General features: G+C 39.9%; 2 protein-coding genes across 2 annotated transcripts; one reads left to right on the plus strand and one right to left on the minus strand.

Annotated features, from left to right (window-relative positions):
• Positions 1 to 1,283: 1,283 nt before the first annotated feature.
• On the minus strand, positions 1,284 to 4,358 carry UTP23 (UTP23 small subunit processome component). The gene is made up of 3 exons (XM_008929228.3): positions 4,138 to 4,358; positions 2,692 to 2,866; positions 1,284 to 1,787 (listed from the first exon to the last, which is right to left on the minus strand). Exons 1-3 carry the CDS (start codon positions 4,323 to 4,325, stop codon positions 1,401 to 1,403), a joined length of 750 nt encoding a protein of 249 aa, XP_008927476.1. The 5' UTR covers positions 4,326 to 4,358; the 3' UTR covers positions 1,284 to 1,400.
• Positions 4,359 to 14,150: 9,792 nt separating this feature from the next.
• On the plus strand, positions 14,151 to 100,795 carry EIF3H (eukaryotic translation initiation factor 3 subunit H). Its single transcript, XM_029959423.1, has 8 exons — positions 14,151 to 14,292; positions 30,566 to 30,722; positions 83,559 to 83,726; positions 85,236 to 85,335; positions 86,716 to 86,865; positions 94,904 to 95,024; positions 98,353 to 98,485; positions 100,533 to 100,795. Exons 1-8 carry the CDS (start codon positions 14,173 to 14,175, stop codon positions 100,628 to 100,630), a joined length of 1,047 nt encoding a protein of 348 aa, XP_029815283.1. The 5' UTR covers positions 14,151 to 14,172; the 3' UTR covers positions 100,631 to 100,795.
• Positions 100,796 to 144,179: the final 43,384 nt, after the last annotated feature.

Consider the following 144,179-nt stretch of genomic DNA (forward strand, 5'->3'; position numbering starts at 1 on the left):
GGATACAGTTAGTTTGCTTCACAGTAGTTGTTTTTTTGGATTTGTGCTGAAAACAGTGTCAGGATGTTTTTGTTGCTATTGAGAAGTGCTTATACAGGATCAAGGCCTTTTCTGCCTCTCACCCCACCAGCAAGTAGGCTGGGGGTGCACAAGGAGTTTGGAGGCCACAAAGCTGGACAGCTGATCCCAGTTGACTCAAGGGATATTCCAGACCATACAGCATCATGCTCAGCATATAAAGCTGGGGAAGAAGGTGGAAGGGGAGGACATTCAGAGGGACAGTGTTTGTCTTCCCAGGTCGCCATTACACATGATGGAGTCCTGCTTTCCTGGGGACGGCTGAACACTTGCTTGCCCATGAGAAGTTGTGAACAAATTCCTTGTTTTGCCTTGCTTTGTGTGTGGCTTTTGCTTTCCCTATTAAACTGTCTTTATCACAACTCACAAGTTCTCTTACTTTTACTCTCCTGATTCTCTCCACCTCCACGTAGGAGGAGTTGAGTAAATGGCTGTGTGGGGCTGAGCTGCTTGCTGGGGTTAAACCACGACTCTCCTCCAAGTCAGTTCTGTTCTGTTCATAACCTTACAGAACAGTGAAACAGGCAGCAGGGCCTGAGTCCCATCACTGTCAGCTGCCCTGTATTCCAGGACTCCTGCACAGCTGTGCTATGCTGTGACAGCATCAGGTGTTGGCCAGTGCTTTGATTCAGCATTTTCAAACTGTATTCTTCCTATTTAAAAATTAAAAATAAACTACAGATGAAATAGACAGATCAGAGATGCCATTATACTGCCAGGAATATCAACACAATTGCACCTCTGGGATCTTCTTCATAAATGAAGATCAAGAACAACAGACATATCAGTCCACATGGCATTTACATAGTAATTCAGTCTGGATGGGACTTCTGAGGGCATCTGGTCACTTTGCAAAAGAGTTAACTTTTGTATTCAAACAATAAGGATAAATAAGCCATTGTGTTATTTTAGGTCAATTTCATATTCTCTAACAGACTAATTGTCAAAACTAGTCTTAATAAGAATAGTACCTTTGATTTAGAAAAAAGTCTAATATCCCACCAAAATCCATATGGAAGCCAAGAGGCATTTCTAAAAAATTGCTACATATCATGTGAATTCTGACAGGAACCAAGATGCTGGAGAGAATACTGAAACGTGAGGGTTCCTAAATATTTTGTCACAAACCCAATTACTAAATAACAGAATAAATTATTAGGAAATAACCCGCAAATGTTAAGATACAGACAATACAGAGAAGATAATAAGCAGACCTACTAAAAATAAGTTTTAATATTAACAACTCAATTTCATGCATAATAATCTTTCTTTTTGCAAAGTTCAAACAATGTTCAAGCCATGTGCTGTTTACATAGATGGACTTATTCTCCTTCTTTCTTCTGCACTGATGGCATGGCTTCTGCTTTAACTCTATTTCGTTTTCTTTTTCTCCTTTTCTTCTTTTCAGCAGAAGGATCCTGACCCTCCTGTGTTTTCTTCTTTTTTTTCTTCAGACAGCTGAGTGGATTGGGGCCACCTGCCCTTTTGCGTTTTCTCCTCTTTTCACCTTCTTGCTTTGCTAGTCCTTCTTTTTCTTTAAGCTCCACAATACTTTGTTTTTGGTACTCTGGAACAAGCTGATTTGTCTGCAACTTTTGAACAAATGCCAAAGATTTAGGAGAAGGTTTGTCTAACACCATCGTGTTTTGAATAATAAAGAGGAGAGGAACACCAGGCTTCTTTTTCACTTTGTTTGATAAGTCCTGGTCCTGCAAAATTAAATACTTTAGTCAACATTTTGGGATTAAATTATATTTGCAATTCAAATGCACCTACTTTTAATACAAAACTATGAAGATAAATTACATTATGAAAAAGATAAGAAACTTAATTCTTATCTTATGAAAAAGATAAGAAACTAGCAGATTTACATGGCAGTGCCTTTAACAGCAATTTAAACTTCAATTTCTCTCCTAATGAGCTGTGCTTCTAATGGAAAATTATCAACCCTTTTTACCCGCATATATATGCACACATGCATTATTTGAGGAAAAAGTCCCAGTTCACTGGTATGCAGACCAACACTCCACAAGAAGTAACATAACTTCTTCTGTCACAAACCATCTTAAATTCTTTTATCTTACATAACTATACAGAATTCTACTATAAACCTTTCTATATATATTGTGTATCATACATACATACAGTCCCAATAACAAACCCAGGAAAAAATGCCTTTCTCATTTGTAAAGTTATTTATTCTGTAGTCCAAAATTTCTTAAAATTGAAGTTATATGGATGTTTGACACTTAATTTCACTTTTCAGACTACTGTGAAAACAGTTCAGGGAACGGAATGCACACAAAGCAACATGCAAATTAGCATCAATGAGTTGTTTTCTTACATCAATAGGTAGTCAGTATGTTTTCTACACTTTCTGCTAAACTAAGCAATATTCTTAGAAGGTAAAAAAATCTAGTCATTCAAGTAAGAGAAAAGATTCCCTGCTTCATAATTAGCAAATACATTTAAGAGTGAGTAAGGTTTTACATTATTAATTCCCACAAATGAGGTAAAAATCTTATAATTGAGGTTAGTGGAGGCTTCCTTATCTTTAGGTATCAAAGCATCACTTGAAATGAAATGGAGTTAATGTTTCCCACGAGCTTTTACCTGTGTAGCAATAAAGAAGTGATGAGGGTTGCCGTCTTCAATCATAGAAAGTAAACAGGTGGAACCACTCACAGGATCCTTGTGGTGAGAACAGTTTCGAACTTGAAATCTCTGGGCAATTAATTTTGCTCCATACAGTGCTTTCCCCAATGATTCCAGTTCTTTTATAACACATCTGAAAACCAAAAGAAACAATGATTTCGAAACAAAAAAATAAACTCACATTTTTTAATAACAGCAAATGGCTGACATGAGTTATTTAAGCATGAGCAACGCCCAGTTGTTCAGGCTCTATGATTTGTAAATGGTACCCAGAAATCTGAAAGCAGTAGCCCATCTGAAGATATCAGCAAGGTTTCCTTGGTTGTCAACACGATTAACCAGTAATAACTTTAAGTTATAATAAACAATTTAAAAATATTTCACATCAGTGAATATACTGAGTCCTTAAAATTATATCACCTAGCATATGAACTACTACTTAATAAATATTTTTTAAAATTTAATTTATTATTATTAAATTTTAAAATTTAATTTATATTTTAAAATGGAAATAAAGAAGATCTGGGGAACAACATGCCAGTCAGTTTCACCTCTGTGCCTGGCAAAATCATGGAGCGGATCCTCCTGGAAAATATACAAAGGCACATGGAAAACAAGGAGTTGACTTGTGACAACCAACATGGTTTCATCAAAATAAATTGTGAAAAATATGGTGACCTTCTATGACAGGGTTACAGTGCTGATGGATAAGGGAAGGGTGACAGATTCAGCTGCCCTAAGTGAAAGATGGTCAAAAAGACCAACAGATACTGCTGAAAGAAGTGGTATTTAGGCAGGACAGGAATACAGTTTGGATCAAAGCCGTTCCTGAACCTCTCACAGCTAAGGACACGACTGGATACTTTATACTGCTTAGAAGTACAGGCCAGTTCTGTACGCTGTGCAAGATGGCTCAGTGTGTTTTTTGAGCCTAGGTATACATCTTCCTGGTATTTTCACTACTTGCCTCCATGATGGGCAGTTGGCTATTCCATCATTGCAGAAATACAAGTGAGGGAAAATTTATTATATACGATAGAAAACAAAGGTAACTTCGATATGCAGTGTTCGTGCTTTACTTCCACATCTTTCTCTAGCACATCCTTGTCCTCCTCTGAGAACAGCTACTTTGGAAACAATCCCGCCGTGGCAGGCTGCAGCTCCAGCCAGGCAGTAATTCCCTCCCTGCCCAGGACATATCAGCTTGCCTTTGCTGTTCCCACTTCGCCAAGAACACGCTGGCGGTGGGAGGAGACCCACCCGGTTCTCCCTCGCACACCGGGGTTACCGCTGGCCCCGCAGTTCCCGCTACCTTCGGAAAGGCAGCTGGGTCTCAGAGAAGCTGCCACCCTCCCGCAGGCTGCCCGCAGCCCCAGCGCCGCCTGCTCCCCGCTCGCCCCGTACCGCGTGGTGCAGAGCTGCGCGGCGCCGCCCAGGTACCCGGGCAGCTGCTCCCGGATCTGGATCTTGTTGCGGAGCGCGGCCTGGCAGAAGGTGCCGTCCAGCAGCACCTGGAAGGGCTCGCGGAACTGGAAGCTGTGCTTGTAGAAGCCCATGATCTTCTTGGCGTGTTTCTGCCGCGTCACCCCCATGGTGGCCCGCACCGCCCGGAACGGCCGCGCGCCCTGCCCGGAAGCTGCGCCGGGCCCGGGGCGGGGCCTCTGTCACCGCCGGAGAGCCGGGACCGGCCCGGCAGCGCTTGGGAGGTCACCCCGGAGAGGCCGGGATCGGCCGGGCAGCGCTGGGGGGTCACCCCGGAGAGCCGGGATCGGGCCCGGGCAGGCGCTGGGGGGGCACCCCGGAGAGCCGGGATCGGCCGGGCAGCGCTGGGGGGGTCACCCCGGAGAGCCGGGATCGCCCGGGCAGCGCTGGGGGTCACCGGAGAGCCGGGAGCGGCAGCGTGGGGGGTGAGCCCGGGATCGGCCGGGCAGCGCTGGGGGGGTCACCCCGGAGAGCCGGGATCGGCCGGGCAGTGATCGGGAGCTCCCCCCCGCCCGCCCAGTCCCACACGCGGGTTACCTGAGGGCTGGTTCAGTGCCCCCTGTTCTGCGGTGCTGTGCTGGCTCCTGCCCATCGCTAAGAGCAGAAATACACGTGTGTTGTTTTAGTTTGGTTTTTTTTTTTTTCCTAATCCACTGTAGTGATAAAATTACAATTGCTGTCGCAGAGACTGTAATTTAATCACACATCAGCCTCCAGAATCACAGAATTAGGTAAATCACAGAATCACAATTAGGTTGGAAAAGACCTCTGAGATTATGGAGTCCAATTTATGTCTGAACACCACCCTGTCAACTAGACCATGGCACCAAGTGTCACATCCAATCTTTCCTTAAACACCTCCAGGGACGGTGATTCCACCACCTCTCTAGGCAGCCAATTCCAATGTCTAATCACCCTTTCTGTGATGAAATTCCTCATAAAGTCCAACTTAAACCTCCCCTGATGCAGCTAGAGACTCTATATATCCTCTTGCTAGTTGCCTAGAAGACTTAGGATGTCTTACGAATACTTTGGAAGGCTTATTCAACACCTGTTTATATTGTTTCTTTCCACTGGCTACATCAACCTAGGCTCAATTTGCACAAAATGGAAGATGAAAAGCATGTATTCTACATTTTAATACTACTTTTCTTTTTTTATCCTTTTTTTTTTTTAAACTTTTTTCTTTTTTTTCAGTGATGAATAATTTCACTGCAGTCTGGAGAAACAGCTGTCACTCAAAAAGCTATTGCACAAACTCCTCCCTTTCCAACAGAAAATATCAGCACACCAGATTAAAAATCTGAACTTAATGCCCCTGTTTTAGGCAGGCAAAGGAATGTGATACCTTAACATCATCAAAATGATCATTGGAAGCATATGTCTTTCTATGCAGGTTTCACGGGAGACATCTTTCTGCAGGGGACAACTGTACTGCAAGAAAAAACATGGCAAGTACCTGCCAGTTAACTGTAATCAGTCAGGCTGCTCTAAGGTCATTTAAGCAAATACCCAGCTGTCATACCGGTCTTTTTGCTAGCAAATAGACATGAGAAATATGTGCTTCGAAGCAAGTTAGTTAGTATTAAGAGAAACTGAAAAATAAATGATTTGATTACTATTCTAGAAATTCAAATCAACAGGAAATTGAGAATATTTTCCATGGGATCCGATTGTGCTGTTGACAGTATTTTTTTGCCATTAAATCCTTCTTTCCAGTTGTCTTCAGGGGACAGTTGCATGTGCTCATGAGTATTATGGATATACATGGATATATGCCTTATTATGAGCTAAGTGATATGTTAAATTCATTATTAAACATAGTCCTAAATTTAAAAGTCTTTATTAAACTTCAGTCCTGTGGCTGATGTGTTCCCATAGTGCTATGATGACCCAGTTGTTCCATCTAACTGCACAGTTTCATTATTTAAAATATTAGACAAAAGCACTCAGCAACACTCCGAAGTAAAACTGTATTAGATTAATTATTTTTTCTTCAAGTAGTGTTTTGGTTGGTTAGTTGGTTTTGGGTTTCCTGTGTGTGTGTGTATGATGACAACTAAGTAACTGCTCAAAGAGAGGCAGTTATTCCGTATTAAGAACATTTTCCACACCTTACAGCTAGAATGAGGAATCTACAATGATAACAGCTGCTATTGCAGTATGGAGATAAAAAGTAAATGACAGCTTGAACTAGTTTTTGAACTAAGTGCAAAATAAGATGTAATCCAGAGTAGGGTGTTAAATTCCATTGTGATGAGATACTCTTTCCCTGTTCAATTGGTAAATATTATCATCACAGACAAATTGTAATGCAATTGGTATGGTAAAATATGTTCAGAGGGCTGTGTAAGAGGCAAAATGCAGCACAGATTTCTCCTTCATTGTGCAGAAGATAGCATTAATTGGATGATAAACTACTTGAAGTACCATTCTGTAAATTTTATTTCACTTCTATGCAATTCTTTTAAAGTTTTTTTAATAAATTTTTAATGTTAAAAGTAACGTCTATAAGAGTACTATAGCAGTGCAGAGAAGTACAGTAGAGGTCCTTGATTGCTGCTAGACAGATACAGGTCCAGGGTACAGTTCTGATCTAATAAAACAGTTCATGTCACTTTATCAATTCTATTAATACCTTGTGGGTAAATATACAGTATTTATGAAAAAGAAGATGACCTTCTTTCTCTATATCCAACTTCATTCTGAACTTCCCAAACCCGCAAAATGGGGAGAAGGCATCCCAGGAAACCAGGCTTCACCAGTGACACTGCACACAAAATGTGCACCAGCAGAAAATTAAGTCTTTGCAGAGCAGAGTATCTCTTGGCATATATGAGTTCAGCTCTGGTTTTGAGATGCTAGGTACTGCTGTAGTAGACTTAAATAACAAAATTGCTGTGACATGGATTACTTGAAGCGAAAGCTTTTCTTTATCACAAGAGCTTTGATGTAGGCCTAGTAACAAGGATTTACCTTAATAGCTGGCACTTGGCAAATGCTTGTAGCTTGGTGAGAAAACAGCTTCTGATTCTCCCAAACTTGTCCTGTGTCAGAGCTTTTAAATCTGAATGTGTTTCTTTTGGGCTAATGTGCTCTGTAGTTATCTGCAATAAATCTTAGCACCGTGCTTAAATATGAGAAATGAACTGATTTTCAAAAAAAGAAAAGGGTAGGGTTTTCAATTACAACATTTGGAAACAAAACTATAATAAACACAGGCCAGTAAAACATCGTTGGAGTGTATCTGAAAATACTTTCCTAGGTGTATTTCTTTAATTCTTCTGAGGCATGTATAAGCCATAGAAGAAGATTCAGAAGCATTTATTGCTAAATTATATTTGTCAGAAGGTGTATTTTTCATTACTGGGCCCTCCTTTTATTGCCCTGAGACTGGTCTTGAGCTTTTGAATTTTAACCTTCATCATGTACATCCATCTTTTACAGTGCCTATTTTTCTGTTATCTCAAGGGAAGACAGCATCTGGATTTACAATAACTATGGCTGCGACAAGCTCTGTTTTTCCTTTATGGATTGGTATGATCTTAGCAGATGAGAATTTTGTGTATGACAAAGCTTTCTGCACTTTTCTGGCTCTACTGTTACTATACTCTTTAGTTAGAAAAATTACTTCTGGCTTAAATACCATAACTGCCCATCGCTGTATGTCCCACATTAACTGTCTTTTAAATTGTGTATCATACAAAGCCCACATTCAATGTAGAAGTTGGCATATTTAGTTTCACTACATACTGGTGGCTTGCAAGGGTAAGAAATAAAATACAGTGGATATAAATGCAGGTTTTAAGTGACTGTTTATAGCAGCACATACTTTGAGAATGCTCTGGAGAACAAAGATTTTGCAGGCAACTTTACCTTTCTTACTGGAGCTGAAAGAAATTATAGGGCTGAAAATAATCAGCGGGATTCTTGACAGCTTCTCAAATGTTATACCATCTTTTCTCTCTTTTTTGACTTTGAGCTAAATTCCCATGAAAGATGAACAGAATCAGGAATTACCCAATTTAACTAAATCTTTTGTCTTTCTGAATAGATGCACACTACTGATACACATCGTTCAGTTTATGCAGCATTTTTGGTTGATGCAGCTCCTTAAGATGTACATGTTAAACAACTGTTTTCTTGCTGCTGTAAGGACACACAAGGGCATCCTTTCAGAGCAGCCTTTCCTCCCTGCACTGTTCCTCAAGGTCTGCACCAGTTAGTTGCCATTCTGCACCACGTGTGACATGCTGCTGTACTGCTCCCTCCGCACTTGCAGGGCTTGAAGAAGCGCTTGAGGGATGTAAAAGTGCCATAATGTAGAAAAATAGGAAGTCTTACTGGAATACTCAGGATTGGAATTGTAACTTCAGTTTGTGAAGTGTGAAGAACACAGGAGAGAGGAAGATACCTTGCCAAATCGTGATTATCTTCTTGCTGATGTGCTAGGAAAATAGAGGGGAAGAACAGAGTGATGCTTTACACCTCATCTTCTATTGTACCTATTGCTTCATTTTGAGCGGAAAATCCCTTTCCTCCTTTTAGTACTTCTGACAGAAAGTAAATATAAGTCCATTTTATTTCTCTTAAACACTGTCTTCCCTTGGAAGACATAAAACATTTGGATTTTTGGTATGCTTGCTTCCATTTGTTTCCTCATTTCTTATTCTCCTTAGAGAAGGCTATTATATTCAGCATGTGATGGCTTGCATGTCATCAAGAATCAGAAGGTGCATTAATTGAAAATGAAGAGAAGGCTGAACAAATTGACATCAAAAGAGAAATTATGTGGGAAGCCTACCTCCAACAAGAAATTAACTTTATGGCCAAAATTCTGACTTGTGCAACAGAATTGACTTCAGGCCTGAAGTGTGTCTTTTCACCCCTTCACTGATTTCAGGGAGAAATCATATAACTGGGAACAGAGAAGTGGAATCTTTACATTGTGGTGATAGATCACATATGCTGTCTATGCTTACACAATTTTCTAACTTGATACTCTAGGAAGAGTCTGGCTCTGCTTAAAAACATACAATAACATTGGAAAGTAACTTGACTTTGTTTTACAGACCAAAATTAGCACTTAAAATGTCTGAGTTTGTTTTATCATATGCATTTACAAGTAGGCAATTTTATCATTAATTCCTTTGTCATTTTTTTTGTTCCCGTTAGTAGTATGGTAATGGGTTTGAGGTGCTATAGTAAATGATCCACTAATAATAAAAAATAGCTATAAACACCTGGAACGTAAAAAGAATGAATAAGAAGGTAACTAAAAACATTTATTGGAAAACAGTCATTGAAAAAAGCATAGAAAAAACCTTGAGCAGCGGAAAAAACACCACACTTTCTCAAGGGAAGAGCTTATATTTTTTAATATTTCCTTCATTTGCAGAAATACCTTATTATGCTACTGTCCATTTTTTTTAATATAATGCTTTTATATTTAGTCTAGAAAATGCTAAAAGGTTGCCTGTGTAAGAGCATGGTTGAAACCATGCATAGCCTCTGAAACCTCCATTCTTAGAGAAAATAAATTGAATTTTCAAAGTTTATATTCTGGTCCTGTAGTTGCTTTATTGCATTTGATGTTTGTCCCTGGGGGTTTCTATGCTGTTGCAGTTCCCACTTTTACCATTTTTCTATCACTACTGCACCTTATTACTTTCCATTTCCTATTTCAAATAAAAAAAGCCAATAAAACCAATTTCTTCACGTTGATTCTCTTGAAGAAAATTAGAAAAAACTGTGGAATAGAATTCTGTATTGGTACCAATACTTCTACAATCACAATTAGCCTCATGAGAAATAATATTACTGAAAAATTCTTTGGCACAAAATGCTCATGCATTTACGTAGCCTGATCTTAAATTTTCCCATTGAGCTACTCTGTGGAAAGTAGTAAGCATTGGATGAATATCTGACATTTCAGAAGGTGACTATTTAGCAGTGAAACGGAATGTTGTAGATGCTGTAGAAATAGGTATGCAAAGGGCCTGACTGCAGTGAGTCACAGTTGGGGATCAGTGGTATCTGAACACAGTGGGTGTGGAGAGCAGCCTCATTTATCAGGGAGAACCTTCCTTAGCATGGGTTGATAGCCCAGGGATATTTAATTTTCTTGAGTCTTAAATTGCTGTGGTCAGCAGAACACAAATAACTGAACCCCCTGAATTATACAAGGCTTATACACAATGCTGCTTCCTGAGGCTGGAGTTGGCATTTGGAATTGCCTGTGCATGGCATGCAGCACTGCTCAGTGCAACTGCAGCTACAGTTCTACAGAGTTACACAAGCACACACCTGGCAAAACTGCATCTGCTGAGGAGACCTGAGGTCTTCTGACATGCTTTTTTGGGGGGGGGGAGGGGGGACAAAGGAAAGAAAAGATTGAGCATTTGAGAGATCTTGTCTTTCTCATGGCTTTGGAAATGTGATTCACAAGTATTCTTGCCATCCTTCTGCTTCCTCCCCCATCCTGAGGGAGGGCAGTGAGTGAGAGTCTGAGTAGGTGTGTGGCTGTTGGCCAGGGTCAACTCACCACAGATATAGAGGGACCTCTCGTCATTAGGATTTTCACTCTCCCTATGGGTTATGAGAGTGGTATGTAAATGACAGGCGATTATCAAAAGGTGTCCTGTGAATAAGAAGGGGATTTCAAAAGGAGCAGATTCCATGACATGCATAGAATTATGCAGAATTTGCTTTTTACTTGTACAAAGGGATTAGGTATGGCCTTAAATTCACTACCCTCCTCCCAAATACAAGCCTTACTTTATGCAGAAAAGATGTTAGATTGTGACTTCATTTTTAAGCAGCGCACTGGCTGTAGGTACATTTCCTATGATAGGACTGTGAGAAAGGTCACCAATGTATGAAGATGTGCCACATCGCTGTGTGTCATGATGTTTGAAAGCTTAAGCCTGGATACCTCACCCCTTTCAGAAAACTGAGCTTTTCCGAACTTGAAACTTCTGTAAGACTTCAAGATATTACAAGGCAATTTTAAGTTTGTGCTAGGGGAGTCTTCTGCCACTAAGTTTTGGAGAATATTTTACTGGAAACATTTTTTTTTTTTTACATAATAATGTTGGTTTAGACAACTGTAGTTATTAGTGCAAGTTTGTATTTGGGGTGTTTTTGTGTCTCAGTACAAGTACAGACTGCTATATGTATATCCTAAGTGATTCTTCCCTATTCCTTTACACTTTGTGATAATGAAATTAAAGTATTCATTATGCATAGAAATACTTGGAATTGCTGAGAGGATAGGAAAGAAAAACACAGAATTCAGACATGACCCATTTACCAAGTGGTAACAAGTCATTGCAGGTTAGCCCTTCTCTGGTGAATGGTCTTAGCCTGCAGCATACACAAATGAAATTCAAGTTGGTTGAGCCCTTAAGGTAAAGTCAGTCTGATGATTTGGAAGGGATTATATCTTTGAACCCTAATCAGATAATTAGCAGCTCTAGTTCTGCTCATAGCCCTGATATGGTACAGAGGTGCTGTGGGGGGAGATGACACATCTCAGTTTCACCAAAGTTTTTACTTAAGCAGGACAGGGGAATAAAAAGGTTCTGGTTGGTTCCAGCTGTCTTTTAAATTTAGAGTATAATTTAAAAATGATTAATGGAAATTGTGCACTACTTGAATTTTCTAATGTATTCAGCGGTTTTCCTGAGTAGCTTGGGCAATGTTACTAAAATTTTTCACTCTGACATCCTTTTCATGGTCTCCTTTTCAAGAATTCAGCATTTTCAATGGTGAAATTTTTTATGGCTTCTTGCCTCCAGTGATCTGGGGAGTTCTGCAAAGTAGAGAGTTGATATTTGTGTTTCATTTTTCATGTTAATCATAATTTACCAAGTTGACTGAATTATTCTAGCAGTGCATTAAGTAGTGTAAGCCCTATGCCAATCCCATGAATAGGGCTATTTTGGGTGCCAACAGCAACCTCTTTGAATATGCTGATGTTCTGTGCTGCAGCTACTTGTTGTTTTTTTTTTTTTTTCTTTTTTAAATTACATTGACTTTCTGTTCAAAACCTCGATAGGCAGAAGTAATACATCACATTTGTCTTATCCCAGGAGCTCTAATTCCCTTTTAGATTCCTAAGAATGTGCCAGTGGTAAAGCACTGTGCATTTCCTGACAAAAGGTATGTTTTTCTATTTAAATACCTTGCAACAGCAGCTTTGAAGTAGCCCACAGATCTCCAGCAGTCCATGGACTGGAGTTGAAAACTACTATATTACCATAATACTATTTCCTAATCTTAGTTTTCTTTAATTAAAACTATTTGATCATATTTGTAAACTAAAACTGGATATGCATGTGAATATAACAGCACAGTGGAATAATAATATTGAATTAAGCAACTTTGTTCTCTAGAAAAAACTTCAAAAGGCAATGCCAGTGGGAGTGCAACCTTCAGTCACGGAAACCTGCTGAGGGCAGGACTCAAATTTGCAACACCTACGTGATGGCTGAGCTTGCTGGCCACAGCAAACTGCTCTGAAACTCAAGGTAGTTCTTGCATCAGTCTCTCTACAAACTGCTTTTGGACCAACACCTGCTGCACATGCACTTCAGTCTCTTTGAGGTACAAGGTACTTTTGACCTCAGTGATCCTGCAATTCTAAACTTCCCCTTCAATCTCCATTTAAGAGTTTTTTCCCCCAATGGAAAATGTAAAGTGGGATTCATCTCACCCTACTTTAGACATCTATCACAAGGTGTCCTTAGCAAAGCTGGGGGTCCAAGTTTCTTGTTAGAGTCAGTGCAAGTCTAGTCAGTGACATCAGTGGCATTTAGGATATGATTTCACTTGTTGGGATGATTATTACACTAGAGTCTTTGCTTGAATTTGTTTCAGAACCAATGCAGGCAGCTGGTAGGGAATATTCTAAATGATGTCAGAATTATTTTATAGGAATGGGCAAATGCCGAGTCCGTGTCTGCTGGAAAATGCAGATACATCTTCATATTGGCCTTAGGAAGTAGGTTTCCCTCCCTTAGTTAAAAATTATTGTCAACTACATTGTTGAAAAGGTAAATTTTTATGCGGTCACATATTTGGCATAGTGTCTAGACAGCTTTGGGGGGTCTGGTAGAGCTGCCTTTCATGGCCCATTGCATTTTTCAGAAGAGTGGGTAAGGTTTGAAATATTAAAAAGAAAAAACAAAACAAAAACCTCAAACAAAATAGAGCAGCAAAGCAAACCCAACACTTAACCTTTATTACAACACAAACTCACCCCTGGGAATTGAACAAATAGTCGGTACTTCGGGGATTTGTGTCTGATGTTCAGACCATCCCCCTATACCCGGCACTGGTGAGGCCTCAAATCCTGTGTCCAGTTTTGGGGCCCTCACTACAAGAAGGACACTGAGGGGCTGGAGCGTGTCCAGAGAAGGGCAGCAGAGCTGGTGAAGGGTCTGGAGCACAAGTCCCACAAGCAGCTGAGGGAGCTGGGGGTGTTCAGCCCAGAGGAGGCTCCAGGGAGACCTCATTGCTCTCTAGAACTGCCTGAAAGGACGCTCTTGCCAGGTGGGGGTCAGTCTCTTCTCCCAGGTAACAAGCGACAGAATGAGAGGAAATGGCCTCAAGCTGCACCAGGGGAGGTTCATGTCGGACATCAGGAAGAATTTACAGCAATGGCTGTTAAACATTAAAATGGGCTGCCCAGGGAGATGGTGGAGTCTCCGTCCCTGGAGATGTGTAAGGAAAGACTGGACATGGCACTTAGTGCCATGGTCTAGTTGACAAGGTGGTGATCGGCCACAGGTTGGACTCCATGATCTCGGACTGGGAAGCACAGGGCACGGCTGTCCCCGGGCACACCGAGCCAGGGCCTCGTTCCCGCCCGGGGCCGCTTCTTCGCGCACCGCCCCGGCCATTTGGCCGCTTCCTGTGCGCCGTGTTTCTCTTTCCGGCCGTGCGGGGGCAGCGATGGCGTCGCGCAAGGAGGGCCCGGGCGCTGCCGGCGGCGGCTTCGGCGCCAGCAAGGGCAAGGGCAAAGCCGCGGCTGCGGGAGACTCGGCCGTCAAGCAAGTGCAGATCGACGGGCTGGTGAGCGGAGGGCCCGGGGCCGCCGCGGGCGGGGGGCGGGCGGGGCGGCCGCGTGGAACCGCTGGCGGGGCCGGTCCGTGGGGCAGTGTCGGGAGCGGGGCCGCCTGAAGGGCAGGAACGGCCTCATCCTCTTGCTGAGCCTCCCGTGCCGGGCTCCCCTTGCTCGTCCCAGGGCTGGGAGCGGCTCCCGTCCGGTGTGAGCGAAGGTCGGACCAGGGCAGAGAGTAAATTAAATTACCTTTAAATGCCCCCTCTCATCCCTCAGCTCCACCGCCCCGTGCCCGGGTTTGCCGGTTCCAGCTTTCACGCCTCAGACTCGCCGCACACTCAGAAAGCTGCGCAGGTGTACGAGGTGACAAGCACGGCGGGTTTTTCCCTCCCCGTTGTGCTTTTTGCCGTCCCTGCCAGGGCTGCAGCACCGGTTGCTTTTGCTTAATGAGAAATAAAGTAACCTGGCGGGTTGGAGGGACGTATCAGAGAACGGAGTCATCCTGATACAGACAATCCATGCAGACCTGGAATAGAAAAACATTTCCTAAAGCTGATTTTTGGCTTTGCTGCTGCCTCTTCGTGTGTTGGTTCATGTCTTATCAGTTAGTAATACTATTAATGACATAGAAAGAAAGAGTTACTTCTGAAGGGTAGAAGCACTGTTTATTACTTCATTGTCTTTGCCAAATGTCAGCAGAACACTGTGCAGCTGAAGCAGGAAGGAGAGAATTGGTGTCCTGGTTATGAGAAGGAACATCATAGTTTTGAGAGAAACTTTAGAGCCTGCTTGGCATTTGTTACTGAAAGTCTTCAGTCCTTGTCCTGGAGTTACATAGTGGAGAAAATATTTGGGGAGAGGAAGAATAACTTATTTGTGTGTAGTAGGTTTTGTGAAAGAGAAAACTTGAATTATAGTTTTGTCCACTGTCCTGTCCAACTGTCTGTGTGTCCATGACTTTGGTGTATGGAGCATTTTCAAGGACTGGTGAAAACTGACTGTGAAATGCCCTACAAATCCAGCAGTGGATGTCAGATTGCTCCTGCTCAGGCTGGTGCCAGACAGTCAGTGTGGGTGTGTGGCTGTTTATGAGCAAGTTTAAGAGAACAGTGAAAAAGGGAATAGTTAAGAGCAGGATACAGGTTGTAGCCTTAATTCCATTTCTGTGCAATCAGTTTTGAACTTTGATAACAACTGTTAAATCTGATTTATTTTGTTCCTGCTTTAAAGAAATAAAGAGAACAGGTGTTTAAAAACTGTTCTCTATCAGATGTATAATCTGCTTGGTGAGCTGCTGTTGGTTCAGATCAACTGTGAATGGCCCTGATGGTCTCCTTACAGTCCAGCAAATGCCTTTGAGTACTTTCTGTTTCATGCTTTTTTTCCCCCCTTGTCCTTGTGTGTTCTCCTGGTGCAGCTCAGTGGTGCCTCTTGCATGGAGTCCTACAGAGGGAGGTGGAAGCTTTCACCTTCCCACCTGCTGGAGATATGTCTTACACAAAGTGTTCTCAGGACACTGACGGTGTGGTTCATAAACTTCCGTGATACCTATGAGGGAGCAAAATGTTGGCATAAATTTGCTTGCTTTGTAAACAAAGAGGCTTCTGTTGCAAGTCCTTCAAGTATCTTACTGAAATCTGCTAAAATGTTCCTAATATTCCACTGTGCTCTCACAAAGTAACAAGACTACACTTCCCCACTCACTAGGGATGAGTTAAATACAGTGATCTCTAGAACAAGCACAGGCTGCCACTACTAATGATTATTACTAAATATATCATAAGCAGATCACAATATTCCGTAAAAGGAAGAGCAGAAATCTCATCTTTCTGTTTATTGTGTGGTTTAAACTGCAAGACACGTTCAGTTCAATCATTCAGAAGACAACCAGTTCCAAAAAGAGAGGACGTCAAACATGGCTTGTTTAACAACGTCGATGGCTCTGGACCCACATGCAATCAGTGTTTTATCCTCTGTTGTAAAAGCAGCTGGATAGAGTCCATTTCCTTTGATGCTGTAGTCATTCCTGTACTCCTACACTGGATGAAGAACAATACCCACTTTTGCTTACTGTGCCTTACAAAAGGCATTCCTTATTCAAAACTCCCAATATAATTGTATGCATAGATAATTCCTGTCTGCTATAAGTTTCTCAAAAAATAATCAGAAAACAATACAATCTTCTAGGTATCAAAACCAAAATAAATTACTCTAATAGCATTAATATTTCAAGAAGTGAATTTAGCCTGTCTTACTAGTTAGGATTTCATTGTTTGTTTTTACTCTTGACTTCTAAATTTGTTAGTTTGTTACCTGAAAAGCTGCACTTGATCTAAAGCCAAATTACACCATATGTAATGAAATAAGGAATTAATCAGATTAAAATAAGAAGTTAACTCTGGGTTGTTGTATTGTACCAAATTTAAAAAGGAGGCCCGAAAGTAAGTATTGCTGCATCATTATGTGCTATGTTTTAAGGTAACATCCTTCACTACAAATATTGGAGATTTTATACTTTACTCGTCCTCTGAAATAACAAGCTTTCTAAACATACTTTCACATTCTCACATACAGAGAAGACTAATACATCCAGTATTTGTTCCAGCTACCTAATTCTGTGAGCATTTGAATATACATTTAGGTGTCCTTCTTAAATTTTGTATAGAGCTTAAGTTAAAGTACCTTTGTAAGTTTATTTATATTAAATACAAACATACATCGGCTAAAACATAAATATGTCAAGAAGATGGTTAGAAGTTGTAGGCCTTGTCTGCATTTGTGCACCTCCAGCACTAGTGTGGCTGTAGTGCAGATATTTCTCTTGTGTCAGATATGACTGATTTAATCAAAGATTGTTACTTTAAGCTTCATTGCATCATCCCTAGTTTGGTGATGGTGCAGTATGCCCAGTGCTTTATATTCTTACCTGTGGTATGTAGAGGGTTTATCTGTTTATTTATTTATTTATTTATAAAAATATAGGTAAGAATGTGTGAGTCTGCCTTTTTAAAAACACCCTAACATCATTATTGAATTCTTTTTCAATAGTTACTCTACTCCTAATTCTGATATTTAGGGTGCTTGTGCCATGTTTTCTTATTACCAGCCATTTTTGCCCTAAAGATGTAGGATTGACTGGACTGTATTCCCAGCTAGGGGTAGGGAAAGCCTAGTTAGCTTCTTGGGTGAGGAGCCCTTTAGGGTGATATGTTTGATCATAGTAAATGAAATAAGGTACCATGATTGCTGAAAATCAGTTTTTGAGGCTTATCTTGCAAATGTTTGCTTAAGCACTTTTTAAAATTCTAACTTTTGACACTCTAGGAAAGAAAGCAATCAATATCCATAGTATTTGAGTAATTTTTAGTACCAGTGAAGCCTGTATTGAACTGGCTAAAAATCTCTTGACATTTCTTAAGTTGTAAATATTGTGCCTTTCCTAGCATTTCTTCTGCTTTTTTTCCCCCTTCTGTACCCTTTTTGAAGAATGCACAGACAGTGTGTTCTGCCTGCTCTTCTCTGTACAGTTTCTTGACACTGCAGAGCTGTAGAATAGGATTTTAGGGTATAATGTCCTTTAGGCTGTATTGTGTTTTGTCTGTTCTCTAAAGGAGTTAAAACGGAATTTTAAGTTGAAGTTTAATCTAGTTGACTTTTCCTTGACCTGTTTCCCTAAAAAATTAGATCAGATTATGCTGGCTCTGAGAGTTAGTGTGTGAAGTGAATACTGGCTTAATGTGTTCATGGATACCTTGAAGCATAGAGAAGACAGAGGTGCTTTGTTTTATGCGCTATTAATCTTCATGTACAATGAGTTGCGTGAGTCTAACCCAGAGGGGAACTTCTGACATATAATCTATGCTTAAATTCAGAAGAGAAAGCATTATTGTGTGCTGGTAAGTTGAAAGGGCAAGAACTTCCTTGGAATGTAACACTTTTCAGGCTTAGTGAAGATTTCTTAAACTGCAGTGGGTAAAGTACCCACATCGTGATGGTGTGAGGACGCAGATTTTGTCAGGGGATAGCAGGCATACTTGCTAACAAAGCATAAACTTTATATGATTTGTAAGAGCGCAGTGGTGCACTCGGCATCTCATAAGTGTCATGGTAAGTGTACTCAAGTGAGGCATTTAAAACCAGAACATCTGGTATCGCTTCATACCGTGAAACTCCTGTGCTGACAAAAGGAGTTAATCTAAATGTGGAGGGGGCTTAAATGTGTTGAGCAGTGTTACACTTCAAGGCTTTAAGGGGAAAATCTTATTTCAAAACAGGCTTTTCTTTTTTTGCTCAATGCAAGGAGAAATAATGTGTTGCCTTCTACAGTGCTGTCATTAAGAGTTAAAATTCTCATTATATTTTGTCCCTCTTGTGCATATCAGGCTGGTCTCTTATGTGGTAATTGTGTATGCATAGCTTCTGTGAAAGCAGTAAATTGTGCTCTTGTGATTTCTATTTGGTTGTGTTAATACCGAGGAAAAGAGTATTTCCACCAAATATGTTTCAAATAACTTCCTACATTTTAGTGATGAGAATATTATATCTGAAACACAGCAGGTAATAAGCATTACCTTTGTATCCTATTTAGGTGTTAACTTTGACTCTGGGGAGGTGACAAGTGCTGGCTTTGTTGCTGGGGTAGTGCATTATGTCCTCTTGCACACTGAAACCTTGTTAAATGTTCTCCTTTGGTTTTCAGTTTGTAAGAGAATTAGACCTTTGCATCTGATGTACATCACAGTGTAGTTGAGGGAAGTGTATGTGGTGCAGGAGGCCACAGAGAGGAAATCAGCACGTACAGATACTGAAAGGCCTTTGGTGGTGTGTATGAAGTGAACAACTTCTAGACCCTATTCTGCCTTAGGACTTTTTATTCCATCTTTTAATTAAACCTTACTGACCTTATGACAGGCCTTGTAGGAAGAGGAGCAAGCCTCTTGTTTTTGGATATTTGTGTTTGTGTATTTTTGGATATGGTTACTTTGTACGTTGTTTTTCCGTATTTACGCACAAGCTCAAAATATGTTCTCAGTGATGGTACAGCTTTGACTATGCTGTTCTTTCATATTACTTTTAGTCTTCTGGCAGCATTAACATTGCAGAGATGTGATACTGGCTTTACAACAGTGCTCAGCGGTTTGATAGAGTTACCATGTAACAGAATGGCATCAGCTTAATGAAAAGTAAATAAATTGTTAGTGTACTAAATGGAAAAAAATAATCAGGCTCGTATAATAAATACTCCTGTTAGTATTTTTAAAGCTATTCAGTAATATAAGACCATGACAATGGAACTTAACTTTGATAATGTCTTCTGTAATGTGCATACACAAAGTTACTTAAGCATAAATGTAGGAATATTTTTGAATTACTTGTATATGAATATTTATTTCAGGTAAGCATTTTACTAATTTCTTTTGTCTTAATCAAATTTTAAAGTTAATACAGAGGCTTATTTTCTCTTCAGACTGGAGTTTCAAGATGCAGCTGACGTTTACTGTATGCATACAATAACAGGCTAATTCTCTTTTATAAATATTTGGGGGTTTTCTGGAAAATGAGTGTTAGGATGTTGCTTTGAGCATATAAGGCTTGTCAGTCTTTGCCTTTGTTCTGTTCACACTCTGTATTCTGCTTTGCAGTCTGTTTGCTTGGCATCATTCCTGTTCCATGGAACCCATATCTGTGCAGTAGGCACTATGTATACCTGTTTGTGTTAGGCAAGTGTTCTTTGGTGTTTAGGATCTTGGAGGTGCAAATCACTTGTCAATATTTGGGATTTTTTATGTGTAGCTGAGGAAGAATTCTGACAAAATCCTTCGCCAATATAGGGCTGAGTTTTGAGCACTTAGGACTCGGGGGTTTTTTACTTTTACATTACTATCAATGCAAAAAAGAAATAAAGATTGTTTTAGAGCTTTTTGAACTTTAGATGACACATAGGGTATTTACTGCAGCTGTCATCACTCCTTGGGAACAATTTGAAAGCTATACTGCTTTCTCCATTGGCTTTCTCAGTGATAAAATTAGAATGGTTGTTTTTAATCTCACTGTCACAGTAGCTGTTATTAGAAGTGGAACTCTTCTGGAAGTAATTTTCATGTGGCAGATCTCTGACGCTCAAGTTTGGTGTGTTTTTTTCTCAATTTTACACTTTTTTCTCAGGGAAACTGAGACTCTCTCCAGGCTTGGTTCTCTGGATTGCACTGACTGTTACTAGGAGGATCCGTCTCTGTTGCCTTAGCACATAACCAAGTGTTTGCCAAAAAGGCTGAGTGCTTCAATGTGGAAAAAATTGTTGTGTAAAAGGTTATAAATTATTAAAGTGACATGGAAGTCATGTCCGGTAGGGATTTTACTGGTTACTTGGAAGCATCTGTTGAATGCATATGGAAGTCATGCTTTAAAGACACACCCTTAAATAGTATATTATATGTATTCTGGTTTTGTTTTGCAGGATATGGTTCTTGAAAAAGATCAGTAGTCTCAGATAAACCCTCACTCCCTGCTTCCCATCTAGGTCTACCCTATTTTACTAATTTTTGGCGCTCAAATAGGTAAGGGTAACTATCTTGCAGTTTTTATCTTCAAAATGGTAACAGTCTGGCACAATCTGATTAAAGAATAGGCTGCTAAATGAAGTTGCTACTGCTGCTTTTGGCTGTCATCTTCAAATCTTTTCATAGAAAGCTGCTAAAAGTTGATGCTGAAGAGAAAACCTTACACTTGCAAATCCACTCCCAGCTCAGTGAGCACTGTGAATGGTTGAAGGATGGTGATTCACTAATAGACAGAACATATGTATCGACTGTATGGTGAAGTGTGAGCGCAAGGCTCTGGTGTTTCAAGCAGAAAATGTTGAAACTGTGCCTGCCTCTACTGCTTCTATATAGTTTCCATATGTTGTGCTCTGAAGGAGTGTATTCATCAGCTTTCATTCTTGAAATAATGGTTAAGTATTGAATTCATTAAAAATAATAAATATAAATTGTATTGGCGATTTGCAAAAATTGCCTGAAGCACTGAATGTTTTCAAAAGATTTGAGTTCAGTGAGATTTGGGAAATAGGAGAAATAATATACTAACTAGTCCTGGGGAAATGCTCCATCCCACTTGTAACTAGCAGAATTTTGGATGTTAATATTATTACAGCCCTATCACTGCCTCCTGACAGTGTGCTAATAACATCTAATGCCCTGCCACTGCAGGATTGAGGTCCTGGGGCTGCCTTACAGAAATGTTTCTACAAGGAAGTGATTCTACAGTGCCTGTGGCCCTGACGGTTTCCATGGGAATACGCATGAATGCATATACTGTGAAATGTGTTATGAAACTTTGTATTGCAGAGAAATACATTATACCAGTGTGTGAACACAGCAATGGAGAATTTAAATACACAAGTGTAATGGTGCATTTTTACTTACACTGAGGCCATATTTAAGTGGACTAATGGCTTAGTGATTAACCATGGGGATGGTTGTTAACTTGAACTGCTGTGCAGTATGAAAGAACCCCCAAAATACAGTGGGATCAAAATCAGGAAGAAATTGGGGTCTATTTGGTAAAACACACCTCGATTAACATTCAGTATTTTCCTATGTTTTAATAAACTTCTCTTTTCTCCACAGTTTAATTAGTTTTTCCTTTGATGTACTGCCATTTGTGTTTAACTTCCTCCCTTTGCAAGAACAAGCAGCTCACTTGGACATGAGTAAATAAATGACTTAAGCAGATATTTCATGGTACCTACAAGACATTAGCTGATGAATGCAGGTTCCTGGCAGAGTCAAGGAAAAACACAGCCTATGAAAAACCAACATACCTCTAACCAAAACACAGTAATCTTCCTTCTAATGTTGTACTTGTACAGAAACAGGCTCAATGTCTGTACTGTTTCAGTTCTTCAGGCTGAATTTCACCTGCCTGTGTGTCTCAGTTTGTCTTTTCTGTTTTATATTTTAGATAAGGTATTCACCAATTTTAGTTCTAGGTATTAAGAAATGGTTTGTTTCATATTCCGTGTCTTGTTTTTTCTTAAATCAGTGATTTTTATAATTTGGAGTAGCTTTTTTTAATAGGCTTTATGTTGTCTTTTTTTTTAAATATCTGTGACTTTTAAAGTATCCCAGTAACAGAATGGGTGAGCAGCTAATCCATGTGTACAGCAGCTGAGTGTGCTTCCAGTAAATAGTGTCTGTGTCTATCACTTGGCAGTGCCTGTAGTGAATCTGGACTTGCACTGTGAGAATGACCACCTTTGTTGGAAGCCTGGGGCTGTTGAAAGGGGCAGGGAGGCTGTATGGATGTAGAAGGCGGCCCTCTGCATCCTGATAGGAGGGTTTCCCTCTTACTTAAGGGAAATTCTAGGGCTCTTGAATCACAGCAGTTTGGAAGTAATTCTTTTTAAAAAGAGAGATAAAGCAACTGAAGAAGTGGGTACTTACCAAGTGTTTTCTGTGGGGCATTTTCTGGTGGTGGTTGAAGTTTGCATTCAGTTTGCATTGAATTCTGCTGAGCTACACAGAGTCTGTGCAAGAGAATTACAGAAAGTTAAAAATGAACTGAATGTCTACTTTTCCTAGACTGAGCTTCGGGGTAAGCAAGGTTGAGTTTTTCCAGCCATGCCCCAAACAGTGCATATGAGCAGTTAATGTTCAGGAAGGAGTGATAAAATGCTTCGTGGCCTGTTACTGACTTAGAATTGTGCTTTGAATCAGCCATTTACTGAGATAAAGTGGCAAGGTCTGTTATATCTGGCTTAATGCTATGTATGGATGTTATCATCTTCTTTGTTCTGTTGGGAAAAAAAGCAACCAAACACCGCAGGAAAGTGTTAGAGGGCTAGTTAGTGTGAGTTAGTTGGTTATAAACAGGAAGTAATGTGGAAAACCATCTAGATTCCTATAATTACAGAATGAAATGGTTCCTAAACCAAGATGTAGTAGGCAGAAAATATTTGTTAAATCAACAATCTGATGTGATTTCAGTAGTTTTCTTAAGCCTTCTGCATGTTGTGGAGCAGCAAGGTTACTAATGTTCCCTGTTGTAGTTGAGTCATCTAAAATCTTGAGGTTTACAAGCTAAGCAGGTGCTATTGTACCAAGTGATGTAATAAGTCACCCAGGGAACAGAAAGGTTTGGATGCTTCTCATACGCTTCCTAATACTCAAAAATATTCAAATAGAAGCATATACCATCATCCCCCCCATAGTTCAAGATAGACTATTTTCCATTCAATTTAACATGAATTTCCAAAATCATTTGGTACTGAGGGCCTGCATGAGACAAAATCAACAGACTCCTATAATTTATAATTTCAGTATGAAAATATATGTAGCAGCCCCTGCTCAAGAACCACCTCAGATCAATACGCATTGTTCATAGTTGATGAATTTAGGCTCAGCTCCAAGACACTTCCACTCTCATCAAGAGGAGATTTTGATGTTTGCACCCACTTGAAATGGTATGAAATGGCACATGTCATTCCGTTATGCTTCCTATATAAGTACTGCTTTTAAGCCCCAAATTTCTGTCAAGTTCAGAAGTAAGATTTTAACATCTGGTGTTGAATTAGCTGTGAGTGACATAAAATGTGAGCTTACTATTTCAAGAACTATATTTTCAAAGGCTTTATAAATGTTGGTGTTTAGGCTCTAGCAAGTCAAGATAAAGGTAAAATATTGTGGGGCGTTCGAGGTCTTCTGTCCAAAAGATGACTGTTACACTTCCTGGACAGAACAGTGAGGGCTAAGGCTTGTTATTTCTGAAGTTGCTATTCAAAACAACATTTTTCTGAAGTTGCCTTGCTTTTCAAGTCTACTCAGTCTTGTCCTTTTGGCTTTAGATTTTTGGACAGGATGTTCAGATTAAGTATCTTTCTGATTATTCTCAGGGAATTAAAATACCTTTTTTTTGGCCACCAATCGTAGTTAGGACTGAAGATATCTGGCAAAACAATTACTTTAAGATGTTGAAGGTCTTAATGGAAAACAGTACTTTTTTATTTTTTTTTTTTTTACTTCTCCTGAAATAAAATTGGTCTAATGGTTTAAGAGCTTTTATTCCAAAGTTAAGCACAAAGAAGAAAAGAGTAAATGTTTAGACCTCTGCCATGTCAGAAATGCAGTACTGTTGAATAAGAGAATCTAGAAAAATTCTAAGATCTCTGCAGATGAGCTATAATATGCATTTAGGTGAATTTGGTGTTTGTCAGTAGAGATTGTAAAATTTCTCAAGATTAGTATAACATGTGAAATTCAGTTTCACCTCTAATCTTCAGTTTCATAGAATGGTTTGGGTTGGAAGGGACTTTAGGGATCATCTAGTTCCAACCCCCCTGCCGTGGGCAGGGACACTTTTCACTAGGTCAGGTTACTCAGAGCCCTATCCAACCTGACCTTGAACCTCCAGGGATGGGGCATCCACAGCATCTCTGTCCAACCTGTTCCAGTGCCTCAGTGCTCTCACAGTAAAGAATTTTTCCTAATATCTAATCTAGACCTACTCTTCTGTCAGTTTGAAGCCATTTCCCCTTGTTCTGTCACTACATGCTCCTGTAAAAGGTCCCTCTCCAACATTCTTGTGGGCTCTCTTCAGGTACTGGCCTGCCACAATTAGGTCATGCCAAAACCTTCTCTTTTTCCAGGCTGAACAAACCCAATTGTCTCAGCCTTTCCTCATAGGAGAGGTGCTCCATCCATCTAATAACATGGTGGCCCTCATTTGGAGTCACTCCAACAGGTCTATGTCCCTCTTATGCTGGGGACTCTAGAGCTGGATGCAGCACTGCAGGTGGGGTCTCACAGGAGTGGGGTAGTGGGGCAGAATCACCTCTCTTCTGGGCCCTACTGCCCACACTGCTTTGGGTGCAGCCCAGGCCATGATTGGCTTTCTGGGCTGTGAGTGCACCTTGCTTGCTCATGTCCAGCCTCTCATCCATCAGCACCCCCAAGTCCTTCTCGGCAGGGCTGCTCTCAGTCTGTTCATCCCCAGCCTGCTTTTGTACCGGGGGTTACCCTGACCCAAGTGCAGCATCTTGTAACTGCTCTTGTTAAACCTCCTAAGATTCCCATGGGCCCACTTCTCGAGTTTGTCCAGGCCTCCCTGGATGGCATCCTGTCCTTCAGGTCTGTCAGCTTCACCACTCAGCTTAGTGTTGACCTCATGCCATGGCTTTATTCTTGTTCATATCCAGCACCTATGAGACCAGGGTATCGACCTGTTGATTTTGTGCTTTTGACGTGTTATCTGTCACAATGCTTTCTAGAACCGGTTTCTGTGAAGTGTCTGTAAACATCTGTCTCCTTAATCATCTGGAGGAGAGTGTTATGTGTATTAGACATATGTTTTCTTACTCTTAATCGTTGCAATGGTATCTTTAATTTACTTCAGAGTTTCTTTTCTCCTGGCAGGAAAGTTGAGCCTTTCTGTTACTGTCTTATCAAGTGGTGCTATAGCCAGGAGACAAATCAGTTCAAGGCAAGTTTTTGCTTGGTCAGTTTCCAGAACTTGTCTTTTGTAAGCATAGGCTAAGCACTTATCTGTAGTGTGTAAAAACCTCATCTAGAACTATTAAAAATATTGGCATGGTCCATGTTTCACTATAGCTAGTTTTTCCTATTTTTTTCTATGTCTTTGTTTATTAAACAAAGCCATTCCATGCTTACTTGAGAATTTCAGAACTATTTAATTAAATTTCAATTTTGCATAGCTAATTGGTAAAGTTTCAGCACAACACCAGTTGTAGATTTGCTTTTGGTGTAGTGTGACTTGGGGAAGGAGACAGGGCCCCTAAATTAGTGAAAAATTTGATTTGTGAAATTTGGTATGTCTTCACATGAATATTAATTGCTAAACAGTTCAACTCTCTTTCCAGAAGGGGCAGATATGCATTTTATGTGTAACAGGTAGATGTTGATTCTAGGCATCTTGAAGGTTAGCTCAAGTCAAACTCAGTTGCATGAGTCATTGTTAGTAATGATAGTTGAGATGGATCCATTTACAAAACTGCATTATCAGTTCTGCCTTGAACTTGGCTTATGCTAGAATTTTAAGTAAAATTACTCATACTGTAACACTGAAATATAAAAGTTCGTGGTTTGAGTTTTAAGAATTCATGGAGAAGGCTCATTGTGTGGTATGGATGTATTCAAAATATATCAGACATTATTATCAGTGATAGCTTTCAAGACCCTCTTGCCAAGCTAAATGTTGATCACAGTTTCACTGGTGTTAAATACTGAGAGGATGTGAGTGTCATGGCACCTTCCACATGGATGCCCACGTCAGTTATGTTTGGTTTGAAAACATGACACGGTGTTACTTAGACTCTCTCCTCGTCCTCTCCCCAGATGATGACAATTGGTGCTAGTGGTTGTGCCCACAAAGCTTTCTGGGGTGGCAAAAACCACTTTAAAAAAGCATTTAAAAAGATTTAAATACTTGATTTAAGATTGTAGATCAGCGTGTCACATCATGTATCCAGTGGGCTAACAGCAGCTCTCTCGTTTGATTCACATGTGTAAGACACGACACAGGTACTGGAAATCTGGTTGCAATGTGGTGACATTCAGCTCTCTGGAACACAGTCCTAAATGAATCATCAGTGCTTTGATTTGCTGTTGTCTGTCTGTCGAGAAATGCAGAAATGTGCATCTTGGCATATTCGTGTCCCTACAGCGGGATCTTCCCAGGCCCCCCAAAGGCTCACCAGGCTTCAGCTGAGGGTTCATGTTACACGTAGTTCTGTAATGAGGTAAAACTTCGGAAATTAACAACCATGATGTTGGGATGTGGCCAAAGTTAAAATTTGGCCTTATACAGTTAAAATATGTATCTTTGATGTTCTTAATAGGTTCAGAATGGCGCCTTTTTTTTTTTTTTTGTAGTATGACTTCATTCTTAATGTTGGAACAGTGCTTTGAAGATCTGGAGATTAGGAGCACTGCTGAACTGCAGGGTTTTTTTTAGGATTAATGGCAATTAAAATCTGACAAGTGGCTACTCCAAGTGATTAAAATACTTTGGTATTTTGAACGCTAAACTTACAAGACTGGGGGACTCTTGAGTTTTATGTAGGAGTTACTTGTATATCCTTTTCTAAAGAGTTGTTATGTACCTGGATATTTCTTATATGTTAATTTACTAAATCATGCTGCATACAATTATTGACTTGTGTTCAGGGCATTAGAATTTAGAAATCTGGTGGTTTTTTTGTTATTTTATATCTTTTCTCCTTGAGGACATAACCTTTCCTGGCTGCCCAGCTGCATTACTTAAATAAAAGTAACAGTTGAAATGTGGTTTGGTTACTGTTAATGTTGTGTAGCAGTAGCATAGCAGTGTCTGGTCTAAGGGTATTTAAAAACAATTATACTTGTACAAAGGGGCAATATCTATTATTAGAGGAATAGATGGAAGGGAATTGTAAATAGTGTTTGTAAGGGAAATCAGCATTGAATGAGAGATGGGTTATACTGGTGCAGTGATGTCATTTGAAAAAATTCTTATTTCTCAGAGTGTGTTGTGTTACTTGCATTATTAATATTAATATTTCTTACATGTATTTTCAGACCAATAAAACTATTCTGATTCTGTTCCAGAGCTTCATAAACATAACATATTTTTTTTTTCCCCTGAAATGTCTAGATACAAGTTAGTGCTCTTTTTTGGGGGATATATATAGTTTACTCAATATGAAGTATCAGATGTCATGGCATTGTTTGTATAGTGGTCAGCTTTTCCTGCTGTATCTAGACTAGCAAATAAATGGCCATGGCATTTTTAGAGTTTGAAACTAGAGGAATAGTTTTACTTTGCACCTGAAGGTCTTTTTTTAGTACAAGTTTCAGTGCACATTTCCTGCCTGGTCTTAGGGTAGTATTTTGATGGCAGGTTTTTCAAGATGAGTTTAAGAGAGTGTGTCACTAGATGCATCTTTTTATAAATTATTTTGGTAGCTAATGTATTCTCCAGTGCAGTCATAAACACAAAATTTAGTGACCTTCTCTGCTCCCTTTCTCAGACTGTTAGAAAACAGGGTTGCAGGTAGGCCTAAATCCCTGGGGTCTGTATCTCCCTGGATAGTGTCTGCTGTGATCTTCAGGCTGGAGATCAAAAACTGCAGACTTATGTAATAATTTAATTGTAAATTGGGGTATTTGGTTAGCCTTTAGCAGTGTTGAAATCCTAGTTTTCTGTGGTTGAAAAATCATTGATACTCTGTAACAGCCCATGCTTGTTTCATTTGTGGCTGCTTTCTGTGAGTAATTATCATCAGGAATACTGCAGTAAAATTGGCATCGTATCACAAATGCTTCTGGAGTGAAATCAAACAGGCAAATAGTATTTCCAGTAGTAGGGACAGTGAGTGTGCATAGAGAGCTCAGCAGCTAATGAGAAAAAGTGGAAAAGGTGAAGCTTACAAGATTGTGAAGATGCTGAGAATAATTTTATAGGAGGCAGAGAGCTTGCTGTGCTGTAATCTGGCAGGTTAGTTATGGATTCCTTGACTGTGGAAGACAGAACTTATGGCAAATTTATGATAAACCTGAACTTTACCCTAAATACAAGTTGAATATTATTTATGTGCTAGCTCTGTGGTACATTCATCTTCTACATCCAGGTGGTCTCAAAAAGGTGTTTGCTGTACTGCTTCCATCACTGTTAAATTCTGCTTCACCACGCACTGATCTTAATTTCCTTACTATTTTCTTATGAAATGAGATGTATATAACCAGAGTATCTTTTTGTCTCTCTGGTCTGTAGACCTGTTTTAACAAATTGAATAAAGGTGTGGTGGCAAAAGACTTGAGTGACACATGTGAATGTGTATTGGAGTGAAATAGTGTTTTCTGCCCATGATCGAGAATCTCCAGTGCAAGTGTGTCTGGATGCAAGAGGAGGCACAATTGAGTGATACTGTGAATAAACAAGGAATGAGTGGGTGTTAGTCCAGTTTGATACTTAAATCTAACTTAATTGGAAAGAGGTGCTTCTTTTCAGTTCTGCCTCCCTGCCCTGCCCCAGAGCAGGCTGTATATGAAGCAATTATTTTCCCATTTTAGCCAAAGAAGACAGTGAACTTGTAAAGAATTTCTATTCTTAGTCTCCGTTTTCTTCTATTTTACCTGTATTGTGGTGCTTTAAAACACATTAACGGTGTTTTAAAAATTGTGACATTTGCTAATCAACCAAGGAGAAAGCTAGGGACAAATATATGTTCCTCATGTGCAAGTATGAGCTTAACTTCCTTTTTTTCCCCCCAGTTCTGTAGAATGTTCACTAAATACCAGTATTTATAAAAAATCTGTTTCCAGGGTGATTGAGCTGAAATCTGTTAAACTAGTCTGTTTACCAACAGACATTAAGGTAGTATTACTTTAATGAAAATAATCATCAGACATTTTCTGTTGCGTTTTGAATGGATGGATTAGGGTTTAATGAACTAAACCCCACTTATGTGTAACAAACATGGGCAAAGCATAGCTTCTTTCAAGTCTGTGTTTGTGGTTGGTGTCTTACCTTATTCTAGTTCTTGTTGTTGAGCATAAAATGTTATTTGAGTGTAAATTGTTGCTAGCAAATGATTGACTGTTTTGAGTGGTTTTGTTCATACTGTTCCAATTTACAATATCATCTCATGAGAATGATTCATTGTAGAGTTCAGATTTAGGAAGGAAGTGCGAACTACGTTGTTAAAAATATTATGAGTAATTTGTCCATCTTTTTTTTCTCTGTTTTATCATTGATTTTTCTTAAATACCCTATGACACAGCCCAAAACATATAAATTGAACTGTATTTGAAGTAAAACTGCAGTGAGGTGTAATTTTAAAGGTTAATGCAACTGAAATTTGATGTAGTCTGCACCTTTTACAAAACTCGTACCAGTTTCTGCATAGTTACTCAAGGTGTTTTTGTTAGTTTCTTGTGCAGTGTTTCCCTCAAGAGGGAGCTTATTGGTGCTGCAAGATACTGTTAAAAGCTAACAGCAACAAGGTAAAGTAAAAGAGGATCAATATTTCATTTTAGAATGGTGTTTCAGAAAATTGGTTTAGAACTGCATTTTGATGGTTCATTTAATGGACTTTTTTATTCTCCTATAATATTAGGATGACTGCCTGTTCCTCAACCTGTATTAAAATTGCTGGTGTTTAAGCCAGTAGCTCACTTGTTTTGCAGCTCTAATCTGTGCAATACTTCAACAAATTTAGAATTCCAGATATGTAGTTTGAGGACCAAAAAATTGCATTGCATATTATGATTTTCTTGTCTTGTATTCTAGGTTGTGTTAAAGATCATTAAACATTACCAAGAAGAAGGACAAGGGAATGAAGTGGTCCAAGGAGTGCTGCTGGGTCTTGTGGTGGATGACAGACTTGAAATCACAAATTGCTTCCCTTTTCCTCAGCATACAGAAGATGATGCAGACTTTGATGAAGGTAATGGTTACAGTTTTGCAAAACTTTAGGTAAAAAAGAAAATCCATACGGACTAAAAGGGTTTTTTTCCCCTACAGTGAGCAGAAGCTTGTATGTACTCAGAGAGATTTTTTAATATGATGTGAAGTATCAATGGGATAATTGCAATGCCATCCTCATTATCCAGCCTAAAGCTTGTCTGTATAAGGAAAGTCATTGTGATAAATACTCTGTTGTATGGACACACTTTAGGGTAAGACTGTCCACACAGGAAGGTACATTAGTTTCCTGTCTAGAATTCCAGTAGACTTTAAAGCTTTTTATGGAAGTGGCTGTGTGCACGTGTGCATACACACACCTGTGGATGTAGCTCAGCATGCAGATTCCTCTCTGTGCATTTATTTGTATGTGTTATGTACTCGTTGAAAGCCTGGAGAGCGGAGCTTTCCAAGTATAAGAGGCTTTGGCTAACTGGAAATCTGGGTGATCTTTTTGCTTCTTGAAATGAGCTAGAAAGTAGCACTGGAGATTTCTCTCTATTTCAGTGTTTCCTACTGATCCTAGTGGTCCTAGTGATGTTTTGTTCTTGACGCTGCAAGTCAATGTAATTAGCTGGACACAGAATGACATAAAATTTCTAGAGTAAATTTAAACGTCTTACAATTCTAATCTTGGTAATATATGCATGTGTGTGTGTATTTAATGATATTGGTAGAAAAACTTCTCTTTTAGGGCTTAAAGAGAGTCAGTTTACCTTCAAGAGTAACCAAAGAGGCAATATAGTCAAAGTAGTTGCAGTTGGAAGCTTGATTCTATCTAATTTTGATAATTCAGTTTGAGTTTTAAATTTCAATAAGATTGCTTAATCTGGAAGTATAAACTGCTTTTTCTTGCTTATAATGAGATAAGGAATTATTAAATTAATATTTTGTCTTATAACAAAAGAATCTCGAACCTTGCCTTTAAAGGAGAGATAATTTTAAGAATTCTTTACAACTTGGTAAGGTTTCTTAGCTGGTTTTTATCGCTTCTTTTGTGGGATTATAGAGTTTTCTATAAGGAACATGCAAAACAAAAGGGAGTCTTAGTTTTCCTACACTGACATGGTGCTTGAGTCAGAATTCTATTTTGTTAAGGCCTAAAAGACGCTTTAAAGATTCCTTCTCTTCTAGAGCTCTTCAAAGGATTAAAGTAATCTGAATTCTTAATTGGAGCCCATGCTTCATGTTTTTTCTGTAGAAAATGGCTGAATTATTTCCATGTAGCTGATAGGTGAAACAAATTTCTTAGTTTCAGACAATTTCATAGTTTCAGTTTCTCACTGATGGATATCATGCTGAGCTGTAAGCCTGTGAGCTGGTATGCAGAGTTCAGCTGTTCCTGCCTGAAAGTATTCTTGATGCCAGTCTTTCTTTTTCCCTTTTTCACCAAGTAGGCAAGAATCCTGGCATTAAGTAAAGTCCAAAGTCAGTGCTGGTGGAGCTTTCCTCACCTGGATCCCTTCACTTGTCAGCTTCTGTTCCCGTGCTGCGGGCACAGAAAGCAGAGCAGCCGGAGTGGGAAGGGAGCCTGTGGCAGTGGGGCTGATGCTGCCTTCAGCAGTGCTGGGGAGTCTGCAACCAGGTCAGGGGAGCTTGGCTCTGCTGAGCCCTGTAAGCCAACCTCAGAAGACATTGTCTGTTGGTTTCCATCTTCCCTAGTCTCTGCTCTGTGGGTCACAGGGATGTTCTCTCTGTATTCTTCTCAGTGAAGTACAGTTAAATAGACCGAACCATTCAGGAAATGCACAGCGCTCACGTTCGTTCTGCATCCCTTTACTTGGGGCCTGTTCAGGCCTTTAACCTGTGTGGTAGAGCCTAGGGAAGATGAAAACCCGAACAAAATGTCTCTTGAGCGTTCGGTATCCTTTTAGGCTCCTCAGAGTTTTCTTCTGTCTTGCCAATGTGAAAAACAATAATGTTTTATAAATACTCCTTGTTTGTTTTCCCTGGAGCTGTGTTTCCCTATGCAAGCATCCTGCCAGATTTTCAAAAGATTCTTTTTTTCTTCTAGATGCAGATAATTCAGAGAAATCTCTTGTTACGTGCCAGAACCTTAAAATTCAGGATGCTAGAAACTAAACCAAACAGGGCACTTTCTTTCCCCTAGGACTTGTATGTTACATCAGTATCATAACTGGCTTTATATATTTCCACAAATTCAGGCCCAGAGATATGGAGGGAAAATATAAGGGCCCTGGCACTTCAGCACTGCTGTCACATAGAATAATACCTAACACTGTGCTCTTCTGTTAGTATAATGTTGTATTGTCTTTTCTTCTGCCTTAGTGTATATTTTTGTTACTTTTTTTCACCCTTGTCTAAAATTCTGAAATAGGAACAATGCTATGAAAATTCCAAATTTCTGATCATGCAGAAAGCATTTCTTAGCAGAGTTTTGTCATCCTTGATCTTATGTTGAGGCATGAACTGTTGCACTGACTGAGGGAACACACTACCCCAGCTGCCCTTCTGAGGGGAGGAAACACGGAGTGGTTATCTGTTGGGAAACTTCTAATCTGCTATGCTGAGAATTGAATGAATATACCCCAAAAATAACAACTTCTATATAATTTTGCAAGAGCTATAGGAACAGGTCACCTGAAAAATACTCATTTGTCTTGTTGTCTTGAGGTGATCGTTATTAAGAGAGTTGAGCTTTTGTACAAGAGGGTGATATCTGAGCAAACAAACTGTTGGGTAGTTGGCAAGACACATTTGAGTGAATGTTTCCCTCTTTTAAACTGTGCAAGTCTAATACAAAACACATTTTTGAGGGTGCTGAGAAAGTATCCTTAAACTGAACTTGAAATAGGTGTACATGACATTTATGAACCAGTTTGGTAAAGATGTAGTTCTAACTTGCTGTCAACAACCATTTCTTCAGATATGCTTAGTTATGCTTTTGTTAGGGTGCCATTTTGTCCCTTGCTGCTAATGCCTGAGATAATATCAAATTTTGACTATTTGCTGTTACAGAATTCTGTCAAAAGTTAAATTTTTTCTTTAAAAAAAACATACTCAAAGTTGTTCTTTTAGTGCAAGAACATTTTTTAGTGCAGTTTAAATTGGACTATTTCTGGAAACTGTAGAAAACATGAGAGGTTTTTTTTAGCTTCAGGTAGTTCTTATTACAAATCTGGGAGGGCTGTCCACCATTTATGAATCCACAGGTGTTTTTCGTCTTAGAAAGTTTCTCCTGCAGTGTTGTCTTCCTATGATTCTTTTTACAAAGTGTGATTTTTTTTTTGGTAAGATTTTCCTGTCAGGGAAGTCTTAAACACTTAGGTTGGCCTGCTGCAGCATGAGATTTTTACAGGGGATGGGAAGGCTCAACCCAGCTCTGTTAGAAATCTGTAGGTGAAGTGTAGTTGATGATGTGGAGCAAATGGAGAAAAATTGCAGAAATGTGGTATGTTGTTGAGTCTTCAGCATAAGATACTTCGGTGTGAATGTTTGCTATTTTGGGGCTGCACTCTGGACTTTTAAGCATTTACTTTTCAGAAAATTGTGCTTCCTTATTGCTGGTGCACTTAAATCCTCTTAGGCCTTAAATTTTTTTTTCAAGACACAGATTTAATTTTATGGAAATACTTTCAGTGATCTACATGTACAACCCCTTTTCCTGTGTTCCCTGCTTCTCCCCTCCCTCTCCAGTCCTGCACCTGATGGATTCAGCTCTTGTTTAGGGTTTCTGTCAGGTTTCTGTTGTAAGGATTTTTGGCTTAGGCATTTCTGTGAAATGATGCAGTATTCCAGCTTGTCTTTGTGAAGGTACTTTTATGAGAAGCACTTTCACTTTAGGACACTTCCAAGCCTTTGTCTGAGCATAGATTTGCTTTCTTTCAGTTAAGGTTTACAAACAACCATGTTTCTGTGTATTCTTCCTGAGAAATAAAAGTATTTTTTGTGACTATAAATTTTGTCTCTAAGCAACATGTTCAGTTCTTTTTGCTTCATAGTTTTTATCTTCTATGGTTTTCACCGAGTAGCTTTTCTCCCTGTTTAAAGGAAATTTATATTTCTTTCTTGGAAATCCAAGAGTTAAAAATGAAATATACAACTTGTATTTCTCTGATCTTGTGAGACATTATTTTGAAACAGATTTATTTCAGCCTAATATATTTTAGTAACTTAGTTCGAAGCTAATAAATTAAGTGCTCTGGTAATTATACCAGTAGAAACTTTGAGACAGTTATATAAATATACATCAAAATAAGTTCTATATGGTTGTAACTTTTTCTTCTTTTATAACTGTTTAGAATTTTCATTAGATTTCCTCTGAAATTCTACAGATGAAAAGCTGATGCTGCCTTCTCTCTCTGCCCCCCAACATGATTTTTACTTTCTTACCTGAGAAGGTTCATTTTGTTTTTCAGTTTACAGGTTAGAAGTATCAAGATGATTAAAGATTCTATTCCCTGTATTTTTCTGTGCTGTAGGTTGAATTTAGTTGTATAATCAGTCAGAAACAACTAGAAATAACGAGGTGCGACATCTCCATGAAACCACCGTTTTCTTTAGCCTCAAATGGATGCAGTTTCATGTGGAGAAACGTGTTGCAGCGCATAAATAGCACTTCTTCAGGGTTTTACTCAGCCAGAGGCAGCAGTTTGCACTGCTGAGCCTCACCTGCAGCGCTGCCAGCACAGTCACCTGTGGTACATGGCCCTTGCAGAAGCAGAGGACTTTGGGTAGAATCATAGAATCATCAAGATTGGGAGACCTACAGGATTATGCAGTCCAACCATCAATCCAGCACTGCCACTGTAACCCCTCAAGCACTGAACCAGATCAATTTGCCTCCATCACCTCCCTTAGCAACCTATTCCAATGCCTGACCACCCCAACAGTGGTGAAAAAATTTTTTTCTAATATCTGAATCTCCCCTGTCTCAGCTTAAGGCCATTTCCTCTGGTCCTCTCACTGCAGGCGCGGCAGAAGAGGCCAGTCCCCATCTCACTGCAGCCTCCTTTCAGGTAGTTGTAGAGAGTGATGAGGTCCCTCCTGAGCCTCCTCTTCTGGACACTAAACAAACCCAGCTCCCTCAGCCGTTCCTTGTAAGACATGTTCTCTAAACCTTTCGAGAGCCTTATTGCCCTTTGCTGGGCATGCCTCAGTACCTCCAAGTCCTTTTTAAGGTGGAGGTCCCCTTGTTGAAGTCAGGTAGCTAAAAGGAACATGCTTAGGAAAATTAAGATAAAGCAATGAGCTGAACATGTTCTTTTGAACTGTTGTCTGCCAGCAGTGAGGATGAAGCAAGTGTTGTCTCTATTGAGGCCCCCTCCTGTTCTATTGGAGGTCTTGTTCTTGAAATTGCATTTCTTGAAGCCTGTGGTCTCCTGCACCAGTTTGACATTATAAGGACTTCAAGGCCAGAGTCATAGAAGTTCTTAGGCTTCCCAGCATACTGTGTGTCAGTACACAGGTGTGGGGGTGTTGGGTGGACTGTCTTGGCTTTTTTTAGAAAGCATCTTCATAAAAGACTATTGTTTGTAGAGGGTTGGGGTTTGGTGGTTTTTTTTGTTCCATTATGTTAATAATTTGACTCCACAAACAACTGTGTGAGTACAACTGGAGGGGCAGTTTGAACGCCCTAAGGTGCTTGAAACCACTGTATGGTGAAACTGCAATCTCACAGAGAGTGCATATATACCAACAGGGAACAAACGGACTCTGAGTGTCACCTTCCTTTGCTAGTATTGCAGTAGAAGTTGTGATGTCATTAAATCACAGCCCCCTAGCAGTGTCAATTCATCTCTTTTCCATAAATTGTCTTTTTTTTTTTTTAATGAAAACAACTTTCAGTTATTCCCATTTTAAGTAAAAAGTTTTATCATATCTTGTATTTCTCTTATGTTGTTACAGGACAGACCATGAGCGCTCAGTAACTGTAACTGTGTCCTGAATAGGCAGATGCAGTTTTAGCTGCATTTTTTATTGGGGCTTTTTTTTTGTTTGTTTAGGTTTATTCTCTTGAGGTATAACAGTTGCAACTCATGTCTGTTGTTTTCTATTGTAAGAAAATGTTTATGAAATGCAGAAATCAAGTTACATGAAATTTGAGTTTTATTTCAGTAAAGACAGGAACAGATGACCCAAAAGCTCCTAAATCACAGCCTTGTTCGGACTCCAGTTGTAGTCCTTTATGTGAATTCCTCATCCATGTTTTTCATAAGGCCTGTAGTAATTTAGGAAAAAAGCCATACTATGTAAATGTTGACTTTCCAATTACTAAGTGCTGGCGAAAGCCTGTCAGGTCTGTGCGTGCATTTATGAAGTTTCGCTTTGTTCTCTATGTAAAAAGGATATTGAATTTTAAGTTGGATTTTTTTTCTTTATCATTTGGGTGTAATGAATTTGTGAAATAGTAGACTTGATAAGGATTAATTTATATAAGCAATTCTGATGATTATGATAGAGGATGGATGGTGAGTTGTCAAAAACTCAATCTCATCTGGTCTTCCATATTTTTTTTTGCGGATGGCCAGTATATTTTGGAATATACTGATGGACAAAGAGGTTAGTTATTAGGTGTGCTTAATTATCATCAAATAAGATATATCACATAATCAAGGTTCTTTAATAAAACTGGCAATCACACCTGAACTATTTTGTACTTTACCTGTCATTTTTGATTTGTTTCCTAAAAGGAAACTAATATTTGCATGGTTTGTGTAATAGTAATGATTTAGTGGAGTATCAGGCATGCAGGATGTTAAATGTTTTGCCTAAGTTTTCATACTTTGCAGACCTACCTCTACTGACTGGAGGTTTTTGTCTTTATGGGACAAGGAAGAAGAAATCCCGATTAAAGGCTACTTTTTCAGGGTGCAGGCTCTGGATGTGCGGACACGTGGACTTATCTTTATCAGATACGGCAGTCTGTGCCAAAGTATGTTTTTGTAATAACAAGTGCCGTGGAAAAGCGCTTTCAGTTCCCTCGAGCAGAGCAGAGGGAGGGTACGGAGGGTACGTGAGTGTCCCCGCGTCCGCGCTCGGGAGCTCCGGGATCCGGGCACGGACCGAGCCGCCGTCAGAGGGCGCTCCTGCCCAGCGCACGGATCCCGCCGGGGCCGCCTTCCCGGCGGGAATCCTGGGCCTGCGGACGGCACAGGAATACAGTGATCTCAGCTGATAACGTGCATGTAATCTTTTATACAAATGAATACAGAAAATATGTTACAGAATGCACTGGCTATCCCGACTCAATGTTTTTTCTGTTCTTAAGTCAGCCTGGATGTGCTGTGTGCTCGAAGGCTCAGTGTACATGAAGAACATTTGATTCAGACATTTCCATGTGTATGTATCCTAAAAGCAGGACAGGAGCTTGCTTGTCCTGCGGGTTTGCTTCTTTGCTTCCGGTTCTGCCACACGTAACTAAGAAAGGGAAGGCAGCATTTGTGATGGAACTTCTTGGTTTATCTAAGGGGGTTATACTATTGGACTGGGCAAACTTAAAAATTGCATATCAACTATTCATCTTCTATTAGTATTGCACAAACTGCCTGAAATGCTTTGTTTACTGCATTTCTGGATTTTCAAGTTGATTTTTACTGTAGAGGCAATGCTTTAAAGTGGTAGGTTAATCCTTTTGTTCAACGCCTAATTTTGTATCCAAAAAAGAGATCATTTTACTCTTTAAAGTACAAGGCATATTAAAGTTTTATTTAAATCAGTTTCCATTGACATTTTGCTGCAAAAGAACTTAGTGTAATTTGATTTTAAATGCAAAATGTTCTACTAGCTCTTAGCCTTTTTTTTTTTCTTTAAGGAAACATATTTCATGGCATTTTTCCTTGGGTAATTTTAAACAGAAAAACCTTATGGCTGCTGAAATTCTGTCATAGGTTGTGTGATTTTTTTTTTCCCCTACCATAATTCACGATTGCAGGGGATATTATTAACATATTTAATAAACTTACGCACTGAACTCTACTGAAAATTATACTTAAGAATATTCACTTACTAACCCTAAGAAATTAAGTTAAAGAAGCTTCTGTTTTCAGAGGTAGGTAGTTTGCTGTATATAATCATCTTTTAGCAATATTAGAATGAGCTGGAAGATTGCATCCAGCTCAGTAACGTGTTTAAACATTTCACTATATGTAAGTTTTCAACTTGAAACCAAGAGTTTCTTACTTTATAACCTGTGTTCTATCTTAGTTATATGTTTTGTTTAAAATCATTATATACAATAATTTAGTTTTTTATATGGATGCTTCATATAATTCTGTGAGACTTGAAGAAACTCATTAATTTTTATGTGGTCAGCAGTAAGAAAGCCCAATTTCTTTTACCTGCAGTTTAGGTAAAATATTACAAATGAGCTGTTCTGAATTTGATTTTTTTCTGGTACTACAATCATCTCAACTTTGACTAAAAATGCACAGAAGAGGATAACCAATTATATAATAACAGTATATTCAGATATTTCATATCTGTTATTTGATTTCAGGCATCGATCTGAATTTTGTGCCTGTATTGTAGTTTGTGAGAGTGCTTTCAAAACATTAAACCTCGTTCTTGCTGTTTACTAGGGGAGAGAAAATGCGGGTTATTTACCCTGAATACTCAAAAATGATTTTTGATGAGTTACAAAGAATGTGAAGGTTTTTTAATTTTTATAAATTCTTTTAATTTATTTGTTCAGTTTGGGGAATATGCAAGAATTCAGAAATATGAAAATATTTTATATTTCCACACACTTTAAATGGCACAGGTGCAAATGACCTTGTGTTTGTATTTTAACATTAACTTGTGGAAATATTATGGAAAACAGTATCTAATGTGCTAGTTCCTATTAAAAGCAGAGACTGACGAGAAATTTTTGTCGTTCTACTACAGACCATTTTGTGAAACAGTGTTTCTGTGAACATATGGCAAAGGTGAAACTTACAGGCTTTTTTTTTTCCCAGATGTACTCTCTCTTTTGCTAAGCATTCGAATTTTCCTGTACTACAGTTCAGGAAAAAAATCTGGAGATAACCATTTGTATTTTAAAGAAGCAGTTTTTCCATGCAATTGCTAGGACACAATAGACATCCTGGTTAGATCCTGTCTTTATCTTGCCGAGCTGAGGTAGGTGGCTGCCTTGGGTGCCTGAAGTTAGCAAAGTAGTGGCTCTAGGCTACCTCTGTGTTTGGAGGAACTAAAGCTTCATCCAGAAGGAAACCCAAACCGTGTGAAGACAGCATGGTCAGTTCTGCTAAAAATTTTCAACTTCTTCATCCTTGTTTATTATTCCTCATCTTGGACAATGTGGTACAGGAGTGGACATTTCCATTGGACTGCCTGGATCACACTCTGTGCTTTTTGCATGTCTTCCTTCAGGGACCCATTGCTTGTGGTCCTTGTGGCCGCTCTGAGCTTTGGCCATACATTTGGACTCTACACTCGTCTGTTCTTTTGGTAACATTTTTCCCAATGGGACTGGACCAAGAGGAAGAGAGAGTTCTTTTAACACCTTCTTATTACCTCTTTCCATTCCCCCTCCTTTCCTTTTTTGCTAATGCAAGTATTTAGCCATTTCCTTTCCCAAAGAATGCTGTAATAAACTTGACGGAGCTGAAGGAAAGCACAGCAAACTGAGCAAATCCCGTATTTTTTTCCTGAGAGCCAAAATGAAGGAAATGCCTATACTTCTATTGAAAAGCAATTCAAATCAATACATCTGGATGAAAAGCGATAGAAACTTATTGAAATAAGTGGTAGCAGTAAATTAAGAAATATAATTTTGGTTCTTATTTCTCCCTCCATAGTGTTTTATGGATTTCTCAACTGCATAATCTGGAAAAATTATATAGCATTATTCTCTAAGAAAATGATCCATACTCAAAGTATAGTACACATTAAACCCAAGTTGGATCTATTTTGTTCGTAGGATTTGCGTTTATTTTATTGATGTAAAGGCAGACATGAAACTAGCACAAGATTCAGGACTGAATATTGAATTGAATACTTCAGGAACAGACTTGAAATCCATTTTGCTAACAGGAAACCTACTGCAGCAGTAGAGTTAAAGAGATAAGCGGTTTCACGATAATTATGAAACATAAAAGACTTTCTAGATAAATACTAGTCTTTGATAGAAGAGAGAAAAATCCTTAATAGAGTTTAAGTTTATATCTGTATTTTAGCATTATTTATTTATGATTAGTATGTGTTGTTAAATCCAGTGGTGCAGTCAAAAATATATGGAGAAACCAAGACAGCTCAAACTGAGCAAATCTTGCTTATTTCTGTAGTTTGGTAGGCCGGTGTATAGAATCTTAATATCAGCAAAATCTAAGAAAATAAAAACTCTTTAACTTCTTTATTATTTAAATAATAACTTCTTTAAACTGAAGAAGAGCAGGGTGTGCATAGTTGCACATGTAATAATGTATAGTAGCTTAAATTTATATAATTCCTTATTGACTGTATCCACAAAATGTATTTATTGCAGATAAGGGTCTCACCCATCTAACTTAAAGACATTTACTGTATTTTGGTTTGTGGTGTGTCAGTCAATAAGCTGCTGTAGTTTGCAGCTTGTCTTTTGTTTCGCTGTTTGCTGAATACACAGTTTGATTTCTTTTATTGGATTACATGCTTCAGTACAACGTAAACTCATGCAGTAGAAAAATACACATTAAAATAGGTTGTTTACCCTTCAGTGAAATACTCATACGTTTTTGTAGGTTTAGTGTGATAAATCCTCTGTACATATTTATAGCCAACATGCAGCAGCGTGGAGTTCTAGTCGATAATAGAAACGGAAGGATTTCTTAAAACTTTTTAGAAAACAAGACAGGCATGTTCTTTGTGAGATATATTTAGGTCATAAGGGACATCTGCTAAGGATAATTTTTTAACACTTGCTAACAATCCTAATATAATATGGTCTATTCATCAGTCATATTGTTCCTGACTTGGCTAGCGTGGATTTTAGTGATTCCCGATGTGCATTCAGACTCTCTTAATTGCTAGTTTCTTGCTGTTCTATCTTATTGTTTTACAGGACAATGCATAAGCAGGCACAGAATAATCAAAATGGTTTCCCTGTCCATATTAGGCACCTAACAAGAGATATATTTGCTGTGCAATGTGTGCGTGTTTTTGCAAGTGGAAGTCTCGTTGAAACAAAATAAATCTTACCAGGGAAATAATTCAACAAGATTTTAACATGGTATTCAGTGTCTATGTGTGTGTGTGTATATGTATTTATATATCCGTGTATATGTATATATATATTAATATATATATATATTTATATATAAAAACCTGCTCCGTGCTGAGTGTCTTGCAGCTTTTATGGTGTGCTTTTATGTAGCAGAGAAATTGGAGGGGTAAGGTAGGGAGGAACGACAGACACCGAACGTCGGGGTTTTGGAGTTGCCGGCAAACATAAATTGTGCCAGTTTTGTGCCTTTGGTTGAGAAATAAAAGCTTGTTCAGAGATATTTGCAGTATAGCCGAGATCTAATCTTTATGTTCTAATGAACTCAGAATTTCACTTGGCTGCGAGGCGTTTGACTCCAAAGAGGTGCAGGTAATGTTCCTGCAGCTCACACACGTGAGGCAGATAGTGCTGGGCTTCATTGTTTGAGGGGAGAGAGGTTATGTTGGAGTTTAGGTTTTGATATTAGTGAAACAGGAAAACTGACCAGATGAAGTTTGGTAAAATTACTGAAAGGGGTATTTGTAATTTGTAATTTGGCTTTCACATGTAGATAGAAATACATTTCCCCCCCCCCCCGCATGTTTTTTTTGGTGGTTTTTGTTTGTTTTTTTTTTTTTTTTCTTTTTACCAGTTTGTATTGCTCCATACTGTATTCTTACTTACTGATAGAATAATAGCTGTTTTATGTTTTGGGATAATTGTTCTAATCATTAAGTGTTTTGCCTTAATCCATTTTGTGCAACTCTGAACTGTTTGTGATAGTGAAAGAAAGAAAAAGGTAGAAATTGTAGCTTTTGCAGCACGTTGGGGGAAGCTTTCTTTATAGCTTAGTCCAGGTGTCAAATCTTGTTTAAAAGTAAGTGTTGTCCCTCTGATCAGTTTTGGAAGGAACAAAACAACTTTATTTGCTGGATTTGTTACTCTCATTTTTACTCAGTTGTCTTAGCCAAGCACAGTAGATGATCTTTAAAATCCTGCATAGCTGCAGAACATGAAAATTGTTTGTTGTTGATTGGTTTGTTCTGTTTTTTATTTTAATTTTTCCAATTCTTTTGGTGATTTGTATTTCTGCTCTAACAAAACGTGTTTAGGAAGACTGTTTGGGGCTATTAAAGCAGTACCAGTGATCGAGAATAAATCAGCCTGTGGCTGATGTCAGTTGTTGAGTACAGTTGAAAGACCATAGTCTACACAAATGTTGATTTCATTCAGAGTTTAAATCTGTAGCTGTATGATGTAATTGAATTATTTTACCGGACTTGGTAGTTGTTCTCCACATTGAATAGTTGAAAATTTGATTCATCTATGCATTGTTGATTAAAATAGTTTGGCAAAAACTTTATGTAAACTGCTTTACTTAGAGTATATGTACAGTTTAAGCATAGATCTGCTGATTTTCTGAGGCTGCAGCCTGGGAGAAAGGAACGAGGGAAGACTGAGAAGGGAATTGAAGACGCTGTTGTAAGGATGCAGTTTGGACACTGGGTGCCACTCCCGGTACACACTGAGGCTCAACAGCCTTTCTCATGCAGTGCAACAACAAGCACTCGTAAAAATGGAGGTCTTTGTTACTCAGGAAATTCTGAAGGTCTTCGTCCCCTGAGCCTAGCAGTTCTTGCAGTTGAAAAACATTTTCCTCAGTCCTGCAAGGAGTAACTAAAGCTTTAAGGGCAGGATTTTTTTATTTTTTGTTATTTCAATTCTACTGAGGATGATTTTCTAGACTCGATGTGTTGCTGTTTAGTTACCTAGCTTCCATCACGTACAAGAAAGACAAGATTGCAGCATCAACTATTCGGGAACTAGACCAAACATGACAATTCTCCTCAGGAATAGGAAGAATAATTTCAAAACAAAAGAATGGGAATGAAATATCTCCCTGCAAGCCTGTATATATATATATATACACATATACATATATATGTGTGTGTGTGTGTGTGTATATATATATATACATGCACACTCTCTGTCACATGCTTGGTTGTTAGATTAGTTCAGTGTCAAAATGATTGGGTGGTGTGTTACTGATGGAAGACTAAAGGACAGTTGAGGATTGGTTTGGGTTTGATCGATTTCCAGAAACTAGAATTGGAGGCATATAGTGATGGTTTCCAATAGGCACCAAGTGCTGGAGATGTGAGGAATGCTGAGGAGATGGAATAAGGAGTGGGAATAAGAAATGTTTAGATGTAAATTGGAACGAGGTTAGTGCTCCCACCCTGAAAGCTGCGTAGCTCTCAAACTGGGAAGCGCGACCTGATTTATGCTTTACTGTGCTCATGCCCAGAGGCGTCAGCTGGCTCTGGGTGTCCTGAACATTATACAAACACGTACTTGCTCAAACATTTTAGAAACAGCACTGGAGTTTAGGTGTCCAGGTCTTAATGGCTTTCAGTGGAATATTGTTGGCATCTCTACCTGGCTAATTTGGAAACTGAAATTTCAGTAATAACTGAAAGGCAAATGGGGGTTTGGAAGGTGAAGTGCCATAGCATTTTGAAAATGTTAGACCTCTAAACCTGATTTCCATGCAAAAATTTTATCTACTCTTTTGTTTGAAAAGAAATTGAAATAGTGGGTCAGAAATTAAAATGTGCTTACGGAGGAAGCAAGACACTACTTGAAATAAGGAAGGACAGGGTGAGGGATGAGGGAGCTCCTTGTAAAATTCTACTTTGATGCAATGGTATAGAATTAAAAACAAAAGGTCCCTCTATCCTCAAATGTAGAAATTTGAGCTTTGTGTTTTATGTTTTAAAATGACATTTGAAAAAGAGTTCCTGTTCCAGTGTTCTATTGTATGATGCTTGACTGAATCTTCCAAAACATTTTTCTTATGATGTTTCAAGTGAAAAATTAATTGATAAATTTGGATGCATAAAACACCAAGTTAAAATGAAGAATAAATGTCAAATCAGCTTTTTTTTTTCTCTTTGTCTGCTTGCTGTCAGAGCTTATAGTAATTTTAAAGGTAAAGACTTTCGTGAGTAGTTAAATTTTTTAACCGTGTTTTTACATGAAACTTACAGGTTAAGTCTCTTAAAGTTGCCACTGAATTTTTTGGACTTTCCAGGACAGACACATTGGCCTACAGCAACTATGGCGAACATGCTTCATTTGGTATTCCTACATAATTAGCTAAGCTTTATGTAGATAGTGAATAATATGAAGCCACGCTGGTTTCTGTGGTTTTGTCAACTCTGGCAAAATGCCTGAGTTTAAAATTAGTATTTTTAACTTCTTTTTTTTTATATTAAACCTTCTTATCAAAAGGCACCAGATACATAACCAGAGCCAGAAATGAAAGAACTGGCACAAACCTTCTTTTGCTGACACCTGAAAATGTATTTATTAAATGGGCCACTTGAAATAATGAGTACGGCATATGATAAGGTAGCCACCTGGGTTTTACTGGGCTACTTGATACTTTGATCACAGCTTTATTTAAAGAGGTGTCTGTTTACAGCATCGATGTTCTTTGTCATTGCTGTGATTTAGATTTCATCTGACACAATACAAAGAGGAATTGCAAAAATCAAGGCAGTACTTAAATGGGTAAACTGGTATGGGAGAGATGCTAGTTCAATGTGTCAACCTGGGAACAAAAGCACCTGTTAAACAAGACCTGTAATCTGAAAGAGCAGTAGATGACTTTCAGCAGATCTGGGACACATCATGGCATGGAGAGAGTGATAATAAGTCAGGCTTGCTGGGAGCAGACGGAGGAGTTCGCGTGGAATGGGGCGCTGTCATCTCCGACACAGGGATCAGGGTAGACGTCAGTAAGAACTTGTGTATGTTGGTGTGGTGCAGCCATGTCCCTTAGGAGCTGGTGTTGCAAAGAAGCACGTTTGGAGACCCTGGGCACAGCTCTGTACTGTGAAACAGCCAGTTTCTTGACCAGCCTTGGGTTCCCAGCACAGCCCTCTGTACAATGCAGACATGCTCCTTAAGATTTCCCTTTGCTTTCTCTTCTTGCATTTAAATGGCACTTCAACATGAAAGAAGGAACATTTGGGTCTAGCCTCTGATCCCACTCATTCTTGCTAATAAATTAATAAAATCTGATCCATCTTAATAACTTGAATAGGGGAAAGATCTGTCTTTATTCTTTCTCTTGATAAAATTTTCATTCAGTTTTGCAGACATGAAATAAAGCCATCACTATATACAAGTTGTAATTTGTGTAGGTTATAACTTTTTGAGGCTTCGCTGAGAGCTGCTTGTTTGGTGGCACCTGGGTATTTGATTTGGTCGTGAATACTTAAGCATATTATTCAGCCTCTAACGATACTGCTTTTCTTGTCTAGTTATCTGCTACTGTAAATTCCCTCTCCCTCTCCTATTTTTTAGTATATAACTAAGTACCAACTAGTGTTTAATGTAATGGTGACAGTATTTTTTAATTGGGATTAATTGTGGTTTTTGTTTCTTCAGTGTAGACAGAGTGAAAGGACATTTGATTAAGTCTCCATTAAGAAAAAGGTTTTTGCAAAGGATTTTTTTCCTGTGTCCAGGATGGCTGCAAGAAGAAGCAGTGGGTTAAACTTTTATCAAGGGTGAGTCACGGCGAGAAACAGTGTAAGAGTAGTGGTGCAGTAGGGCAGGTTGAGTGGAAGTCTGGGGAGGTTGTGAGGGATGAGTTAGCCAGAGGTTTGCTACAAACAGTGTATAATGGGAGAAAACAGCTATCAGATGGTTTTAGCTTGGTCCCTGTGATTTTGATATCCTATTAATCCTGAATTCGAAAGAGACTTTAAATTACTGAAATTGATGCATTTCAAGTACTGTTGATCGACTTGTTTAGTAATATTTTCAATACACCCCTGTATATGTGGAAGTCTTAATTTGTATAGGGGCTGATATGAAGATGGTTTGATTTAGTTGAAAATACGTATGGTTATGAAATGGAAAACCAACATTTGAATGAAAACATTTCAACCTTTGTAGTTCAAATATCTCAGAGTAGTATAAAGAAGAAATAATATTTTACTTTTCATTATTTGGCATTTTATTCACCTGTATGTGTTGCAGTTTCTTCCCTTTTAATATAGAGGAAGGTAGTTGATGTGAACATGGTAAACACAGTGTAATGCCCAAATGTCTTTAAGATCCACTACTTTGTAAAACAAGAAAGATAATTTTGGGAGGATGGGGCAAATCCTCCCCACTTTTAAATGTTTGATTTTTTTTTTCTGTTTTCAGATTACTTACAAAAGTTAAAGCTTCCTTATATATTTAACTGTAAAATCTATTTTTTTCTTAATGTTTTTTAGCAATTTTAGTGTAAAATTTAATGTTTATTAAATACATGCATGCAGCTGTTTTATTAGTCCACAGTTTCTTTCAGAGCAACTAAAGTTTAATTATTGAGCTAAATTTTTAATTAGTTTTACTGATGACTTTTTTACATTTAAAGAAGTACTGTAATCTTAGTTAAAATAGCAGTAGGTCTGTATTTTAAGGGCACATGGATGCAATGTATATATAACCTTCTTTCTTCTTTCACTTTCCCTTACCTCAGGAGGTCTCATAATTTGTCACTATGTTCTAACTCAGTTCAGAGCTTAAGTGAACCTCTTTAAACATGTGTCCGCAGGAGATGCTGGACTGACTTGTGTGGAATGAAGTCCTGTAACTCCTCCTAGTTGTGCTCCTGTGATTGTCTGGGGCTCTGGCTGGGTGCAGTTGGTGCTGCTGTGCTTTGGGCTGGGCAGGGGTCTTGTTTGCATGCTTTGCACCAGAGGTTGTTCCAGCCAGGTCTGTAGCTGAGCCCTCATTTGTACAGGTATGAAATGGAAAGTGCCACACAAACGGGGACAGATTGGTGACTGCCTGGGATTACCTGGACCTACCCTGTGAGTTCAGAGACTGTCAGCTATCTTTCATCAGTGGGTCTGTTTCTGTCTGGATCGGTTCTCAAATGTGGCACTCTGCTTAATGTTAAAAGGTATTGTCCAAAAGAAGCAAATGGTAGCAGTCAGTTTTTATATTCAAGTGTCAAAGCATAATATTAATGTACACTCCCAATCCCCATTAACTCTTTAAGTTGGCTAAGAGAGTGACACAACTTCCACCATACTTTTAAGTCTTTCTGCCAAATGTGTGTGTTTTAGGTATGGAAACTAGTTGATGAAATGATTTGTTTATTGTAAACTTTGATAAAAGCAGTAGTTGTCACTTCTAAGAGCACATTTTGTATATGCCATTTCTAGGAAAGGTGCTGGCCTTCAGCTCAAGTAGACTTCTTTGTTTTCATTTCCTAGTAACATATTGCAGATCCTTGGCTCAGGTAGAGGCCCATCTCTGTTTTTTTGAAAATTAGAGGCAACTATTATGATTACTGTTACTGCAGCTCTGCAGGTCGCAGGTTGCCAGGAGTGCCTGATGCCTCTCTGTGAGTCTGGGGCCAACAAAGGGTTATTTTTCAGAAGGTACCGTGGTTGAAGAGCTGAGTCACCAGGTGAAGGAGCTACAGGAAGAAGCGAACAGGCTTCGTAGTATTCAAGTGAAAGACCAAGAGAGAAACCAATTATTTTCAGAGACACTACAGTCTCAAGACTCTAAGGAGTCTCGAACCTCCATTGCAGTGGAGAAACAGGTGGGCTCAGAACCCTGCAGGGTAATTAGTCAGAGGACTGTTGGTCAAGGGACTGTTAAAGATGAGGGCTGGAAGCAGGTCACTGCACATACCAGGATCAATGTTCCTCCTCCTCAGAATTTGGCAAGTAGAACTGGCACCTTCTACAACAGGTATGAGGCTCTGAAACTAGGTGGCCAGACAACTGATGAGATGAGCAAAGGTCCCTCTGGGATAGAGGGGCCTCCTAAAGCAGCATCACCTGTACCCCACATCACAACCTCCTCTATTGAGAGGAGAAGAAGGGCAGTTGTAGTAGGAGACTCCTTTCTAAGGGGAGCACAGGGCCTAGTGTGCAGAGTGGACCCAATCCACAGGGAAGTCTGCTGTCTCTCCCAGGGACTTGGGTAAGGGACATTACTGGAAAACTCTCCAGTCTAGTAAGACCCTCTGATTAGTATCCACTAGTGGTTGTTAGGCTGGCAGCAATCAAATAACGAAGAGAAGTCCAAGAGCAATCAAAAGAGACTTCAGGGGCTGGGACAACTGGTAGAAAGATCAGGAGCACAGGTAGTGCTTTCCTGGATCCTTCCAGTAACAAGGAATAATACTGATAGGAACAGGCAGATCTATCAGGTCAATGCATGGTGCCAAAGCTGGCGTAATTGGAAAAATTTTAGATTTTTTTGACCATGGAACGATCTACTCAACACCTTGTCTACCGACACCTGACGGGATGCACCTATTTTAGAGGGGAAAAAAAGCACAGGAGCTAGCAGGGCTCACTGACAGAGCTTTAAACTAACTTGAAAGGGGGAAGGGACAAAACCAGGCTCACCAGTGATGAGCCGTGGGATAGTGTGCCAAAACTTGAGGAAAAGAGTGTGAATGGGATCCCTTAATCTGCCTCACCAGGTGTTGGCTACAATGTACCACACCTGAAATGTTTCTACACTAATACATGCTGCACGAGGAACAAACAAGAGCAGCTCCAAGCTTTGGCCCCGTCCCAGAGATTTGACATCATTGGCAAAAATGAAAACTGGTGTGATGAGTCCTTTTACTGGAGTTCCGTGTTGGATGGTTACAGGCTCTTCAGGAGGGATAGTCAGGGCAGAAGAGGCGGAGGGCTGACGCTGTATGTAATAGAAGGGTTAGAATATATGGAGCTCACAACTGGCACTGGCACAGTTGAGAGCCTCTGGGTGAGAATCAAGGGGCAAACAAATGATGTGGATGTCATCATGGGACTCTGCTATAGACCTCCCAACCAGGATGATGACACCAACGAATTATTCTTTGAGGAACTAAGGGACACTTGCAGGTCAACTGCCCTTGTCCTTATGGGAGACTTCAACTTGCCAGAAATTAACTGGGAGCATCACACAGCTGGTACAACCTGGGCCAGAAGATTCCCAAAAATCTTGGATGGCAACTTAATGGAACAGGTCCTAAGGAAGCCAACTCGGAAAGATGCCCTCCTTGATCTGCTGCTTGTCAACAGAGGGGTTCTCTTGAGCGAAATGGAGATTGGTGGCCATCTTGGCCACAGCGACCACAGAGCGATTGAGTTTAAAATCTTTTGACAGGAGGAAAAGTGCCAGCAAAACCTCAGCTGTGGACATGAGGAGATCAGACTTCAGACTGTTCAGGGAATAAGTGAGTGAGGCACCTTGGGACGATGTTTTTGCAGGTCTGGGGTACATCGGTGTTGGTCACTTTTTAAACATCACCTCCTAAGGGCACAGGAGCAGGCAATTTCTGAATGTCGGAAGTCAAGCAGGCGAGGCAAAAGGCCAGCTTGGCTGAACTTTGAAATAGGGCAAAAAAGGAAGGTGTATGCCCAGTGGAAGTAGAGTCAGGTGACATGGGAAGAAAACAGAGATACTGCTTGCCACTGTAGAGAGAAAATTCATGTGTCCAAAGCTCATCTGGAGTTGAAACTGGACAGAAATTTGGGGGCCAATAAAAAGAGTTTTTTCAAATATATTAAGGGCAGTAAGCAGTATAGAAATATCATTGGCCCATTACAGGATGAGGACGGTCACCTGACAAACAGGGATAGAGACAAGGCTTTCTTTGTCTCTGTCTTCAATACGGATGATGGAGCAAGGGGGTCTCAGTGCCCTGAGCTGGAGGAGTGTGACTGTGCAAATAATCAACTCCCACTTGACCCTGAACTTGTGCAGGATCTGCTGCTCCAGCTGGATCTGTGTAAATTTATGGGGCCTGATGGGATTCATTGAAGAATCCTAAAAGAGCTGGCTGATACCATCACAAAACTTCTCGATTTTTGAGAGGTCTTGGGAATCTGGAGAGGTCCCAGCTGACTGGAAGCTGGCGAATGTTGTCCCGATTTTCAAGAAAGGCATGAAGGAGGACTCCATAAAATACAGGCCTGTCAGTCTCACTTCAGTGCCTGGTAAAGTTATGGAGAAGATTATTCTGGGAGGTATTGAAAAACACCTGAAAGACAACAAAGTCATTGGTCACAGCCAGCACAGCTTCCTGAGAGTAAAGTCCTGCTTGTCAAATGTGATTTCCTTGTATGACAAGGTAACCCACCTAGTTGATCAAGGGAAGCCAGTTGATGTAATCTTTTTGGGTTTCAGTAAAGTTTTCCATACTGTCTCTCACAGGATCCTTCTGGACAAAATATCCAGCCCACAGCTGGATAAACACATCATGTGCTGGGTGAGCAATTGGCTCACAGGTCAAGCACAGAGGGTAATAGTGAATGTGGTAACATCAGACTGGCAACCTGTCACTAGTGGGGTTCCATAGGGCTCCATCTTAGGCCCTGTACTCTTCAACATTCTCATAAATGACTTGGATGCAGGACTGGAAGGGATACTGAGCAAATTTTCAGATGACACAAAGCTGCAAAGAGCTGTTGACTCCCCTGAAGGCAGAGAGGCCCTGCAGAGAGACCTTGACAAATTAGAGGACTGGGCAATCACCAACCATAGGAAGTTCAACAAGGGAAAGTGTTGGATTCTGCACCTGAAATGGGACAACCCTGGATGTTCGTACAGGCTGGGGAATGGGATGCTGGAAGGTAGTGCTGGGAAAGGGACCTGGAGGTCCTGGTCAACATCAAATTGCATATGAGTCAGCAGTGCCCTGGCAGCCAGGAGGGCCAACAGTGTCTTGCGGGGGTCATCAGGCAAAGCATCCTCAGCCGGTTGAGGGAGGAGATTGTCCCCTTCTGCTCTGCACTGGAGTGACCTCACCTTGAATATTGTGTTGCAGTTTTGGGCACCACAATATAAGAAAGATATTAAGTTCTTACAGAGTTTCCAAAAGAGGGCAATGAGGGTGGTGAAGGGCCTTGAGGAGCAGCTGAGGGCACTTGGTCTGTTCAGCCTGGAGAAGAGGAGACTAAAGGGGAGACCTCATTGCAGTTACAACTTCCTCCTGAGGGGAAGAGGCGGGGCAGGTACCAGTCTCTTCTCTGTGGTGACCAGAGACAGGACCAAGGGAATGGCCTGAATATGTGTCAGGGAGGTTCAGGTTGGATATTAGAAAAAGGTTTTTCACCCAGAGGGTGGTTGGGCACTGGAACAGGCTTCCCCGGGGAGTGGTCGCAGCACCAAGCCTGACAGAGGTCAAGAAGCATTTGGATGATGCTCTCAGGCCCGTGGTGTGACTGTTGGGGATGGTCCTGTGCAGGGCTAAGGGTTGGACTCGATGATCCTTGTGTGTCCCTTCCAACTCAACATATCCTATGGTGGTGTAAAGTAGTAATTTAACTTCCACTCTCATCAAACATCCCTATCATATCTTGATAAATGCAAGGTCACCATTCTGTTTTTATCAAGATGTGGCTAAAAGTGTTAAAAGAATTGTAGACATGGATGAATAACTAGATGTTTCACTAAATTTATTTTCTACCACTAAATGTTTTTTGTCTATAAATCCATTCAAACTCCTATAGGTTAACATCACCCCACCCTCCTGCTTTTTGTTATGTAGGAATAGAATGAATATATCGTGACATGAACAACATAATTGATCAGGTGTTTTTAAACACATCAGCAGTCTTTTAATTTAACAAGTATTAACTATTTAGACGTGCTGTTGGTATTTTTCTTCCCTGAAGGTTTTTCTCCAGTCAGGACTTCCATAAAGGTATATGCCTGTTTCTTTTTGTCTCTGTGTAAGGAAAAGGTGTATAGTGCACTGAACATCTATAAAATGGTATTGCTGTTGGCTCTCTGAAAAGGGAAAATTACTCAGAAGAGACTTGGAAGAAAAGAATGGAAAGGGACCTTGGTTTCAGGCCTGGGGAACTGCAAAGCACTTCTGAGCTGCTGGAAGGAAAAAAAAAAAGAAAGAGTTTGTTTATACTAGTAAATCATAACTCGAAGCTATAGTGAATGCAGGACTAAAGTGAATTTAACCAGTGCTGTGTGACTTTGATCATCATTATGGTTTGTTTTGCATTTCCTTTGCAGTGTCCCACCAGGCTGTCTTTGAATCGGCTTTGTTGTCATCATGTCATCCACACGTGCAGACTCCGACACTGCTGTTCTTCTGTCCTATCTGGAACCTTGCAAATGCTGTATTTTCTTTAGCTTTTATAGAGCGTTTTATGTCTTATTCTGTCTTTTTGTATGGAATATCACTCTATGGTAAATCAATTTTTACTGTCACCTCTTTTTTAAAGTCTCTCCCATCCCCCATCCGGATTATGGCATTAGAGGAACAGTTGATTTACAACTCTCTTCCTTGATCTTTCTCTTTCCTTCCCCCAGCTTGTCCTCTTAACACAGAGCAGATCTGCCCTTGCTTGCACTGCTGCTCTTTTTCCCCTGCATTTCCTGCTTGGAAACCTTTTCTCTGCTTGATCTTCTGACCTGCAGACCAGGCAGATAAAAGCACTGTCTCTTTGCTGCACTGTCCTTTTTGCTACCTCTACTGGATCCATATCACTGGTGATCATGAGAGTGAATTTTCCGGTGTTTATGTTACTGCCTGTTCCAAACTTTTAATTTAGAAGGAAGTCTTCATCTAATACATTATTTAAATAATGTTATGATGGATGAAGTGTAAGCATTCTAACTGGTTATAGAACCAATACATGTTTTGAAAAATATGCAATTAAAAGTTAAACTTGCAAGGGTGGCCGGTGGTCCTTTCGCTTCCTCTACGCTACAGCTTTTATACTCATTAGATGGTATCTGGCAACACATGTTACATGCAGCTGACAGAAGTTTCATGGATCTCAGGTACTGCAGCCAAAAACACAGTCTGTATGTGGCTCACAGGCTGTGTATTTTTGGGCAGTCTACCTGAGGCTGCAGATGTCTTGAACCAAATGCCCTGTTTTATGCAGGGAAGTGTAGGTAGCTGAACCACAAAAGTGCACTGTGTCTGAGATGTCTGCTGTGGGGAACCGAGCCAACATATGTAGTAGAGAGTTTTAATGGTTGTAAAGCTGCCAACACTAGGTAAAAGGTGGGATAAGAGAATGATTTGTACCTGGAGTGTGAGATTAATACCCTGCACTTGCATAGCACCTTTCATTTGACGATCTTGGCATGCTTTATGATCAGTTAATTGCCTCGTAACCTCTCTGTGAGGTAAACTATCACTAGTTTACAGTTAAAGAAACTGATGCATAGAATTGAAATAACTTCCTTGGGATGCCTGGGCAGTTGTGGGAAAAACATTTAAAGATTGTCTTCTGCTAATTTTGGAATGTCTAACATCACAACACTAACGTCCCTATACAAAAGGCAAGAATTGATTCTGTTTTTGCTTCTCCAGCTCTTCAGCTGTGTGGGTACCTTTCCTGTGTTTTTTTCCCCCCTGTGGTCCTTTGAACTGTGGTCTTACAGGTGGCAGCTGTAGGGAACTGGAAAAGGAAACAAAATGCTCTTTTGACTGAGTTACGAGCACTGCAAATTGTCCATTTCTTTTAGATGCTGAAGACCAGAATTTTACCATGAAAAGAGTTGAAATCTTGACTTTATTCCCATTCTTCTCAACATGCAGGTGTCATAAAGCTTCTTCCTTTTGTTTTTGTCACTTGGAGAAGTCGTAAGCCAGTAATCCTGTAGTGCCTGAGTTACTGTGTTTGAGGCTAAACTGCTGGTGATGGTCTGGAAATTCTGGGTGAGATAGAAACTAACAGTGCTCCCGTGAAGGCATGATTTTTTCTCTGTTAGAACTGATGAGCATTAAATAAAATTATATTTCTTTTTTAGTGCATGAACACACTTCTCTGTCGCCCAAAGAAAACTTTTAGTTAGTTTTTTCCTAGTGGCCTTTATTCATGTTATCAATAAAATAATCAGAGCTATCCTTTTATTGTTTTAACCATGTCTGTGTAAAACTCCTGCTTGTCCATACTGGTTGTGAAGACAGGAGTAAGTAGAAGTTAATATGTCCTGGGAAAGGATACATCAGCTATTTGGTTGAAGAGGCATATGAAAATTAATTTATGTTTTAGGGAAACGATGCTATGGGCTGCATCCTTCGTAGTAGTATATATGAAAAGCTATTTTCAGAAAGATAACTCAGAATAGTAATTCTTACAGTAGGAAAATACTTTAAAATATTTTGGAAGTATGACAATTTTGTATTCTGGTTTGAAGTACTCAAGGATAAAAATGGACACTGCATACATACCCTCCAGCACCCTGAAACATGATTTCCATGTTGCATGCATCAGTTCTTATTAGTAGTGACTTTCTTCTGGTTTTAAGACACTAGACAGTGAAAGGTGGTGAAAAAAAGCTGATCTCAGTCATGTGCTCAGTAAGCAGAACACATTTTTTGACCTCACCTTTGTAGAAGAAAAAGAAAAAAGTAGACAGGATTTTTTTCTAAAGATACTGTGGACTTGACAAGACTGGTAATTGGTTTTAATCTTTCATTTCAGCTTCTTTGCCTCACAAGATGAAGTATTTTTTCTTTTACTTCTTAATAGACCATAATGCATCTCGTGCTTTGAGGCAGAAATCATAAGGTTAGGTATTCAAGATAGAGAAGATTTTTGTTACTTACTTTTTTTTTAACCCAAACCTGCTCTTTGTCATTCTTTCTGATCTGCATCTAATTTAGCAAAGCTGTACAGTATTGCTTCCTTAAAATAAGAGCAACTAGAGCTGAACATAATTTAACTAGCTTCTTAAAGAGAAATATATTGAAACAGATGTACAAAGCTTGTCTTTGTTACTGGAGACAGTTTTAGAAACTTTTTAGATGGCACAAGGATGATTGCTGTGATGGGAAAGGTAATGGATTCTTTCCGGGGAGAAAACTTAGAATCATAGAATCATTAAGGTTGGAAAAGACTTCAAGATCATTGAGTGCAACCTTTTATTGAACACCACCTTGTCAACTAAACCACAGCACTAAGTGCCACATCCACTCATTTCTTGAACACTTCCAGGGATGGTGACTCTACCACCTCCCAGGAAGCCTATTCCGATGCCTGACCGCCCTTTCCATGAAGTGTCCAACCTACCTCCTGTGGCGCAGCTGGAGGCGTTTTCCTCTTGTCCTGTCGCTTGTTGCCTGGGAGAAGAGCTTACAGTTTCAAGTTCAAATGACAAGTTGAGAAGTTTTGAACTAGATGCAGCTGCTGATGCTGTTTTTAAAACTTTTAGAATCATAGAATGGCCTGGGTTGGAAGGGACCTTAAAGGTCATCTGGTTCTAACACCTTTGCTGTGGGAAATGATTCTCTGATACTCCTGAAATGTATTGCGTACATGTAATATTAACCAACTCAGTCTAGTTCATCCAACCCCAAGAAAGTTAGATAAGTCACATTAGGTATGTTACAAATTTCGGAGGCTCACACTGGTAAGTGTTCATGGTAGAGAGCAGAACAGAATTAGTCCCTTGTCCTGTAAGTGTACCTGCAAACCTTCTGACCATGGCTGTTTTCTTCTGGTGTTTGGTACTCGTTCTGCATTTGGGTTGTAATTAAAGAGCAGATGTTACTGGAGTACCTGTTGCTGTAGCCTAGGTAAGGTTATGGTCATCCTGAAGAAAAGCAAACACCTCTGTTTGTTTTTCTCTTCAGTGCAGTGCAGAATGTGCGGTGCCGTGAGTGTTTTAGTCATTTACGTGCTCCTTCTGCGTGCAGTTTCTCTCCTGCCTGACTTGCATGCATTTTTCATTGTTGAAATGGTATTGATGCATCGCCCATTTTCAGTGCTCAGTTCATTTGTCACACAGAAGAGAACTGGCTCTGCTGGCCATAAAATTTGTTTTATTGCCAATACATTTAAACATTTCTGATTAACTTTTATTGGGGTCATTTTATTAAATTTGTTGCCTGCAAGTATCATGCTGAGGTAAAGATTGCTGCTTCAGATGCCACAAATTTTATTAAATTGTTATCTGAGAGCATGGTGGTTCTTTGTTCCTGGCCTGGACATCAAGTTGATTTGGAATCTGGCAAAAAAACATGGTGTTTCCTTCTTTTAAATTGACATCGTGCTAAGTAGGCCTCCCGGTTGCTTTACACGATTATTTTCAAAATACGTAGAAAACCCAGAAATATGAAGAGACTACTTCTAAAAACTTGATGTCTCATTTGAAAGATAAATTTATTTGCTTTGCCTCTTCTACAAAAGAGTTTGCAAAATAATAACGCTCAAGAAAACGTGGCTCTTACAAGTAGTGTTATCATCTTTACAGAAAATAATCCAGCTGACCTATTTGAAACACATATTTACTGTTTCCTTTCACAGTGGTCTGGAAATGAAGTTTTTAGTATTTCATGATTCAACCCTGGAGGAGATTTTATTTTTTTTTTTTAAATTGACTGCTTTTAGTGCAAGTTAATTAGACCTTACTCCCAAGAAGAGTAAGACACTAGTAATCTTACTGCAGCTCAATATTGATTTGAAGATTACACTTTATTAATTTATACTTTAAAAATAAACGCATTTTCATTATTTAAGAAACATTGCTGTGTAAGAGTAGATGTTCTTATATTTATTGATAATAAATATTTTTTTTAATTGTAATCAAAAGTCATATGATTCTATATAATGAAAACTAGGTGATAGTTAATTGATCTCACAGCAGTCAAATAGTATTACACGTCCATTCTGCTGAGGAATAAAGATAAGTGGGTTATTAATTTTAAGTGGTAAATGGACTACTAGGTAGTGTTTACCTACAATTTATACTGGGAAAAGAATATCTTTAGTAGGCTTTTGGAGAAAATTTTAGATGAATTAACTCTAGTCCCTAGTGGTAAATAGAAAGGCAAAGAAGGATTGGCAAAAAGCATATCAATGAGAAATGCAGAAGATAATAGCATACCACTTTTATGTTTACAAGATGATAATTTACTAGTTTTGTATTTACTCAGTAAGAGTTACCTAAGTAAACCGACAAAGGTTAAGCAGCAGGGACGATGGAAAGAAATGTGGGCATTAAAATGGCTAAGAATGGAGAGAGAGAATTTATAAATGAAGAAATAATGTATTTACTGTAGTGGGAGTTGTAACTTGGTGTTACTGGGACTGAAATGGCAGTGGCAAGTAAAAGTTATAAGGCAGGGTGTTGGTTTTTTTAGCATGGTCTTTCGTTTTGTAAAGACAAGGCTAAAATGGGTAAATTAATTTTCTGCATTGTAAAAATTAAATTATTTGATTCAGCACATAAAAAACAACATTTGAGAAATTTGATGAACTGTCTGCTAAGTGATTATTTTACCTCCGCGAGAGACCCTGAGGCCTGCAAGTTTTTGACACTGAGGGAAATGTGTAATTCCTTAAAATAACTCCTGCTGCTAACCTAAGTAAAGAGAGAACTTTCGCATGGAAACGTAATATGTGTTCCCTTAGTCATGCCAGAAGTGCAGATATGGTGTTGCATGTGGGCTTTTCTGTGGCTCCTAGAAACACAATTGCTGAACATCTGACAGCAAAGAATGTATTTGACCATAAATTCTTAGTAATCTGTGTTTTGTATGAGAAGAGGGTAGTAATCTTTTGCCTTGCGTCACCTAATCTGAATTTCAATTCTTCAGTTACATGAACACTACAAAAATCAAAATGTGGGCTTCTATTCTAGAACGTTTGTTGATTTCTTTTTTAATAGTAATTTCTATTTTCAGTTTGTGTCTTCTATTAAAAAAAAAATAATTTTTTTTTTCCTCAGGCTTTTGTGGACTAATCCTCTTGATATTAAACCGTGGCCTTCCTTTTCTAAAATGAACTGGCTATGAAATGTCTTAATTACTTGAGCATTAGGTAGTTCTTCATGTGAAGAGCCAAAGCATATCAACCCGCTCCCTTTTTGTCAGAGGAACATGCTTTGTATGCTTTTTAAAAATTACTAAAACTACTTTATCATTGTGTGTTCCATCATGATAGACAGACAGTATTTCATGAAAACCACATATAAGGTACAGATTACAAAAACTTAGTGTACTGTATAGATGTTCCAAAAGGTGATCTGTCTACATACCAGGAGAGATGTTTACTTCTACTCAACAAAACCACATTATTTTCTTAAGCAAGAGAGCTATTTATACAAAATATTGTCACTTCAGGACACATATGAAGTTAATGACTAGATGAATCTGCTTGAGGCGCCATGAGATGGTGGTATGTGTTTCTGGCACACCATACTTACTGGTATTCTGATGTTTCAGACCAGATTTTATTATAAACATAATTTATCTGAAAACTGGGCATGTAAATAGTGCTCTCCCTCCTCCCCAGCAGAAACATGCCTTTTAAAAATTTTGTTTGAGATGTTTTAACCCTGTTGTAAAATCAACAGGAGAACAAGACCCGAACATTTACAAGAGTCGCAGTATTTGAAGTCTGCTCTGTCTACTGTTTATCATGGGTATATTTTTTCTTTAGAAGTAAGAAGAAAATAAATTTCAGTAAATTGCTGTAGCTGGATAGCCTTCATGGAAGTTGAAAAAAAGAAACAGAAACAGCCGACTTGCTAATAGATTGTGTAATTTGTTATTGAAAAAAGGATACTTCGCAGCTATTAGAAGACTGAACAATATTATAACCAGCTAGAGGAAAATGAATTGTAAGTCATTCCAAAATAAATAAAACTTGTTGTTCTTACTGTGATACTGAAGAGAGGCAAAAGTAAAATCTTTGGAAATATTTTAACATGTTGTTTTTCTAAGTGTAATTAATTAATGACTCCTAATTTTTTTCCCATGTAATTTGTATAAGTCAGTTATTATCAATGGGAAAAAAAATGCAAACACACCCAACAGATTTTCTGTTATTTTTTTATAAAATTCTATAAAAGATGGTGAATGAAGTCTGGTAACTTCACTATTCCATGCAGTGGGCAGATTGAGGCAGGATTTTTAAGCATTGTTTTAGAAAAAGACAACTATCTACCCAGTTCTGAAAATTCCACTAGTCTCAGATAATTGAGGGAAAGGACACTGACAAATAGAGTTGACCATCATTTAGTCACACTCAACACCTGACTCTGCAGGCAGAAGAATCCTGCTGTTTTTCAGATGCCCTTTTTGGCTTTATTAAATTACCTGAAGGTAACATGCAGATTTTTCTGGTTCTTCTAGCTTTTTGTGTGTCTTGGTAGCTGCCGTGGAGGTGGTGGGCAATTGCAAAGGGAGCAGTTTACAAAGGTGGAGGATGGGCTGGGTACTAGCTTGGGAATGTCCCTTAACAGCATCTCACAGGCCAAATTTATTCTATCAAGACAGATCTCCCTAGGTTCACTCTCCTTTTATAAAACTATAAATTTACTCTCTCTTAGAGAGAGTAGCTAATTTGGTGGCGGGGAAGATCTCAACTGACATTTCACCCCAGAATGAGAAGGTATGTGTAATCTGGCCATAAAAAAGGCACATCACTGAACAGAATTAAGCAACAAACGATAAAAAAATAAACATTTAAAGCACTGCGTAACTAACCTCTTAAATGTTGAAAGTATATACTGAAGGAGATAATTTTTCATTCCCAGTTTATAAGGCAGTACTATGTTATATCCTCACAGAAACATGCAAGTAAAGAGAGGATAAGGTAAGATATCTTATATTTTGCTTGACACAGAAATGACTTTTCAGTGTACAAACTTTAAGTGTAACACATTTGGTTTACAATAAGGTATTAGCTTTTAATCAAGGTTTTCCTGTGCTTTAGCTGATAGTCTGATTTTTTGCAAAACCTCTCATGAGTTCTTTGTTTAAGCATATTTTAAACTGTAATTGCACTTAATGTTCTGGTCAGATGGAGGGGACTCTATCTGTGAATGTTTGGTGTTTTGTTTTTTTTGTTTGTTTTTGCTTGGGGGGTGGGGTTTGTTTGTGGTTTTTTTGTTGTTTTGGTTTGTTTCTTTTTTTTTATTATATACTGATGTAGTTTTTAAAAACCATTCTATTGTTTGGATCCTTATGGTACCTCAGTCTTCCTAGTACCCAGTTTAATGAACTGTCTCTGTTCAAACACGAGCATGTTTTTCTCTGCTGTTTTTCTTGTGTGCCTAAAAGTTGGGTGTCTCGGGGGATTTTTAGAGTAATTTTTAAGCTACTCACTAATTTTTCATGGAACTCAGTCTTTTTCCCATAAATTACATTTAAGTGACTCAGAAGTTGTAAATGGTCCTTCAGTTCCCAAGGAAAAAACCCTCCTTGCTGCAGCATGTTTGATGATGTAGCAGGTAAAACACCAGCATTAGAATGGTGGGCCCAGAGGGGTTGCTGTACATTTGCTTATTTGTGTCAAGATACCTGTCAAACCAAAATGTGGTCACGTTGCATTTGTGTGATGCACCAACTACTGTGTTTCCTTGGTTGGGATTAAAATAGACCTGATAAGTTAATTGACTTTCATCAAGCTTTCTCATGTGTCCTGGTAGAGGAGTGTTTTCTTCATGAAAAATGAGAAGGACTTGCAGCTGGTTTTGGACAACTCTTAATAAGCAAAAATGGCTTTTCTTAAAAAGTTTAGTGAAATAATGAAAAAGGTGATGGGAATGGGGTGTGTGAACAGCAAAATGGAAACAAACCTTTCTTTCAGTATCGAATGAGAAATTACATGCAGAAAATGGAAAAGGCAAACCAAAACTTAGAGAGATAAACTTCCACTTGTAACTATAACAGTTCTTCCCTTGTACTCCAGCCTTCTTTATAGTGTCTTAGAATGTATTAAAGCAATTGTATAGGAAAACTATCTGTATCACCTTTGTGAATTGATATGAAGAAATTATCGGTATACTGGTCAAAGTCAAAGGAAAGCAAACAATAGATTTATAAACAAAATATCAAGAGACTAAATTATTTATTTGTCCCTTTATTTTACGTGTACATAGGAATGGCTGTGGTTTAGGTTGTGGTTGACTTCTTTTAAGAACAGATCTAGGATAGAACTTGAGAGAATCCCCACATGCTGACTGTAAGTGGTATATTTAGAAAGCTCTGTGTGTCAGAAAGAGCAGATGTATTCCAAGGTGGGATTTTCTGTGCAAACTAAAGCTTGCTTGGATTGACAAGAAAATGAGCCATAGGGAATGTCAAACTAAGGAAGAAAGCCAGCTGGGAAGAAGAAGAAAATATACTGCCTAGTTTTTATCAGCTGTCCTACTTAGGAGGAGGTTGAGAGGTTTTGAGAAATGGATAAAAGGTGATTCAGTTGGTTGGTATAAAGCCTGAGCTGGTGAAGTCACGTTGATTCAACAGGAAGATGCTCAAACGTGTAACTTCTCTAGAAAAGGTATGAAGGTGTTCATTAGTGCTATGAAAAAACTGATGCTGTTGTGATCCAGGCTGAAGGATCAAACTCAATTTGAGGTCTTGATCCTGCATTTGCTGCAAAATTTAACGTATGTTTCAAGCCTTTTAATTGTTCTGCTATTTTACAAGTCTCCTCAGAACAGAAATCTCTATTCTCTGTCTTTCTCTCAAGAAATGCAATTCACAGTTAGAATTTGAATAATCTTTTCTGTGATTCATCTTGCCTGTATAGCATTGTGCAGAGAGGAAGACATTTTATTTGATGGTTCCTGTCTTGACTTATTTCATGTACTTGTTAATTGGTCATAGAGTGAAATACAATATGTACCATTATTTCCTCTGCATAATTTGATCCTACTTGACCTGCCAACAGCACACAGAACTGTGTGTATGGGGACAGTGACTTGCATGCACTGTAGGATGGGGAGAAGAATGCAGGATGACTTAAAGTGAGATATGTCAACATTTCCAAGTACTGTAACTCTGCTTGGCAATAGAACTTTTCAGAAACTGTTTCCTAATAACTTAGTTTTATATAAAAATACTCAAATCAGTGATTCTGACACCAAGCAGCCTGAAGACTTTGAGTATTAACTCAGTCTTCTGTTGCATGTTTTTCTGTTTCAGACTGGTTTGGAACTTAATACGTTAGAATACTTTCTGTATTGATACACAGTGCACCCAAAATGCTTGTTTTAGCTGACAAAGCAAATAATTACTCTTTAAACAGCTTTTTACACAGAAGGGGTTTTTGGTGATATTTTGTTTGTTTGGGTTTTTAAAAGGAAATATTTGTTTTGGAATTCTGACACTCCTTTTTAATGATTTGCTGCATAAATCCTGTGTCTGTATGTAAGGCACTCTGACTGTAGATTTGTCCTTCACATTCTAAATTTTAGTGAATTAAAGTTTTCAGTTAATGACACAGGGCCTTTGCTTTTAATTTTACAATATTTTTTCAGTTCTCAAATGTGAAAAGCAAAGAAAGGCTGTACATAAGTACAGCTGTACATAAGTACATTGTTTGATGAATTCTGTAAGTTCTGGATGACTTCAAATTATTGTAATGCTATTTAACTGTCTTTCTTGTGTTTTTCCTGATTACTTATAGCTCTTGCTAGGGCACACATTACTAGGAGCGGACTATTTCACTGCTCTGTCATTTCTGAAGCAAATGATCATTGTTACAGGAAGACCTTTGTAGGCAGTGTTCAGTTTAAAAATATTCTTAAAGTTATCTCTCAACTGTTAAATTTTATACTTCAAGCATCCCTAGCAAAGCAAATATTAGGTAACAGAGGTATTTATATTGTGGCCTGGAAGCAACAGTGTATTGATTAAGTTGGATGGTTTCAAGAATGGTAAATTAACCATAACATGTAATTTACCCCTTCTTTGTTATTTTATTAGGACAGAATTTTTGAATTATGTATAGCAAAAAAAAAAAAAAAAGAAGATTGGGTATTTCTAGTTACGATGCTGTTCATTCTAGGAGTGGTTTGTTGTCTGCCGATGAACTTTCATAATACATGTGATTTAATTAACAGCCAAGGGATGGGAGCGATCCCGACTGTTCCTCTGTGCGCCTGGCTCCGTGTTCCTTCCTCCTCCCTTGTACAGGGTCTAGCACCTGCATGGCCACAGAGCGAGTCAGATTAGCCTTTTGATCCACTGGAGAGTGAATTGAACAAGTTGATGAAGCTTATGTAGCTGGAGGAAGAGGAGGATTGGGTATGGACCGCTCATTTCAGCAGCAGCTGGGAGTAAAGGACTGAGTGTAACATGAAACAGTGTAATTTTTGTTCCCGGTTTACTTACTTTGTTTTCTCTTAACCCAGCAGAGAGTTTATTTTATCATAAAATTACCAAGAGAGGTGGACGTTATTGGCGTGACTTGTTTTACTCTTAGCTAAATATGCAGATAACAGTCAGATACAGTAATTCTGAAACAAGCCTGCACAAAATATTATCTGTATTACAACTCTAGACTTACTTGTCAAATTCTGTAGAAAATCTGAGAAACTGCTGTGACTCATTAAGGCAAGAACTAAATTTGAGCTCACAAAGAAAGGCAGCTTAGCTGGGTATTTAAGTGATACTTGGCTTGAGATTCATTCAAACTGCTGTACTGTGGACAAGGCAGCTAAACAGGTAATGATTTCTAGACCCTATAGTATGCAAACTTCGTAGGGCTGTCTGCATCAGAATATCATTTGTGTTGGCTTGTTTTTTTGGGGTATGGGGTGGTTTGTTTTTTTTTTTTTCCACACAGCTGCTTTGAGCTACGAAAAGCTTTTGTGTCACACTTGTCTTCAAAGTACTCCAAAGTTATATTGCAAGGTGGATTATTTGCAACAGTTATTTGAAACAGAAGTTGGGGATTGCTTGCTTTTTCTTAAATCTCAACAAATGCAAGTTCCCCCTTTGCGCCTCGGTTCTCATTGTGTCAAAGGTGGTCCTTCCTTATCCATTCTCCTGGAACCTTTCATCACTTTTCTGCAGGGTTTAAAGAAGCAGGACACAAGCAACACCTAGTAATTTTGTATGCTTGGTATTGCAGTTCTATCTGCATAATAGACTCTTGGTATTGTGCATGATTCATATCATGACAGTACTGGCCTAGCCATGTTTTCCATGGCCAGTTCTTAATCTCTGTTTTCCCTAGTTGATCACATTACATTCATCTGTTCCCTGTTTTTGTCTCATGTCTTGCATTAAGTACATGTAAAACTTTTCTGATTTTTATAATAAAGGCATTTTTACAAAGCTAAGTGGGAGAAAAGGGCCTTGTACTGAGCGAGTTCTCTGCAGCACACTTTGTGTTAACGTGTGGTCTGTTCATTGAAGAAGTTTGTGTTCCTGTGATGGCATTAAACATCTTAAACTTTCAGTGCTACTATGAAAGTTTTATCCAAGAAAAGTAAGTTTGGGTGTGGCTATCACTTCTTCCTCTTCTGATGAACCAGACACTCACTTGGGTATTTATGCTTCTGATTTTTGTCTCCGGTTTGATGTTAGAATTGTTTAGTGACCAATTTTCTTGGTCACCAAACATTGTTTAGTGACCAGTTCTGTTTCCACTGTCTGTAATGTTCCTACCATTTGTAACACTGTGTAAAATCCAGTCTCTCTTTCGTCAGTACTAATGGAAGTGAATGATAGTATGAGGTGATGGAAACATTTTATTTCCTAAACACTTCTCAGTTTGCCGTTGATTTCAATTTCTCTGGAGGACTGATCTTTCACAGCTGTTGCAAAATGTAAGTGGTTTTTTTCCCTGCTGTGCAGATATCTGCCTTTTTCTAAACTCTCCATGGCACAAAATGGTCTTTTTAAAATGTCACAAATACAAAGCAATTTATGTTGGCATTAAATATAAACATTTTGCTGTCGTTGTTTATGGAAGAAATTGAAAGTTTAGGAGTGAATGGGTAAAAAAAGATAAATATTGAGCAACCTCCTCATAGAAATAGGAAAGGGAGTTACACGTAGTTTATTCCTTATGAAATATCTCACATTCAGTTTTATGAGTTACTACTTAAAAATACTTGAGGCCTTCACTTTTTTATAATTGCAGTAACTATACCAGTAAGTCTTTGTTGTTTTGCAAATAAGTTTTGTCAAATATAATACAATTGTTGTAAGTTTGCTTGTAGTTTAAAACTAGTGAAAACTATATTTATGTACATATGTATGCATATCTAGTTTTATATATCTCTATATATGTACATATATAAATATGCCTAGATAAATGGTAACATGTGTAAAACAGCCTAAAACCCCCTATAATATAAAATAATAGGATAGGTTTTAAATAAGATAACTTTACTTTTAGAAATTATTTTCCGCTGAGGGGTAGTGCTGGACATTAATGCATACATATGGAAGCATAATGTTGATTCAGATGGAAAAGGAAATATCAATTTAGATTGAGGAATGTGTTCCCTATAATCCTCCCTGTTCTCAGTTATTCTTGTTGAGCTTTGCGTGGAGCTTGTAGCTCTGGTGCGGGAATACTAACTTCAGTAGCAGATGTGAGCCTGAAGCTTATTACATGTTTAACCAGATGTTTCATTTATCTTTAGGGCAACCTTCTGGTTTGTTTTTTATATCAAACACTGTGAGAAATAAAATTCAGAATCTATTTTAAACATGAATATTTGGAGATAAAGGAACCCTTTTATAATCTGAAGAAGCATTGTAGTGTCTCATATTAAATCTATTTTTCTTTTTTAGACTGTATTTCTACAGGATACTTTATAATTTCATATGTTGATCCAATCCGATCTAGACTAAGCTTGCTTGTAAAGATAACGTAACCCTAAACTGACAGAGTTTTGTGTGTTTATGTAAGCTCATTGTCGACTTCTATATTTATTAATAGTTCATGGGATTTGATATCTTACATATTTACTGCTAGAATTTGTTTATGATTTGAAATAATCTTTTGGTTGAAGAAGTTTCAACATTTTCAGTAACAATTGTGAATCTCAAGAAGAGACCCCTTAGGGTGATGCAGCTGATAGTTCTTGAAGGAAATGGATCTTTGGACACTTGTGTGACTCACTGACCATTGCCTCTGTGCAGGATTTTAAGTCAGAAATTCAGCTTCTGTGCACCTGCACCTGCTCAAAATGTGCTGCCCTTGCCATGTTTGAGTTACAACATTGTCCTAAAAATGATGTGCTTCTCGTGTCTGTGAATGAAAATTTTAGTACTTGTAACTTGCAGTTCAGAGTATAACAAAGCCATATTTTGGGAAGTTTTACCAGTGAAAATTGTAGGGGACAGCAAGTGAAATGTTTATGAAGTGTGTTCAGTGACTTTTGTTCATCAAGCACATTTAATAGTGTGGGAACACATCAGGGACTCTCTCTGCCTTCTGTCTTTTCTTTCATCACTGTATCAGTGCCACGGAAAAGAAATATCCCATTTGCAAACTTAACAAAAACCAGAGTGAATTGTTAGTGAACTTCAACGAGAAGGTAAGCAGAAACCAAGTAAACTCTTAAATCTGACTTTGCAGTAGATCTGAATATTACAGTGGAGTCCTGGAGAAAAAATGTCAGACGTTGCAAAATGAAGCACCGATCGAGAGCAATTCTTGCACTTGAAATGCAGCATTGGAAAGCATGTTGTTTATTGCTCTTGTTCTTGAATGGAGGAGTAAAAAAGAGTAATTTTAAAACTACTTTGGTTTAAGAGTTTGTGAACTCTTGTGTAATATGGAGCAGGTCTTAACAAAGTCTATTCTGGTACATACTCTGTGGATCTCTCCTTTGTGGCTGTGCAAACGTCTTTTCCCTTTGGGACTTAATTACATAGCCTCCTTCTAACAGCTACAATTGCTTACATAGAAAAGTAGTATCAGGAGTGTATTTTGTGTATTTATAGCTATCTTTTAAAGCAACAGCTGGCTACCAGGGCTAGTGTGTTGTGATCAGCAATTGCTCTCTAAAACACAATTTGGAAGTTGTTTTAAAAGCTAATTGGCGTATCTGTAAGTCTGGGATAGTATTTCTGTTCCTTCTCATGCTTTCAAGGTAATGCTAAGAAAGGAGGCCATGAGGATAGACTTAAATTGCCACGTGGCCTTGTGGCAATAAAGGAGTAAAGGAGATGAGCCTGGGCTCCCCTTCTCCTTTAAATGACAACAGTGGACTGGGCAAAGGTTCAGTTGTGTTATAGTGATCATATAACACATTTAGCCAGTTGCCAAAAATCTTCCTGGAGGATTGGTTGTCCATTGCAGAAATGGGATAGTTCACCATGGACTGAGTTATGCCAAGTCCTTAGTGGAAGTCTGGATTTGTGAAACCATTGTGAATTCAGCCCTCCCGCAGTGAGATTTTAGTAGTGCAATTGTCAGTTTGTTGAGCGTTTCTCATTCTCAAGACTCTGGCAAGGACATGTTCTCATGTGGAATCTTCTCTTTCACCTGCTGAAGGAGTGGGACATGGTTTCAAGACCCCTCAACACCTTAAGTGTAAAAATTCAAGAAAGATTATTTGTAGAAAAAGTGTATTAGACTTTTAAGCTAAGCAGTAACTGACATATTTACTGTGCAGAAAAAAAATATATTGTATTATGCTACCAATGAACATAATCTGTTTGGTGTTTTATGGCTAAGGGCTCTGTGCACACACACTGCAAGCTCTGTGTCTGTGTGGATACATTAATGCTCACTAATAAGCATCACTGTGACTCACAGTCTTCCTACAGAAAGAAGGATTTTTTATTTTTGGAGTCCCCTTGAGTATATTCTTATCATTAAATATGAAGGAGGTGTTTTAAACACAAACTGTAGTTGTTTAGAGACTCTGAGAATGGTATAAACATCTTTCTTCTGAGGCAGAGTAAACTCCTGACAAAGTTTGCAGATTTCCTGCTGGCACCTGATATTGTGATTGTTACACATAAAAATAAAATAAATAGGGAAATTTAAGATAATTGTTTTAAGTAAGCAGAAATTGATCTTATTCTTACTGAATTGTCACCTTAACAGGTACCTCAAAGTTACTACTGTTCCACTATTATTCTGAACTGTTTTCTGGTGTGAATGTGTAACTGTGGCAAATGGAAATTTTTGCTTTTCAGTGAAATACTTCAGAAAATAGCATTCTTTGTAATACCTTACAGAGAAAGTCTTCAGTAGTTCATCTAGTTTTAATTGTGGTTATGTTATTAAAGAGAATTTGCTGATTTTACTGTTGATGACTGCAACAGAATTTCTCAATTTTTTTTTTAAATGTTAAAGAGAGAACATCATGGTCAGTGTACTAAGATGGTTTTTAATTTATATTTCTTTCTGCCACATTTCCCTGTCTGTTGAACAAAATGAATTCTCTAGGCCCCTCTTTTCAAGTCCTCTTGACATTGCAGTTCAGTGTTATTCAGTCCTTGGCTTTGTTTCCTTTTTGTCCTTTGACAGTTCTATATTTTCATGTTTGCTTACCACATTGAACTGCAGTTGCAAATCTAGGCACAGTTTGTGTATTTTCGGACTAGCTTACCCATGTTAATTTTTTTGAAACCATTTCTGTTACATTTTTGACATTCAGTGAGAGTGGCTGAAATAAATATAATCTATGGCTGTTAACCAAAGATTTTATACCTATTGTGACTCGTGTCTTGTTTGCATTTGAAAAGGTATTTAGGCTGAATCCTTTGAGAATTATATAGTGCTCTGCATAATTGCTTTTAACGTTTTCAATAACTAACAAAAAGATGAATGCAGAATAAAAATAGCTGCTTTTGAAACACAAAAAGTCTTCTTTGATGAAATTTCGTTCTATGGTTGGTTGTTTCTAGAAGCCTGTATTTTACTCAAACCAAACTTGGTTTACTTAGATTGCAATATTTTTTCTTCAACACTTAGCAGAACTTCGTGATCCTGACCCCTTAAAAAAAATAAAAATTTACTAATAATGTTAAATGTGACTGAAATTAATGTTCGGGGGGTTTTTTGTTATTTTTCTTTGCCGTCTTCTAACTTACCAAGCCATCTTTTCCAGTCATAGAATGACTGAATAGTGGAGGTTGGAATGGATGTCTAGAGGTCTCTGGTTCAATCCCCCTGCTCAAAGCAGCATCAACTAGAACAAGATTGTCCACATGAGTTTTGATTGTCTCCAAGGGTAGAGGCTCTACAGCTTCTCTGGGCAGCCTGTTGTGGGGTTTACTCTTCCTCACAGCTTGAAAGCAAACAAATAAGGTATTTTGTCATATGTTGAAGTTGAGTTTCCAAAGTATTTATGTGCATGGATAAGATCCCCCTCAGCCTTCCCTTCTCCAACTCTCTCAGCTTCTTCTTGAATGACAGATGCCCTAGTCATCTTCATGGTCTCTCCCTGAACTCTCTGCAGTAAGTCTGTGTCTCTTGTCCTGGGGAGCCCAGCTTTGGACACAGCACCCCCGATGTGTCTCACCAGGTCTGAGCAGAGGGGAAGGATCATCACTTGACCTGCTGGCAATGCTTTGCCTAATGCCCAAGAACTACCTTTGCTGCAAGGGTCCATTGATGGCTCAACTGGATGTCCACCAGGACTCCCAGGGCCTTTTCTGCAGTCTCTCCAGCCAGTCAGCCCCAGCATGTGCTGCTGCCTCCCCAGGGGCAGGACTTTGCGATTCCCTTTGCTGAGCTTTCTTCCAGCTTGTTGAAGTCGCTCGGGATGTCGGCAGAAACTTCCTCCCAGTATTGTATCATGTCAAAGTTGCTGAGGGTGTACTCTATCCCATCATCCAGGTCATTAATGAAGATGATGGAAGAGTATTGGACCCAGTACTGACCCCCAGGGCACACCACTAGTGACTGGCCCCTGGATGGACTTTGCTGCTGATCACAGCCCTGCACCTCGTCATCGTTATGTCTTTTATCTGAAGTCTGTTTGGACTGTATTAATCTTGTTGAATTCTTTTTTTTTTTTCTCCACCTATAATCTGAGTTTGTAAATATATTGTAGTTACAAAGGCATTTTGGTAGTCAGTGAAATATAGGTACCACCAAGTGATTCAATGATTCATCTCTTCCTCAAATTAAGCTGTTTTGCTTTGAGGCTGTGTACAGAATAAATGGTGAATGCTGTCTCAAGGGTTTGTACTCTTCAGAGAAGCGAGAATGGAAAGAATTGGCTTGTCCAGCCCCCATCAGGGAGTCCTTCAGCTGAGCAAGCAGTGGAACCACAGCCTCCTGCCTCCAGCTCCGATGTGTTGTGTATTTTCTCTTACTCATTAGAGAATTGATTGCAATGGATCTGTCCCTCTGCTTCCCAACTGGTTTCCCATGTAAAAAACCTTCTTTAAGTTTATAACTTCCTTCTTGGCACAGAGCACTTCTTCTGCCTGTTATAACAGGGTGTGAGTTTAGTTCTTGGCTACTTTAAAAGAACAAGCCACACTTAGATATAAAAGTGCTATATTGTTGAAATATTAACTTTGGCTTGCAAAATCCAGCCATATGATGTTACAAGCCCTAGAAAGAGGAGCCATTTGCCCTGACTCTGTCTTGTGTAGCTTGATCTAAAAGCCCTGAGCTTTATTTTCTAAATTTGCTATTCTTAAACTCCTGTAGGTTTTAGTTTTATTTAAATTATTTGATATCTTTTTCATTTGAACATACTGCGTGATCTTAAGTTGCTAGGTGCCAAAGACTGCTTGTGCAAAGGCATGACCTTTTACCTCAAATATCTAACCAGTCCTGGTTTTATTGTTCCTCTTACTGGGCTATGGAACAGACTTTCTGAATCTGGCCTGAATTCATTGTGTCTTTGAGGACACATTGAAGAAGTTATACTAATGCAGGCATTGCTAGTGTTAGCCTGGGCTTTAGAAACATGACTAATATGAATAGTGATGCCATTCAGTGGATACCATGCAGTGTTGTAACTCCTAACTGCAGTACTAACACAGAATAAAATGGGGGTTTCTGTTTTGAGTTACCTTGGCCTGATTTCCCTAATGGCCACATTATTATCTGGGCAGTGGCGAGAAATCGTTAGCTTGAAATTACTAGGGGGGGAGTGGCAAGGGGGACAGATATAGAGATGGACCTTGTAATAGTGCGAGCAAACACACTCTGTCAGGCTTCTCTGTCTTGTTTATTGTTGAGAAGTTGCCTTTACATGACTTTTTCTAGGTATATAAAAGTATGGTCATGTGCGTGGACATTTACCTGGTAAATCCACCTTGATTTCTGATTAAATGCATGTTTACATATGGAGGGGTGTGTATATTTTGTCTCTCCCTCGTCTTCCACCCCCTCACATCTGTGTGTCTATATGTGTACATATATATACACACACAAGTGAAAACAAGGAAGCAGTAAGTGATGATGATGATGAATCAGATTTCCTTGAGAAGAAAATGGGACCCGTAGTAGCTAACTATTATGCAGCTTGTCCAAGACAAGGTTGGAAGTCTGATATAGAAATATTTTGGATATTTGAAGAATATTAATGCATCAGCACAGTTAGGCTGGATCTGCCTTGACCAGTTGAAATGTCATTTGGGTGTACTAGATTTTTCTTTCCTCACATCTGTGTGGGAAGCCTGAAGACTGAACTATGCTTGTTTAAGTAGTGCAGTAGATTCTTGTGTGTTAAAACAAGGTCTGGCATGTGTGTGTCTCCCTTTCATGGTTCTTGTGTCAAAATGGTGCAGTAGCTGCCAGTGAGCATTTCAAAATCCTACCTACTGGCTTTCCATGGCAGCTGTGTTATAAGCTGCTCACCCTGTGTTAAAGAATCATATTGGAGTTATTTAGAAGTCTGTACTGTTATGCCTGAAACTGTACACTTTTAAAGCCTTAAGTACCTTAATATTCTTTCACTAATTAAATGTTGCACATGCCAATTAATCGATAGCTGCTGTGACAGCAGTCATGTAAGGAAACAGTACAATGATGTATTAGTGATGTTCTTGAACATTTCCGTGTTGGAATTGGCATAAAAACAAGGTTTCACCTAATGAAGCATAACATGCTTCCTCAATTGATTACCTCCAAAATTCTTCACACATTGTTTTTCTTCTAACACCAGTGCCTAGCTGCATGGGATGAGATGTGTTGAAAATTTGGATGTCATCGGTTCTGGATGAAGAATTTTTGGTCAGAATTTCCTGTCTCTCATCACATGCCTCTTGCTGCCTGCTAGCATCCATGGCCACTAAGTACCTTCTTGAATCTCCAATACATTGCTGATGCCATTACCTGTCATATCGACAGTTACATAATATTATACATAATATATAGGGAGTGAAGGAGGCTGGTTTTCACATGCAGGAAGGGACTACCTCTACCAGAATTTGATTTAAACTGCTGTTCCTTGGTGCAGCCAACAACTTCCAAAATGATTGTGTCATGACTGTTGGCAGGGAGGACTTAATACAAAAGCACAGGTTTTCATGAGATCTGGAAATGTCATCTAATTGCAGTAATTTAGGAGCCTTTTGGGTAAATTCTTTCACAAGATTTGAACCGTTGATTGTACTCTTCCTCCAAAACTGAATTTTTTTCTTGAAGCTCCCTAGAAAATGTTAATCATTGTCATCTATTCATGAGCCCACCTAAAATCAGTTTCCTTCATATTGTTTTACAAACTCAAAACTGTCCTGAAGAGAATTGAGAACAGCTCTTGGTAGCCAACATGCTACAGTAAAATACAAGTGTAATGTGTACCTCTTATGAATAATTTAATGTAATTTAAAAAAATACATCTGTTTGATGTACTTAGTTATGGCTCTCGTTAGGCATCAGCTCTGTATGGATCCATGGCCTCCACATGTGCGACACAAACCTTTCACTTCATCTGTAGAAATATTTAGGTGTAGGGGTTGGTTGCTTACCCTTTCGTAAGCCAGCATGTTAAAAACTTCTTGTGTTAGAGTTAGGATAGTAAAAGTTGATTTTTTTCCGTCTCTTTTAAAGAGCTACCCAGTGATAAGTGATGTTGGATGTGTCTGTCAGCCAACAGTGGCTGGATCTATAGCTCAGGAACTAAACCAGCAGGGAAGCCATCACTCTTGGATCTGTCTGCAAGCTAAAGAAGGGCAAAGATTTCTGTTGTGGCAGGGATTGCAAGAAAGAGGGTTTAACTTATTTTGTGTGAAAGTCAATGCTTGACAAAGCAAATGTCTGGCCCGGAGTCTCATAGTGGAGAGATGTTTTCTCATGTGTCTACTGAGTAGGAGTTTGCCTGGATGCTGACTTATTTGTACCTTGTGTGAATGAAAGTTATGTTGCTCATGACTTGAAGACTTGGCTGAGAAGGTCGTACAGCAGAGATCCGAGTGAAGCTGCCCTTGGTTGGAGCTTTCCTACAGTTTAATCATTGCTCTCTAAGCAGGTCGAGTGGGATGTCTCAGCCTTTCTTTGTGTCATGGAGAGTGACGTGGCTGCTGTTCAATGGGATGTGTTACTCAGAGGTGTCAGGTGGAGTTCTAGGAGAGTTTTAAGAGGTATGCTGAAATGTCCTTGTAACATTGTGTTCATCTAGGTTTTAGACAAAGCTCCTAATTATTGGTAGGGCAGAGAATGAAGTGCTATTCCTACTGAAAATAAAGAAGTTAATGTGGCATTTTACAGCTGTTTGCTCAGTGAGTAACAGCACCTGGGCTAGATATAAAACTGGTAGACTTTGTAAAACTAATGTGAATTTTGGAGGTTGTGTGGGGTCCTCATTTCCTCCTGAAAGGAGCAGTAGATGTTGACTGCTTTGAACCTTCCCACTCTGTGGGGAGGTCTTTCTCTGTACAGTAGGCCCCCTGTGGAAGAAACAGGAAGCCCAGTGCTGAAGACATAGTTGTCTTCTTTTTTTTTTTTTTTTTTAATCAAGTGTACTTAGTGTGTTTGAAAGCTAGATACTTGTGTAATTTTGATTCAAAGGACGGGTTTATGGGGGCAGCTACTGTGTTGTTCTTACTTCACTGATTCTCTCTGCCAAGTGTTTAGCTGTGTTATCCCTACATGATGGACTGATAGAGGTCACAGAAAACGAATAGTTTGTGTAACTTTCAACTGATGAAAGAGGCTGTAGCAATGATTTTTCTTTTAATGAATCCTGATTTGCTATAAGGACAATTCAGGAAAATTGTTGTGTGGGGGCTGTGTCTGCCTTAGTGTTCAGACCACATTTTGTGAGCTTGAAACTTAAGAATAGTGTGAGAAAGTCTTGAAAACAGACCTGTCGATATTCAATACCAAGCCATCAGAAAACTACTTGCTTCATCGTATCTGGTAACAGAAGAAGATGGGTGTTTTGACTTTAAGTAAGCTGTTGAGGATGTCCCTCCTCTTCCCACCGCCCTTTGAATTTCTGCAGTGCAAACAATGAACGATACAAAATACCCCAACTTTGAAGCTTTACAAAGAAGAGAAATGTTTTTTTTTTTTTCTGCATTTCAGGGAGAAGTGAGGAATTTAAAAACCTCCAAGCCCCTTATGTGAAGTTGTCATTTTTCTTCACTAATTGAAAAGTTTTTAACAAAATGAGACTGACTTACTTGTGATGTGTGCTGTATGACATTGCTGAAAATGCAGGGATTGCTGAGTTGTTTCTATTTTGGTGTCTGTCCCTGTTCTACTTTCAAATTGTTGAATATGCAAATCTGTGTTATATTAAAAAGTAAAAGTGACTGTGTAATTCATTAATCTTTAAACATTTCCAGTCTTTTCCAGATAATTGAATAACCTTTCTACATATGTAATATAAAATTTCATAAAATACATTAAACTGATTGACATTTATGTAGGAAAAGAGAGTTTCACCACACAGTTTTGTGTTATTGTGTGCTTAATTGCTTTGTAACTGGGAGAACTAAGGTGGCTATGTTGATGTTTTGTAAAGAAAGATCTTTTACCTATTAATGTAACCTCACTAGAGGAAACAAGCAAAAATCAATGGCCAGTAAAGAAACTTAAGGAATCTTATGGAACTTTAAAAAAACTCATTTTGTAAAGGACGTGCTTAGTTAGATATGAGGTTACAGTTGTTTTTTTACCATACTGATTCCTTTTCGTGCCTTTAATCGTACTTTGCATTTTATCAACTGGAATGATACTTATTGGACAAAATTGGTGTAAGTAAAGGCTTCAAGGTGCTGAAATTCGCGGGAATACACTCCTAATAGAAAACAGTTGATGCTTTCATTAGGCATGTGATGTTTATTAGGAAATGAGATAGCATCTTCCTGCTCTTTTACAAGGAAAGCAAGAATTAAGTTGCCCAGATGGCATTTTTAGTAGTACAATTTACTGCTGTCATGACAATATAGGCTGAAACTTTTTTTCTTCATAAAGATTTCAATCTCATATAAAATTTGTCTTCAGTCTGTGTAAAAATAGTAGTGTAATAAGAAAAAAGGAATGCTTAGATAAGAATAATGTTTACCTGCTGTATAGAAGAAGATGGGAGGATTAAGTGGTGTTTGTAAGATACTGTGAAGATGGGGCTTTCTAGATAAATGCCAATAATACACTCCAAATATATGACAGGAAGCCTTCAAAATATGTTGCCTTTTCTTCTGGCCATTGCTTCTTAAAAGTCATTGCCAACAAAATAGTTGAATTATATTGCTTGATTTCAACTTCAGTGTCAAGATGCTAGTTTAAAATGGATTTCTGAACTAAAGCATGCTTTTTGAAAACTCAAGTGTTTTCATATTTCTGAAAGATAGTAATATAATGCTTTTATCCTTTGGAATAATGATGGATACTTTAGAACACAATTTTGCAAGTTACCTTGGCAGTTCTGCCCGCCTTATTTAGAATCTTCTTGAGGCTTTGGATGTGTTGGTGTGTTTATTTAAAAACGGAACAAGTTTCCATTGTCTTGAGTTGTGTTGAGAATTGTGTGGTCAGTGAGATTTATTTAGCTTGTCCAAAGGCTTATCTGAGTGTTTGCTCATGTGTTAATAAAATGATATAATAGCTTGATGGGTTTGATTGCCTCCTAATTCAGTGGTTATGTGCTTAGACCAAAGCCTTAATCTGCCTGTCAGAAAACCCTGGGTGAGTGCCAGCACATGTGCAGGAAGTGGTGTGCTTCCATTTGCTACTTTCTCGTTGTCCTGTCACGCACATCCCCATGCTCCCCATTCTCTTGCTCTGAAAACTTGTCCTCATCCTCCTTTTTTCCCACCAGCCACAGAGCTGCCCTTTCCTACCTTGCCCTGCTTTGGCAGGAGCTGTGTCCTTGTGCTGGCCTGTGTCTTGGAGCCACCTCTGTAAAGCAACAAGGTGGTGATGGGCAGCCGCTGCCTGCCTTGGTGGCGTGTCCTGGACTCCAAGACAGTTCTCCCTGTCCCTACTGCCAAGGCTCTGGTCATCAGCTCTGGTGGGGACTGTGCTCTGGCAACTGCTGACTAAGCTGGTAATAAATAACAGTCTGGAGATACATGCTTACGCTGGGGTAAGTATCTCCAGACAGAAGCACTCCAAATGTTGTTTTTTATTTTTCTTATGCTCTGCTACTTTTCACTGTTCACCTACTGATTGTGATATCTCCTCTGGGTGTCCTGTACTTTTTTCTGTAGAGCACAATTAATATCACACAGTGCTGTCGTAAAACCAACATTGAATTGTGATCAAGGTTAAAAATGAATGAGTTTACTGAGCATACATAATGAATTGTTACTTAAGAGTTTTTCCTCTTCTGTTTCTCCCCTTATTTCTCATAAAATGAAGGACCTTTTTGTTTCAGAAAAACATTAAGACACTAGCAAATCCTCAGTTGCTGTAATGAGCATTCACTGAGAAGATGGTTGTGCTTGCTCTTACTAGAGCAGTAGTATTGGTGGCATAGATAAGGGTGATTGCTACAGATGTGCATTCAGTTTAACTCATAGCCCATAGAGAAAATGCAGATTTGTGAATGTGCAGTTTTTCCACCACAGTTACTAACTCATTAGAACACAACAATTCCTCAAAAAAAAATTAATATTTGACCCAATGTTTTTGCCCTTTTTTTTCATCTTTTAGTTTAGCAGTTAGAATGGAGTTGAATTAAGACTTTTGCCTCGCTTTTGTTTTTGTGGTCTTACGACTGACTATAACTCTTGGACTTTTGCCTATTTTCAGGTGATTTTTTCCCATTCAGATTCTTACAGGCCCTGGTCTGCTTAGCTTCCAAGTTTAGAGGAGATCAGGTGCTCTCAGCCCGGTATAGCAAAAGTGCATAAAATACAGTACTGTTTTGTAACCCTGACTTGATATTTCAGAGGAGGAAATTAATATTATTGAGGAAGGCAATATTTACTTTTAATTTTTTTTCTCCCTGAATAGGAGAATTGTTGAGTTACTGAGCTTGTGCATTTGTCTTGGGAGAAGTGTGCGTGTGAGGTGGTTGGATATAGATAGAAATCTGCAAGTATTTGTATGCATATGTGGCACATAGTTTAGCTTAGGAAATATATTTCAGCAGTATCTAAAGGCTTTTTCAGATAAAACATTGCCTCTGCTGGAATTAATTGTGAATTCTTATTTCTCTTTGCCCATCCTTTTTATTTTTTGGTTTTTAACCAGAACAAGTTGTTTGTGGTATTACTTATATTTGTATGTTCACAATTGGAATTGTTATCAATAGATGAGGTTATTGTTATTCATAGTTTTTTAGACAATTAATTGAGATTGTGTGTGTGGAGGGGAACGAATTAATCTTTGTCTCCATAATTCTCTGTGCTAAATTAAATTAAATAAATCAATTTTCCTTCTTTTCAAATGCATATGCTGGCTCCTTGAACTAGCATCTGCTAACTTGGGTTAGTCATTGAAGATACTGTCTGAAGCATACATGTGGTTTGGCAAAGTTAATATGTATAGAAAAACCCAAATTTTTTGTGCTGTGAAGTGTATAGCACTTGTTCAGTACGCGTACTACCACATGGTAGCACTTCAAAAGAGACAAATTACTGCCTTAAAAATACTATCCACATTAGTAGTGGTGCTATAAAAGGGGTATTTTTCAATATAACTGTTTTTCAATATAGTTTGACCAGATTAACCAAAATTTGCCACATTCGTTTTGCCAGTTAAATTCAGAGAAGTGTTAGTGCAGAAGCTGGGTGCTGGCTCTTCTAATGGATTGTTGTGTACCATGGAAAGTATGCCTAGTCCTGAGTAAATTTTAGGTGGTTTTGGTTGATCTGTCTTCTGGGTGTTCAACATTCTGCAAGGAAACAATATCCATCTTCAGGTTTGAGGAGGCTGTTGAGGGTGAGGGAGCAGTAAATGTCCACCTTGTTCTTGAACCAGTGACTTACCCTCGTGAAGGCCTATGCACCTTTTGCTGTTTGAGCACATAGTGAAAGGACAAATTCGTGCAACGTGAGTCAAGACAAGCATTTAATTGTGAAATGCAGACTGAAGGCTACGCAGATGTTGATTGTTGCCTACTTTGTGCAGGGTCCACTGCAGTGAGCTGGGTGAGGAGCAGCGTAAAACTGGTCAGTCTGTGACTCATAATACTGGGTACAAAGGTCTTCCACTGGGGTGGGCCTTGGCTTTTTAGGAGGCTTGTTGGTTGCTACTTTTGAAACCAGATTTCTCAAGGCATATCAACTTAAAGTATGTTTTGGAAATTAAGGCCTTGAGCATCTGAGGTGTCATCAAATGTATTGCCTCCAGGCCACCTTTGATCAGGATCTCACATGTCATAATGTTTGCTGGCAATCTGAATGTGCCCGGGTGGAAATGCATCTCCTCTGATGGTAATGGTAACTATTTAAAGACTAAATTTCAGCAACATGAACATGTGTATGTGACCATGAGAGGTGTATTCTAATGAATTGTTTGTAAAGAAACAATTTATTGATAAGTAAACTTCCATCATATATCAGGTTACTGCAAGAACACTTGTTTTGGAAGTGTTTTAGGAATAAGCTGTTACTTCAAGAAGGTTATGAATTTGCTAGTTGTTGTGAAACTCCGGAGTCTTAGATTTGTTTGAATTTTAAAATAATCATATGGACCTTTTTTCAGTCCCTCAGCCTATTTGACCTATTCTTAAATCAGGTTTTCAAATAGTGAAGTTACAGACCAAGGATGTTTTAAGGTATAGAAAACATGGCTGAATTGTCCCAGTGTTGAACAGGTCATCACATCAGTGCTCAGTTCTTGGCCTTGTATCTGATATATGATATAATTTTGTTGGGTTTTGTTGGTAACATAGGGTATATATCTTCTAAATGTTAAAGCCCAGACAAAGCCACTAATGTTGCCAGTACTTTTTAGAAAAAACACAATGTCTTTGTTATTTTAGTATTTACTTTAATCTTTTATATTTATTAAAATAAATCGAGTTCAGGGGGAAAAATACCCACCAATCTACTGTAACAGGGTCTACTGTCAAGGTTTTTCAGTTGAGGCATTTTGCTAATACAAATACACACAAGTCAGTCATATTCAAGCAAAATACCCATATTGCATAGTTTTACACTTTTCCTGCTTTAAACAAATTATAGTAACACTTTCTAGCTTCATTAATCCTCCCCCATTTGTTTGCAAACTAACAAAATATCACCCTTTTAGAGGGAGGAGGGTGTGTTGTTTTTTTTTTTTTAATAACAGCAAAAGACAGTCTTCTGTTAAAAAAAATCCACCCCAGAAAGGTGTTCAGGAGGTGCATGATGGCTCAGGAGACAAAAGGTTGTGCGTTCTCAATCCAAGCAGCACCACTGAGAAGTGCAAACACAACTGTGGGGTTTCCTTCTTGTAAGGACCCCCCTGAACAAATGCTTTGCTTTAAGATGTAGGTACGCTGTTTAAATGTGGGGTAAAGGGGGGAAACATCCTGGTCTGGTTGTTCCCTGCCCTTTTCTATGCTCACCTCAGTTCTGGGTGCTCTCAGACTTAGTGGCACTTTTTAGTGGCAACTTTGCAGTGTGACTTGAGAAGGACTATGACATGGAACAATGAATTTATTAGAAAAAGTGCATGACTATCCCAAATCCTTGCAGATTGAGGACTATGTAGAAGGAGGAGTGAGCTTTTGCCCAGTCTGTGCTAAACTTCTAGGTAGAAAGATGATGTTCTGCATATTGGGCAAATGATGCAAAGAAACGGTGGTAATGGTATCAACAAAAGCAACTTGGGGGCTTTTATCCATTTGTTATCCATTTGTGCAAGTTGGCAGCTTGTTGGAGCTATCTAGCTACTAATACATGTTATAAAATATATATGTTTGGTTAAAAGAGTTTCCATTTCTCCCTGGTGGGGACTGCATCATGTTTTAATTTCTGCAGTTGTTTTCCTAAGGCAAAGATGTTAGCTATTGATGCTTTATTGGTTCTTTGACATTTTTTCCACTATTGCCTTCATTATCATCTAACTGCTAACAGTCATGAGAGGAGGAATTGCTGAGTTGAAATCTGGGTGGTTTTCATTGAGTCCTCTTTCTTCTCGACAATATCTCTTACATCATGCTCAGTTACATGTTTGTTTCAGAAAAGAAGTTATCCTGGAACTTGGTTACCAGTTACCTCTCAGATGAACACTTTTAAGAGTATTATATACCTTTATTCGACTCTAAAAAATCTGGAGGTTTTCTTAGAGTATTCCCACTCTTCAGTATGGCACTTTCTCAAGGGAGGAATTATCTGGATGTGTCAACCACATGATTTCATTGGAATCTATATCTAAGTATCTTTTCCCCATCATTACATGACCACTCCTGCTTTGGCAATGTCCACAATTACAAGAGAATTGCCACTGCAAGGAGCAGTCTAGCTCAGCTATCTAAAAGTCCACATTTCATTTCATTCTTACAAAATCTTTTATCTCTTTCAACTGCTTTTGAAAATCCTTTCTAGTGTTTCCTCTTTTTGGCTTCATTTGGCTAGAAAGGATCTAACCATAATTTCATTTTTTTAGCATGTTGCAGCAAGTCATGTGAAAAACAAGTCTTGCTTTCCACACAGATAATAACTTTGAAAAGCTTATTTTAACCAAAATAATTAATTCTAGCTACATTTAATAACTGGATCATATGCTTTTTTAATTAAAAATTGTGGTCAGAGCAGGAGTCTTTTAGTTTGTTCTGGGGAGGTCTGTGTTCTGAGGTCTGCCCCCCCCCAAATCAACCAAAACCTTTTAAGTTTAAGGACTGAGCTTCTTTGACAAGCCAGATCTTAGCTTTGCTTTTGAGATAAATGTCGAGATGCTGAAGCATCGGGACTGCTGGGTGAGGAGCTTCAGACTGACCACTGTTTCTGGAAGTTGTACAGTGAACTTCCTTTGACCTGGCAGGGGGAAGGTTTTCATTCTGACTTTGAAATAGCTGTTAGATCAGTTCTGCAGGCTCTGCTGAAGAGTGTGGTGTCATCTCTAGATGGGCCTTGGTTTAGAAGCAGGCACACGGTGCAGGCCTTTGCTGACTGAGTGTTAGAGACTGAAGCTTGGGTGGGTTTGCTGTACTAGTTTTGGGGTGTTGTATTATCATGGTACCTGGATGAAACACTAATTTCAAGCCATTTCTATTAAGATACTATGAAGTAGAATGCAATCACCAACATATGCTGATAGAAGAAATCTGCTAGGGTTTATATAAGTGTTTATAAGTGTTACTTTAAAAATACAGTCAGTCAGATATGGCAGTTTAAAGAAAAGGGCCAGAGACTGTAGAATGTAGTTTGTGCTGTAAGGGTGGGTGATAAGTTGGAAAAATATTTGTCGAGTCCTGAAAAATGTCTCCTAGTATCTTTAATATGTTTGGATTTTATTTCCTTTTGAAAAAGTATGAAGTGGAGTCTGAAAACGTGGCACATTCTGCCCCTAATGAATTTGTGTTGCTTTTTTATAATGAATATCATGTTTTCATCTGCGCAAGGAGAAACCTTAAAAAAAATTAACAAAAATGAATGCATAAGGGGTGTGTGTTTTATCTTTGTAGTTTTTGCAGCTGCAGACAAAACTGAAGGATTGTGTAGTGTTGTTGCATTTGATTTCCTGTTGGTTGGCTCTGAGCATTGGTTCATCTGATAATCACACTAAAATCTGTTTCCTTAAGTTTAACCAGCAGGCACTGTGTCTGTCTGTTTAAAAGGTCTGATAAGTGATAAGGTGTGTTTCTCTGCTCAATGGGATTATGTTAAATATTCCTGAATAGAATTCTGTTCCATAAAGGTGATCTGTTTGAATGAAGCATTTTGTAGGAATAAAATTTATGTGGTTGGTCCAATGAAACATTACAGCTGTTGGTGTAAAAAGCCTGACAAAAAAAGTTGTCATCTTTTTAAAGTAACTTACTGTATATAGATGTGTGTGTATTATATACAATAGTATGTACATACACGCATTTTTTGTATTTATATACATCTAAAAAGAAGAAACAGTGTTGAAAAAGAGGAGATAAATACAGTCAAAACTATCTGACAGCTATCGCTGGTCCCCCAAACTCCTAACATAAATGTAGTTTCTTGTTGTGAAAAAGACACAGATAGTTTATAATCTATTTCTTATTAAATAATTCTCCTTTTGATTCCACAAGTTAATTCCAGTCAGTATTGCAACTTAAATCACAATATGTCTTTGTTACTAATTGGTAAAATGTTACTCCTTAATGAAACCCAGTATATTTTTTTTTTTATGAATGAGCAAGGTAATGCACACTGTAAATGACGTGGAACAGTTTGTTGATCACTTTAGCAATTAAATGCAGCTGAAAAAGTCTGCTTACTCAGGCTGGTCTTATTCTCTGAGGAAGCTCTGGATTTTAATGAAGACAGTCCAGCAGCGAGTAAACAAATTTATGGGCAGTTGCAAAAATGAAAATAAAATAAAATACAATTTACTCATTTAATATCAAGCTTTCTCTCTAAATAGTACAAATTGTGTAAGTTTACTTTTTAAACATACTTTTTATTTAATCTAGTTCAATACCAGATGGAAATGATGCGAAGCCTCCGCCACGTAAACATTGATCATCTTCACGTTGGCTGGTACCAGTCCACGTACTATGGCTCTTTTGTCACTCGTGCCCTCCTGGACTCCCAGTTCAGCTACCAGCACGCAATTGAGGAGTCTGTAGTTCTCATTTACGGTTAGTATGAGGTTTCCTTTATTATTCTTTTCCCCTCTTAATATTATTATTACTATTTTTGTATTCTGTCTTTTGCCTGTAAGAGTAGCCTGGCAGGCCTTTTCGAGTAAATACCAACCCTGTGTCTACGGCAGCCTCAGCAGCAGCTAAGTCTAGACAGGGTTTCCTTCTTTCTGTTTATTTTTCTTGCTATCAGAGCCCTGATGTGTACGTTTTGGAATGCTGGAGTAGCTGCTTCATTTTTATTCCTTCATCTCCCCTCCCTCGTGGAAGGGGCTGGTGGAACCCGACCAGATGTCTAACAAACCCCGCTTGCTAGCGTGTCTGGCTCTGTACGTGACTGACCAATCATCGCACGAATTGCCAAGTTTTTTTTATACCTCTGACAGAAGCATACAAAACCTGGACTGTTTCTTAGCACAAAGATTTTTTTCTTTTCTGCCTATTTAATGGTGTTTCCTCAAGCTCTCCAGACCAGATGTTCTGTGCTGTATCAGAACCGTAGGCAATTTAACAGCTTTATAGCCTCCCCCTCCCCAAACACTCACAGTTTGCCATATCTGGCAGACTTGCATATAGTTTCCAGCTGAGAAGTAAATGTAACGTCCTGAGTATCTGTCAGAAAAAATACTAATGAATACGATCAATCTTATGAGCTGCCCCAAAATTGTTTCAGTATGTTAACAATTGGATTACAGTAAAGAACAAGTTGTTAAAGTATACTTATATTGGCTGGAAACATTGCATCATCAGACCTTGATGAATTTTCCACTTGTTTCAGTCTATTTTGGTTTTCATTTTATCACCGATTGCTAAAAGTTTTACTGTGTTAAGTTTCAGACAACATGAATGTTAACACAGCTTTTATTCTCATGTTGGCATGCTTCAGCCGTTATCATGCTGCAAGTGTTAAGCTTCTTTGTCCAAGGAATGTAACAGTTTGTTTAGAAAATTCCCCCTAAATTCAGCAGAGTATGTCAAGGCAAAACGAATCTTTTTATATACCAGTTACATTGACATACACGAAGCAGCATGGCAACTTGATCTGAATTAGCTTATTGCTACTCTAAAATTACATTTCTTAATATAAAATATAGTTTAATGAATATTTTAATTTACTGCATAATAGCTGGAAGGAAAAATCTTTATTTAAATGAGGTCGCTGTTACGTAAGTTCTGTGGATAATTCATATGAAAGAAAAGAAAATGTGAATTGGACCTTTAATGTGGAAATAATGTGAGTAGAATGGGTCTAGGTCCCCCCCGTGTTCTCCAACTTAAGTTTACTAATTCACTTCACTAAATATTGTTGGATGTATTTTACCTCGCAGTACAATAGGATTACCTTTGCTATAGTGTCTTTTTTGTGTTCATTGTCTTAATTTTTGTTAATAGGACTACTTAGTTATTTTCCTCCTGTTTATGTCACTCAGATATTTAAAAATAAAAAAGGCAATCTGGGTTTGTTAATACTGCTGATATTATGATTCCTTCATTTTTAATGAATAGATCCCATTAAGACTGCCCAAGGGTCTTTATCCCTGAAGGCATATAGGCTGACTCCCAAACTGATGGAAGTTTGCAAAGAAAAAGACTTCTCTCCAGAAGCGTAAGTAACTTCAAAGAATGTTTTCTCACAGGGTTTGCAGAATTTGGGGTGCAGAATAGTACGTGGGATAATGAAACACTGTGTTTTAAAATCTCATGTAACAGTGCGTGCCTTGGAAAAATGGATCTATATGGGTAGTGATAGATGAGCACTGATACAGGGGGCTGAGAGGGCATGAAAGTCAGTCTTTAGGCATCAGGGTAAGTGGTGGAACTTGAACTGATTTTGGGGCTAGTCAGTGGATGTGCTGAGAGGACCATGGAGAAGATAGCTGTATCTGGGGACAGAGCCAAAAACAGGCAAAAAGAAATGGAGGAAGGGAAGTACCTGATCTGTCTTGAAGGAAAATAGAACAGGTATTCTGGAGTAGCTGTTGCTGTGTATTTATTCCAAATTAACTCCCCCATGTGGACACAATCTTCTGGAGTAAAGTAGGATAATTACTCTGTTTCAGAAGATGAGCTGCTTGTTACAGATGTAGGCCTTAGCTGGCATCCTTTTCCTCCAGCAGCTAGCTATTCAACAGCAAAAGCACAAGCACGTGTTAAAATTACTTCACTGAGAAAAAACATAATCATTTCGTTGCTTGGTGTCTAAACATTTCCATAATGAAGAAACAAATCTGTGATTAGTCCAAAAAAAAAAAGGAGGGGGGGAGGAGGCAAAATCGAAAAGATTTTATTCCAAAATCCAATATGAATACAGAGAAGTTAAGGCTGTATTTCCTTAGAAACTTATAGATCATACTTTTATTTCCAGATTTAATGGAAGGTATTACTGTCTGCTTTATTATAAAGCAATAGCAATAGTTTTTTATGTGCATATTGTAAAAAAATACACACTGGAAGTTTATATTTTAATATTCACCATAGAATTTAATTATTCCAAAACATAGGCTATTTTGTGAATCTGATTTTTTGGTCAGTAAAAATTTTAATTATTCAGCTATTTGGGAAATCGTTTTTCATTGTAGTACTTATGATGTTAAATATATTTTAGTGTCATGTGGTAACTAACTGTTTACTTTTATTTAAGAAACCTTGATGGCAGGGAAATCAGTAAAATATTTTGGAAGGGGCAGAGTTAATCCTGTCAGTACAGTCTGTTGCTGGAGGTTTTTTCGTGTAGGTAATGTATTAGCAAGCAAGGCAGCTGCTTGACTTGTGAGAGTTTTTCCTAGAGCAGCTTTTCCTAGTCTTTGTAAACGTGAGGTTTTGCCATGCAAATGCGCTCTTACCAAAACTTCACTCATGTTAGATTGTGGGACTATGACAATCAAGAGTTTTTACACAATTGCCAGTTGTTGGAGCAGCAATTCAACAAAGAGAATAAGAGAGGTACTGGTTATATTGGTAAATATTCTTTAACTTTTTCTCACAGCTTGAAAAAAGCAAATATTGCATATGAAAACATGTTTGAAGAAGTGCCCATTGTAATTAAGAATTCATACCTGATCAATGTGATGTTGTGGGAACTGGAAAAGAAATCTGCAGTAGCCGATAGACATGAATTGCTCAGTCTGGCTAGCAGGTAAGTACTTGTTACAGTAATGGATGTACTTTTATTCGCTTTCCCAAACCACAGTTGAACACCTTGGGTGAAATCCCAGTCTCATTACAGTCCGTGCAAGCTTTGCCTTGACTTTTAATGGGGTTAACACTTTACCATTCATGTTCCTTTGCTGAAGGAAAATTGCATGGTAAAACTGTAGCATTAGATTCAAGGACTAAATTCAGTCTGTAATCCACATATACCTGCACTGCTTGTGGTATGGATTTCTTCAAGAAAATGTCGGCACTCAGAAAATTTAGGCAAATAGATCTGTATATAAAAGCTGGTTGTTAAATATTCCTTAAGTAATTATATGAATTATTTTAATAAAAAAGAAATTGCAGTTGTTTTACTTTGGTAGCAGGATGAATTTGAAAATAAAATAAAATAATAAAGGCTCTGAGAAACTGACAAAAATGCTCAGACTGATTGTCATGACAGCCAGCATTCATAATGTCAGAAATTGAGTTTCTAAAATGATTTTTATAACTTTAAGAATAACGTTTTGTTCTTGTAGCACTTTGTCCTGAAAATACACTTCTGATTACAAAGCTGGAATGCCTTCTAGCAGTGTGATCAAAAATGTGGTGGTGCTTAAATCTTACACAACACAGTACAGTTATTTGGATTATTATTGGGCTGACCAAAACAACCAGATACACAAAATGATACAGTATCTTGTTGTACGTAGAAACTGGGGTTTTGGGGTATAACACTCTACTTACACATCAGGGTGTTGTCTGCCAAGCTTCTGATGCTAGTGGCCTCTTTTCTTATTCCTTTTTTCTGCTGCCTGCCCCCCCCCCCATATAAGACTGAAGATAATGATCCATATTTCTAGTGGAAATTTTCCACTCTGTCTACTTGAGCTTATGCGGAGGTAGAGAGGGATCTGATAGCTTTTAGAGAAAGTGGTTAAGAGAGAACAAGTATAGGGTTGAACTCTGCTGGAGAATTTACAAATGTCACAAGTGATACCTAGTCAATAATTCTGTCCAGTAAAGTTGTGACTTTGCGCATTGGAATTAACGAAGTGAAGAATTTTTGCCGAGATGTTTGGTCTGTTTGACTCCACAGGGTTTTTGTCAGGCTTTCTTTCCTTGGTCAAAGATCACAAACCTTACCCCATCTGAGGAAAGGGTGGACACTGGATGTAGGAGATGACAATGATTTGATTCCTTGTGAGCTCTGTCACTTTACTGTGAAAAAGAGGACCATACTGTGAAAAAGAGGACCACAGCAGGTTGCAGGTGACCTGACAGTCCTTGGTTGTTTCTATGAGTTTGCTCCTGTATAAAGGGCTGGGACTACCCAGCACCCTGGATCCTAGCAAGGGGTGCTGCTGGTCACACAATACAATTCTGGAAATGGAAAGTAGTTTGAACAGATCACAAGCCACAGTTGAAGTTTTTCATTAGCTTTACATCTTACATAGTAACTGTTCAGTACCACTGCCCTGGCTCAAGATCAAAGATAAGAACTGTACAAATTGTTTTCTGTTCTGGAGTGATGGTGTTAAAAGCCTGGTGCAAGACAGGCTGTTGTGTTGATCCTCGTATCAGTAAAGGGGACGAGAAGTGAACAAGAGAAAGATGAACCCAAAATTAAAACCAGACTTTCTGGGTAGATTTTTCTGGCTCACCTGGTCTATTCAAGGAACTTAAAGTGATTAGTTTGGTTTGATGGAGAGAAGATTTTGGAAATTACCCCAGTGGGTTGCTTGGAAGTTTTTGTATGTGTCCTTTTTTTAATATTTGATAGCTGCTTTTAGTTACCATGCAGGTTACATTCAGTGATATCTTACATTGGTATAACTCAGCAACTAGCAAATTAAAACATTTTAATGCTTGTTTATTCAAGGTAGGGTGACTTGTACTGCTTGCTGAAATATTTAACTAGTTTTTACTTGAATTCAGCTGCGAAAGTTGCTCTGTCAAAGAATATATTGCCTGAAGTAGGGAAGTTCAAACCCCCACTATTTGGAGTTTTATTTTCATTTTTCTGTATTTATTTTCACATTGCCTTATTTTTGTCTTTCAGCAGCTGTGGCTAAAACATTTCAGATAGCAACTTTTAATTTTGGTGCCTGTCTTCTGCACTTTGCAATTATTGCTGTCGTTGACAGTAACTTCAAGGCTCCTTTTTGACTTTGGCCTTGTTTTGTATTGGTTTGGTTTTGTTTGTTTGTTTGTTTGTTTTTTCTTTGTTTGTTTTGTTTGGGGTTTTTTGTTGTTGGCTTATTTCTTTGGTGTTCGGGGTTGGTTAGGCTTTTTTGGTGGTTTTGGGGGTTTTTTTGGTGGTTTTGGGTTTTTTTTTTTGTTCTTTTTGAGCATCCCTGAACCTTTTGTAATCTTCTGAAGCAATAGTTTTGGCAATAAAATTATTTACCCATAGTTCCTCTCCTCTGGAGAGTTTACTTCATCATGATTTTCACATGTTCAGCCACCCACCTTGTCTGAGTTTGAAGCTCTACCTATTTGAGGTACTTTGCCTGCACCTTAATATCATTCTCCTTCTGAAGTACATTTGTGATCGTATATAGTAGTTTACTTTTTGGGGGCAAAAATTTGTGTTTCTCTTGTGAAATCTGAATTGACTGTAATATTCTAGGCAAAGAAGTTGAAGGCAGACTAGCACAAGGCTAGCAAGTAGTAGCAAGTAAAGACCCTTTTCTCAAACTGTTACCCTCCTGCTACCCTTAAGGACCAAAATGTCTTGAAGACCTTGGAGCACTGCCAGTCTTTTGATAGAGACTCAAGAATTAAAATCCTGTCAGATAATGTTCCAGATCTTCAGAGAAATAATTACAACCAACTTTCTCATTCTCATCCATCTCTTCCTTATTTTATTGATGATCTAGTTTAAATTAAAAAAACCTTTTTTGTGGTCTAGCTTCATAATAGGGTTGTTCTATAATATCTCAATTTGTCTCAAGCAATTTTTCTAATAGTGTGCGTCAGTAGAAGCAAACATGTGCTGAACATTTACTGCACTAACATCTACTTGGCAGATATATTTTTCAAACATCAGATGCAGTATTTTTGCGAAAGTGACAATAAGGAGGGTTACACTGGCTTTTGAAAACAATATTAAACTTTATACATTTTACTGCTCAATGTGCTTAACAGATTATTAGGATAATTATGAAAATCTCTAATTTGCAGAGGAGGGAACCTGACACAGAGAGGTTAAATGTGTTGCCCAAAGGCACACATCAAAATCAGAGTAGAAAACAAATGGAGCTCAAGACTCCTGACTTACATATCTCATTCAAACAAAATCCTCTTAAACAGCACAGGTTGAACTCAGGTTGAAATGCTGAGATGTAGACAAGTTCTGCTAAGTGGTGGGAATGTTCCTTAGAAATTTTTAATCAAAAAGATGTGCTTTGCCCAGCAGTACCTCTCTAATCCACTGAAAGCTGTTCTCACCAGGAGGAAAAACACTGTACAAGGTGGCACCTTTCCCAAAAAGCAGTGACTCGGAGAGAGGCCTCAGTGGAAAAAGTGGAAAAAATGAGCAACAGATACAGCATTTTCATATGCTTCCTCTTGCTGCTCCTTGTTCTTGTCTTCTTTAGCCATGGTGCAAGCAAAATAAAATCAAATAAGGGAGGGGGTGCAAATATGGCAATTGTAGGCAAGTTTAGGGGGGCATCTTTTTGGGACATCTCCAGCTTCAGAATTGTTATACCCAAAATTTGGTGCCTCGGTTACAGCATCATGACTCAGATCTTAGAGGGAGCTGAGGCACCCAGGCTCCCAGCCCAGTGTGGGTACGTGGCTTCTTCAAAAGGGTGAGCTGAGGCCTGTGAGCTGTGTGTGGAAACAACTAAAACTAATGAGCAGGACACGGGCAGCTGAGAATGATGTGAATTGCTGCTGCTCTTTGAAGTTTGGGTGTTTCACTTGAGGCTTCATTTTGGGTGTTTCAGACCTTTAGCAAGTGTGACTGGAGTCCTTTTCTGATTAAAGATGCTGAACTAAATGTGGGCTTCATGTGTAGTTCCCCATTATGAATCCTACAGAAGTGGAGCCAGTTTGAGGTTCCAGCCCCAGCTGCTTGCCTCGTTTCTCCCCCTACCCCCATTTCATCTCTACACCCCTCCCACCCTCAAAGATTTTTATTCCCTCATCTGTTTCAGAATATGGCTGTACAAATAGCTTTGTGGAATAGTCTGATGGAAAAAGGCAGACTCCCACTCTTCCCTTCCAGCCCTTCCTTCAGCCTCCCTAAAAAAAAAAAAAAGAACCCCCAACAGGGAGTGGGTTTGCATTTACAGTAGACTATTTCACTAAAAGAGTTTGAAGTGTGCCCACGCAAACAGCTGAATCCATACAGCTGAGAGTGCTGTAATCTTTGGGCAAAGAGGGAGAGGCAGGAAGATGCTGATGTTGGAACCTCTTAAACTGACTTTGCTGGCAACAGTAAACTGCACCTTTGCTCTCCTTAAAATATATCTGCAAAGGGAGGCTCTGGTGCTACGAGCACTCCCTCAGGAAGAGGAAGGTTTGCATTCACGTCTCTTAGCCAGACCTGAATCCTAGCTGGATGTCCTTGTGTAGTGAGTGATGTGTGAGTTCAGTTAATACACAGTTGTTGCTTTCTCTTTCGGTGACTACTGGACCACAACACTGCCAGATGCAAGGCTCACTACTGGGAAAACAGAAAAGACCAGAGTGTTACCTGCAGATTATGCTACTCCACAGGTTTCTACTTTTCACCCTCAGAATTAAGTGACCTTTGTATTTGGTAATTGTTAAACAAGGAATCAGGAGTAATCCGTGTGCCAAGGACCTGATTTCATATCTGCCCTTTTGTGTGAAGGTTTATACCCCATCAAGTATAAGGCTGTTACAGAAAAAATGCACAGCACAAGAAATTGCTTTCCAGGCTATACTTTCTAGTCTGTTTTATGTTCTAAACAGGCTTTGACAGTTTCCCTTTGACAGTTTGTATGTGTTTGTCCTTTTTGGGCATTTTTGATTATGCCAACTAAGCTACGCAGATAAGTATCAAATGATAAACTTCTGGAAGTTTTACAGGTCTCTCCCTACAGGTGTATGATCCTGTAACAGTTCTGTTGGACTGCTTTTGCATTAGATTATTTCTTCATTAGATGTGTAAGAATCCACATGACAGATTTTTTTCCCTGATTTTCATTCTGTTTCTCCCTCTTTTATTATCTATATTTCTTCCCAAAAAAGAACACAGCGTGGACTTTGTGATGCTTAATATGAAAGCAGTTCTGCAGCTGGTAGTTTTCTTTTATGAGGATTCACATACCAGTGTGGTGGTCTCCAGGTGCTATCTTAGGGTGGAGCTGTCTTCTAGTTCAGCTCAAGAGTGTGCTCAGATCATCACCACTGGGTGATCTGAGACCTGACTTGTTTCAGATGAAACTAAACTGAAAAGAGGCATTAGGAAGATAATTACTGTGCTTCAGCCACTTCCAGATCACTGGACCGTGTCAGAAGTAGTGATAAGAGCCCCCTGAGACACATGTACCATGGCCATTGGTTTCTCAACACCAGCTGTTTTGCTTTATAGATCTGCTTCTGTTGGTCTACACTACTCACTAATTTAAATGTAAACTCAATTTAATCAACTCCTTTGCTGAGTCTGCTGACTGAAATGCATCCACTAAAATTGCAGGTTCTTTATTACTGATGCCCCCAGAACAACAACAAAGCCAAGTGCTCCACATTGTGCTGAGCTCCACATTGTCTACATTTGACTATCACAGAGCCCTGTAGGGAAGTGAGTCTTGATGAGCATGTGAACAGCATTTACTGGCACCCCTTTTTAAAATACATATATTTTAATTTTTTTTAAAATTGCGTTGATGCACAGAGGTACCTAGTAATGTGATCTTTGAGATCTGCTGCAAGGTAAGGAAGTACCTAGAGGACCCTTTGGGCTAATTAAGTGTATGGTGAGTGTTATGGGCTGGAGCAATGTGATCTAACTTTCTGAATACCACCAGAATAAAGTCCAGCTGAGTAAAACTTGGTTAAACATTGTATATATACATTTTTACAAATTACTTGCTATTGGTCTTTCTATTTTTTTTTTAAGAAATGGAGCAAAAAGGGGTATCAACCACATGAGAGCTGAGGAAAAAGCTGGTCCTGTATTTGCAGCATACTTATCACTTCATGTCTCAGTTCACATCTGTTTAAGTTATCTGTTTTTAGCTTTTTGTTTCCCTGGCAATGAGAGCAAACACTGTATTACTGCAACTTCTAACAATAACTCTCTGTTTCTGTATTCTGCTGTACTAAGCTGGTCCCAAAGAGATTCATATAAAACATATTCTTTGTAACCAGCTATATTTCACATGGACACTATCTGTAAAATAATTATGTATTTCTGATGTGCACATACCCCACAAGGCCTTTAGTGTATACCTACACAGGCATTTCTGATAATAGCCAGTTCTAACACAAACTCCATGTAATATAAACTCTGTAAAAAACTGGAAACATGCACGCCCCTAGCCATGGCAATATTCCACAGTTCTAAATACCATGTTCTTGAAATGTTCAACCAAAAAACCCCCAAGAAGTTTAAAAATAATTATTATAGTGGCGCCTTTCTTACTGCTGTGTAGCTGAAATCCTCCTCACCATCTGCCCCTGTGCACAACTGAGATCTAACTCTGGCTTGTAAATAAATTGTGGTCTGAAGTTACTGATGCAGCCCTTTGTTCAGTGAGCAGGCAGCTCAGTGAGTTAAACAGCTGTCCTAGCACTGAGATAAGGGTGCCTCCAGCTTTGATCTCAGCAGGTATCCTACTGCCTCACTACATTACCAGCTTCTGTCTCCAGCTATGAGTTCTATGGATTTGGGGAATAACTTACACTTAAAAAGGGATGTGTGTAATATTACATTTAGCTTTGTGCCTTTGTATTCCAGTTAGAGTCTCCCCAGTCCGTAGGCTGTAGGATGGCAGGAATGCATTGTGAAAGGCAGAAAGAATCTCAGATAACACAGAGAAACAGTGACTGAAGGATATGATTCTGACATTGAAGTGCCCCAAACTTTTTTATTGGAAAGAAACTCTCATGAATTGTAGTGAAGAAGAGAAGGGTGGAGTTTAGCTTTTTGAGTTGTTGGCCTTTAGCCAAGTAGTACTGGCTAAGGCTTAGCTCAGAGCCAACAAACTAGCTTCTGATCAAAGGGATCAATAGAGAGCAGAAAGTGTCCTTCTTTGCTGCTCTACCGTGTAAACACAATTTGGGATGAATACTGTCTCCATGGGCACCAACCTAAAAACTTCCAAAACTTTGACTTGGAAGCTATACCTTGAGTTGAACATTCCTGCAAAATACCGAATCCATTGCTAAAAATGGTAACCATAAAAGTTGTTTAACAGACTGCATTTGTCTGGCCAAGGCAGTAGATCGCATAACTGGAACTGGACGCGCCCAGCCTTGCTGCTTCCATGTTGGTATGGAATGTGGAGCTGGCTGGACTGGATGCAACTCTCCCTTTCAACGGCTAAGATCAAGCAATGTCTGCTGAACTTCAGGCGTGGTTTGATATACTAGTTAATGAGATGCAGTTCTCAAGAAGTTCTCTGCAGAGATAGTTAAAAATCTGTGAAAAACCTTGTAAGTAAGTAGTAATTCGAAACCAAACTCTTTGAACACATCTCCTGGAATATTGTTTGGGTTACATGTCACAAAAGCATCAGACTTTTTCTTTCAAACGTATGACCTCCATCTGTAATAACTTTAAATTCATTCAAGGCATTGTTTTTTCATTACTGAGAGGTTCCTGGAAAGACCAAAACACCTAATTATGGTATTTGCAACAAGGCAAAGATGCTAGAGGAGGAGATGCCATGTAAAGTATCATCAGATAAGTATATGAACAAAGATAAGGAGTTTAAGGATTTGCAAACAGTGCCATTAGTGCAAAAATGATGGTAAATGACAGAATGGCTTTTAAATTTTAAAACTTCTTTTTTAATAGTAAATTTAATCTTTCATGAATGTTTCTTGTATTTCAGTAATCATCTTGGGAAGAGTCTGCAGCTACTGATGGACAGAGTGGATGAGATGAGCCAAGACATTGTTAAATACAATACGTACCTGAGGAATGTAAGCAAACAGCAGCAGCAGAAACATCAGGTTGGTAACATGGAAAAACCTGAATGAGAGCATTTTTTTTTTCCACAAGATACGTTTTGGGTAGTGTTATCCAAGACAGATGAATTGGGATCTAAGCAAGATAAAATTCATACAAAAACATACCTCTTAAGTCATGAGGTGGGTTGACCCTGGCTGGGTGCCAAATGTCCTGGAAGGCCACTTTATCGCTCCCCTCCTCAGCTGGGCAGGGAAGAAAAAATACAAGGAAACTCCCAGAAATCAATATGAAGACAGGGAGCGATCATGTGGCTGTTACTGTCACGGGCAAAACGGGCTCAATTTGGGGAAATTACTTTAATTTATTACCAGTCAAATCAGAGTAGGGTGATGAGAAATAAACCCAAATATTAAAACACCTTCCCCTCAACCCTTCCCTTCTTCCTGGGCTCAACTTCACTCCCTATTTTCTCTCCTTTTTACCCTCAGCAGCACAAGGGGTTGGGAATGGGGGCTGCGGTCAGTTGATCACACATTGTCTCTACCACTTCTTCCTCTTCAAGGGTAGGACTTCTCACACTCCTCCCCTGCTCCATGGGCTGCAGGGGCACAGCTGCTTCACCATTGTCTTTACCACGAGCTGCAGGGGAATCTTAGCTCTGGTGCCTGGAGCAGCTCCTCCCACTCCTTCCTCACTGACCTTGGTGTCTGTAGGGCTGTTTCTCTCACACACTCTCATTGCCCTCTCTCAGCTGCCATTATGCAGGGCTTTATTTCCCCCCCTTCTTGAATGTTTTATCTCAGAGGTGCTGTCAGTGTTGCTGTTGGGCTCAGCTTTGGCCAGTGGCAGGTCCGTCTCAGAGCGAGCTAGTGTTGGCTCTGTTGGACATGGTGGAAGCTTCTGGCAGTCTTTCACAGAATCCATCCCTGTAGCCCCCCTGCTACCAAACCTTACCGCACAAACCCTATACAAGAGGATTTATAAAATGTGCTAGAATTCACTTCTAGTGACATATAGTATGGATTTGGCTTTCTTTGCAATTTTACGTGTGTATTAATGATTTATGATAAACCAAAATAATTTATAAATACACTATAGACACAGGGATCAGACATTCAGTAAATGAAAGAGGTGAAAGTACAAGCTTTGTTCCAAAACAAATTGTGTTTTAGTTCCATCACACGTAATGTATCTAGTCATGTATCTAGAAATAAAGAAATGTAATCCAGTGGACTGTGAAGACAGCGGCCTGTTCTCTGATTGGAAAGAACATTTTAGTTATGTTTTGTATCAGTAGATAATGATGCTGATTGGATGATGCTGACTTTTAATTTCTGGTGCCAAAGGGCCTCTTTAAAATCCAAAGCAGTCTGATTAGAGAACCTTGAGTACGGAGAACAGCTCTAGGTGGCCCTGCTTAAGCAGAGGGGTTGGACAAGGTGACCTCCAGAGGTCTCTTCCAACCTTAGCTGTGCTATGATTTGGAGACATTATTACTTTCTTTGCTGTTGCAGCCTTTGATAAAGCAATGCTGGGTCTAACTATAGAAGAATGGTGGTAAATTGGAAAAAAGTTCTATGAGAATGATTTAAGAGCCTGGAGAGCAGATCTCGGTGAACACAACTCACATCACATGATAAGTTAACAAATTACTTGCTTACTCAAGAAATACCTGCATGAAAAATAAATTTGAACTCTTTAATCTAGCAGACAGAGATATGACAAGATTCAATATTGGCCAACTGAAAATTGGCCAGACCACTTTTAAGATAAAATATTGCAGGTATTGCCACACAAAGTAAGTTATTATTAAAAAGAGCACCTGTGGCTCATGTGAAATGCTTCATCACTTACTATTTTAAAGTCAAAATTACCTTTTTTCACTTAAGTAAAGTGAAGCTTGGACAGGGAATACTTTGGACAGAGAAGCAGCACGTGATCAGTGATCTCTCCTGGCTTTGTAATTCCTGAGGACATAGAAGCTTCATACATGTTATCTTCAGAAAATTTGTTTTCCTTTACTGCCTAATTGGAATAGAAAGATGGCATCTACTTCAAAGGTTTTTGTTAATAACAAGGGGATCTATTTATTTTGAAAAGCAGAGCAAAGTAGGTTCCATGGTGTCTCAATTTCTTTACTAACTATAGCTGCTTTAGTAGTGGCTCATTGTGGCATAGTTAGTGGTTGTAACTTCATTTTTGAAATGGAGCAATTGTGATTAAGAGCAAGCTGTTTCAATAAAGAATAATAGGCAGACTGCTGAGAAGTGAATGGGGTAATGCAAAGAAAGAAGAATCTACATGCAATTCACATACAAATATGGGCATTTAAGATTTTATTTTTAACATTGTCTGAAAACATGTATTTGTCACTACTACTGGAAAAAAATTACTTCATTTGATTGTGTGCCACCAAGTAAGAACTGTTTTCAAACTCACAGAATCACAGATACATTTAAGTGAGAGAAAACACTCTGTGCTCTCTGCCCCATTAAAATAAAGATTTGTGTGTGTGTGCATTGAATATGAGGGCTTTGAAGACAAACCTTATAACTAGTTCCATGCTGTGACATACAGTATGAAATCTCATATACATGTTTTCAGATTTGTGTACTTCTGCAAGAACAAATGTTTATCCAAAAGCTGCAGAAACAGTCTGCTTCGATTTTTGTAAAGTTTGAGTAATCTATATGGGAAAGAGAAGCACTGAAAACAATTTTTTTTTTTATATATATATAGCATAATAATTTCTACAAGCTGCTACTCTAGTATATCCTCTAGTAACCCACAAAGAAATGGCATTGAAGTGGCAGAATATCTAAATAACTGGAATAGAGAAATTAATCATTGTGCTTGGTTTCAGTCACCACTTCTTTCTCAGTTTAGAATTAATATTTTTTGGCTTAAAATACCTTATTTAATCAAGTTTGCTTCCCCTTTCACATTAATATTGTTTTGACCTTTAACTTGCATAAAATGGAAAATTTCTTGTTTATATAACTACCTGAGGTAATGGTTTCTCATACCTACCATATTCCATACCTTGCTTTTCTCTGTGGGGCAATGGAGGCCTTTATCTATCATACTGTATTCTTTCCATCAGACACAGCATTACCCCACCACCTCAGTACCTCATAGTTCTGCAGCATCTCTCTTATTTAAGGTGCCAGTTTGTGAGGTGGGGACAGCTTGTTGCCAGTGAATTGCAATAAACTGTGAATCGCATTAGCATTGTTTGAAATAACCTGAATTGCATTGAATAAGTGTAATTTTTAAAGCATACTTGCTGGTTAAAAAGCACCTGGAAAGAAAAACTTTTTGCAGCTTTGGAAGTCCTGCTGCCTTCTGAACCTGTTGCTTTATTTTCAGTACCAGCAGAGACGTCAACAAGAAAATATACAGCGTCAAAGTCGAGGAGAACCCCCTCTTCCTGAGGAGGACATCAATAAACTGTTCAAACCACCACAGCCACCTCCAAGAATGGAGTCACTCCTTATTGCAGGTGATGTTTAGCAGCGTTTTCAACTCATCTTTTCGTATATGAATGTTAGCTTGAGGAAAAAATGCAGTTGCATCCTTTGAAAGCATCTTTATTTTTCATTACCTTTGCCATTATGGTGTGATATTGTGGCATTGGTAGCTTTCCAAATACTGTCCTTGATGTGTTAAATTTGGGATTTTAAAGGAGAGATGGAGAAATGCCCACAGGGCAGGCTTTCTACATGAGTGGGTGTAGCTGCTGCCTGCACTCATGCCCCAGCCCCTCCCTGAGCTCCAGAAGTTCAGGCAGGAGCTGTACAGGCAGGAATAAGCTGTTGGGGCTGGAACTTCTGATTCAGAGCAGTTGACTGCGGCCCTAAGTTACTGATAACATTTCTAGGTTTGAACTGGCTGTTGCAGCAGCTGAGACGGTTTTGCTTTTAATTTCAAATAGAATGAGGATAATTTTGTTGATTTATATGGCCAGAGATTTAGGGAAACTATCCCCATCATCTTGGACCCCAAGGGAATGAAAATATAAACGGGAACAAAGCATAGATAGGTGTAGGTACCACCCCCCAATTTCCTGTTTGCTGGGCATAACCACAGTCAGTGCCTGTCCTGTGCCTCGTGGAAAGGTAAAAATACTGGGACTTCACAGTGTCAACAGACAGCAGACATCCTAGATGCCCTACTAAGTAAAATAAAATTGGACAATGTCATGAGAAAGCAAATTGTTTAACCAAGCAGGCTATTTGGATCAAATAGCTATTACCTTGTTTTGTACTGAGACAAAATTAAACCAAAATCCTGGTAATATACTGTACAGCAAAGAGTGCTTTGATCTAAAAAAAAAAAAAAAAAAAAAAATCATTTGAGTTACCGGTCTTAAATTCTGAAGTGACAAAAAGATTATTATTTTAATATTTAATACTTTCATGCTACTAATAAGGGCTGCTTTTAGAAGAAATAATATTCTTGATTTATTATTCCTCACGGAGTCTTTAAAAAAAAAGGCATTGTTTTGATAGTTTTTACCAGTTACTGAATCCTAGCACCGTTAAAGTATTTAAACATTCAACTCTAGCGTAGCTTATAAATGCAATGGCTGTGTGTATGTGTGTACATGTGTGTTTTATGAAAGTGATAGCTTAAGATGAATCATCTCCTACAAGAGAAGGAATTGAAAACTATTATACTTAAAGGAAAAAACAGTTTTCAGCCAGAGCACTTTCTTTGTTCTTTTCCTATAGTCAGGGGAAGAATTGAAAGCATACACTTCAGCTTAGATGAAGTAAAGTTTGTGGATAAAGAATAAAACTTAGCTCTTTTGTCTCTGAGGCATTTAAAAACTTTTCAAATAGAGCATTACATTGAGAGTTTATTGGCCTTCTCAACAGCCTGAATTTTGATTAAACTGGCTTCATGTTTTGCTTTTCCTAGTTAACAAGGGAAATAACTTGTAGCTCTAAGAGTATAAAAATGCTTTGATGGGCATGTTTGATTTGTAAAACACCAACAAATCTTCATACCCTGATGAATCTTGAAATAGTGAATAAAGTGAAATGTTAGGTGGAAAAAAAGGCTAGCAGAATGTCAGGAGTACCACAATTTTCAGTCTGCTGCAGGAAAATATTTTTTACAAATATTTTAACAGGGACAGCAGATACATAAGAACAGAATTGCAATTCAATCTTGTAGTATTTTTAGAGCATCTAAATTGAGGAATTAATGTGATTGAACTTTCCGTGCAGCGGCAAAAATTGTTTTTTCTTTTTATTGTCCTATGTATTTTCAGAAATTGTATGTAATATTGTAGGAAGATTGAGGGGTTTTCTGAGCATACCAGTTAACCTGTTCTCCTGATTTAGTTTCTTCTTCTTCTCAAACCTGTTTGGGAATCCTGAAAATGTAAAATTCCTATGTGTAGGGTAGTTGAGCAGTTTTGGTTGCTTCTTTCTATAAATCCTCAATGATTCACATTCATTTGGCTTTTGAAAAATGGTGTTCTAGGCAGTTTTTCTAAATTTCAAAACTGACAAGGGTTTACTCTTCTTTCTTTTTGACAGGTCAAATTAATACCTACTGCCAGAATATTAAGGAGTTTAATGCTCAGAACCTGGGCAAGCTTTTCATGGCTCAGGCTCTCCAGGATTACAACAACTGAAGAAACTTTGCTGTAGCCCTCAACAGGAAAAGTTATTTACAACTTTACACTGTTCATGATCATCTTGAAAATTTATTAAATTGGGAAGAGAGTCTTATAAAACAGAGTCACCTTGGTTTGTGTAGAATTCTCGTGTAAGAAAAATAAAGGCAAATTTTAATGATATTTTAGTGTTTCTTTGCTTGGTGGCTCTTTTGAATTGGAATTTTCTATGGTCACTCAGGTTTTATAAATGTTTGACAGTTATTCATGTTTAGTCATAGTAAATAATACAGGTTTTATTTAACTTACTTGGAGTCAGAAATAAAAACAAATATTGCAAATGTTCAGTATAGCTGACTTACAGAAGAAATTTAAGATTTCCCCGTTTTCTTTGGGAAGTTACAACTGTAACTTGCTAGAGACTAGGGACAATTGCTCATTTTTGTTTTAATCTGTTTGGACAGTCTGGTGCAATGGTCCTTCCATGTTTCACAGAGCTTCACATTCAGACCATACAAAACCAGTGTGATGTGGAGACTGGTTCCAACCATACTGTGCTATGCTGGGTTCTCATTTTCTCTTGCTACCACCGAGTCGAGATCAGAATCTGGAGTCAAAAATTGGAATGAAAACCAGTTAATGATTGGACTTAGTGATCTTAAAGGTCTTTTCCAGCCTAAACGATTCTGTGCAACCCAGTGGTGCTGCTGAATTGTTTGTGGTGGAAAGTGCAGAAATAACCAACCTGGAGCAGCCAGTGTAGTGTAAATGGGCAGCACCTGCAGTAGCTTTGCCATCTGGATGAGGCTTTATTCCTGAACTCAGGCCACTTATCTTTTTAACAAGAAAGTTAATTTAAAGGTTTAGTACGTGGAAATGCACATGTTACCGTCACTGATTTCCTCTTTTTTTTCCCCCTCTTGAGCTCTTTCTTGCATGTCTTTCAGCCTAAAATGGCTGAAGAAGTGTGGTTTGGTCCTAGCATGGAGTATTTCAGCCTCTCAAGTGAATGCTTTGGAAAGTCAGAACTGTGTGAAAACTGGAGTTTAGATTAAGAACTTACTCTTTTCCAATCTAAACTATAGTGATTGCAGTATTTATGTAGATATGGATGCAAAATTTGTTCAGTCCTCATTATCTGGCAAATTGCCAGGCTGATCTTTTACTTTAGAAAGTTTGGACACCTTTTTTGTGTCAGCTTTCATACAGTGAACTTCTCTGAAATCAAAGATTACTTAAGTATCCTGTTACAGTGCCACATGATTGAGTTTCATTTCCTATACAAAAAAATATTCAAATTGTGTTAGTATTTCTAGTTTTCTGTAGCACCAAAATAACCACCAGGGAACAGAAGTAGGAGCAGATAATTAGGCTGAGACATTTGAGAGAGAAAAAAACTATCTTCTGGATAACTGGGAATAGAAGATTGACTCTGTAGTGACTGTGCATGGAAGGAAGCAGCAGTAACATTATATGTACTAGGAGGTCTGCAAAGGAGGTGTTAGCAAAAGAAATACTTGGAATAGGTTAAAAACAAGCTGTGTGTTTTGAGTTAGTTCCTTAAGATTGAGGAGGTAAATGTGAGAAAGAGGGCAGTAATATTCTTCTGTGCTGGAGTTTAACAAGATCAGTGGATTTTATTTGACTGGATCGAATGTGCTAAATGTCAGTTAAAGTCCATGAAGACATAAGGAAGACTTCAATAGAGACTTTTGACTTCTAAAGGCATAGACCTGAATCAGACAGGGAAATAAGATACAAAAATAGGTGAGGTGTAAGTAGACTTTGCAGAGGATTTGACTGTTCTGTTCTGAATCACACTTTGGTCTTCTATCATGGTGGAAATAATTAGAGGAAGCCTGCCTGAGCAAGGGAGGTGGAGTTAGTTGAAGGTGTTGATCTATAAATGAGAACCAACATCTGTGGAGATTAAAAATTAATGGGAATAGGACTGTGTCTTTGTGCTGCATTAAGTGTGGGCTTTCCCCACTATTTCTATATTTCTGGAAATTTGCTTTTACATGTTCTTTTCCTAATGCAAGTGAGCTGGCAGCTCATTCACCATAAGAAGTGTTCTTTCTAATTACCATGCCACTACCTATATTTTCTCCTTCCTTGTTTGTAAAAGGCTTTTCTGTAAAACAATGAAAATGAAGTGACGTGAGCGTCTCTGAAAATTACGTCTAAAAATTTAGAACTTCTTTTTGGTCAGCAAGCAATTGCAGAGGCAAGCAAGGCCTCTGCCCTGTGGTTCCATCTCTATTAAGTGTCCACAGGTAACAGACATACAAACACGAGACAAAATGCACACGTGAGGGAAAACCTTCCCTTTGGTGACTATACACACAGTCTGCATCAAGCCATCGTCTCTCCTGTCAGGCTCCTAACCATGCAGGTTTGTGTTAACTGGTTTGTAATGGGTTTTTATTTGTGCAGAACTGCAATTCTTGTAAGAGAAAATGTTACTTTGGAGTCCAGCTGTAATTGGCATGAGTCTTACAGGCTCTCTAAGTGAGATGTAGTGTAAGTCTTTCAAAAGCGAGGTCTGAAAGGAGAATAAGGGTGACAATTATCTTAGTTTTGATGCTGAAGAAGAACAGCATTTCTTCTAGTTGTTCAGTACTTGGGATCTTCACCCATATAGCTCTAATTTTGCTGAGATTTCCTGTCTCTGTTTTACTGCTGCTTGTGAAATGTCTAATTGTACTGATAATTTGAGCCAATGTGGGATGTGAAGTGCCATCTCCCTTAACCACAGCACTAGCTCAGGGCACAGTGCCAGGGGGGTGCTCCTCTCCCAGTGCCCTTTTCATGTGTAGACAAACCAAAGGCTTTGCTGGTGAAGGGTGGGGTGGGTGCAGCTTGGTCCATAAAGAGTTAGAAAGTTACTGCTCCAATAGTTTGAGGTAGTCACAGTAATGGTGTGCTCCTCCTCCATCACAACACAAAGTGGAATAGGTTAATCTCAGCCTTTCTAACAGTCTGAAACGTCTGCTTGTACAGGCAGCCCGGGTTGTCTTCAGGACAGGCTATAGGAGAAGATACTAAACTTTGGATCATCTATTGGTGTAACTGAAAAAATAAGTAATTCCTCAGATAGGGTTAATTGCCACAGCTGTTGTCAGAATCTAGTCCTTAACATTAATATTTATGGAAAATGAAACTAAATGGGAGAGTTCTTCTGTAATCCAAAGATACTTGGTGTGACATTGTCTTGACACCACGATACAATGCACTATTTCCAGTGTTATCAAAGTTGAACCAAACTCCATCTAAGTTGTAAAGTGTTCTGCTGCTGACTGCCCACATAGAGGAAACCTGGGCTGCTCTCCCACCTTCTACACAGGTTATCATGTACTTTTTCTTCTCAGCTCCACATGATGTTCCCCACAATGCTTAAAACATTTTGGAGGCTTAATTTCTACTCCTGCACATCCTGCCAAAGTCTGGACATGTGTGCCAAGCTGACCAGTGTGGCTATAAGGTACTGCCAGATAAAGATGGGTAATGGTTGTGCAGATCTAAGCACCTGCACAGAGGGCAGAGTAGAGAAGGTCTGGGTGAGATTGCGGATGTCATTTTTGATGCTAACAAGGACATTGGGTGGGATTGGCATTGGCAACCAGTAGCAGTTGTAAAGAACCTCTAACATCTTTGTGTTTATGCTCTTTATACTTTGTAAATTTCTGAACACGTTCTTGTTGGTCGGTATTGCCCGATTTTTTGCCTTCTGACAAGTGTCTGCTATGACAAATCACTGGTGACAATCTGAGGTATCTTTAAGAAGCAAGCACTATTTAATGGCTCTCACTTGACAGTCAGAGGACTCCGGGTGCTCTGTTAAGATGTCATTAGGAGCTGGTGATGCAAATAATATCACCAGCCAAAATATGTGCAGTGTGTGCAGTAAGAGGAATTGAATTGCTCTCTGTAGAACTGCTTCTCATCTGGTTTGACAGCCCTGGGGCGAGAGATATGTCCCTCATGATTTTCCATGCCTGTGCATTTTCTTCTCTTGGATTTTATGCTTCTTTTTAATTTTCTTCAGATTTTGCCCACAGCTTGTTGATTTTTAAGCAAAATGAGCATGCTGCTCTAAATCCAATGCCTTCTGTCACTATGTTCTTTACCTTTTCATGAATTCTTCTGGAAAGCTGTATCTGCAGTTGGAAGGATGCTTGAAATTTTGTGGGCTTTGCATTCATGGTGGAAGTTTCAGTTGCTCAGGTGTCAGATATGGTCCCAAATTCAACGTTCTCATGCTTCTTGCCTTCAGCTGCATGGCCCTGAATGCCTCGGCACTGCTCAGGAGATGGTGGTGCTGCTCCTTGGGACTAGTCCAGTGGGACTTGTTCAGAAGCTTTTCATGTTGACTTTACAACTGCAAGGAGATTTATACAAAGTTGGACCTGTATTTTATTTTTGATCTTTTAATTGATAGAACAAATTGCTGTTGACACAACTCATCATATGCCAAGCAATAGTGAACTGCACAGAGCTGGGGAAGATGTCTGTAAAAACAACAGTTTTGGCAAAAGCTCTTTAATGAGAGAAAAGTTAATGGCTTATTTCAATTAAAGCAAACATTTATATGTCAGGAAAAATGGCCAGATCTATTTTACAATGATATTAAAAGTGTCAGTAAAATAAACAAGGAAGAGTAGCAATGTATTTATCTGTCAGAAACACAGCTAAAGACTTCAAAACTTTATAAGATGAAAAGAATGTGTGCAACAAGGACTTCCATTCTGGTTTGAATGATCAAATTGTTAAATCTCTCACCGAGATGGTGTTCTTTAATATCATACATTACATCAATATTTTGATTTTATTTTTTCCTTCATCTGGATTTGACTAATACATATGTAGTTTTATATGAAAAAATGTGTCCTGTTCTCATTATTCAGTGTGTGATTTCATCTCATATCTCAGTAAAAGTGATGGAGAGCCACATCTCGTAGGTTAGAAAGTTCAAAGCTGATTGAACTCTTCAGGGGTTTCATCCCACACACAGTGTTTGCTTGCTTGGGTATCCTGATGTTTAAAAACAAATGAAAGGAATTAAAGTAGGTTTTCTCTGTTACAGAATTGATTTTTTTTTTTTTATTCCCAAATCTTTCACTTGGCTTCTTTAACATTAGCAGAATTAATAATTAGCCTGCAGATTGAATCTAAGGCAGGAAAAGATATGTAACTGGGATGCACCAGTTGCAATAGACTTGCCTTTTTCAAGATGTGGTAAAAAATGTGCTTGAGAGGGAAGTATAGCTAATAATGACCAATTTACGTATTTTAGAAGAAGAAGTATGCAGATAAGGCTTGTCTGTCTTGCAGCAGATTGTAATGTTTGAGCAGTTTCTGCTTTGGACCAAATGTGTGACTTCCAAGATATTTATTTATTTTTTAGCAAAAAAATAAAGCCTAATCTTATTAATTGCTGTAACATTTAACTTAACACACAAGTCAGGCAGATCCATTGTTACTAGCTATGAAAAACCTAGTTTCCAAAAGGATTAACAATTACAAATTTCAGTGATGTTAACAAATTTACGCTATGTTAACAACTTGTATATATGGACTATGAGGTCATATTCAATTTATTAATTTTTAGTGTGACTCCTGAAGTCATGTTCTAAGTTATCTAGGTTTCTAGTGCAATAAAGGGGGAAAAAACAAACCCTTTCAATTTATAGAAGAGTACTTTCTACAGTTACACGTGTGAGCACAAGCGTTCATGGGCTTGGTTTCTTGTGGCTTTTTGGTCTTTTTTAGTTCAACCACAAATAGCTGTTCACAATGACTCCTACACACAACTGCCACATTAGATCTTCGGTTCTCTCTCCAGGAGTTTCTCACCCTCCCTCGTTTGAGCGTGTGCTGGTCCAGCGCTCCACCTCAGCTGCCTGGTCCTGGCTGCCACACAAGGGCTCCAGCCACTGCCTGCTCCCAGCCCCTCCTGGGCCCCCTGTTGTGCAGGTCTGCCCTGGGACCTCAGTGGCTCAGCCTGCTGATATCATCTCATTGCACTTGGCCAATGAGTTTAGAAGTTACCAGAGAGGAGTTAAGATTCTGCATAACTGCTTAAACTCTGCCTCTTGAGAAAAGCTTGATATTACCCTTCATTTATGCTGATACCACCAGTTGTGCACAGCTCAGGGGAGGTTGTGTGTGAAGAAGAAGCTGTGCAGATCTGGGTTCACATGTACCACCAGCATCCATCCTGGACTGGCTGACATAGAGTCAAAACAAGCTACTTGGAAATTAAAAGCTCCCATTTGCTAATTGATTTTTGTAAGACTTCAGTGAATATTTAATTAATTCCCACTCTCCAAGGAAAGATTTCTACTTGGGGAGGATACCCAGAGGTTTTAATTTTATATATCTGTAGAAGGGAAATCAGGTAATTTATGAGAAGACAGGCTTCTGAATCAAGCATCAAACCAGTATGTGGTTGTAAAGTGACTGACTTGTGTTTGTCTACAAATTACATATGCTGGCAGAAAAGTCAAATCCTGTACCATTTGCTGGTGTTAATGTTTTTGAAGTCATAAGAATTGTCATTAGATCACAGCATTGTTAAAAGAGATTACTTTTATGTATTTATGGTAATTTTCAGCTGTCTTAAGTAAGTGGTACGAATCAGGCATCTTTCTGAAATTTCTCATCTCTTTAGTGGGCAACTGCTGCTTCTCTTGGAACAACCAAAACTTTGCTTTTCTCCTACAAGATATAAGAGGGCTTTCCTCACTGAAAGAGGTGAAAGGGGATCTGGGCTGTGAACTGAGCAGTCCCAAAGGAGGAAACACCTGTGCCTGGAGAGAAGTTTGTCCCTGTATTGTGGCCCACCAGCCACAAGCTCTCCTTGCCACCCACCACCTCTGCCTGCCACGCAGGCAAAAGCTGTGATCTTGCCATTCCTGTTACCAGAGTGCAAGTAGTGCTGCTGATAGACATGGATGAATAATTTCTTCAAGTAAAGAGTAGCTCTTATTTATTTGAAACATATGAGCTGCTTCTTCATTCACAACTGCCTGGCAATACAGACGGGACCCTAGCAGGACTCCTATCTAAACCTGGATACAATAGAACCAGATAACTGCCTAAGCAGATTCTTGCTCCTACTGCTTCACTCCTCCTGTGCAATAAGCATCAATTCTCTCTTTTGTATTTTCTGAGGGTAAGCTCCTTAAGACAGATGCTGTAGTCTGTCACATGCATTTAAAGTGCTTCATGTCCTCAATCCAGCCCATGCTCAGCAGGTCCTTCATATCATTTAGATAATCTAAGTATAATTGCCTGATTATTGCATCTTACGGAGAAAATAGTACATGATTAAGCCATTAAAAGGTTCTGTACTGAGTAACAGGATGAAGATTGCACTGACAATTCAAGTTTTTCCTGTCTCTTGAGGGCTCATATTTCCACAGTTTAGTAAAACAGATTTTATTGTATGAATTTGTGTAGAATGCGATGCCAACTGTATTTTGAGGCTGTATTGGAAAGAGTTACCCTCTCTGAGAGCCAAGAGAGTGGAAAGCAGCAGCACAGTGCAATTACTTCCTATATGTACCTGACAGCAGAGAGGTGTTAACGGGCTGCTTTGCTATTGCCGAACAGCAAAGCAGTATAGAGCCCAAAATGCATAGATGTGATGAAGCCTTCTAGTCTTGTAATGCTACCAGCCAAACAAGGTTGTTCTGCTTTACCTCTTCTTAGCACATGCTTTTAATTTCTTATGTCCCTTAATTCTGTAATGAGCTCATCATGTTACTTATTTTCAGCTACACTCTGTGTTCTTTGTCAGCCTTTATCCTTAGTCATTCTTTGAATTTTCAACGGGGTGATGATCAAAACTCCTGTTTTCCCTTATGGAAGTGCCAGAGCTTTTCATATGAAACTCTAGTTTTGCTACTTTAGTTTTCCTACTTTTTTTTTTTTGTTTCTGTAACCTCAGTTTTGGAAATAGCTGAATCCCTTGAGCAAAAGCTTCCCAAAAAAGATCCTATTAGTCAGACAGCTAACATCAGGAATGTTTAGCCTGAATTGTTCAAAGTTATCCTGAAGTGGAGTATTACAATGGAAAATGTTAAGTAGCCTCCGCATAAATGTGGCTACTTGTGCTGCCATTAATATCCTTGGCCTTGCAGAGAATGTTCTTGTGCTAGCTAAATTAGATTAAGCAGGAAATTTTCTCATTCTTTAATGTCTATCAGGTTTAAGACTTCTAGGCTTGAACCTGTTGCCACTAAAGCTGATGGTAAAACTGTTGGATTCTGTGAGAACATGGACTTTCCAGGAATGATGTCAAAATATTGTACTGTTGAAATCTGTGAGTATTAAGAATACAAGAATATAGATATTAGAGTGCAAAACTGAAGTGAATAGCTTTCAGACCAGACTTAAGTGTAAACAAGGATGTGTACAGCAATTCAGTCTGTTTTAACATTAGCTTGTAAAAATCTGTAAGTGTATTAAGAACATAGGAATCCCCATGGCTTCTGGTAAAATTGCATTTTTAATATTGTAGGAAAAAAATAGTGTGATGAAGCGTTCAATTCCATTTTTCTGAATGCTTCATATATCAGAAGAATTACAACTCTCAGGAGAGCATAATATAATATCTAAAGTCATATTGGTATTTAATGTTTTATCATTGTAGTTCTGCTTGCAGCCTTTGCACCTTATTCCATTACCCTCAGATATGCCTTGGTGTTATTCAGTTTTAAATAGCTTTTACGACTCTCTGGCAAGAAACCAATTGCAAGTGTATTGTCTGCATTGCTTTCTAAAAAATCTGATAATATAAGCTGCTGCCCTTTTCAACTGGTGATTGCTGCCTGGTGGCACTATTAAAGAGCAGGTAAACAAGCAGCATCCCAGGGTCTCAGCTGGCATATTGTCACTTGGGTGTAGTAATATGTGCTCCTGAGGACAGGTGAGATTTAAAATACTGAGCTATTTTGTCCTTTATTTAATATGTGCTGGGCAATTTTTCTGTCCCCATGAAAGTCAAATATATTCAATGCTGTTTTATGTTGATTTTGAGTTCCCAGAGACTTTTTTTTTTTTTCAGAGCTAAATACCTGCTGTCCCAGTTCATGGGCCAGCCCAGAGCTGGTTTTGGGAGCAAGAAGTTCAGTGGGATGAATCATTGCCTGAGATAACTCACTGTGGTGATATCCCAACCAGCTGGAGGTACTGCTCTACTGTGCCCTGCATAGAACAGACAGCCTTCAGGCTGGGAGCCCTCAGGGAACATGCTGTATCTGTGAGCTGAGCCACTCTGCTCAGCCTCTGCTCTGTTCCACACAACATGCCCAGGAATCAAGTGGGAGGTGAGAGGTTTCGGTACATCTGGAGTGGGAAGTCGACACCTCCCCAGTTTGAAAGCAAGAGGTGATGGTGACTGAAGCCAACAGTTTTACAGACCATTCCTGGAGAGCAAAGCCTATTCCCAGCAGAGGAGATCTGATGTCCCATAAAATGTCCAGGGGCAGGAGTAACATCCGACTCTAAAATTACAGACTATCTACCCACTCATATCCACCATACAGAGAATTTACAGCAAGTGCTCATACTTGACCACCTTGCAAAGCTCAGCTACAAATGAGCTCCTCTCTTTTGGATTGCTCTGCTGAGCTAAATGGGAGAACCTCTCTGAAGCTTGTTCATGGCTGATTTTAATAGCAGCGGTCTCATCTTGATGTGTGGGGCTCTAATTGTGCACGTCCCATTAGTGCTAATGGAGTTATGCACCTGAAGTCCTGTGCATGGAGATGAGACTATAAATCTAAGGTTACAACCTCATTAAAGTTGTTTATTTCATGTATAATAGCCCTTTTGCCACCAGGATACCTTAATTCATTGCTTTATTTGTCCCTTTGAATTAAGTCTTCTCATCTCAAGATCATAACTGCCTCTTCTGTGCTGTGCCCTGAGATGACCACTCATACTTTTCTCCATCTCTATTGCTCAACAGGGCAAAAAAAAGCCCAGACCCACCTCTGAAGAGACCTTGATACAAGAAACATTTCTTTTTTTGCATATCTTTTAGGCCTCACCAATTCCTGCATTGTTTTTAATGATGAGTGCTGGAAGGTGCTGCTAGGTTATGCTGTTCCTCAGCACAATTTCCCATTGCTTTTGGAAATCCAGCTCTATTCACTACTTCCCTGCAGGCAGTGAGGGCAGGGCACAGTGGAAGTTAGGGCAGCAGCAGCTGGGCTCATGCTGGAGAAGGTGCATGTGCACATTGAGGAATGAGATTCTGTGGCACATGGGGTCTGGAATAAAGGCACGGGAGAAAGGAAAGGTGGGAAAGCCAGGAGGGAATTGGGGGTTGTAGAACCAAAGAGAGCTCACTTTAGTGAAGAACAAGTGCCCACAACCAGTGGGATAGAAAGATGGGCTTCCCCAAGTGACAAAAGCAGGCTGAGCTGTGACCATTTACAAAAAAGGGTGGTTTGTGAACAGATGGACTGTGCTGATGGCACACAGCCTATGAGGGCTGCTGGGCAGAGGAGATGTTTGCTCCAGTCCTGCAGGAGGAGACATTTCTGGCAAGTAAGTACCTCATCATTTGTATCCCATCTTATGAAGATGAACACCTTGGTCTCCTGCTTTCTTATGGTGTTTTCATCCCTGAATCCTGCTTGTCTCTGAAGGGTGATATTTGCAGGAATATCAGGGCCTTTTCTGATTCATCAAAAATTGTGGATGGCAAAAAAAAAAATTACTTTCTAGTGGCCTTTACTTCAAACTTCTATTTTATTTTAGCAAGAGTGATTTTGTTCACATTGGTCATGAAAAGCTTTGCCATCTCCAGGCCAAGTCTTTCTACAGCAGTTCATCAGCTGGGTGCCCATCACAGGTTGCTTTGACAAGACTGGTTTGCCAAAGACATGAAGTCTGAACTCTGTAAAGGGAATATAACAAGGTTAATGGTTATTTCAGAATATAGGTCTTTTCTGTCATGGGAGGGTTGAAAAACCTGCTTTAGGTCCATGTTTCTTGATTTAGATTTTTACTGCTTTTGGCAGGAGGACACTGAGATAACAGGAAGGACTGGGGGAAGTGAGCGCCCGTGCTTTGTCCAGCCTGGTATGTCAGAAGACAATGGAGATGTTTCAAAAACACAAGTAGAAAAATGATCACTAACAGGATAAGCAAAGAGGGGATCATTTTGGAGTGTCTTGGTGGGGAGAAGAAAGGGGAGGAATTACCTTGAAAAATCAGTTGACTTGAAGAAATGTCTATGTGTGAAGGAGACATTAAAAGCAGAGGCAAAAGTAGTTTTTAATATAATTGAGTGAGAAGAGTGCTGCATGAAGGAAGTTCAAACTAGGTATAAATATGATGAATGTGAGCAGACTGAAGTGTTGTGCCTCAAAACAATAACAAAAATGAAACTACTTTACATTATTTTTTCCATTTCTGTTTTATTTTCTTACTCATTGAAGTGAATAATTAAGATAGAGGTTGCTCCCAAGTACCTACTTCGCCAAAGGTTGCATTGTCTCCTGGGCAACGGGACCCAGGGCAGCCACCTTAGAGGTGTTTTAAAGTAAAAATCTGAAATGTCAGGTGTACTGAATGCTTGTGTCTGCTTCACTGTGATAATGGCATGCCTGCCATTAGCATGCTTTCAAGCTACAGCATTGCAAACATGGCCAGTATCCAGGCACAGCTCTCTCTCTCCCCATCCATAACTGAGACCATAATTTCTCAGCCATCTCTTGCTGCCCTGCTGGCAAAGCAAGCAGCTATGCCAGCCGTGCAGTCATTCAATTTGTGCAAGCCTAGGGAGAGTGTGAGGACCCTTCAGTCAAGGACTCTTCAGTGAAACTGCTGGCATTACCCCTTTTGTGATAATCACAGACATTTATCTATTAAAAGAAACAAATTCAGACACTGTCAGTTTGTACCAACTTTTTGTTCTTCCATGCCGATCTGGTTTGTTGTTAAAGAGCTGTGCAGTTTTTTGTAAATTTTTAAGGGGTTTTTGTTTTTGACCAAATCAGCACAATGTAGTAGTGACAGTAAAAATCAGGCCATTTTAACATCTGGCTGTGAGTCGTGTTTGACATTGGCAGCAAATAAATAAAGGCATTCTGTTGTTTCCCTGTGAAATGAGTTCCCTGTGAAATTAGGGGTTTTTGCTTTGTTTTGTTTTGTTGGGGTTATTTTTGTCATTTAGGTGTGTACTGTGCTCCACAGAAAGTGTGGGATTCCTCATGAGACTCTCCTAATTCTGGGCCTGGTAGGATAAATGTTTAGCAATCGACTTGGCAGAGGAAGAGCTGCTGGGAGCCACCACCCAGGGAGCATCCCACCACCTACTCCCAGAGCAGATGCAGCAATACTGGTACCACCGAGATCCTTGCTGCCATGCCACCCAGGTTGCTGGTTGCTGGCCTGGGCAAGCCCTTTGATGAGACCACACAAGCTGGCTTTCATCTAGAGGCTACCACCTGCAAAGGGCTCTCGTGTATCACTTGGCCCCAGAGAGATTCATCTCAACTGTCTTCTGCTGCCTGTGTTGTACCTGGTCTTCTGGGTGCCTCTCTTTGAAGTGTGTGATGGTCAGGGGACCAGATGAAGGCACCTACTTTTGGATGCGATGTTTGTGCCCTGAGCTCTGCTGACTGCAGAGGAGAGAGTGAGTTACCTGCTCAGGTGCATGCAGACTCTCAGCCAAATGGACATAGCCTCTGGTACTTCCACAGTGAGATCACACTAGGGTTGAGGGTCCCACCTCATTTTCCCCAGCTCATCCAATCTCTTTTCTTTGCCCTTTATAAGTAGATGAGATCCACCTCTTCATCCTGGGCATTTGCTACTTTGAAAACTCTGAATTTGCACCTGGAAATGGGAATAAAGTAAGTCTGCATACAAGGAATCTCCTTGCTGTGCTGTGCCACCCTCTGCTGCATCTGCCAGCAGCAGGTGTGTACGTGTGCTCCTTCGTGCTCTAAAAGTGAAGTCCTCCTGATAATCAAACTTTGAAATACAGTACGTGCCTGTCCTAGTGAGACAATCATGTTGGTTACATGGAGCATATCGTGCCTTTGTCAATATTTTTTAATAGCTACAAATATTTTCTATCAAGTTTTATTAAGTGAGACCCACATACTTCTCCCAGCTGTGACTGCGGTCTGTTCCTACATAGCTGTTCACTCCGCCCTTGCTCAGCAACACTTCACAGTCATGCTGTGGTGCAGATGAAGAATTTGGGTTTGAAGCTGCAATCTGATTTCCATTAAAGCTGTATGGAAATTTGCCACACACCTGCCTAGGAAGCTGGAATAAATAATTCAGTGCTGTACAGTGATACGTAATGGCAAGTGGATAACTTCAATAACCTTGTACAAGGTTATGCCCCTCAGTGCTCTGTCCTTTCATGGCAAGAGAAGGGAAAAAACCCAAGAGAGGTATGGAGAGGCTAGAAAAGGCTGTGGACTTTCTCAGTGTGAGTTTTCAGCCTTTCTGAAAGGAAGGAACTGACATCTGGTACAGCTGAGGAATGCAGCGAGGAGAGCAAACTGCGAGACCCACTAACGCTCGCTGGGGAGACTCGGCACCAACAAGAGCAGGGCCGAGTTAATTGCTAGAAGTTAATAACCATACATGGCAAAAAGAAGAGCATGTAAATCTTTGGGCCTGACTCCCATTTTCAGAAATGCCTTTGGACTTTAGAAGCACATGTCATAAGTAGAATTTAGACTCTTCATTGCATGGATCACTTTTGCTAGGAAGGCCACCTTCATTACACACATCTATTAACTATTAACCGTGGGAGCAACTCTGCTGCAAGCATGATTGATTTGCCCCCACTTGGATGCTACTGCAGAAAATTATTTTGAAAGCTAGGCAGGCAGGAGTTGCTAGGTTTGTGTCTTGTGCTGCTTAGGAAATCAGTTGGTCATATTGGTTTCCTAGTGCTTTCTCACTTCTTTTTGTTATCTTTTTTGCATTCCTATGAACACCTGAGTATTAGTATCTTCAGTCAGAGCAAGTGCCATCAGATCTAACTACCGTTGTTTCATTTTATATTTTATAGCTTTAATAGGCTAGGCATCTCACATGAGAGGTGAAAGCCATCATGGTTTTATTTTGGAGTTCATAAACTAATATATGAGAAAATGATCTTAACAAATACAGGTTTGCATTTAAAGAAACCTTGATTTGCATAAAATTACATTAGAATTTTTTTCTGCAACATCTTTTAATTATCATTGTTTCTTATTCTTGTAAGCGAGATGATCCCTGCCTCCAGGCTGTTGGTGATCTGTAAGTTACGTTGGAGAGGACATATCTAATTCAGCAAGAATGATGCACTGACTCCGATACATAGTGCAGCCTGTTAAAAGAGATAATTTAATCTTGCTAAATATATGAATAGATTAAGGATGAAGTAACTTTAACAATTGCAGTTTGTACTCTGGGCTCATGGCCTTCAATGACAGCTCTCTCCCTGTTGTCAAATCTACTTCTGCATCAGAAGCACTGCAGATTGAATCTGTTTATTATCACCAAACCTTAAACCTTATCAGCTGCGTAGAGACACCTGTTAATCATCTCAAGCTGTTTACATACAAACTTGCCCTTGCAGGCCTGGTCTTGAATGGGGGGGGCATTACATCTCGGATGGCACCAAGTTGTGCCAGCCCAAGCTGAAGAGGTGCCTCACTGCAGACCTGTTTACCCTGCTCCAGTGGCTGTGGGCTCTGTCCCCACTGCGCTGCCTCAGGTGGCAAGTGACCCAGGAGAAAGAAGGTCCAAGCATAACCTTGCTCTCAGAGCAAGCAGGAGGGTAGCTGTAGTTGCAGATAGGGAGAACATTTGCTGCCCAAGAAGGTGTCATTCCCTCAGTGTCACTTCCCAGTGCAGTAAACTCTCTTGACTGATATAAATAATATCAGTGAATTAAACAGAAGTGATTTCTACTGTTACATAGTTATTGTAACTATTTCCAAGTTGTATGTCAAAGAGATTTTTCAGGCGTGTCTGTGCTCAGAGGGAACTGTAGGTAGATCTGTGTGCTCAGTTTCAGCATTAATCTTGGGACAAGTAGGTAACAAGTAGTCTCTCAATGACATTGCAGTATATTGTGTTTACGATGTCAAACTAAGGCCATTCTGATTTTTTGACTTCTATAAAACACCCCATATACTGTACTAGGAAATAGTCACTTTTTTACGTATGATGTGCCAGGTTGGTATGGTGAGACAGTTTGGTACATTTCCAAAGAAACTAGACTTCTGGGATTTTTTTATTTCATTCCATCCAATGCAATCTGATCTACTGCTGGTCCCATGTGAAGCCACTTTATGTACCTTTGGCCACACAACTCCACATGATTACTAGCTGACTTTCTTGGCTCTAGAAGAATTGTCAGGCCCTTTTTTGATTTCAGCTCCAAACAAGGCGAATCAGGACACTTGCTGATCCTGGTTCTGCAGCAAATCTTGGGGGAAAACCCCACATGTTTTCATTAAATATAGCTTAATTAAAAAAAAAAAAATCTCTGAACTACATTTTTCTTCTATGAGAGCAATTATCAGATGCTGGTTTCTTTACTGGGGAGAAACACCATTCTTGTACCTCTTGTTGGAGACTGGAACAGATTTTGAAACAGAGAAATCTGCTTTACTAATAAAATCTATCAGACAACTAAACATGCATACCCAGTAATTCCTAGAGTTTTGTGTGAACTGCTCACTGGAAAACTGTGGGGTCTCTCGTACCTGAAAATATTTCTACATGTTATTATTTTTCAATCTTTGTTTTCATTTGGTGATGTCAGGATGCCAAATTTATAAATAAAGGGGTCTTTTCACATTTTGTTTAATACTGGATGAGTTGCATCCCTCTGGTTGTAGCTATGGTTTAACTTTGTTGCTCTGTAGACCCTTCAGGGTCAGCCATTTCTTAGTCATGCTCCCAGGTAAGGGATTGTGGGTGGGTTGATTCTGCAGAGGGCAGATGGAATGGCATCACTGCTGGAGCAATAACACTGCCTGCCAGACATCTGGGGACAGCGGAATCCAGTCTTGCCTCCCCCTAATCCTACTGACCAGGGGTTTGGGAGCAGAGTAGGAAAGAGTTTTGAGTAAATTTCACTCAAAATGCAGATTTTACAGCTTGGACTTATTCCTGTCACTGGCCAGGGAACATTCTGCTGGTAGTTTCTATGTGATAAAGAAACAGTGAGAAGGGGGTAGCACATTCCTGATGCAATGGAAGTAGGTACAGGCTTTGGGAGCCCAAGTCAGAGCTCTGCCCTATTTCACAGAAGCTAAATGAGCATTTCTCAATCTTTTAAAATCAAAGGACCTACAAGCTTTTTTGATCTGAACACCAGCAGCCAGGGAGCGAGTGGTGCCTGTGGGCAGGCATTGACATAAGCGCCTGCCAACTGCGTGGGATGGTGTGTGTGTTTTTTTCGTTTAGTTTCTTAATTATTTTTCTGCAATCACTTCACAGACCACCTTCTGGTACCTTATGGATTGTGGATTGCCCATGGGCCCCACGGAGCAATGCTGTGCTGGATGGCTATTAAGAACTTGGCTGCACCAGAGGCATTATAAATGAAGGATTTATGTGCTGTTACATATATTCCCTGAAATAATCACCTCTATCTCAAGTACTTTGATACTGATAAGTGGCTGAGGTAGAATTTGTGTTCCTATCTAGTCCTACATGCTTTGTTTTGCAATTATCCACCTTCACTGATTTTCTCATATAGACTTAAATTTAGCAATTATTTCTTTGCAACGATTTACATTAACTCAGATATTGCATCCAAGGGTTTAATCCAAAGTGTACATTTCAGGTGAAACATTAGCGACTTTTCAGCATCTGTAATAATTTTTCTGTATTAAATTTAGGAATTTTTTAATTTAACATTAAAAAAATACACTTGAATAGTATGGACCAGCTTCAAAGTGGCTGCAGACAGGAAATTGGAGATTGGATGCTCTCTTTTAGCCCATCTGAACATAAAGTTTCACAGGAGTTCCAAGGACAACTCAGTGTGGTCTTGGTTTGCTGAGCTTTCTGCTTCACAGGGAACGTGAGCTGCTTCCTGGGAATGAATGAAACTGTCAGGAGACTGGTCAGCATGACTTTGCCCTGCAGAGAGCTGAGTGCTGCTGCTGCTGCCCTGTACCCCATTAGTGGGGTCCTTCTAGGTATGTTTCTTTCTGTTGTGTCAGGTCAATGACAGCCCATGGACACTTGGGTCAGTAGTTAGTTGGTGGTCACCAGCTTAAACTGAGAAACCCAATTTGCCTTGAGGAGGAGTTGGCAGATGAACTGGGTGTCTGACAGGAGAACGCATGGCTGGGGCAAAGCACAGGAAGTGACTGACATCACTTCATTAACCTCTATTAATTCCTATAACCGAGGCCTTGGGCAAATGCTAAGGAAAAGCTGCTCTTGCCTCAAAAAGGCATTGTGTACCAATATTTACAGCACAGCTCATGGCTTCAGGCTGAGAGCTGGTGGTCCTGCACCAGTGACAGCTTCCCACTCACTGCATCCATCTACACATGGGGCAGCTCCCAAGACAACAGAGGGGAAGGTACCTATCTAGGAAAGGTGGGTAATGATATGATAATGATAAAGAAAAGGTGAATTAATTCATTACGTGTAAAAAGGGTAACTAGCGAGCAGGTTACCACTTAGCAGCTGGCCTTTTGATCTGTTTGGTCAGGCCGGTTTTCTCAGGAGTGGCTGACAGGCTGCAGTACTTGATCTCTCCAGTACATACATCTCATTCTGTGGGTAACTGGCTGAGTGATAAATCTGGCTACGCTGCAGTAGAGCTTAACCCTGCTTGTGAACAGCCACTGTAAAAACATTTGGGGCATGTGCTGCGTTTTAAACATTGATGTCATGGCCATTTCTGTTGCAGTTTCAAAACACTGGAAGAGACAAAGCAACAGGATTATATAGTTCACCGTCTCTCTTTTGCTTGTTCTTAATCTTAAAGAGGTTTTTTTTTTCATTCATAAATAGCATTCTTTTCATTTTCTTTTAATTTTGTCTGCCGCTTTGGGTGTCAGATCTGGTTTATATACTCAGTATACACACACATTCCTTAAAATAGAGGGATCCTGCTGTTTTGCCTGAAGCACTTTGCAGCCCTTTCCTGGTTATAGCAACATCTACTCAAAGAGCAAACTTTTCTGCCCTGCCAAGTACATGACTTGCAGCAGAGTTGGTGGAGCCAACATTGGACCTCTGTGCTCTCCTCATACCCTGCCTGTCCTGTAGCTAAGGAAAACTAATCTTCCCTCACAGCTGAGCAATTAGGATTTTTTGGTCAAAGGAACAGATGGGAGGGGAAACCTCCTTACCTGCCCTGTAGGAATGTGTACTCTCCTGTAGTCAATTGGAAAAATGATGGTGCAGCAATTTTCTTGCGTGGCTCTTGATGCTGATTACTTTCTTAAAATATCATTTCCTGCGAGTGTAGAAGTATCTCAGGTTTCATTTTGTGTTAGAAGAAGGTAATTTTCTAAGTAACGCTTTAAGTTTGTTGAAGAAAAACTTGAGAGAAAAATTTAAAGGCTCAAAATCCAAAAGGTGAACAAGAAGAAACCCACAGGGTATTATTATGAAGACAAACAAACAAGCTAACCAACTAACCAACCCAGCAAATAAAGACTGTCTGGCCCAGTTTCTGAAGGGGGCTGGCAGTGGTGTGCACATCTGTCTGTTGTACTGACATTGTCAATAACTCCCTCTGTCCCTCCTCCTCACCCTTGTCTTCTAATTTTGTGAATGATATTTTTATAACTGCTTCTTCTTGGATATGTTTGGTGTTGGTTAAGGGAAAGGCCAGGAGAATTGCCGTCATCTGATCTGCTCTGGGCTTGGTTGTGTTTTCGTGTGCATGGTTTTTGCTTGCTGTCCATGCCTCATGCCTCCCTGATTGCCTCTGTTCTGGGTCAGTGAGTTCAGCAGCTTGGGAGGGCGTCAAATCCTTGTAAGGCTGATCTGCTTGGTCAGGACACTTTTACAAATGTGCCTTACGTCGATCTAATTGTCCTCTGCCTTGACAGCCTGCAGACCTCCCAGGATGTCCCGTTCCCTGCTTTGTGGCTTTCCCTCCATCATTTTCCATACCATGTTTATCTCTTTCACAGCTAGAAGAGCTCAAGACAGAGCTGGCAATGGAGATACAGTGGCTTTATTAAGAGGATCTGGTATTGTTATTTACTTTCCCTGTGGTTCTTCTATTAATGGCCATCGCAGTTCATGTTTTATTTCAGTCCGACATTTGATGTATGAATGCTTAATTTCAAACTTTGCCTGAAAATATCCACAAGACTTATGTTTGGAGTTGCCAAGAGCAGTAGCCCCATAGAGGGGAGGCTGCTGCAACTCCATGGCCTTCGGACCAGCCAGCAGAGACACTGAACACGTGTTGCCAGTGGGCGTACGTGGGTGCACACACATACCTATGTGCACAGCCTGAAAGTAACACCAAGTCATCATCATCGTGGCTGGGCTTCACGAACGAAGATTTGGGGAGGGCTCTACCCGCATTTGCTACAAGTACACTGGTGGCTAAAGAGGTCAATACGAGATAGACACGTCTGATTGCAAAAGGCACAGCAGAAAGACTCCTTGGATGGTATCAGCAAGACACAACTCTTTCTGAGTTGTCTTTTCTCCTTGAGAGTGATCCTGTGTGCGTTCTCAAAAGAAGCAGCAGTGTCATAGATAGTGTGTCTCCAGGCCTCCTGATTTGGGGCCAGAGTAGACCAGTGATGAAGATCAATATGGCCAAGGCTGAGATGTTGTCTCAGGGTGTCCTTGTATCTTCTCTTTGGGGCTCCTCTCATGCGGCAGCCAGTGGCAAGTTCACCATAAAGCAAGATCTTAGGGAGGCAGTGGTCCTTCATCCTGGAGACGTGCCCTGCCCAGCGCAGCTGTGTTCTCAGTAACATGGCCTCAATACTTGTGACTGCTGCTTGTTCTAGAACAGACTTATTAGTCACATAATCTGACCGATGGTAAAGCAGAGAGAAATACACAACCTCAGCACAAATGAACAAATCCCATCTTCTTGTCTGACTCAGCAGGACTGAGGTCCATTATTAGGACTAAATAGACATACATATCTACAAGGTGGACCCCTCCAGCAGCTGGGCTCAATCTGGGTCCCAGTCTCCTCAGTTGCTGGCATCTGCACAGGTGAGGTACCAAGGCCACATCTCCTCTCCAGCTGCTGCACTCAGTCCCCTTTGTGCACACATGTACACAGAAGAAAGAGCCCTACATCCATAAGAGAGTTAGAAATGGAGTTCTTTAAGAAGGTAGGATAGACTGCTGCATGGCCAGACAAACATACTGACCAGACACATTTTTATGTGCAGCTGGCTCCTTTTATGCCCTTTCCCCTCTATTTTTCTGCATCTATTCCTCCCCAAAGCACATCAGTCCCTCCCTTTCACAACCTTTGATTCATCTCCTAAACATATTAAAGAATCTTGCACATTTCCAGCATGCTCTTGCCCTACATCCCCATAACGAGCTCAGTCCCCCAGGGCAGGGACATCCAGTCTGTGCAGTAGCCCTGAGAGCTACCCTGGTGGACTCATGGTCCTCGGTCTTGCTCAACACTGGGGACTGATGCTTTTCTGGGATGGCCCTGGGGGAGCTGGGACAGGGTTTCATGTCTCTGACTGGGGCATCCCCAGTGCCTCTGTGCTCTTCTGTATGTGTGTGGCTGAGCTCCATCATAGAACTAATAGGTTATTTCTGGAACAAGAAATTGTCCAGAAACACTAGAGATTACCCAAGACTTAGGCATGTTCAGAAATGCCTGAGTGACTTAGCAGCCTTGTGTCCTTCCTTGATACTTAAGATCATAAAACTCATCAAAAAATGGTTGCTGTTTGTGGTCCCAAGTTGCTTTCGAATTTACTCCTGTTTTGACTAGTATTCCACAAGCCATAGATTTTGTACTATGAAAACTGCTTCCAACATAACAATTTATGGTTAAACAGCAGCACATATTTTAGAAAGATAGATACTTTGAGTTAGGACTGGATAAATAATGGAAAATGCATCACACCATTTAGCCACTTGTTCCAATAGCAACTTTGGTCTAACAGACAGTGATTTGTCACAATCCGCTGTCTAAAACCTAATTCAAATGTGTTGTGCTGATTGACAGAGCTGTAGTCAACAACATTCAATGCAGAAATAAGAGGATATTTTCTTCTCTGTGTGCTTGTTAGATTAAAGAGCTCTCAAGGATCAGAAGAAGTGTCTCTGTCTGAGGAACAGAGGCATCTGTGAATGGTAGGGGTGTAATTTCCTACCCACTTCCAGTTACACTCTCTTGTGATCCATCTGTCTGGGAAACTATCAGGTATTGTGTTTTATAATTACTGATTGTTAAAAATATCATCTCCATTGGAAGTTTAAAAAAATGAAATCTCAACAGACTCTCAAAAAAATGAAAGCAAAGCTACCATTAGGAAAAAAACCAACCAACTTTTAATGAGAAAGAGATTAAAAATGGCAAGGATTTGATCTTAAAAAAGCAACCCAAACAACCCATGTAGAGCATTTCAGTGATGAAAGAAATTTACGTGCTTATGAAAACGTTTCATGTCAAGAAAGTGCATTAAAATGTTTAGATGAAGATGTCTCAGTATAATTGTAGGATTACATCAAGAAGTGTCCTTTGCCTGTTCAGGTGCAAGACTGAACTTAGAGTTCGACCTTCACAGTAACAGCTGTGTTCAACTTCCTTCATCTGGGAACAAAGTGGTTCATCAAATTGACAGGAAAGATGGATGTATTTACTAATGGGATCTACGTCTCCTTAAATAAGTGTCTGATTTCCCCATAGAGCTGAATTTAGACAGGAAGAGCAGGTGCCTCACAGCCCCAGTTTTCCCTTCAGCTAGATGAGAGGGGACACTCCTAGACCCCTTCCCACCTACACACCTGGATTTCCTTCCCACAGAAAGAAAAAGCTGTGGCTAGTTACATGTCTAGACCTAGACCTGGAAGGTCTTCCTAGGCCCCTGTTATGGATATAGCCAGGACTGACATTCTGAAGGTCTCTGAAGGCACTTCATTTCCATAACGAATGTATAAAGAATTAGGAGAACCATTGCATTAAACATTAGAGGAGCCTTAATTAAGTGGATTTAATCCTACCTGGACCAATCATCAGTTCACTGACTCTGAATTGTTAAAGCAAGAAAGAGCATTATCAGGTAGCAGGGACTGAAAACTCATGCATAATGCTAGTGACTGTGATGGCACAACTCAGTATATATGCTGATTTAACAACAGAATTTACACTCTCTTTATTGATGAATACATATCCCATTCCTTATTCTGTTCTGGTATCACCATTTGCTTCTACAAAAAAATAGATGTCCCCAGTCCAGCTGAACCACGTACCTGAGAAAAATGACTCGGTTGATACTATCTAATCTTTCCATTTTTTCTATAGTTGCTTCATGCTTTCTTTTCTTGGTTCCTATTCACCCAGATTAGGAATCAGTCATCTAGAGTTGCAGAATTACAACATTTGCTTGTTGCTCTCTGTTAAAGGAACTGATCCATCCACACCAATAACCACCTCAGAGGCCACCTAAATCCAGCTGGGCTTGCCCCTTCCTGCAGTGCTACGTACCAGGGATGCTTGTTGGAGCGAGGAACCTCACTCCTCATGTCCAGGCATAGGCAGACATACTGGAAGATGCTGGGCTGACCTACGCAGCAGCGATACAGAGTCTTGGATTTATGCAACCAAACCTGAGAGATAAGAAAGGGAAATGACCAACTGTGGTTCATGGCCATGGACTAATTCTTATTTTGGAACTAAGGCCATAAGCCCTGATGCTACATATCTTCAGCATGGCACCTTCAATGAAGTCATACCAATTTCCAAGGGCTGATGACTTACTACTCTGGCTTAGTAACTGTGTGCCTATTTCTTCCTCTGCAGGTGGTCAACATAGGAGGGAAAAGGTAGGGTGGAATTTCACATCAGAGTTCAAATTGACTAGTTCACCCTAGAAGGGATAACTCTAAGCCTGCATAGGCAGAGAAAGAGTTAAAAACTGGAATTCCAGTTTGGACATCAAGAGGAATAATGACTTTTACTACATCCTTCTGCCCAGCAAGTATAGTAACAAACTGGGTGGATGAGGATCTCTCCCTGTTTGTAGAGACTGAAAATTATGGTATTTGTATGGCAATAAACTGTTGTGGGAATAAAAACAGCTCTCAGATGTTTACTGCTGGCAAACAGGGGGATCCAGAAAAAAAGGGATCACGTAAGGATTTATGTTTTGTGGTGGAGACACTGACAGTAAAATATATTTTTAAAAAAGACAGTATTCTTACCTGATACCATGGGCAGGCTCTACTTCTTTGTGGTCTCACCCCACTGGCCTGTGTTTCACACTCTGCAGAGCCAGTACACTTTCTTTGCCAAATGAGAGCGTGACAACTTCTCTCTCATCCTCTGCCCTGGAGGCTTCTTAAAAGGAGGAAGAAAAGTGAATATGGAAAGTGACTGGCTAAATTACCCAGGAGCCAAAGTATTAGGAGGGTATGAGGGGGTTGAAGTACAGTTTGTGGGTTACTGTAGCTATTATCTCAAATTGCTGGTCCCATGGAGTTTTGATGGGGTAACCAGAGGCTTACTGTACTTTTAGTCACAATTCAGTTGTTGCCCCTGGGGATCCTCGTGCACTGAATGGACTGTTTTTCCTATGGAAAAACTCTAATTAAAATACTCTTTAAGCTCTCTTGTATGTACCTTCAGTCCTTGAGAAGCCTCCAGAGGCAAGTGCCCAGACAGAACTCCTGGGATTTCCTCCACTGGGACACGCACAAGTATTTTTCCCAGGGTGATGTGTGGTTTTTCCGTAAAAGTTGTCTGAGTCAGGGCTGTCAGGAGAAAGGGATGAGGGGGATGGACATATTGCCCTGTGGGGACACTGGGTGTGGCATGGCCCATAGCCATCAAGTCTTTCCGGTGGTCAGGGTGCCTGAGTTGGGGTTGCAAGACCTCACTGTGGCAGCAGCTGGAGGTGGAAGGGGAATTTCTGCATCCAGAAGGGAGCCAGCTTTGCATAAGGAAATAATCTCATACGACAGTGTGATGAATTTGTGTGTATGTATATCCTCCGTGGCTGGAGGCAGTCCAAGCTACGTGTCTGTGTGCCATAGGCCCTCTGTGGCTCAGAGCAAACAGAGGATCCCTTTCAGCCTACGTGGTGGGGAACCGTCCTCCTGGCACGAGGCACCCCTGGGTCATGGGTCATTTCCCAAACTGGGCGTTTTGGCTTAACAATGCTCAGGAAAGAGACTTTGATTTTTGCTGGTTTATACTAGTGAAATCTCTGGAGAAAGAACAGTTGATTTTGTACTGCTATGCTTAATTGATTTAATTTGGTAATGGCAGAGCTTTATTGGTGAAAGTGCTCTTTCTCTGGTGTAACCCAGAGAACCTACCAGCACTGCTCTCCTCTAGCAAGCCCTCTCCTACACAGGTAAGACCTGATGCAAAGGGGTGCTCAGGGTCTGCCCAGTGCCCTCTTCTATTGCATGGAGGAGTCTGGCAGAAAATATCCATCTGCTTCAGCCCAGTAATGCTCCTCAACGAGGAACAGGTTGCGGGGTGCACTGTGACTGTACCAGCAGCCATTCGCAGCAGGGGCGAAGCCGTCTGCCCCGAGCAGGCGGCGGGAGGGGAGCGGCTCCCTGCCAGCAGAGCTGGCGTGGGCTGGTGGGGTGGACTGAGCCATCTCTGTTCCCCCACACCGCGGCCACCCCGGCCTCCCTCTTTCCCAGTAGTTACGTCAGAGCCTGTGCACTTTGCCAGTAGGTTTGATACGACTGACTAAAAGCACCATTTTCCTGGTAAAACAAACACAGACTCCTTTTTAAAAACACCTTTTGATACTTTATGAGCGGGGCTGGTATATGTAACCTATCAAGCCCAACATATGGCTTATTATGACATTTAGCTGATTAAAATAGTCTAGACATAAACTTGAGATTTCAAAAATGTTTAAGCTAAGTCCGAAGTACATTTTAATGTACAGTAGATGTATACTGCAATTTGGGCCACCTGTGTCCCTGTAGGAATTATGGAGCAGGAAGTACTTTTGACTCAAGAAGTGTGTCTGAAAATTGAGGCTGTAAATTAACAACAGCTTGTCTATTAGATTATTTCACCCATAAAGGAGTCTGTATATTTCTAAATGCCTCATGATTTTCAAAACCTTGCTGTTGTTACTTTTATTAAAAAAGGAGGTTGGCAACAGTCTGGGCATCTAGGTCGAGCACATTTTTAGAATATCATGGAATAAATAGCAGCAGCCAGCCAGACGGTGGTGAAGCATACCTGTGGCCACAAGAGGAGGAAACCCCAGGTTGGCCTGTTAGTGGGCAAGGTGGTGCCGGTGTTCCCTGGCATCCAGGAGACTCAGCCCAGCTTGTTGCAGACAACGGGTCTCCTGCTTGTTGGCCATTTCAAAGCCAAAAGCACTGTGTACATACCATCATTAGCCATCCCTGCAAAAGGCCAGATAATTTACCTCTTTGTCAACTTCCCGGTCTAGCTGCATAACTTCACATCATCTACTTGCCTGCCTTATTCCTTTATTTTTCCTTCCTTCCAAGGGTTTTGTCTATTTATGGTTGTTCAGCTGTCTCTGGAAAGGCCAGAACAGGAAACTAAGGAGAAAAAAAATTAAATGTGTGCCACACAATCTGTCCCAAGCTTCCCTGGAGTGGCTTTCAAAGAGGGGAGCAATGAATCCTAAAGGCTTCAGAAAGGGGTCCATCTCTGCAGCCTCTTAGTAAGTGGCATCACAGTAAGGCTGAATAATGGTAAGGGCGTGGTCAGTAGGGGTGACAAGGCTGGGAGAAATGCCTACAGAGAAATTTCCATGAGGAGGAAGTCATGGGACAGAATATGTATCCTATCCCCCATAAATTGTTATATAGTTCCCATTTTGCTGAGCAGTTCTGCCACATAAGTTAGACTTAATGACTTGCACAGAGCATGAGAGAGTGGCCTACATGGGGGTGATTACTTTGGCAAAGAGCTGTGTTATGTTCAGTCTCGTCATTATGGAGATGTCTAGATACATTAACCCTCTGTAGTTCGTCCTCAAGAGAGGTCTGTACCCCCTGCATGGACACTTCTGTCCTGCTGAATGGAATAACACTTTGGCTGAGGCATGGGATCCTGTTACACAGACAAATGTTTGACCCACAAGAAAAATGATATCACAGGTGACAACTCACGGAAACTCTTGGTTCACAGGGCTGTGGTTTGGTAACTAGTGCTCCCATGGTCTTGCAGCACCCCACCCACAAGTAGACAGTAGGCCCCCGGCAGGTGAGGCAGTGGAGGATGTGTCCTTGCTCTGTGTCTGGGCAAAAACACAAGTATTGGTGGTCCAGCCAATGCTACTGGATGGTGGGAGGCTCTTGTTCTCCCTGCAGAGATGTCTTCCTGTCACATTAGAGCTAGTGGCAAGTGTTCAGGTTGTCTGCTGCAAGCCAAGTCAGGGCAAACACACATGCACAAAACCACTAGGTCCTCTGAATGACCCCTCCACTTCCCTGGTTTCTCCCTTTTGCAATACCCTTGCCTTGTTGGCTTGGTGTTGCCCCACCCCTGCTCTTCCAGGCTTGGTCCATCTGGCACATTGGTTCCTAAATCAGAGGTGGGCAGGCTTGCCAGGAAACCTGGTTCCATCTGACTGCCTGAAGGCATCTCACTTGCCTTTTAATCCATGAATGAAAGTGAGCCAGGCAGAGGGGAATATTCTGGCTTTGCTGCAGGGTGCGACTGTGTCAAGCACATAATGTTGTTTCTTCTTTGCATGTGCAGAGCTGGGTCAAATGGGCCAGTGTGGGCTGCAGCCAGAGCCTGCTTGCACCACAGTCCTGGCAGGGAGTGGGCAGTGAGTAGGGGCTGCTGGGCAGATGATGGACCCCCATGCTGGTGGGTGAGGTTAGGGAGCAGGGCCGGACTGATACTGGAAGAGAAGGAGTAGTTGTCACTCTGGATCAGCTTCTCCCATCCCAGAATGCAGCATATTAAAGCAATTAAGAAAAACTCCGCTCAATGTGGAGATTTTGAGGGGAAATATGAATGTAAGGATACAGCATTCCTCGATCAGAGGGGAGAAATAGCAGAGGGTAAATTAAACACAGCTGGAATGAGCATAAGAAATAGATTAATTCCATGAGATTTTTTTTTTTCTTTCCGTTCTTTACAAATTATAGGAGCTAGGAAAACTAGCACTTCTTAATTCCACTTGGTATGCAACCCTTTAATCCTCTAGTCTGTCAGCCAGCATACACTGAATTCAAGTGCAAGCCATTCATCCTACAAACCCTCAATGGGGGACTCCTCTCCCACACACCCTCTGCACATATCCTTTTCGCCTCCCCTTGTGCTGCTGTGAGAACAAATACTGTGGATAAGAGAACTCTGGAAAATATATCGGGAAATAATATTTGCTGGTAAGTTGTGATACTGGTTCAGAGAAATGAACAGAGCTCATTTGCAACAGCAATGTCAGGTTCTCCTACCAATACGCTTGTCAGAGTGGGAATCATCCCATCCCTCAGTTCTGAGGCTGCACAGAACCCAACACAATAGTGTCTTGGTCTGTGGCTCATGTGTTTAGTTTAATGCAACATATATGGTAAATATCAGTGGACTAAGGCTCACCAGCTATTGCTGCTGTGGCAAATGCTCAGCTCTTCTTGGTTCTGGTCACCTTATCACAAGGTTGGGTGGGACCTGTGGAATCCTGAGCTTAGCCTGGGTGCTCCTGAATTATGGGGGAGGAGAGAGAAACCAGAGCTAACAGGAAAAATACAATTTTTTTGGTGCCAGTATTGCTGTACATTGCTGCACATTGATCTCAATCCTGCTGGATCTCAGTTAAAGTGGCTGGGGAAGCCCATCTGACCATTGCTTTAGGAAAAGGATCAGCTTGAAGTTCGTGACTGTAGGGCCTGGAGTGTACACTGAGAGGGTAGCTGAGTCCAGGGATATGATTCCAGAGATGCTGGGGGAAGGCAGCCAGTGCCTGAAGCTGCCCAGAACTGCAGGACAGTGCAGCATGTTCCCCTGCCTGCTGTATGTGGGTGCAGGCTGCTGCAGAGCTCAGCAACCCAAAGCACGCCTTGCACCAGGAGGTACTGGCCCCTTGGTTCAGCCAACCATTGGCCCCCCTCCGACCCCTCCATTCCTCTGTCTTCTGGGGTTTTGCCTCTCCCAGGAAAGTCAGTCCTCGGGTTTGGGGCCAGGCTGTTGGATACAGCCCCACCACAGAAGGGCTTGAGAGAGCTAAGCCCCCGCAACTCTGCCAGTGGTACCCTCCCAGGGACGGCCGGGCTGCAGCAGCTTTGGCTTCAGAAAAATGATGGAAGATAAAAGAGTCAAGAAGAGGATACTGCTGGGTGCTTCTTGTAGGCACTGCAAAAGCAGGAAAGGGTTTGACAGAACAGATGAAGCCTGTTTCTATAACGTGCAAATTGGTACATTAACCAGTGCTGGACAAGAAATGTAAGTTATGGCTGGCACTCGACTCTTACCTCATATAGCTGCTGGGTAAAAGTGTAAAGGATAGCCTTGATTTTGAATCTCTTGGCTTCTCTTAACTTGTATTGCAGCCATAATATTAAGTAAATACATGTTTTCTTCTGGGAAGATGAAAATGGCAATGACAATTTTTGGTTGGTTTTTTTTTTTTTTTTTTTTATTTAATAAAATAACATATGGTCATGAATTGAGTATCATTTGCCTTAACTACATGGATGACTTTGTTGGAACTTGTCCAGTCTTCAGTTAAAGATATATTTAAGCAGGTTTAAAATACACTATGTATTTAAAGTGAGGTGAATACTCCTTAAGGCGTTTTGAAAATGGTGTTTAAGAAAAGTCTGTTCACAGTGTATTTTAGTAACTTTCACCCTGTCACACAGTAACGTATGATGTCTTCTGTGATGCACTCAGGCTATCATAAATGTTAAACTCAATGTGTATGTAGAGTCCCATGCAAGAACACAGTATGGATAAAATACCCTCTGTGAGGTCTGGGAGCCATGGCTGCATTTCCTGGTGTTTCAGGGCACCTCTTGGGCCCTGATGGATGCCCTGGAGCAACATCCTTTGAGCTGTGTCAGAGCATCCAGGTGCCCTAATACTCTGCATGCTGCCTTCTTCATACATGCCTTTCCCCATTCTTGTCCTTCCCCTGGCCTTCCCAAGTCTCTCCTCCCTTCCCTCCAGGGTCACTGCCTTGAGAAGGCCAGAGTCATTACACCACTCCCAAGCCAGCTGGCAAGCTGTTTGATACTTCCTAGCAGAAGGGCTCTGATGCTTTAAAGCATTTCTTTTTGTATCAACTGAGCAGCATAAAGAAGCCTTAAAGAAGAAGAACTGAAACTACACTTCTGGAGTGAAAGGATATAAATGTAGTGTACTTATGTCATAGATGCAACTGCTGAACTTTGGCACATTAGACTCTGCCTCTTCCATTAGCCTGAAGACACTGCCTTTGTTGGTTCCTGTTGGCTTGGTGAGTGCTCGAGAAACCTTCCAGAGTAATCAGAGGAAGATTTTGCAAGACTAGCAGGAAGTTTAAGGAATGTTCAAAGCATGCATTGTAGACTTCAAACAAAGCTGTGCAGATAATTTAGACTTCAGGACTATAATTAGGTAGAGGAAAATGTATGCTGTGATAAACCCAGCTGCTGTTCTCATAGCACGTGATTGATATAGTGGGGACAAGGCCAGGACCAGAAGAGATCACAGCCATGGTTAAAATGCCACTTTTTAAAATGTATCAAGTCTGATGTGCATCTTCAGGGTAACGAAGTGCTGTTTCAGACTCTCCTCTCACCTCATTTGAAGAGACCAGGAAAAAGCTGTCCCTTACAGATTGATTGCTCCCCTTGCAAAACCTTTATGACCATGTCTGACTACAAGCTGTGCAAAATACGGGTGAGTGAAAGAGGTCCTGATGAGATGACCCGTTTATGCCAACATTAGTTTTGCTTACTTTATCCAAAGGAACCCTCTGTGGTGGCTAAGCTAATATCCTTGCATGGATCTTGATCAGTGGCACTTCTAAAGCTTGGGTCTTGCAACCTCTTCATGACCTGTGTGATATAACAAGGAGATGTCCAAAAAGATGGGGTATGTCCAATAATTAAGACATTGTATAATCTACACTCTTGCCAAGAACAGGCAAAAAACTTCATCCCTGGAAGGATTTTGGTGTAAAATAAATGTAAGAGTCACAGTGCGAGCACTGTTCAGAGACATTCAATTTGAAGTTCTTATTTCTCCAATCAGACTTAAAAAACCGTTGCCAGGTTGAAATAAAATAGATTAAAAAGAAAACCTTGACTTTAGCATCAGAACAGAAAATGAAGCAGTGCTGCTCTCTCCTTATCTCTGACACAGGCTTGCTTTGGCAAATTTGATATGTCATCTAGCGTGTTGATGTCTTAGTTTTGTCATCTGTAAAATGGTGATACCTATTATGTTTCTTGAAGAGGCATGAGACACATGTATTTAGCAGCTGATAAATGTAAAATATGTAAAATTCATATTTGGAAAAAATACACACTTAATGGTATAAAATTTCAGTGATAAATCAGTGAATTAAAAAGTCTGATTGCCAGGAAGGCAGGGGCTGAGTGGGACCTGCAGGCCTGGAGGTCAGAGGTGAGATGTGATGGTAGGACTTTATTTCTGGATTTAAACTTCTTTTTTTCCCCTCTCTTCTCTGATACTCTCTTTAAAAAAAAAAAAAAAAACAAAACAAAAAAACCAACAAAAAACCAAAAAACAAACCCTAAATTATATCTTAGGGTTTTGAAATAGCATCAAAGGCATAGTTGGAATGCTTATAAATAACTGTATCTTTTCTTGAAGGTGTGGTGTCCCAGTTTATTTCAGGACTGAGGTAGGGAAGTGCTGCAGGCCTGGGGCTGTGGGTACTGCATGGGGCAGACTCCGTGGCAAGGAATGTTCACCCTCCTCACTCACGCATCCAGACCCTGTTAGTCCACAGCCACCCCACTTGTTGTTCTGCCCTGCTGGTAGCCTGTGCCACGTGCCCTGGGGGATGCTTACGTCTGTGTTGGCTTGCCCCAGTGCCTCTCTCCTTTGCCATCCACTGTTTGCCTCCCCAAACCCTTCCCTCCTTCCTCTCCAACTCCCCAGTCCCGTTGGGCCCCTCCTTCCCCCTGGCCTTAGACACACAGGCAGAGTGCAATTCCTTCCTGCATGCCTCCTTAGGAAAGATTTAATAACATGTCCCCTCCTCGCTCTGTGGGGGTCTGGAGGCTCCATAGCCATGTTGCCAGGCACCACCTCTGGAGGGGCAGCTGCCTCTGTGGCTGGCACACTGTCCTGGTGCCACACACAAGGAGCTGGCAGTGAGATGGGAACAGAGGGGAGATGTTCTGTCAGACAGAGGGTGAAGCCTCTCCTTTGAAGAAAAGCACTGGAAAACCATGGATGTTGATCTGCAGAGGGATCTCGGATGCTCCCCACAGCCTGGTAGAAGGCAGCTCCCTGGGGATGGGTCAGGAAGAGCTGCAGGGTGGCATCTTGTGACATGGCAGCACAGGGGACAGGCTGCTGGGAGAAAAACCCAGCGTCTCTTGGCTCAGAGTCCATGGAATGAACTGTAACCACCAGCCTATAAATGAGAACATCCAAACAAACAAACAGAAATAAGATCAAATGCAAAAAAAAGAAATAAGAAAAAAAGGAGAAAAAAATAAGGATCCAGGATGGTGCTGCTCTGACTCTGGGCCCTGTCGTCTTCTAGGACTGATGAAGCGACTGGGTGGTTCTTCAGATTCCTGTGGTCTGAACACACACCCTAGTCATCACTGAGATGAGCACGGAAAAAAACAGTAATGAAAGAGGGCTCTGATTTATTTCCTGATAAAATAACCTTTGCTCTCAAAGGCTAACATTTCAACTCCAGCTTGCAGAGAATGATCTTTTATTTCCATCCATCAAAGCCTACATCGTGCTGGATATCCAGAAAGTATTCTTCACACACAGCCATGTGTTGGCCAATGAAGGAAAATTACTACCTATAACTTTTTTTTATTCTGAGGGAGGAGAAAAAGGAGGGGGGTTGAAGTCTCTATTAAAGACTGGAATAATTACTATCCATTGCAACCCTGCTACTACAGTACAAGGAAAATTGCTTATAAGTACTATGCAAGCCAAGAAGCTATTTTGCAGTGTAAATAATATCTGTATTTTCTGTGGCCTTTGATCTGAATCATCATCCAAATAATTCCTTTTTTATTTTTGCTCAGGTTGACACTTTGAATGAGCACTGAGGGGCTTCCTACTCTACCAGTGTGTTAGATCAAAACCAGTACATCATTTTTTTGTCCATTATTGGTGTCATTTTGGTGTGAGGTAAAAACCTGCAGTGGTGACTGAGACCGACAAGAGTAAAAATTAACATTTCCAGTTGACATGGATGATTTCACACCACTGCAAATGGCTACAGGGAACAGTCAGTGTAAATGAGTTAAAAGCGAGGCAGATAATTATTTGCAGTCAAAACATTAGCTGATTTTGATACTCGAAGAGGCAGAGGCACCTGCTCTGTAAAGGAACAGTTTGAAATAATGAGTTGTTTTCCATAAAAGAGAGCCTGTTTCAGGTAATTCTTATGAAAATACAACTTCTTATGTCATTGGGCAGCACCTGGGTAGAACAAAGTAGAGGGTCTTACAGTGTTCATACAATCACCAGAACTAGCAGTGTGAGCAGTAAGCCCCAGTGACAGATCAGGACTTACATGGTCTAATGTCCTGGTCCTCCCTATGTGTAAGAGAACTGGCTGGGAGTGCCAGCTCAGTGTTAGCCATGGGTAATGCCAGGGTTTTCCCGGGGTTGTGATGGTGGATTTGTGGATGTTTTGGAGCACTCTGAGAAGGCACATTTCACAGAGCTGCATTCTCTTAGCCCTGAGTCTTCACTGAGTTGGCAGAGCCTCTCTGCCACGTGGGGTTGCTGGTGTTTACAAAGCTCTGTGAAGAGGCAGTGTTGCAAGACGAAGCTTGTTTGTAGAAAGCAAGTGACTGTTTTTCTGTGAACGTGGATAGGGGATGTCCATGGGTGCATGTCATCCAGCGTGTGGGAAAACATGTTTCTACCTTCAGAGATCAGCACACAAGAGGCAAGAGGAGTGTAGAGACCATGACCCAAAGTCTCTTGAAATCATCAGGGATTTCCTTTTTTTTGCTGGGACCTGAGCTCTGTTTTTTCCTTGGAGAGCTCATGCTATCACAAGCTAACAGAAGAGGTCCAGAAAGGATGGGATGAGGGAGGAGGGGGGAAGACTTTTGTATAGATGAGTGGGGTGATGCTGCCATAGGTCATCAGTAGGGACTGACAGCCCCCCAACTCCTCCCTACCCCCTGCAGAAAACACAAATTTATTTCCTTTGAGTTAAAGAGTATCATTTTATACCTAGCAAGTATTATAGAGGTACTTCCCATGGGAAACAACCACTGCAAAGTGGAATAAGCAGTTACCTTGCAAATGGTGCAATAGGATTAAAGGTCAGGCTACTGAGTGGGTGCTTCTATCAACAGTCAGTGAGAGTTTTAAGGGCTGAATATCCTCACTGCACTCAGTTAAGGCTTTGAGAAGGCAAAGCAATGTTAGTTTTACTATGAGACAATATAATAATGGAATGGGCCATCCAGCCATTAGCATATCTATCTTGGCTATAGGGAAGCATTCATAGTCCATAACAGAAGCTGGGAAAAAGTTGCAGAATAGCAGCAAAGAGCCATAATTCCCTCATTTTCAAGTTCTGGTGTTAAGGATCTACAGGATTATTCCCCAATTCTAAGCAAACCAGTCCTTCCAGCTCTTGTTGTAAGCAATTTTCACATAGCCTGGCTTTCCCTCTAAGTGTACCCTTCATCCACAAGGACCCCATAAAAAGTATTAGGCAAAGATTAAACATTATAAATGTATAACCAGCTCATAAAATGAGTTTTAAATGCTAAGCATGAAAGGATGAATTTGCCTAAGGGGGCTGCTCTGAGCTCCATTGACTCAGGGAAACTTGTTCCTTGAGAGATATATTTATCACTATAGTTTTTTTGTATTACAAGAGACATCACTGGAGACTGGAGGCTTCATTGTGTGAAGTGCAGCTCAGACATCCAGTAGGAATAAATTCCCCCTGAATATTTTATATTGAAACTGATAGGAGAGGTCTAGGCTAATAATAAGAGGTCTTCTATCCACATTTCATATCTGGGAAACTGAGGATCTGTAGTGTGAAGGACTTTGCCGAGTGCATGCTGGTAGTCCTGTAAAAACAAAGGGGCTTAGCCCAGTGCTACATCATGTCCCACTGCAGATTTTTTTTTAGCAGATCAGCCCCTGACCTGTCCTTGTGGGTGGTCACTACAAGGCCTGAGCCCTCTACACTATTCCCAGCTCGTGCCTTCTTATGATAGATTGCTTTTTTAAATTGAGATCAAATGCAGATAAGGTAGAATAAACCTCCTGGAATGTTTTCTTCCTCACAAGTGCAGATGAAGATCTAGCCATTAGCTGGAGAAGCAAAAATGCTGCATTATGTGACTTAAACCGCCAGAAAAGAAATGCAGCCACAAAGAGGCTACAGGAAGAAGATGCACTTTTGCATAGAAGTTTAGGGATGATGGGAAAAAAAATCCAAAATGGAGATAGTCTTATGTTTATAGTCCTTAATAGCTGACCTGATTTTTCAGGCCTGCTAAACATGTGACAGCTTTCCCTAGATTAATTTATTTTATACCTGACTCCTCAATCAATAGCCTCTATGTCTGTAGAGTTTGCAACCAAAGAAGTATTGATAATTGCCTGTGTCAAAAGAAGAGTTAAATTTTGCACTAAATTCCAAGCCTTTCCATTCCTCTAGGCTAGCTAACATTTCTTATCGTCATCTAATCAGAGTTTGTTTTCGTGTCTCATTTTCTTTTCTACTGATGTGTTAGTCTGGTGGACTGAGTTTTCTCAGAGGGTGAACTTTTGTGTAAGTTTCATTAAAAATATTTCACAATACCTCTCTAAAATGTGATCTGTTCTTTTCTGCTGATTGAAAATTGTGCAGCATCTTGTTAAAGCATATGCTTTTATATTTCATCAAAATAGATATTTTTTTAAATGGAAATCTCAACTATTATATTTCTCTATGGAGATTAGAATGAGCTTTTTCAAACTGTCAGTACAATTGCTTTGAGCCTGATCCTTTTATCAGATGTACCTTAGTAAATAAGGAGAAATTTTTCTGAAATCAGTGGAACTATTCTTATGAAAAGCCTCAATACATGATATAGCAAGAGCCCTTGTTTTTATTACGGATCAGCCAGGCTGTCTGAGGTGTCCCAGAGCAGCCTGTTAGAAGCATATATTTAACTAGAATATTAATGAAGGAAAAAGTCTAATTATTTGCATGTAATGTATTTCTTTAAAACTTCACAATAGGAAACAACATGTTTCACATTACCACTTACCTCCTCTAAGGCAAGAGTTGTTCCAGTGGTTAGACTGTGTGAGAAATTATGTTACATACCACCACAGAGCCTCATACATCTCTAAGCAATCTAAAATTCTTTAAATCTGCAGATCAAAATGCTGCTGTGTATTACAACAAGCTGTGCTGTACCATACTGTCTCCTCTCAAGTCACAGAAAGAGATGAATAATTCAATAGGGTGTTTTTTAATTTCTAAAATAAATACTTCAGTGCTGTTCATTTTAATAGATATTGTAGAAGGTGACTGTTGCTGTGGAATCCAAGTGTTCTTATCTTTGCATCAGAGTAAATGCTTCGCACTTTTTATCTCACTGATTTGTGTTCTTTGATTTTGGTTTCTGAAGCTGTCCAGAATCTTGAGATTTGTTACATTTGTCTGCTGCTATGTCACCTTGAGCAACTCTCTTTTTCTTTCTGTTGGATAAGCAGACTTGTGACTGCTCAATAAATGTATGGAAAATCTCAAAAAATGTGTGGTAGGAAGCAGTGTCATATATTCATGTCCTGACTCTCCTTTTCCTGGTTTGGCCTGGAACTGGAGCCCTCTTACAATGCCAGAGAAAATTTTCACTGCTGGACTTCTCTCAGGGGCTGGATTGCTTATTTCAACTTCTTGATTAACTCATAATTATGGTGATTATGCTCTGCTTGTCCAAAATTCTCCTATATAAGAGCTTAATTTAAAAGCAGTTGGCTTTCTTCTCTTTTACTAACATGCAAGTATTAGAAGAACTTGCAGGTGCAAGCTTTTGCTAAACCAAATTCAAAGGAGGTAGGAAGTTAAAAGATGATGCAAAGGCTCCTCTGTCCATTTCTCTTGGGTTATGTAAACAACAGAGAACAAAGGCTTCAGGCTCACTATCTTTGTCCTGATCTCTTTGCAGAGGAGATCTGGTTGGAAAACAGAATTTCTTTTCACGGGAAATTTGACTCCTCCAGATTTGTTTTTGTTGTCAATGAGAAAGTTAGTTCTTCGTTTTCTCACAGATTATTCATCAAGGGGAAAAAATAAAGGAATTATTAGGACATGTCACATTATTTCATTTTCATTGAGGGAAATATATTTTGCTCTGGTAATATGCAAATATTATGTTTTGATATGCTGAAGATAATTAGTTTTTCAGAAAAAAAAAACCAAGAAGAGAGACCAACTTCTTTCTTTCTGATTTCTTTGGAGATTGGTTTATTTGTCCAAATGAAATTTTTTGATTAAAACAAAGCCAAATATTCTAAAGAAAGCTGTTCTCTGGAAATGTTTATTAATCCCAACTTGCTTTTGCTGTTGCTGAATGTTGCTCAAATTGTATCATGCCTCCAGTTTTCAGCCAGCAAGTGAACCAACCTCTACACCCCTACCTAAGTGTGTGCGTATATGTTGCACGTGTACACACATGTATGCACAGGACTAACTTCTGCCCTCAGCTACATATGTTAATCCCTGTGGAGATTACCATCAACATTGTGCATATATGAATGAAAGCAAAATTTGACTCAGGATTTGTAATCAATATATAAAGCTTACTGAGTGATTTGAGATGCTCGGAGAAAGCTGTTACATAAATGTTAGTCATTATTATTTGTAATAATTACCTACAGCTGTAACTATGGCAAGTCTCCATATAAAACCAGCTAGCCTCTAACATATGGCTTCTGTGCTTCAGCTCCAGATTCCACCAAAGTGCACAATAAACTCTTTCTTTAAAAGCATGTGCCTGAAGGGAACATGTAACCTCTGGCACACGATAGCAGCCATAACGACGAGGAGAGAATTATGCCATCCTTATTAGCAGCAGCAGTCTGACTCACACAGAAAGGAATGGGTGTTGGATCGGACCCTATCATGTGAATAACATGCTCCTGAGAGGCATTACAGCCATGGGCAATATAGGCAGCAAATTAAATTCAGGTTGCAACTGGGTCAGAGCTAAAGGATATTTTGTAACCATATTTTTTCAATGTGGCTGCGGATTAGCTGGATCTTTATTTTTGGGGATGTCTTAATTCTCTTTGGTTTTACTTTTAAACTACATAAATAACAATAAAAAAAATCCAAACCAAAATAACAAAAAAACACACCCACTGAGGTCCTCCTAAGACAAATAAAACCTTCCAAATGTCCGCTTACTTTTTCTAGCTTTTCCCATTTCTGACATGGCCACTACAGCCATTTAAAAGACGGAACACAGAAACTGTTGAGCAGCACACAATGCTGCTACTCAATAATCTCTGGAGGAAGTGAGGAATATGGCATCTTACTGAAACTGCTTGGGAATTTAGGCAAACAGCCTATAATTGCCAAATTGATTTTGGCCAGAAGACCAGGGCTAACACCCACAATAAGTATAAAGTGCCGTGGGATCTTTAATGACCCCACTGCTTTGGACACAGTTTTACCTTTATTTAATGCACATTTTATGTTTGTGAATAATATACTCCATAAAATATATACAGTCAGGAAATGCCAAACATTGCCAGTTTCCCAAAGGCAATTTCAGAGCTTGATGAGTGCACTCTCAAACCTCGATTCATGATCGTGTTAAACTTTGTTTATATGAGGTAATCCAATATTTTATTCATTAAAATGCACCATGCACCTAAGAGGAATTAAACAAATGCTTTACTATGCACTAAAATTGTTCTTCCCCTTTCAGTGAGGATTAAATGGGAATAGCCCATGAATCCTTGGACCTCACCTGGTTGGAAAGGCTGCGGATGATGACTCTGCCGACTTCACAGCAGCTCTCTGGGTCTGCTGCTGGGTCCTTGCTGGCAAAGGCAGGGCAGAGAAGACTGGAGAGGGCAGAGGGGAAGCTCGTGTAATGAGCTGCCCAGGACCTTAAAAGCCCCTGGGGTCCTTTCTACCACTGCGGAGAAGCTTTTATTCGAAGACAGTGTGCGGAAATCCTGCCTTGTCTTAGGATGCTCTGAGGCTGGCGACAGCTGAAGGTAAAGAGAGGTGGTGGGAGCCATACTGAGGAGGGGAGACTTGGAGCAGTCACTCAATATAACATGACATCAGCTGATTAATAACAGTATGGGGGAAACCTCTGTGTTTCTGAATTCAGAGTGACACCTTCTACAGGCTGCTTGGCTTAGAGACGAATTGCCACCAAGTACCTATGATGAGAATTCAGTTTTTTCTCTGTGTTTAGTCTGCTATAACAGCCGCTTGTGTTATGCTGATGGTAATTTTGCTTGGGTGCAAACAGAACAAGACTTTCAAAAATAGGTCACTAAACTTAGGTTCCAAGGACTTTATATGTATACACTTAACTCAGTGATCTAATTAAAAAAAAGCAATCTGAGTGCCCAAGGTCTCCCAAAGTTGTCAGATCTGTAGCCAGGCAAACACAGAAAGCTATAATCAAGTGTGTGCAATTTTGTACATATTTGTAATTTTAAAGATTATGCTTCTATTCTGGTAATGACCAGGGCTTTAAACGGTCTTTTGTATTTACTTTTTTTTATAAGGAAAATGATGGTGATGGTTTCCTGAAATCCAGATTATGCCTCGTTGGGAGAGACCACAGTCTAGTTCAACTACAGCACCTTGATCTATATCCTGCTGAACACAATGCACAGCAACTGGAGTCAGTGTCAGAAGTAGATCTTCATCTGCCTCTAAAGGTCCAACCTCTCATCAATGCTTACTGGCTCAGCTCGTCTGCACTCAGCAGAAGGATCAGGTATGACTGCAAACACCACACATCTGAGAATAAGATTTCATACTTCCATGTCACTTTTCATGCACGTATCTCAGTGCTTCTATAGAAATACTAGCAATGAGTATTTCTCTAGAAGCTGTGCAATATTTTTGGGACACAAGCAACCCTTGTCCTGAGAGACACCCTGGCATAGGTAACTAGTATTCTTTCTTTAGGATTTATCTTGTAAAAATCTTTCTGAAGATTAACAAATGAAAATATCATCTTGTGGCTTGGATTAATGCAAGTAAGGAACGGTCTTTTTTTCCTCCCTCAGTGAGGAGAAGCATAGGTTTTTCTTGTCCACCTCCATTCCTGGTGCAGCAACTCTGGACTCTGAACACCCTTTGTATTTTTCAAGGATCACAGACTTGCAGTACCCAAGGTACACTTAGGACATGGATGTGCCATTTGGAAAACATCTATCCTGTGCAGGCTCAACCTGTGACCTTTCACTGCAGGTGTTGTTGTCTGATAACAACTACATCCAAACCAACCTGGTATGCATCCACATGTGTGTCATCCAGCTATGCTTGTGCTTTGCTGTTGCTCTTTGCAGCCACTCCCTCCTCCTGCCCATCGAGTGCTGCTGGACGGAATGGAGCACTGCCAGTGCCTCTGCGGCCAGCCACTGGAGCAGCTCTCTGACAGAGGCTCACTTCTCAATTTCCTTTCTAAAGAGACCTTCTTGTGCTGGACTCAGTTTCTACTTGGGACTCTGTGGCATGCAGCACAGAGGAGGTCAGGGTAGGTAATCTTAATAACTTATTTGGCCTAAAAATCTATTACTCTTCTCTGTTTCATTAGTCACAGTCCCAGGAGCATTTAGATTAAGGGGTGTTGCCATGATGATGTCTGGTGTCAGGAGACTCATACCAGGAAATGAAGGCCAAGGCTGTCAATTTCCAAATTTGATATAAAGCAGAAGGGTGTTTCTGTAAAAATGATCAAAGCAGGGACTGATCTGGTATGAGCATTTCAAAAGCATATTTGGAGCAAACAGGCTGTGAACACCCCTCACACAGTAGTGATGCTTGAAAGAGATCATTCCCCTTTTTTAAATGTCAAGTCTCCCGTATATCATTCAGCAGGAGATCCTCCTAATTAGTTTAGACTTTTCTCTCATGGGTCACACCCTTTATCACTTCCCACTCCGTATGACTTGACTTATGGAACACTTGGCTTCAGACACAGTCTCAGTCCTGCTCTTTGCATGCTATTTGCACACAAATTACTTACATCCCCGTATTAGTCACTCTGCTGTTTCAATGATACATTTTTTTTATGTTGTGAGTCTGAGGCAGAAGGAGTATGGTTTGGATACGTGAAATCACTCCAAGTGTGGGAATAAGTCCTAGCTCTTGATTAAAAAGTAACACTTCAACACATGTAAAATAACATGGCTCAAGTCAGCTGAGCTGGTTTTGTTTCTCTGTGCAGCCCAAGTCTCAACCTGAGCATGTTTGTTCTTTGAAGCATTGCAAATACAGGATGAAAAGGCAGATTTGCTGTTTCTCATATCATCCACTTGAAGGTGTCTTGGGCCAGGGAGCCTCTCCAAGCCCAAGGGGATGCCTTAACCACTAGATTCAGGTACTGCTTTCCAAAACGGCATCAGAAAGACTCCCTGTGCCAACCAGCCTTTAATCTGGTGGGTAGCCTGTCTTCTGGGGAGGGAATAAGCTGTAACTGTGAAATTATTTGTCTAGAGGACTGGTCACAAACCCAAGGAAGTGGACAAGACAGCTACTGAAAAATCCCCCAAAACAAAACCACTACCTCTCTCCTTTTCCTCCTTCTGCTTTGTTTCAGTGTAGTGTCAAAAACTACAGCACACTGTACCAAACTCAGATATGTGGTCAGAGCACTACCATTAAAGTGGCCATCAGAAGGGACACAACCCAGGTAATGGAAATATTAGTACCTTAGCTGGGTTTAGGAAAAAGACACACATGCAGAGAACCTGAGAAAGCAGAAGGTCTTCTGAACAAATGTAAGATTTGTGATAGCCAGGGAGCTCTTTTTGCAATAAAATGAATTACATCAGGGACAGGGAGTATCATATCAGTGGAAGTAAGTGCCTGACTTGTATCAGGAACTGAGGAACAGCAGAGATGAGACTCGTTGTGTCAACAACTCCTCTGCTACAGTCCCAACATCTGGGCCTCTGTTCTTCTGGAGTCCTGTGGTACAGGGCTCATCCCAGCCCCTGCATGTGGAGAAAAGCTTGGGAATGCGAACAGAAAGTACCACACTTGCAGTGCTGTAAATCAACAGGCACATAAAAGGAATGAACAGTGCAGGGCTTTTATATTGTGATTTTGGGGAACCCTCACTGGAGAAGATTTTTAAGCACTCAGGCTGACAGTGCTAGTAATACTACATAAGAGAGACTGGAAATGGACCTTACGAAATCACTACTTTGAGATAGCTGTTCACCAGAAACAGCTGGAGATAATTCTCCATCTTTCACTTGAAACAGCTATTTCAGTTTAGGATCAGTGCGGGGAGGGGAAGGTGGCTCTGCAACTCCTCTGAAGTTTTTGTTTGTCACAGCTTACTGCAGAGCATCAGTGGGTTCTCCATTGGCATCCAGGTGAAATTATAAGGAAGTAACCACGTACAAAGTCTTGTTGGGTCTCCGGACTGCCTGCAATGCCAAGACTTGCCTGAGGCTCAGAGGTTTTGTCTCTGGGAAAAATTAGGAGGTCTTGACAAATAATTGTAACATGCTGTTATAGAGAATCACAGGAAGGAATGACAAAATCCCCAAATGATTGGGTATTCTGTTCCCTTGTAACATTTTGCTTTTATTAATGCAAATTGTGTGCACATATGTTATTCAGTGGCCAATTTACTGCATCCTATGATTGAGTCCCTCATAACATACATAAGAATTAATACATTTTGCCTATACTGTCTTCACCTGCAAAAAACTTCCTGAAAAGGAAGAGAGACATCGAGCTGTAGATAATCTGCATAAGAACAGGCAAATTTTTATTACATTTCAACCGAGGAGGGTCTCTATCCTATGAGTTTACCTTCTGTTTTGGCTCCCAATGAATCCCATGATACAGACCAAAACTTAGCAGAAAGAATGAAGTTTTCAACCCCAGATGGTAAATTGGTCCAATTTCACTTGAAACTTGGCTTCTTTGCAAATGTTGTTGCACTTGGCTTTGTAGATTATAATGAAATTTCAAACTAGGATAGTTTCACTATATGAATTAAGTATTTGGCATATTCCATTCCTGGATGGTGTAGGACTTTCCAAGCAATTACTTCTCTTATCTCCAGGGGCTACTGTAATATTCAGAGTTTAGAACGTGGAGAGTGTCTCTCTTGGGCTTTTGTTCTTCCCACTGCTGGCACTGAGGTAATATGGAAGAGAAAGATTGAAAACAACCAACCCCTAACACCATGTGGAACAACAATGAGCCTCTTGGACAGGAACGAGGACAGTAGATGAAGGCACTGGTGTGAGAGCTGGGTTGGAAAGTGATGGGGTGGAGAAAGGAAGGTAGAGATCCAAAGCTTTTGGGAATGATGTGGGGAGGAGCAACTGGAATGCAAGTGGATATGGAACAACTCCTGAAATGAATGAGAGAGAAGGTGGGTGAGGACAGGGTAGAGTGAGAAGTGATGTGAAGGTGGAGGAGAAGGCCTGTGGGAGCAGCAAGGAGTGCTGCCTTTGCATCCCAGGCCAGCTCTGTTCCAGGAGATGGAAACTAGGAAGTGACTAGCAAAGGTGGCAGGCCTGTGCACAGAGTGACCAAGCACTGCCACCAGGCATGGTCACCTGCAGCTGCCAGGCCTCTGTAGGAGCTTTCAGGCTCCTCTGCTCGCACCCTTCATGGAACTGCCTTTGGTTACAGCATCTCAGCTGGGGACACACACCAGAGGGCTGATCTGTTTAAGGCCAGTATGGATTAACTCTGCATGACAAAGGGCCCTGGGCTCTGCAAGCTGACTGTAGTTTTTATATGTAATAATTTATACACAATAGTTACATAGTAGCTTGGAGGAAACCTTGATCTGGGCCACACTGTAGATTGCTGACAGGAATTTCATCCCTGGCTTCAGTGCCAGAGATGATAGTAATTTTTTCTTGACTTTTGCATCAGCAATTCTCTGTTTTGGGATAGGAAATTAAGTCTTGTTCTTCTTGGACATTGAGGGGCCAGAAGATGCCAAGATATTTCTAAACCCCAGAAGTAGAGGTTATAGAAATTAATCAGAAGCC

This window comes from Manacus vitellinus, unplaced genomic scaffold, assembly GCF_001715985.3.
Source record: "Manacus vitellinus isolate BGI_N305 unplaced genomic scaffold, ASM171598v3 scaffold_1_pilon, whole genome shotgun sequence".
Lineage (NCBI taxonomy): Eukaryota > Metazoa > Chordata > Aves > Passeriformes > Pipridae > Manacus > Manacus vitellinus.

Excerpts from the sequence above, each read along its gene's own strand:
- EIF3H (XM_029959423.1), top strand. The coding sequence starts at position 14,173 with ATGGCGTCGCGCAAGGAGGGCCCGGGCGCTGCCGGCGGCGGCTTCGGC. Across the intron at positions 83,727-85,235 it reads GTCTGTAGTTCTCATTTACG|ATCCCATTAAGACTGCCCAA; the intron begins GTTAGTATGAGG and ends TTTAATGAATAG. Across the intron at positions 98,486-100,532 it reads GGAGTCACTCCTTATTGCAG|GTCAAATTAATACCTACTGC; the intron begins GTGATGTTTAGC and ends TCTTTTTGACAG.
- UTP23 (XM_008929228.3), bottom strand. The coding sequence starts at position 4,325 with ATGGGGGTGACGCGGCAGAAACACGCCAAGAAGATCATGGGCTTCTAC. Across the intron at positions 2,867-4,137 it reads GCGCAGCTCTGCACCACGCG|ATGTGTTATAAAAGAACTGG; the intron begins GTACGGGGCGAG and ends TTTGGTTTTCAG. Across the intron at positions 1,788-2,691 it reads ACTTCTTTATTGCTACACAG|GACCAGGACTTATCAAACAA; the intron begins GTAAAAGCTCGT and ends TTAATTTTGCAG.